The sequence below is a fragment of the Sesamum indicum genome, linkage group LG7, assembly GCF_026168435.1.
Source record: "Sesamum indicum cultivar Baizhima isolate 11 linkage group LG7, ASM2616843v1, whole genome shotgun sequence".
NCBI lineage: Eukaryota > Viridiplantae > Streptophyta > Magnoliopsida > Lamiales > Pedaliaceae > Sesamum > Sesamum indicum.
Genome location: NC_142663.1, coordinates 2830057 through 2971755, shown reverse-complemented (window position 1 = coordinate 2971755; position 141699 = coordinate 2830057). Strand labels below are relative to the sequence as shown.

Below are 141699 nucleotides of genomic sequence, written 5' to 3'. Positions count from 1 at the left end.
GTAAACATCATTCGGATTTCTTGACTGACAAACCCTCTTCCTCTTTCATTTACCCCTTCCTAAGTGCTAGCAGTAGTAGAAGACGTCTCATCCATCTTCCTCTTCTCGCGTTCGGCAACCTTACCCTTTGCTTTAGAGGTTGAAGCCTCTCCCATTAGTATCGACGGTGCGGATTTTTCAATCGTTGCCTCACACTGGACCAATATAAATCAACTCATGAAGGCTTTTCTCAAGCCTATTCATATTATATTTGATAATGAATTGATCAAAAGAGGACGTAGTGATTGTAGGATCACGTTAATGTATGTTTCTTCCTTCTCGAAATCAGCCTGGAGTTCTTTGAGCTTCTGAGTAGGGATAGCATCATCACACCATGCTCTCGTATGGATGATCCTTCAATCATTCTCATGCTGAAGAATGCCTTCGTCATGGAATATCTAATATGCTGGTCCGGTACCACATAAAGCTCTTTCATGCGGTGCATTAACGACCAAACATCGTCATACCTCTCGTACTGTTTCTGGATCTCGTTACTCATTGAGCCCGACTCGATACTTCGTACTTTTCGATTGTCTTCATGCCACTGAGTAAACTTTTCAAAAAATCAAACATTCTCCTGGAAGGAACCCTTTTGGCAAAATTTAAGGTAAAGACTTATCCAGAACATAAGTCGGGTTGTTGAAATCGAGGACTATCCTCAAATTTCTTAGCTAATTCGAATAGTTTGTTCCATCAAATTTCATTGGCCTCAGTTATAGAATTAGGTAGATTTTTAGACATCTACAATTAACAGAAAAAGTAGTAGATTATCATAATATTAGGTTCAAGTTAAGACTTGAACTTTAGTCAGTAACTTTCCCGTTAATTCTACGAGAGCCCATCACTCTCAAATGGGGTTTCGAGAAAACCTTTTTCTTGGTGGGCTTAAGGTCCACAAGCGAAATTCTCCATGCCCTGCTTTTACGATTCACATGGAAATAACCTTATGGGAGGTATCCAATACCATTCTCAACCTATGAGATCCCCAAGATATTTTTTCTCACTTTTTACACGTGATTTTGAGGACTCCAAGCAAATCACGTTACTTGGTGTTAGACCCGACCTATCAACTATATCATAGCGAACTCTATCGCGCCCATAACTCGTGAGACAGGAATATCGAAGTGTAGTCTCTTCGTTCACAATAATAGTTCAACTTCATTTCAGTCCAAATGTGCCATGACTGGTAAGACCATGTGTGGATGAAATCAGCTTCCTCACTGGATTACTGTGGATGGAAGGCATGAAAATTACATCACTTGGCATTACACCTAACCCATCAATCGAATCATAGCGCAGACTATCCCCCCCACTACTCCTGAGATAGGAAAATAGGTGCATATTCACTTTGTTCACAATAATAGTGCAGTTTCATTTCAATCCAAACGTGCCACGACTCATGAGACCACGTATGGGTGAAATCAGCTTCCTCACAACATTACTGTGGACGGAAGGCATGCAATAACAAACCTTTGTTTATTTCTATTTTTAGGGTCTAATATTTTAATTTGGTCCAACCAAGTAAGAAGAGTTCATTTTAATATTTGATCGAGACCTCATCACAATTAATATTTTGCATGATAAATATATCCTATATATTAAATGCATAAAATAAAATGAATCGCATACAAAATAAATGCCAAGCACGACCATGTTGGATGATCACAACCCGCCTATGCGATCCACTAAGCCCATAGTGGATCTATGGTCGGTTTACGGGTAGGCCTACGCTATTACAAATGCATGAACATTTTATGGGCCTTGTAATCTCTTTTCATTTGCTTCATCTCCTTTGTGGGCTCCGTACTTCGAGCCTCTTCTCCATGGATCTCCATGGGAGAACCCATGGCTCCTCCATGGGCCTCCATCGTTTGGGCTTGCTCTTTCTAATTATTACAAAATAAAAATAAAACCTTCTCTAACTTATTACACTCATTATAACTGAAAAAAAAATCACAATCAGCAGTTGGGGGGAGTACACTAATAAGAAGAAAGCAAGCCTTAAACATATGATAAAAACTAATAGATAAGAAAATAAGAGGCACGTAGGCCCCAATCCAACAGAAAATAAACCATCCACAAGGTCAAATGTGTTTTTTGATCATCCATGTAAATCCAATTAACAAAATAGCACATCTATTTCAAAAATAAACATGCACGCAAAAATATAATGCAAACCATGAATTATAATAATAACATTCAATATCATAAATTAATTATACATCCAATCCCTGGAATTTATATATAAAATAATGCAACTTAATTATGGACATAAATGCAACCCATGCAAAAATTAATTCTTGTTTGAAAATACATTCAAATTAATTTTGTAATTTAATTTTGAAAAATACCAAATCAGAACCAAAAATTAAAATTACCAAAATTAGAAAAAAAAATTCTGAAAAAACAAGAAAAATCGGCCAAAACGGCCAGGTGCCCGTGCGCGCGCACCTTGCTAGACGTAGCGTACACAGCTCCCAGTCGCGCTCGCGTCTGCCAACTAGCTTGTAGGCAGTAGGGCTCTGCTGCGTTTTTCGATTTTTTTGTCTGGAACCCCCTTTTTTTCTGCAATTTCTGAAACAACAAGAAAATATTTAATTTTAGAAATTTCAAATTTTCAAAAATTTCTCGTGCCTATAATTAAATGTAAAATTAAAACATATAAATTCTAGATCTAGATATGTATTTAAAATAAAAAATCATGCTTCCAAAGCCAATTAAAACATGTAAACATGCTGAAACATGCAATACACGTTAAATTCTATGCCTAGACACCGAACTGGGATCTGACACCACTTGAAGGGAGTGGATCGACCCGGGAAGCGAGGCGGAAGTGTGAAAAATTAAAAAATACAATAAATCAACAAAATAAATTCCGGTCAAGGGATGTAACCCCGATCTTTTCTCAGGCGTTCGGTGTATAAAATAAAACATACAAGCCATAGAGAAAAAGTACAAGAAGGACAATAAGCATAAATATAAAAGGATTTACCCTCGTCGTCTTTCTTCTTCGGCTACAAGCATTCTCTCCTTTTCGTTTTCATTTTTGGATCCGTCCACAACGAGATCTTGATCTAGAGATCCTCCCAATAATTACACACCAGCACTAAAGGATGTGGAGATTTCGTGCTACCAATATCGCCACAGAAGAGATGGAGATCAAAACAATCACTATGGATAAACGTGTTTTGATCTCTCTTCCATTTTTATTTGATCTCTAAGACCAGGAGAAAAACCTAAGACATGGAGAGCATGAAACAGAGAGAGAGAGCCACAAAATTTTGGAGATGAGGAGAGGTTTGTATATGTTGTGTGTGTGTAGCTAGATTTTAATGTAGGCATATATATGGCCGAGTCATACACATACAAGGAGTCCTAACCTAGTTAGTGAAAGAAACGGTATGGCCGGAGAAATCGGAGGAAGCGTGAAATAAAAAAATTAAAATAGTTCAAAGGGGTGTTCCCTTCGAAATTATCGGCCTTTTGGTGTTTGTCAAAAGCATAATAATAAATATATAAACATGGAAGACAAGTGGCTAGAGGATGAAATAAAAACATAGAAACAAAATATGAAACTTCACCCTTTTGTTTCTATAGTTGAGCACACCAGAAAATAGAATAGATATAGTTCTTTTTCTATTGCTAGATAGAACTATGAACAAGAAGAAAAACAACTCCAAAACTAACACTATTGTTTAGTGCTTTTGGATTGTCTTATGTTCTAACTTGAATCAAATTCAATATAGAACAAAAGGAGAATATTTTTTAGAGAGAAAAGGAGCAAATTTCGTGGCTTATTTCATGGTTATGCTTGATATGTGTGTTATTACATACAATTAAATTCAAAATTTAATAACAACCAAGTTTGCCTCCAAGGTAACCTGTACACACACACACATACAACCTCCAACGATGATAAAATAACCACTCCATCATTTTCATCATGGTCAGGAGTTTCAACTCCTTCTTAACTTGCTCCAACCTCCCTCAAATGGGCTTGGACTTCAAGTATGTACCGGGCTTGATATAATCAAATTAAATCAAGCCCAACCAAAGTCCATTCAACAATAACTAATTAAATTAATTTTAGTCCAATGGAGTCCAAAGATTCATCCAATCTAATTAAATAAATCTAAGTCCAACCACTAATTAATTGATCTGTTCAATTAATTAAGTCAAACCTAATAAATTATTCCAATTAATTTAAAGATGTTAAGCCCAAAATTGATTAATCCAATTAGTTAATGGTTGAGTCATCCATCAAATGTATTATTAAATAAATGCTCCAATCATTTATATATTCTCCTTGAACTAAATTAATTCATTTCTTCTTGGATTAATTCTAAATTGATTCCACCAATTCCATAGTGATTTGTGTGTGACTATTTACGTTCACCCTAAGCTAGACTTGGGCATTGTGTCCAACACAAATAATTAATTTAATTTAATTTAATTAATTATTTTTAATTAACCATTAATCATAAATGCACGTCACCATGGCTAGTCATATAGCAACGGTCCATGACACTAGAGACTAGGTGAATATTGGCGTGAACATTTAAGCTCTCGAGTTCCAAACAGGTATGGTCCTTCCATCGACCATCTCTCGGCCTTAGTCTAGGGTATGGAATTGGGCGTTGGTTCCCATCCTGACCAGGCAACTATGCTGAATACTTCAAATGTGTTTACTCTATTGATCGACCAAGGAAATCATTTCCTATTCGACCAATCGCTATGGCCATAGACTTAGAGAGTCTAAACCATCTCACAGCGCATAGGAGATATATCCATCATATACTGATAGGAGATGAATTCTATCTTGAAACCCATCAGCCTCAATACATAATCCGACTACACGAGACAACGCTTATAATGACCAAATCGACGACACAGTCATCTCTTGCCAGATCCAAGATATAGCTATCTATGCATGCGACTGCCATGATTGCTCAAGTCCAAGGACTGATTCTGTACTATCGGAGCTGGGAATTCAAGTTATACCGCCAAGCCTCTAAGGCTTCCATATGACGATTCCCGCGAGTCAGTTCAATAAGTTAACAACCTTGTCAACTAATCCACTAAAATTGCATAGATATCCCATGTCTGTCATCGATGAAACATGACACTTATCCAATGAATGCAATACTTAGTGCAAGTGTCTATAGGACTCTCGATGCCCAGTCTCGAGGTCCTCAACTTTGAATGTTTTAAACCAACCCTCAGATATTGATTTCATAGCTGTCATCCAATTGGTAGCCCAACTACATGGGTTATTCAATTAGTCTGTGGGCATTTGTTGTGACGTTAAAACATCATTCAACGTAAATAGTAAGCCCAACAAATAAATGGTGCCACAGATGAATGCTTACTACATTCATTAAGATAATATCACATTCATAAAGTTTGTTAAATGCTTCCCAAAACCGCCAATCCAATTGGCTTTCTGGTCACTGTTTCTAACAATCTCCCACTTGACCTAAACCTAATCGCCCATAGCCCTCATATCTATCTGAGTGAGCAATCTGCGATACCTGCTCGGTCTCATGGGTCTACCATATTTTCTGCCGAAATGACGCGGTCCAACCGCACATCACCTCTTCCTACCATCATTCCAAATTGATGGTGGCGTCTAAGAATATTCCTTGGATCTATGATGAGATTTCAACCCTTTTGCTTGTGCTATTAACTAGTTGTTATCCTCTAGGTAACTACTGGCTTGGCCGTGCTAGGCTCCACATTCAACCATTAGATGTGGATTTTCATCCAAAACACTTCTTGAGCAATTATTAAAGTCGCTATACATTTCACTTCAATGGCGAAAACCATTGTAGCACCCCGCTTGCAACCATTCCAAGCCACCACATCACCATTAAGTCTGAATGTACATTAAATTGAGATTAGTCACCATTCACATCTAAATGGAAGCTAGTCACTATAGTCTTCCAGAATCAACTCTCCATTGACTTGCATAAAAAACACTTCTATAATCCTTATTCAGGTACTAAAGAGTAATCTTGACTGCTATGCAGTGGCTTCCGATACACTCCCGATATCCATTGTTATGCTCAAAGTACACATAACATTCGGCCTAGTGCATTGGACCACATACCCATGTTGTCAACGGCAAAAGACATAGGAGATGTCAAACGTCTTTCTAAGTTCCTCATTAGTTCACAAAGACTGAGTCTTGGACAGCTTAACCCTATGATAAGGGAAGGAATTCAATTCCTTCATGTGAATTGCGTGAATAATATTTGTGCTTTAGTGTTTCCCAACATCTTCACATCATTCCAAATGAGTAAGAAGTTTACACCTAAAATACTAGGAACACAATTATGCTCCCACTGACCTTCTAACTCATTCTCAACCTGAGTCATACCCTGCATGACCTTGTCGAAATGAATATTCTAGATATAGGAAGTTTCAAACTTAGTTTGTACTCTATGTCGAATCTCATGGCTCCAAGTCATTCATCCAACTCGATGTCCTACATCGCTTCTCCTTATGTCTTTGGATCATAATCTAATTAACTAGTCAGACTCAAAAATCTGTACTTATTAGGTAACTAAGGTGTTCTAGCCATCCGACAGGAGGCCGGAATATAGTGAGTTAGTGGAAGAATTCGATTACAAATGATGTTTACCACATTTGGCTAAGGTGTCTCTTCACTTGATTGCTCAAGGAGCGACTCCTCACAATCAGTTATCCAATGAAATCTGATTTCCCTTAGGATAACAAATGAATCTGTACAAACCTAGTTTGCCTCCCACTAGTCCCTTAATGTATGCAGGACCATCCTATATACTAAAGTACGTTGTGGAAACATGCTTTCCATGCCACATGGGCCAAGGTAGTTTAGTGAAAGAAAAAATCAAACCAAGTCCAACAAGGTTCGATCCCTCCTTTATCAAAAACACCGTTCGATTGTGGCACTACAAAACAGAACTCCACTAAGTGAGAATTCCATTCTCGTCAGATACTTCATGAACCCCCACTAAATACACACTACCACGATCCAATTAAAAGATTTAATTGAAAGAATCGGTATGGCCCAAAGAATGCGGCAGAAGCGTGAAATAAAAAAATTATTTAAAGGGAATCAAAGGGGTGTTCCCTTTGAAATCTCTGGGCATTTGGTGTTTGTCAAAAGCATAATAATCAACATATAAACATGCTAGACAAGTGGCTAGAGAATGAAACAGAAAGCATAGAAACAAAATATGAAACTTTACCTTTTTTATTCTATAGTTGAGCAGCAACATGTGTTGTTCCCTTTTCGTTTCTTCCTTCACTCTCGGATCCAAATTAGAACCCCCCTAATTTGTCCACACCACACTAAGGAAGAGATATACTTCTTTTTCTATTGCTAGATAGAACAAAGGACGAGAAGAAAAAACAACTCCAAACTAACACTATTATTTATTGCTTTTGTAATGTTTTATGTTCCAACTTGAATCCAATTCAATGTAGAACAAAAAGGAGAACATTTTTGGAGAGAAAAGAGAGCAAATTTCGTGGCTAAGGTGTTAGTTATACATGATATGTGTGTAGTTTTGTGTATTACATACAATTGAATTCAAAATTCAATAACTATCACACACACATGCATATAACATTCAACCATGATGAAATAACCATTCCATTATCTTCATCGAATCCGAGAAGGAAATTAGAAACCTTAAGGAAGTACTATTGGGAATGAAATCGCTAGATATCAGCGAGGAAGCATGCTTTTGCTTGAGAATGTCAAGAGACTCATCCAGAGGAACTTCAATGAAAATCCTTTGGCATGATGGGATAGAAACAAGATCGAAGCTACTCTGAAGGTCAAGGAAGAATGCAAGTATGAGTACGTTCGATACAAACCTAACCAAATGAACATGGAAGACAAGAAAGATATGCAGATGATTATCAAAGAGCATATCGGTCTTGGACTTATCGAGCCTCGAATCTCTACCTACAGCAGCCCTGGATTTCTGGTTAGAAACCATGGTGAGATAAAGAGAGGTAAACCCAGTCGGTAATTAACTATCAAGGTATAAATAAAATATTAGAGTTTGATAATCATTACATTCCTAGTAGAGAACACTTAATTGATTGCATTAAAGGAGCAAAAGTATTTTCTAATTTCGATTGCAAATCTGGTTTTTATCAGATTAAGATGGAGAGTGAATCAAAGAAATTTATTGCATTCTCCACACCATAAGGACAATATATCTGGAATGTGTTTCCAATGGGTTTAGCTAATGCACCCAAGATATTTCAAAGAAAAATGGATAATCTTTTTAAAGATTATTTCGAATTTTGTCTATATTGACGACATACTGATTGCATCTAAAAAATATTTTGAAATATTTTCTGATGCATGCCATAAAAAAGGTTTAGTACTTTTTGAAAAGGAAGCTACTATTGTTGTCAATAAAATTGAATTTCTAGGAGTTGTTATTGACGAAAAAGGAATTGAGTTACATGACCATATTTTGGAAAAAATCTGCAATTTCGCAGACGTACTCAAGAACAAGAAGCATTTGCCTTCTTAGGAGGTGTTAATTTTCTAGGTATCTTCATTAAGGATCTTGCAAGATACAGGAAGCATTTCCGACAACTTTTGAGAGAAATAGAAGGTTCAAAGTGGAAACGGAAAGAAATCCATACAAAAAGGGTTCGTGAGCTGAAACAAGTTTGCAGTTACCTGCCAAAGCTTGCTATACCACATGACGAGGATGAATTGGTAGTCTACACAGACGCCAATGACTACAGATAGGTAGCAGTGCTCATGAAGAATACAGCTATAGGGGAAGAACCTTGTAGATATACAGGAGGGTTGTTCTCGAAATAACAAGCTAAAGTTTGGCACATTAACGAGAAAGAATTCCTTGCGGTTTGGAAGGCTTTTAAGAAATGGCCTTTATTTTTACTCGCTAGAGGATTTACTTTAAAGGTTGATAATACCAATGTTAGAGCTTTCTTAAAAAAATAAATTAGAATCAAAGATAGAGAAAGCTCGTATTATTAGATGGCAAGCAGAATGCCAATATTATTGTTATAATATTGTCGTTATAAAATATCATGAAAATATTCTTGCAGATTTCCTGACGCGAGATGGAGGCATCTTAAGCAAACTCCATCATGTTGAGGCTCAGGCACCTTCGGGAAAACTTCGAGGAGCTTGACAGGAAGTTCAGACAATTAGCGGTGAATGCCCAAGTTGCTGGACAAATTCAAAGAGCGAATCTAGACACAATCCATGTCGCAATAAAGAGTACCTTATTAGCATCCACCTCGCTATGGAACGACGTATGAGAACCAATTCAAAAGGCATCACCTTCAGGGATGACTCACGAGTTGAGGGAGACCCTGAACATGCCTTTAGAGTATAGGGCTTTAGACCTGTAGCGTCGGACTCAAGTACCGATTGCACAAGGCCATCACTAGACTCTGGTGAAACGGCAACAATTGAGGGTGCAAACTCCTGTAGGTTCAAGTCAACCCAGCACCTCTGGGGTTAAAGAGGGAGAGATTAGCCTTAGGTCAATGACAGGCACTTCTAAGGTTAATACTAATGAATTGATATCTTCTTCTCCTTGGCAGGACTATCAGTGCATGTGGGAAAAATTAATTTCTCGCAAAGGAATAAACCCAAGCAAGACCATTATCGAAACATCCAAAAATATATAATAGGGTCTGGATGTTAGAAGGGACTAAATTAGAAGATGTTCGAGAATGGTATGATTTTGAAGCTCTTGCTTCAGTTCACACTGTGTTGCCAAGTTTTTCGAAAATCTCAAAACTTTCGGAATGGATTAGTTGAAAAGAGACGATGTTCTGGAGATAAAATTCGTATCAGTTGCTCTAGAAACGGTAGGAAAGGGGTCTCATCCAACATTTCATTTCATGAAGTTGCAAAGGCCAAACATGGTAGCTTTCAATAAAATCAAAGCTGCCTCAGGAGAAGCTCCCCTGGTATCAACCATTAATGAAGACAGTATCTCTACCAGAAGAGCTTGGGGATTATGGGTCTGTTTCACGTAATGGACAAAGTCAGGTATCCGTTTAAGATTTTCTCCAACAAACTAAATGGATCGTTCCTATTAAATTTCATGACGAGAAAAAGCACTTACTTCGCAGAAAGCTTATTTGAAAAGAAGAGGATGTTAATATGGGAGAATAAGCTGCTGGCGACCGAAGCAACAAGAATGAAGATGTACAACATGTTGCATGTTGAGCAATGACATAACCATTTATGCCCTTGCTGTGAAAAATAAGAAAAATCCCTATTTGGGATAAAAATTTGGATCACACAAAATAAACCCGAACCAGACAAGGACAACAAAAAAGAAAAATTTTTACTAAAAGAAGTAAAAATTAAAGGATGTAAAAAATCAAGAATAAGACTGCTGGTAAAAAACGAAAAAATCCAACAGTCAACAAAGCAGGGAAGACAACTGAAAATCACATGCCCAGCAAGCCATTTTGACAAACAGCTGGAAAGAGCGAGGAAATCACGAAAGCAGTGATGTCATTCGAAAGAGATAAGAAGATGACGAATGCAATGACGTCATAAAAACAGGCTTGGAGTCCGAATTTGAAGTCCGCGGACACCTATAAATAAAGATGCAATGAAGCAGATGGGGAACATCAGAAAAACTTCTCCTACTCATCAAAGCATTAGAGTTCTCAGTCTTTTCAATCTTTTGTAGTGTTTTAATCTTTCAGTTTATGGGGGTTTCCCCAACGAGTCAAGTTCTCTATCATATGAGAGGCTAAACAGTTGTCTCCTCCAATAGAGGATTAATATCTATATTTTTATATTTTTCCAATAAAAGTAAGGCTTCTATTCAACTTGTTTGTCCAAAATTCTATTAAGTCCTTATATTGGAGTCCCTTTTGCAGCCTAAGGTAGGAAACGAAATAGGGTTGTGCTGTTTTGACTGAAGGATCCAAGTGCCTGCGAACCATATGCTGCGGTAGTGCGGTTGGAAGAAGTTCGTAAAATCGAGGACTTGGAGAACCCAAAGGTCAAAGCAAGGTACGAATTTATGGGGTTTTAATTTATTTTAGAAACATGTTGGGCCATTTTTAAAGCATTAAAATGGACTATTAGGCTTTATTATCAAGAAAGGCAAAATGATCATAAAATTGGCTGAAGGACCGAATCTAAGCAAAATGGAAAGATATAGGACTAAAACTAATATTGTCAAAGTCAAAGGACCAAAATGATTTTAGGACATAAATAGAGGACTATTCGGATCTTTTTCCCTTACTTATATATGAGAGGGATCTATTGGATGGATAAGCCCAATGATAAATTGATTGGATTAATTTATATTGGGCTTGCCCTTATTATTTAATAAGTTGAACTGATTATTTAATAATGGCTTATTAGGTTAATATATTTAATTGGATTAAATATATGATGGACTTAATTAAGTGGAATTTAATTAAATTAGATTTAATTAATTAGGCCTGATATTTTATTAATTAAAATCGGCCCAAGCCCATGAATTAAGTTGGTGGAAATGATTGAAAAAGAAAATTATTGACTAACAAAATCATTTCTGAAAAATGCCATGTTAGTCATCCTTTATTTGGAATAAAGGATTATTACCTTATGGATGGTTAAATGAATCTAGACATATTTTAATGCATCTATTCAAGGTATATATATGTGTATTAGTTATTTGGAATAACTAATGAATGAATAGACAAAAAAAATTTCCTCTCCTCCCAATTTTTCCACTGCGGAACCCCCCTTTTGTGCACACTTGGTATGTTCTTCTCCTCAATTCTTTTCTAGCAAATTGAATTGAGGAATTCCAAGTTCTGGTGTTGTGTGGACACGACTTTAGAGGTCTCTACGTTGAGGCTTGGGTGAACGAATCAACGAAGGACGTTCAAAATAAATCAAGAAAAGGTGATTCTTAAGTTTTGTTTTTTTTACTCTTCTCCTTTTTCATTATACCAATAGCTATATTAATTTTATTGTCGTTTAATTTTATTAGCTACATCGAAGGCCCGAAAACTTCAAGGGTACACCCCTTGGAATCATGGTTTCACTGCGATTTCATTTTATTTTACACAATTTATTTTAACCATTTCCGCTTGTGCGTTCCCTGGCCGATTCACTTGCACCTCGCGGTGCCTTTCAAAAAGAAATTGCAAAAAAAAGAAAAAGAGTTATGATCAAGAAACATGGATAAAAATAAATACGGAAAAAATGAATATATTTTTGGAATGGACAGAAATCAGGAGGATCATATAAAAGGTGTTCATCTAGTTTAACCAGCATTATTTTCTAAAAGCTATTAATAAGAATAGGGACTTACAAGAAAGTCAAGTTTTCTAATGAGACACATATATGTAGTATCACAAAAACAGCGAATAAATTACTTATGATGAACAATGAATTTATCAAGAAGGTTCTTCACAAACTGCTCAGCAGCATATCTCCAATCTGCAGCACTGGAAATTGCAAATACTAAGCAAAAACTTGATAGCGAGATGATAAAGGTTGCAGTTGATCAAATTTCAACTTGACCAACACTTATGTGGTCTCCTGTAAATAATTCTTGAGCCATTAAAAAAAATCATGGACTCTAAAAAAACTCTCTGTTCGCTCACACACACTAGCACACCTTAAGATACACACACTACAACCCTAACACCTCACGGTGAACTCGGTGGCGATGGGAAGGAGACGGCGGAGGACGCCGTTGAGGTTGGTGATCGACTGGGAGAGGACGAGCGTGTTGCTGTACGCGTTAACAACGGATTTGGGGACTTTGAAATCGACAATGAAGGTCATGGCAATGAGGTTTTGCGTGCGGTTGATAGCAGTGATGGGCAGACGGATACTGTTGATGCTATTCGAGCAGCGCAAGTGGACATGCTTGGAGACGACGGCAGTTTGCAGCGTGATGCGGGTACCATGGGAAACGTTCGCTCCTCCTTCAATATTGCAGAATTCCATCACTTGGTGCATAAGGTAATCGATAATGGTGATAAAACTTCTCTTGTGGCACTGGAAAACTTAAAGTAGATGTGGGAAGAGAAGTTTGGCCCTATCCGTTCCCATCGCGTTCTCCAGGTTGATGGTAATTTGCTGGTACGCAAATTTCGTATGGCTCGTCGGAATCTGCTCATTCCTCCGTCCACAGCCGCAGTGCAATCTGTTCAGACAACAGTTTCTTCTACTAGGGCTTCTCAAGAGTTGAACCCGAAGCCTGTTCTGCCGCTGGAGGAGATCACAACACCTCTATCAGTTTCTACACAGTTTTCGGCTACTGGAACTGTTTTTGTTGCTGCTGAAACTATTTCTGTTGTTGCAGGTACTATTTATGTTGCTTCCATAACTGTTGTTGCATTGTCGTCCGAAATTGGGGAGCTAACGGAAGGTGTGCCAAGGCAGCCGCGGTTGGATGCTGGTGTGTGTGAAAATATGAGCATCTTCATAGGTACGACTCCCCTCCATGCATCGAGTCAGTCCGATTCATTTGTTGATAAATTCGCTACTGCTTTCAATAATTCTAGTCGTAGAACGTTCAAGTACATTGAGCCAAGTGTGCAAAATGGAGAAGTTGTAATCTGATCATCCTTGAGCATGATACGTGATGGGTCTTGATAGTGGAAACATACGGCTATGGGATATTTTTTGGGTCTTGACCGTGGAAACCGTATTTTCATCACTTGAATGCTTTTGTTCGTTCAATATGGTCAGCTATGAAGGACGTTATCGTGATACCAAATGATTTTTATTTCTTTCAATTAAATACGATGAAGTAATTGAGGGGGGGCCTTAGTTGTTTCAAGGACAACCGACTGTACTTCATAAGTGGGAACCGGGGATGGCGTTGTGTAAACACAAACATATGCAAGTCCCGGTGTGGATCCGACTGAAGCACCTACCAGTGGAGTTTTGGACACTTGAGGGGCATGGCGCGGTTGCAAGTGGGGTGGGAAATCCGTTGTACCCTGATGCTATCACGAAAGCATGCACGAGACTGGACTTTGCTCGTGTGAATGCTCTTGATCATGGAAGCGGGACTTATTATGCTTCCAACGCAAGGTGAGCCATTCACTAGGCACAATTGTAGCACGAATGAGAGGAGCTTATCGAAGCAGCTTGATAGAGTATTGGTCAATGATATAGTCATGCAATATTGGCCGAATGCTTGTTACTGAAGCCTTGCTCCAAGTACGTCAGATCATTCTCGTCTCCTATTCCATCGCTGCACGCGATTAAATTGTGTAAGTGTCTTCTGCTTTGATAACTATTTGGCTTCCTCCCCTGACTTTCTTGATGTAGTTCAGTCGGTTTGGAGGCATACTATTGTGGGTATAGCTATGTTTGCGGTTACGAGGAAGCTTCGTGCCCTTAAACCTACTTTTAGGGCAATTCGAAAGCGCAAAGGGGATCTTTCATTAAATGTTGAGTTAGCAAGGGGATTCCTTGCTACTACCTAGGAGCTATTGGCGAGAAATCGGCATGACGAGCTACTCCTGCATCTTGAGCATTGCTGCAGACTTGTCTATATGCGCGCCATCAAACTAGAACAAATCATGTTGCAACAACGGGCCTAGATGCAGTAGATGAATGGGGGAGATCAATGCTCGCGCATCTTTTTCAAAAAAGTGGTTGTCTGCCGATCATCAAAGCAAATCTTTCAAATTAATGGCTCAGACGACAATATGTTCACTAATCAAGATGATATTATTGCTGAATTTCTTCGTTACTTTCAGCAGTTGCTAAGTGGTGAACGGCGGGAGCGGATGGTGAATATTGCACACTTACGCTCGTGGGCTAGGCATGTGTTGATGATTGAGGAGGGTGTTGCACCCACAGCACATGTTACTCGAGATGAGGTGAAGGAGGCCTTCTTTGACGTCGAGGAGGACAAAGCACCAGGCCCGGATGGACATTTTGCAGGTTTCTACAGATCTGCATGGCTTATTGTGGGGCAGGAAATAACGAATGATGTTTTGGAATTCTTTCAACATGGGCGACTATTGAGGCAAGTTAACACGACGATGATTGCCTTAATTTCGAAGGTACATAATCCCTTGACTGTTGGTGATTTTCGTCCTATTTTCTGTTGTAGCGTGCTTTATAAAGCAATTACTAAAATTCTAGTGAAGCGTATTCGAGTGGTGCTTGATAAATTGATTAGCCCTATGCAAAATGCATTTGTTCCGGACCGCTATATTGGAGACAATGTATTACTTGTTTAGGAACTGTTCTCAGGTTATAACCAACAGCGCACTCCACCCCGGTGTGCGATGAAGGTAGACTTGAGAAAGGATTATATGGTGGAGTGGGACACTGCGGCTTTTTAAGTTCTCAGTGAAATTCATTGGCTGGATCCGAGAGTGTGTCACCACCCCTTCTTTCTCGATTGCTGTCAATGGGGGTATTCATGGTTTCTTTGCACGGGCTAGAGGGTTGAGACAAGGTGATCCATGTCTCCTTACCTCTTTGTTTTGATTATGGAGGTGCTCGAACTTATTTTTCAGCAAAAAATAGAGCAAGATGGTGGATTCCTTTATCATTGGAGATGCAGTGAGATCGGGTTATTCCAACTATCATTTGCTGATGATTTGCCTCTATTCTGCCGAGCTGATGAGGGGTCCGTCCGGTTGTTCAAGGAGGGTTTAGAGATGTTTGCTTCATTGTCCGGGCTTCATACTAATGCTGCCAAGAGCCATATTATCTTCTCATGCTCTGCATATCCAATTCGAGATATACTACTTGGCATTCTTGGTTTTCAGGAGGGGATGCTTCCCGTCACTTATTTAGGTTTGCTACTCACTTCATCTAGGCTTACAATCACTTATTGTAAACCATTATTGCTGAAGATTGATTACAAGGTTGGGATGCATTTCAGTTGTCCTTCGCAACAAGGATACAACTGATAAAATCGATATCATGGCTCTTCAGATCTACTAGCCGATGGCATTTATTTGCCTAAAGGCATTATCAAAGAAATTGAGAAGCAGTTCCGCAACTTTCTATGGAAAGGTACATCGACCACTGGTTACCCTAAGGTTGCTTGGCCACTAGTGTGTCGACCAATTGAGAAGGGTGGCTAAGGACTTAAGGACCTTACTGGATTTAAATTGGCATTTATGACCAGGCACATATGGAAGGTGGTCACTTCAAACCTTACCCTATTTGGGTTTCATGGATTAACTCGATGCAACTGCATGGTAAATCTATATGGACGGTGGATGCTACGTCGAGTGCTTGGGGTTGGAGGAAGCTACTTCCACTACGTAGTACTTTGCAGCCGCATATACGTTATATGGTTGGTGATGGTGAGATGATATCGCTATGGAACGATCCATGGCATCCCCTAGGGCCTCTTATTCAATATGTCCCTCGCGGTCCCTCACTTACTCGCACATGTGGGGATGATCTACTTCGGGCGGTCATTCAGGATGGGGAGTGGCATTGGCCTCGGATGAGGAATGCTTTCATGCTCGATGTCACGCGACTTATACCTCTGATTAGCGGCGTTCGAGATTCCATTTTGCTTGATGGCGGCTTTTATGCCAACAAAATAGTCTATGATATTTTTCGGCACTCGGGCCCAAAGGTAGGCTGGTCTTCACTACTTATGGGCCCTTTCAAGATTCCCCGGAACACTTTTATACTATGGTTAGCATTGCATGAGAGTCTCTCCACCATGAATCGGCCGTGGTTTCAGCATCTCCATAGTGAGTGCGTATTATGCTCCAGTGGCACCATTGAGACTCACCAGCACCTATTCTTTTGTTGCCCTTATGCTAGACAGTGTATTCATTTATTGCGGCGGGAGGTCCGCTTTTCTTGGACCACTAGAGAATGGACCATTGACGTATTGATTGCTGCACGAAGATGGAGGGGAAGCATGTTGTCAATGCCGCTTATCGCAATCTTCTGGCATCCCTCGTGTACCACATTTGGCAAGAATGGAATCGACGGAGATATCAACAGCTGGATCGTGATGCATTATCTCTTGTTCGGATTATTATTGATGAGATTAGACTCCATATACTTAGTGCTGAACTTCCTCATAGCATTAGTACTATTATTTTGTGTAGAGTATGGCGGATACCATGGTATACTTAGACTGCGATTTGATTTGTATACTCTATACTATTACTTTACTTAATGAAATTTACCTTTACCCAAAAAAAAAAACACTTATATGGTCATCTATTACATGCCTAAACAATACTCTTGGTTAAGATTGATATTAATATAAGTAGAACCAATCATTGTAATTAAGTCCTGAAACTAAGTTCTCTGTCAAATTCTGTCAAACAGACCGAACCAGAGTGTTATCTATGTTAAGGGCTCAATTTTTCTTTTCATGTATTTCAGTTGCATTGTTCCACATAATGAATACTTTTCTACGACATTAAATTTTCAGTACAGATTTTTGTTTTATATTTTAGTGAAAAATAATTATTTATTTGGAATATTCTTTGTAACGAGGAGCAAAACGACGTCGTTTACTTTCTTTGGAATACCTTTTGTGATGGTTTTGTACACGGTCAGCCAATACGATATTGTTTAAGTTAAGTACAAATATCATATTTTATAGCTCTCTTTGTAACGATTTTATACACGGCTATGTGATTGGAATTCTTTTAGGCACGATTTTTCACGTATTGTAATACCTTCTGCACCGGCCGTTACAAAATATATATATATAAGGGCTACTTAGCATATTTTCCCCTATTTCTTTCACTCCCCTCTCCTCACTGTCTCTCTATCTCCCCGCCCCTCCCACGATCGCCACAGCCACCACCAACCCCACCTACCACCACCACTCTCTCTCTTATTATCTGTCTTTCTCTCTCTCTTTCTCTTTTTTCTCTCTCCCTTGCCCCCTCCCCCACGTTTACCCCTACCACTGCCCCATCGGCCGCCCCACCAGCCACCGTTTAGAGGTAAGTAATCCCATCCCATGTATCTTTTTAAAAATTTATGCAATTTTTATTTGTATGCAATTTCATAAATGTATGTAAAAATTTTTAAATTTATCTAATTTAAAAAAAAATTGTAATTTTTATAAATTTTTATAATTCTCTAAATTTTATAAATTTTCATACATTTCTGATACTTTAATACATTTCTGTAATTTTTAAAAAATTTAAAAATTTTTGGTAATTTTAAAAAAATTTCTTAATTTTCTGAAATTCATAAAATTTTTCTGTGATTTTTAAAATTTTTTTGTAAATTTTATAATTTTTTTATAATTTTCCGTTATTTCATAAATTTTTAATACATTTCTGAAATTTTTAAAATTTTCCATAATTTTTTGTAATTTTAATTATTTTTTGTAATTTTAAAAAGATTCTAATAATTGTCTGTAATCTTAAACATTTTTAATAATTTTATGTAATTTTTATATTTTTCTTCATTTTTAATTTTTTTAAAACATTTTTATAAATTTTTGGTGATTTTTAAAAAATTTCTGTAATTTTTTTTGTAATTTTAAAAAAATCTTTAAATTTTTTGTAAAAATTTTTTTATGTAATTTCTGCAATTATAAAAAGAAAATTGGATCTTAAAGCCATTTTTAGAAAAAAAAAAAAAAATTGGACCTTAATGTACATTTTCGGGATAATATGCATTTTAGAATAAAATACCTTAATGTAATTTTAGGAAAAAAAATAAATCTTAATATAATTTTAGTGAAAAATTTGGACCTTAATACAATTTTTAGGCAAAATTTGGACCTTTATGTAATTTTTAGAAAAAATATGCATTTTAGGAGAATTAGGGGAAAAAATGGACCTCACTATAATTTTTAAAAAAAATTTGAACCTTAATACAATTTTTAGGCAAAATCTAGATCTTTATGCAATTTTCAAAAAAATATGCAGTTTAGGAGAATTAGGAAAAAGTGGACCTTAATACAATTTTGGGAAAAATTTGAACCTTTATGCAATTTTTAGAAAAATTATGCAGTTTTGGATAAGTAAGAATAAATGGACCCTAATGTGATTTAAGGAAAAAATTGGACTTTAATATAATTTTAACAAAAAAAAGAGCTTTAATGCATTTTTAAGGAAATTAAGGAGTTTACAAGAATCATAGAATTTAATGCAATTCTTTAATATTAACATTTTTTAAATTGTAGATCCTTGACTATCGGTGCTTCACCTCCTCCTGGACGAGGTCGTGGGTGGAGCTATGGTCGTGCATGCAGTTGTGGCCCTCCCAGTCCTTCTCCCGCCATTGGTGCGGATGCACCCCCACCATTGAAGCCTACATTCGGGTTGCTGTCAATTCCTACAGATCCCACCACAATGGGGTCAGCTACAACGGGCTCCAACAGCTCACAGACCCCAGTCAAGCCATGCGATGCACCACCACACCAGAGCCACCACTGCCACCAGCGACCCAAAGACAGTATATCAGCCTTCCAAATGCGAGGTACGTACGTAACAATAATTTATTAAATTATTGTACAAAATTTTTATTAATTTTTATTGTTCTTAATATTTAATTATTTTTTAGGTCGGACCAAGATTGTCACACTGCAATCCATACACAGCCAAAGGACATTATCCGCGTCCCTGGAAAAATATATCGCAAATCCCACAGGAGCACCAGTTATTCTGGTTCAATAATTTAAAGGTAAGAATAATATTTAATTGTAAGTAATACGTACATTTTTTTTAATGTGAAATTTGCAGCTATCTTACTGGTGGGACTACGACAATGGGTCGATGTTCTAGGTCGGCAAGTCGCAGGTGGATAAATTCGTGCAAAAACAGTTCGTCAACGCCCGGAATCAGTTGGCCCGACCGTTGCGGCTGGCCGAGGAGATTTGGCGCTAACTATTGAAGTACTGTGCAAGTCCAGAATTCCAAGCACAGTCCACGAGAATAAGCTCAATCGGGCAGCCAACCAGGACGTAGTTCTACCATATACTGTGGGAAGTCATCCTCCATTGGGATTTTTTAATTTTCTAATTATTTCTTTAAATGGTTTTTTAACAGGAGGCACAACTCAGACGCCCCGTCAAACAGATGGAGGTGTTCGAGAACTGCTATAAAAAGAAGGACGAGCATTGGAGCGGCCCGAGGGTAGAGGAGGTCTCGGTAAGTATAAAAAATAATTTAATTTTTTAATTTAAAATTATTTTTTTAAATCTAATCAATTAATTATTTCGTAGGAGTTGTTCCTGACGATGATGGAGGAGAGCCGAAACCAGCAAAACAGTGATCAAGACCCTTTATTATCCTCTCAAGGCTTTGTGGCCCCGAACGAGCAACATGTGTGGTTGTCAGCAACGGGCGACCGGAAGAGGGTCCGAGTATTCGGTCTTGGCTCCAAGGCCCACCACATGATTGTTGGACCATCACAGCCCAGCATGTCCACTGCTCCATCGTGCTCGCCACTACAACCATCGCGCCCCAACCGTAATGATCTAATAGCGAGGCTCGAGGAGTGGATGGGGTGAATGGATCCCACTTGGCCCGTTCCTCCAGCTGATCCCCAATTGCCAACGAAGACGGACATGCGGCCAAAGGGGATGCTGATTTAGATTAGGATTTTTTTTATTTGTAAAAATATAATGTTAAAATAATATTTTTATTTCTGTAATTAAATTATTTTTATTTTCTTGTTATATTATTTATTTATTTATATAATATTGCACATTTAAGAAATTAAAACTACCTAGATATGACAAAAAATTTAATAATTTTTTTTATAAAAATAAATATTAAAATAGATTAAATATAATTAAATATTATAAAAAATATTTTTTTCATCGCTTTTGTAACGGCTTCGAGAATAAGAATTGTTGTCATGTAATCACAAAGTCGTTACAAAGACCGTGCAAAAGATAGTTTCAATTTCGAAAACAGCCGTCCAAAAAATGCCATTATTGAAACAGTAACAAAGGTAGATACAGAACTAAAACTATTGAAAAAAGAAATACAAAGCTCGATACAACAACTATCATGGCCATTACAAAAAGTATTCCAAAAACAATTCGATATTCAAGCAAAACCATACCTACATGTGTTACAAAGACCGTTCCAGTAATAATTAAATCAAATTTAATTTGGCCATTCCAAAAATAGGTCCAGATGCATTTTTTGCAATTGGACTATCCTTGTAACAGCCTATCGTGGTCGTTATAAATTGTAATTGCAATCAAGCAAGCCGCTACAAATATTTTGTAAAGCCCAAAAAGGTCGCAGTAGGGGGTGCCGTTACAAAAGTTGTTACAATTTTTAAAAAGTGTTCTAAATTATTAACTTGGCCATTATAAAATCAGTTACTATAAAATATTTTTTTTTGTAGTAAGCGACAGGCGAAGAGGTTTGGAATAGACCTCTTTATTTAACAGCTAGAAATAAATCTAGTGATAATAACTTTTAGCGATTGAACCAAATGGCCTCCTCTAGATAACATGGTCAATCTCAAGGGAGAATAACTTTTCAACAAGTGAACCAAGTAGCCTTGTCTAGCTAACATGGTCATTCTCAAGGGAGAATAACATTTTAGTGAGTGAACCAAGTGGTCTCATCCAGCTAACATAATCTTCCTCAGGGAGGTTGACTTTAGCAAGTTAACCAAGTGGTTTGTTTTAGCTAACATAGTCTTTGTCAAAACCTCATATGCCATCATATACGAAATGGAAGAAGAAATATAAATGTATCTAAGTCAAAAAATGCATTTAGATGGATAAGCCAAAGCACACAACGACTATCCTAAAAGTGCTTTCGACTTCAATTAGACTATATCATGTTACTAATGCCTTTTGCACAACTCTTTAAAGTAGCTCGCTTGCCTTTTATTCGACTCTTAAAGAGTAGAGCTCATATCGATTAATGAGCGTGGGTTGGCACTCAATTCTTCCTCTTGTGTGCTATACTACAATTTTCTTTACTAGCACATAGTACTGATAATAGTCATTTTGCTCATTCTCCAATTATGTGCTAGGTCTTACCACATCTGCCATCCATCTAAGAAGAGATTTGGAGACTCTAGCAAAACAAATAAGAGAGCTTTTACTTAGTCAAACTTTCTCTCAGTTCAATTACGAGCGAAGTGACCAATTTTTCTCATAGCACTTTGATATTTGTTAGTGTCACTTGCCTATACAAAAGTGATACGATTATCACTTTGTGGAACAAATTCGCACTTCTCATATTAGTCTTTGTTTAATCCAACATTACTTCAGTTGTTCAACATGAACAACAAGTGCATCAATTTTGTATTTCAATTCTAAAAAAAATTAACCCTAGTTTGGCGATTTCTTTAGTTGAAGACAAAAATAGATATCTATTAATTAGCTCAATTAGCAACTTAAGAATGAGTGAGCTCATATTTAATAATAGAGCTTAACAACTCCTCAACCATATCTTCTAGTTTGCAGCTTAACTAACAAATGTTCAAATTTTATTTGATCCATTATTTATAGTCAGTGTCCAAGTGGCGACAAGTTAAGCAATTATCCATCCTCACCATTAATTGACGTAAATAAAAAATGGCGATTAAATCTAGGATCTTTAGATTTTGTGCAAAAATTTGTATTGATTTATATTTTATTCTACATTCAAGTAAATTATTTATTATTTTTTATATCCAGCAAAATTGAAAAGTTTGCAAATCGATCAGTAATGATCTCCCATTGAGTACAAGTCATAATAAACTATTAACTAATCGTGAACAAAATAACTCTGTATCCATAAAAAAGTATCAAATACGTGCACTGTGCAATATGAATAAAAATAAAATAAAATTAGCCCCGAATGAACTACACTAACATTTGGTGTATCATATTGACATAATTTTTCTATGGTGGTAAATAGCAAAATATATCTCTAATAAAAAGTAATACATGGCCTTCCAAAAGATGGCCTAACAAATACATTTGAAAAAGTATAAATTACATTGACATAAGGCTTACAGCATTATTCTAAAACAAAGTTACATTATTTACTAAGGTTTACTACATCAATCTAGAAAAAATTGGGGATACTGCTTTATCTACCACCATTGTCATAAACTATCTCAGTAATAATAAAATATCACATAATACATGAGCACCCAAATATTAATGTCCATATATTCATATCACAAAAATAATATAGCACATATTCTCAATAAAGATTGAAATAAACACATATTGTTATGCAATTATCAGTGCTTGCATAAATATAATGAAAGCCTCAATAGAATAAATTGCAACAAAAAATAGTGCAATAAAATAGATATATTGGCATAATTGCAATCATAAAATATTGCAATAAATAATTATATAAGCATAAATTGTAATAATAAATAATCATAATAGGAATGGCAACCACAAGTTTTGCAATCACAAAATAAGCATATAATTTTCTAAGTCATTCTCAATATTTTACAACACAAAATGGAGAAAATAATATTTAGACTTAGAAAAATAAAATAAAATAATTTTCAAACACCCAAAATAGTCGCCCCATCAAATATAATTTTTAATTTTTTTTTCTTTGTTTTGGTTGGAAAATCAAATTTTTGAGAAAAAAACACTTGGCCAAACTGCCCCTAAGTCGGGAGCCAACTATGTGCCATAGATTTGGCTCGGCTCTATTTGGCGGCTCACAAGATAGCCAAGAGGCCTTGTGTCCCTTTGTCCAACTAGCGCCAAGTTAGCCATCATGAAACCCGCGCCTAGTTGTCGTAGCATCAGCGACCAGTCAGCTCGCCTCCGGCCAGCGACTCTTTTCTGGCGACTTCGCCAGCCACATTTCGCCGAAAAATTCAAAAATCCATATCTCATTCATTTTAAATATGTTTTCGATGATTTTGACATCATTTAGAACCTGTTTTCAGGCTCTACAGCATAGCATAAAAATATTTAGCAAAAAACAATTAAATCATGTCCCATTTTCTGATCAATAAAAATAAATTTAAACCTAGGCTTTTTTTTACATACAAACTACTCATCCAATTTTCACCATATTTAACCACATGATCTCCACATTAAAATTTATATATGGTGAAAAATTCCATTCTTTCATAATTACAACGAATTTTGTAAAAAAATTCCAACATAAAAAGCTTTCGCGATCAATCAGGTAATTCTAAAGAGATTAAGCCATAACGGCTCTGATACCACTGGTCAAAATAACAATGGGTAATTGTCACATATGATAAATATATATGTGCATGCTAATCAATCAATTAATATATTGGCACATAATTTTGCATCGAATTAACTTTTAGCAGCGGAAGTATGTTGATCCATGTATCCAAATCTGGCTCGTAGACAAGCCTATGCCTTGATTAGATTAAGAACATATGAACTTTCTTGTTGTCTTGAAAATCACCTCACGAACATCTTAAAAATTCCCCCACGTTGGTTCTTGCTCGAAATAATGTGGAAACCGTGGAAATGCCTTTTGCTCGCCCTTAATGAAATATTACCAAAGTAACCCACTCTTTACAAACCTCAAATCGATGGAGTCTATGGTGATGCTCCAATGAAGAACATAGAGAGAAATGTAAAGTGAGAGAGAGAATATTTGGAGACAATATTGTGATCAACTCATTTGTATCACTTGTATTTCTATATACTTGTATTTCAAATTCAGGTACTTTCATCCAAATGTAGCATAATTGGGGAGTTTTAGATTTGCTCCTTCCGTTCAAATCTACAAAATTCAATCAAGCTACATTTGAAATGATAAATTGGAGTTAATCAACATTTAACAAAATATAATTCAAAATCTGTGTTGTTAAGATAGTCCAAACAAATCCTTTCGAATTGTTATTAGGTATTTTGAAATCCATAATTTTGAATACATCAATCCAAATGTAACCTCACACAAATTTGCAGTTCAAGAAAATTAATAGCTAAAATCCAGCTAGAAGGTGACGTACTTATTCTTTCAAAGCTGCCTAAAATTTGTTCTTTCTTTAAGGTGAATAATCACTACAACCTGCAAAAAGCTACCCATTGTCTCAGATCATAGTTGTAATGAACAAAAGAAATGTCAAAGGTAAACAAGAAAAAGAACATTTTCCCCGAGGAAGTAGACATTTAAAGGAGGATAAGGAACTCTAGAGTACATTGAACGGGGCTGGAATTCTTGAACTGCAGGATGGGCAAATAGTGCCTATTGCACCTGTTTGTGTCCCAAGTTGAGTAGGTTCATGAAAGAACATGTTTCTGCACCAAACGCAAACAGATGCAACCTCATTGCTATGAGCAGTATTTGGTGTTAATGCATCTTTTCCCAGCCAAAATGTGGAACCTAATCCTTGATCCATATTTGGGGTGTACGAGAAAATCTTGGATTCAGCGGCCAAGGAATTTGAACTTTGGTCGCCCATAAAACTGTATTCCACGGGTTCAGCTCTACCTGGTCTCACCACGTCAGCGCGAGTGTCATAGTTTTTGTTCACACCAAATGAACCTTCTTCACCCTGCCCACGCATGCATATTCACAAAGCATAAGTACATAGCAGCACAAGAAAGACAGACTCGTTCATCATTTAGGATTCAAGACTTTGATGCGAAGATAATCATACATTACAAATCCACAATTGTGGGTGTCCAACAAATTAATATCATCGATCAAAGGAGAAATAAGCACGAGAGAGAGAGAGCCAGAGGGAGCAAAGGAGAGAGACATTCACATAAATGTCAAGGATTTCACTATGATGTTATAGGGAAAGCCAAAGCAAGAATAAAAGACATTTCTTCTTAAAATCAAGTTGTGAATCTAGCTTGCTTCATAAGAATCAAACCTGCGTACAAACAACATTTATCCAACATAAGAGTCAAGATATTTGAACCAAACAACAACAGACACTTTAATGACAATCCATTCGAATTTGGTAAAACAAAAAGACACATGCATAAAAGTGTTTTATCCTAAATTACAAATGATATTAGGACTTAAGAGGGTGTTTGGCTAAGCTTATTTAAAAGATCTTATATGCTTATACATCTTATAAGATGTCAAAATCTCATTTTAAAATAGGTTTTTGAAGTATTTGGTAAGATTAGTAGACAAATTTTGTAATCAATTTGAAGGAGTTTGTTAAAATATTAAAAAGAAGTTACCAACTTCTTGCTTTTTCTAAACAAGCTTATAAATTCCTACATCTTATTCCCAGTAAGAACACACATGATTCATGCTATCTCAACAAAATTACAATATTACAATAGATAAATTTATAAGTGAGAAGTACTTTTTTTACAAAATACATGGCATCTAGTTAAACAATGAATAATGTTTCTTTATTCTACCTAACACCTTATTTTTTAAGCTTTAAGCTCTTTGTCTAAAAAATTTATCTAAACATCTTACAAACTCCTTATAAGATGCTTTAAAGAGATTATAAGCTCACAAAACGCCCTCTTAGTTGATTTTACCACACTTGGTAATCATATAGGAATATGAGCCTCATGAAAAGTTGGAGAAAAGTGATGGTAGGAAAACAAAGTCTTTTTCTTATGCGTATGTGCTTGTGATGAAAATTAGTTTACCTGACAGGTTCACTTGTCAATAAAGCTTCAGAAGACAGAAAAGTTATGGTTAGTCAAATGCAACCAAATAATGTATATAATATAATATATATCTGATGAATCAATCATTAGTAATTAAATCTTCAATGTAAGCTATAGTTTTAACTAATAATTTTTAGGATGAAAAACATGTGTTGATCTTATTCAGGAGAAAAATGGAGGATTTGTTGCTATTGTTATTACCAAAGCATCATATTCATGTTTCAACACCAATTCCCCTCATAATGTCATAAACTTCAAACGTATGTTCTAGAGATCTGAATAGCATGCAGAAAATTGATTTGGAAAATATTCACTTTGATGTTTTCATTTATTTTCTGGGGGATGTATATATCGATCGTATATTTTGTAAAGATACAAATTTGATAACTGTATGTTGTAGCATAGTAGATAAAATTAAGTCCCATAACCTCCTACAATCAGATGCTTTTAAGTAAGGAGAAAAACAACTAATCTTTGGCAACCAAAGGAAGGTTAAAGAGTAACTAAAGATGAAGGAATGAGTAAACAATTTTCGGACACTGCATGCCCCCTCAGCGAAGTTTGAATCCCTAGGCGGTGATAGTACAAAATCAAACTATCGAAACTTATTTTGATTGATCTTTTAACAAATATAATATCACAGAACTTCAGATCAATGCATTTAATCTCTGCCCCACAAAGAATCGCATATTTGACATTTTCTCAGTAATAAGAATGTTTACATGTTCCACTTTCTCCAAAATTCCAATATTTACCATAACCTATTAAAGAAAATATTTATACATATAAAGACTTCGCATTACCCAAAAATAAAATTTATACCAGCCACATAATTAACTCCATAAATCAAGACCTTTTCTAGGGAAGTATATCATTGGACCAAATGAGAGCAAAACCAGATTGCCTGCCAAAGGCATGAATTTACTTTGATTTTCATTACTTGGCTTATATCCATATATCTTTTCGTACATATAACCATTGCCCTATGGTAAATATGACGAATCTAATAATCTCAAATTTGAATTATCAGATGTAGTTGATATTGAATTTAAAGAAGGGGCAAAAAGGTCAAGTTGACAGGCAGCAACGGAACATTAGGTTCTAGATGAAGTTGGTTTTGAAGATACTTTTATGAACTTACAAGTGTTTTAGAACATCTTATGAGAGTTTTAAGGCCTTGAAAAATATCAAAGATGAATGAGATGTTAATATCTTACAAGCCCCTCTAAGAAAGTAAGGACATCGTTACATGATTTAAAGATCTTAATGAACTCCTCTAATTGTCACCTTATTGTCATTATTAAGATCTAGCTCAAAGTTCTTATATTATCCAAACAGCACATAATTTAAAAAGTAAGATATAGCATCTTATTAGCTCCACAAAACATCTCACATATTAATGGAGCTTATAAAATGTTTTAAGTAAACTGAGCCAACACCGTTTAGTTTGAAAACTGTTCATCTCCCTACTTCATGTTTATAAAAACCAATCACTATGTTTAGCGGAAGTGTTTGGGAGACATGAAACTAGCCCAAACAGAGTCTCCCCAAAGAATAATGTCAAAATATCAAAAACCTCTCCAAAAACAATACCAAACACTCATCACATTTTTTAATAAACATTTAAAAACCCAAAACTCAGTTTTCCAAATCTTACAAAACTTAACTAAAAACAATCTCCAAATAAAGTGAGTAATTTTAGCAAAACTATAAAATCAATCATATGCTTGATTTCAGTTTATTTGATACTACAATTATCTCCTCCATCTATATTGCACATAGAAGATTTTGGAAAATTACCTTATCTGATGTCAAGGCAAAAGTGCCAAAAAAGCTTGGTGATGAAATCTGGTGGCCTGAAGCAGCATCAAAACAACCTTGAAACACATTGCCATGACCGGTTCTCCAGGAGGCATCAGCTGTCACACCCCCAGCAGATTGTGAGCTGCTGTTCGCTAAACCAACCATAAAGTTTTGGCCAGAAGTTCCTATGTCCTCTCCTCTGGGCCTATTCCACTCCCACCCAGGGCGAGCTTCATTAAACCGACTGCCAAGTTCATGCGTCTGGATGTGGAAGGATGGATCAGGGAAACTAATGCCAGAGGGTCTTCTTTGTTTCATATCACCAGGTATATGACTATTTATTGTACTTGAAGGTATTTGATCACCATATGTTTTATGGACAATAGATTGAATGTTAAAATTATCTGGCTGATAACTATGTTGTTCGATGGTGTTAGAATCTGCACACTGTTCCACCTGAAAATTACCAAAAGAAAGGCTTAGCTCATGTTTTCTGCTGTTATCAATTTCATTGACTTCAGAGCGATTAGCAGGGGTAGCGTAGAAAGTAGATGCCTCAACAGAGATTTCCATAACATCAGATTGCTTAGGTAACACACTTGCAGATGGCTCCTCTTTGTTCTCCTCCAAGGCACCATTGAATATCCTAATCATATTATCTTCTGTAAAAAACTGTTTATCAGTTGCAGGTGCAAAACCAGAACAAACTCCAAGTTTCCTATCCTGCTCAGTTCCTGCAACGGAATTGGAATTTATTAGAGCATGACGACTGCTGAAAGGATCACTTGATTCACCATTCCCAAAATTTCGGAAATCGCCAAATCCAGGCAGCAAAATCTTTCTTCTGCAAACTCCATCATCATTGTTTTGAGAACCATACATGCTTTCATGACCAGATAAAGTAATCAACCTGCTTTTAGAAGAGTTCTGCACCGCAGGCTCCTTCAACTGACAAGCGAACGACTCAGTGTCATACCTTTTGGATGCATTTTCTTGCTCAGCACAAGATGGAATTACTGAACTGATTCCAAATTGCACTTTGTCATGCCTACTGACAGAATCACTGCCCGCTTTGGAACCAACTTTCTCAGAGGTACCAACGCTACCTGTTTCGTCAACTTTGAATTTACGTACCGAGCAAGGAATACTGGCTTGATCAAATACTTCATCATCCTGAGATGTAGGCAGCATTCTGATGTCAGGTACTTTGTCAAGCTTGGAGACCATTGATCTAGAGGTTGATGTGTTATCAGTGTTACCAATATTCTTACAAGGCAAGTGATTGAATTTATTCTGCTGCATTAAATTGGCAGCTAAATCTTTCTCCTGGTCACCATAAGTTCCAAAAAAGTTGAATATAGATCCGTTAACTGTAAAATTCTCCGAATCCGGTTTGAGCTCATTGTTTGTTGGAGAGATATGCTCATTATTGACAACATCACATTCTTCCATATGATTATTTGAATCCAACAAGCTACTTCTGCATATCATACTTTGCTCAGGCTTCTCCATTGAAGCTGAATCCTGAAGTTCACCAACATTTGTCACACCACGTGTTGCATCGTCCAGAGGCAAAGGTGAACGATTCCCCAACAGCTTTCCTTGCAAACTGGCACCAGCATCAATTTTTTCAACTACACAACCATCTGCATATGCATCATCATTGAAACTTTTGTTCCTATTGTCAGACAAGAGACCCTCAGTAACTGAACATGGACTTGTTTCAGCAACTACATCAGTAGCTTCAGCAACTATCATGTTGTCATTACCCTCAGCAACTGAACATGGATTTGTTTCAACAACTATATCAGTAGCTTCAGCAACCATCATGTTCTCTTTACCTTCCTTTAGATCTCCATCATGATCATTATCTTCATCGCGTGGTGAGCAGATATTCAGCCCATTATTTGCAGTAGCATTACAAATATCCATGACATTGTCGGATCCTAATGATCTTACCGTCATAGTGTCTCGCACAGAAAATCCAAAAGAACTGGGATCAACAGACTCTCCCACAAGACCACCTAATGATTCTCCAGCAATGTTAGCTTGGTATCTCACGTGGGCACCAATATGACCATTGTACCGATGCCTCTCACTAAATGTCTTATGACAGAACTGGCATTCATACTTTCCATCTTTAATTATCACCCCGTCGGTAAGGCGCATACCATTTTTGTATCTATTTCTTCGGTGCAGAGATGATTGGTGTTGCAATAATTCATCTTTCTCATTGAAAGTTATATTGCACTTATTGCAATGGAAAGTGTCTTGTGCACTCGCCTCTGGCAAATCCCTGGCCTTTATTATTACTTGCATTTCATGATTACCAGATGTGGAACCAAAAGTAGGCAATGATGTATGCGAAACTAAGTTTTCCTTTCTGTCATCAACCTGAACGGCAAGATCTGCAACCTGTATCATTACCCATGAAAAAAGATAAAATATATAAAGGAAACAAAGTTCATGATGAGAGGAAACATAAATGGCAAAATGACCCAACTTACAGTGAAGGTAGTCAACTTATCGGCATCGTCAATTATCTCATTATGCCGGGCAGAGCTGTATGAATTTGTATGGTGGACACCATGAAGAGAGAGCAAATATGAAGAAACTCCCTTGCATGACACAAAATACAGTCCACTGGGGCTGGCATGAGGAAAATAGTATAAACTTATTCAATAAACAGAACTGACAACTGCTCACCAAATGGGGCACATTGCCAAGAGCAGTAACAATAATCTACTAGCCCCAAATAAAGCGGAACAAAGAACTAACAGTCAAAACCATATTAAAGGGAAAGCAAAACTATGTATAATTTTATCAAATTGTTGGATTGGAAGGATAAGTCATTACTCCCAATTTGTTAGTTGAGGAAAGTTGTCAAATTAGGCATAAGAACTCAACAATCAGCAATTTCACAATTATATGATTTACTAATCAGCAAACTGCCTAGTTATACAGCAAGAATGGACTCAAGATATTAGCAGTATAGATTTGATAGGCAACACTCTATCTTTAATGCATAATATTATCTGTTGGGAGATTCTACTGAATTAAAGATGCAATATCTAACATCTGGAGATTTTTTCAGTAATATGGCTAAGTAATACACTTTCTACTAGTACACCATGATGCAGCAAACTCGTAAAAATTTCAACAGCCAAAACTGATTGCAAACAAGGTTTGCAAGCATCAAGAATCTCATCATTGTCTAAAATCCCTTGATTGTATTATATTTTAGGTAATTTATGACTGAAACTATTCTAATCAAGGAAGAAGAAAATGCTAAAACAGAAACAGAATGAAGGAGTCAAAGGATGGGGCAGGAGAGACAGAGAAAAGGAGAAACAACTTTTGTAATCTCTCTCTCTGACTAAAGCTGAAGAGCAGAAAGATCTAGAAGGAAGAAATATCATTACCACAATTGTTAGAAAATACATATGAGCAACAAATTTAAATATCCATCATTAAGAGGTATAAGTTGGGATTCACAAGATCTAAAATTATCAGGAAAAAAACTAAAATTTACAGTCTAACTAATAGTATCGTCACGCAAAGAAAATTTTGGAACTGATCTATAAGCCTCTTGGAAATCTGAGAAACAAGTGTTATTACATGATTAAGTGTATGCCGAACCATAGCTACAAAAAGGAGGAAAGGGGACAATGCAATGCAGTAACCAAGATGAATTTGAGGATTGTTAGCAGCTTCCTTTATACCACCTTACAAGTTGGACCCAAGCTTGAAGATAATATGTCCTTCACAACAACACCCTATTGAATAGCAGGGAAAATAAAGTAGAGTTCATTTAATGTCCCCCAAATAGTTCAGATGTATCAATAAAAATTTACCTGTGACTGAAAAAACCTAATTTGATACTCAGGAAACACTCAATCACCATTTTTTTTCCTAATACAAAAAATATTTCCATGAGTTTGAGTTTTTTAAGTATCAGGTTAACATGAATTCACTTTTGCGGTTTTACCTAATCTGCATAAAGGTTTCAGGCTTCATTTCAAAAAGTTGAGTTACCATAGTTGGCTAACTCTCTTTATAAAGACAAATATTTAATGAAGTCCTGAGATAATTTATGATCATGCAAGATACGCTTATATTTTGAGAACTCAATAACAAGAAACTCTGCAACTGATCTTTTTCTTAAACCAAATTAAAGATTTTGAGTCCTGACTGATATATATAAACACACACAGACATATATATATATATATATATATATATTCAGTTAATTTCCAAATATAACTCCTGGTTGGTTTATACATTAAGTTAAACTTAAAGCCCAGGCCAGAATAAGCAGTTAACACCTGAGTTTCAAAACCATCAGTTACCAAATGCAGATAAAAACGATCTACAGAGCAATCTCCTTAATAGGCCAGTGTAAGATTTTCATTTATGCTACATAACAATCTATACTATAATTGAAATTAATGAAACAGATCCTAAAATTTGCTAAAGCAACAATCAGCAAGTACTTCTACCAAACTTTCTAATCATGACTGAAGTAGCATGGATTTTAAGTACTATGGATCATAAAATTGGGATGGCCTATCACATCCTTAGTATGTAAGTAATGGTAAATTCTTCTAGAACCCTTCCTAATGCAATTGAAACTCTCACAATTAACGATTTCTAAAGGAAATAAATTAAAAGTATTGTACTTCAGTATGTGGTAAATGAGCATATGTTCCAACCAAAACAAAAAGTTCCTCCTATTAAGTTTGATATTTTCTGATTCTTATGTTCTAGAAAAGCATCAAAAAAGTTTATTAGACTTATCTTTTGCTTTTCAAGTTCAACAAGAACGCAAAACTTCAAACCTGAAGGAAAATGCAGAAAGGGGAAAGGATGCTTTTATATCATAGTAGTTTGTGCCCATAGGAATTAGCAAAAGAAGTAACTCATGTATATGAACATCTGAGCTACTAGGATTTAAGCAAACTCTATACATTCATAAGTACAATTTCTATTTAATTTTTGCTTCATGCAACTCTATTCGCGGGGGGGGGGAGGAAGAAATAGGTAAGGAACATTTGAAGCATGTTCCAAAAGGTGCACACAGTACTGTGCAACATGGCTCTAAGGCACCTTTGCCCCGTGTGCCATTGCTACATGGCATCTTTGCATCGCCTTGCATTTTTGTGCCTTTAACAACCATGACCAGATGAAAATTATTTCTTTATACAATAGTAGAAGTGCATAGATACCCAAGGCATTTAATTTAGATAGCTTGTGCACCACGGCTTTGGGCACAGCATCTTTGCCCCCTATGCCATGGCTCTATGGCACCTTTTGCACCAAAGAAAGCCTTGTGCCTTTGACAACTTTGACCCCACAAAAGTTATTTCTATATACAATAGCAGAAGTGCATAGACATACCAAAGGTAGTTATTTTGATATCTCTCTCAAAACATCAGGTAGACGATGTGATGAGCCTATATCCCATGAGATGAATTTTCAGTGATTAAATGCTAGAACAGATATAATGAATAGCTCCTTATGTTATCAGTGCTAACGTAGTTTGGTGCCAGTCCTCCTGAAGACTAGAATAACATCAATCTATCACCTGAATCAATTCGCACCACAGACACATTTGTATAACAAGTTTTAATATCCATGATGATAAAGTTTAGGGCTATATCACATGGATCAGCAATGGTCCCCTAATGCAGAAACAGAACATTAATAGTCCCACTATCAAATAAAAGTGTAAGAAAATTAGCAAGGACAGCTCATACAAGCACCAAAATAACTGCATAGTGCATAATTCCATCTTAAAAGAAACATATCGTTAATATTGATAAATCTTTTTCCTCATAGTCCTAGATAATAGCATCACAGAACCCGTTAAGGAGCAAAGGCAGAGATTAAGAAAGAACCTTATGTATCGACGGCAGTCCAACCACACCTGACCATTCTTCTTCTTGACACAGAGTAAAAGCTTCCAACCAATCGGCAGCACCGTCCCTAACTCATTAGCATCCACAATCCTCTTCTTCTTCCTCCTACTTCCCCACTGCCCATTCAGGCCTCTCAAGAATCCTAACAACTCCTCCTCAGTCTGCAACCCTTCGGTCCTGCGCCTAATCTCCTCTCGGTAAGGATGCTCTACCGCTCCCAATGCTACCAAATCCACAGCCACTCCATCCCTGTTCAAGACTTCTCTATCCCTATCCTCCACATTCTCATGCACAACAATTTCATTCAGAGAAGAAAATCCATCCGCATCATCATTGATATCAACAACGCTAACACCCAAGACCGACTCCACTTCATTTCCTAAGAGTTCATTCCTACGAGGACGGCCACGCTTCCTTTTGTAGCCTGTAGCAACCACATTGGACAGGGAGGTAGGGGGCAGCGATGACAACTGTTGAGGAGGTAGAGAATGTGAGTAATCTATTTTAACTGGGACCAACTCGTCAGGATTCAAGTCCGTTACAAATAATTGCTTGAGAAGTGAAACAATCTGGGAATTCTCAGCGTTTTCTGGGTCCGCATTATTACTGTTAATACTGGCAAATGTGGTAGCGGTGGGACGGAGATGGGGGGTTCGGCGGCGAGAAGTGGCTGTGGAGGATGAGGAGGGAGGAGCCAGACGGAGACGGGAGTAAGTCTGTTTTCGGGAGCCCGCTGACTCGTTGAAGACGGAGCGATCAATCTTGGGGATGACGACGTCATCGCAACGGCGGGGGTTGAAGGCGGAGGAAGAGCAGAGGGAGAGCGAATAAAGTTCCGATTGAGAGAGAAGCCGGATATCCACAATGGGTATTGAATCCAATTTGAGAGAGCCACCGTCTGCGATGGTGGCGGGGGAATCGACGGCGGCGGAGGCCATACTATGGTGGGAATGGAAAGTTTGGTTTGGGATTTTATTTGGGGCGAACGGGTAAGTGCCGATTGAGTTTTTAGAATTACTTTTATTTTCGCCAAATTGCATATTACCCCATATATTTTCATAAATTGGCTAAAAATCCCCTATATTTTAGAAAAAGAAAAAATAATCCTTTATTTTCTAAAACTCTGTGCAAAGTCCCCCTTCTATTAGAAGCTCACAGAAGGTAAACTACACTCGTGAGTGATATGGATGGACATGACTTTTTTGCGGACTTTAATATTTTTTCTATAAATTGACAAATATACCCCTATATTGTATTTAAAATTATGATGATTAAATATATTTATTGTAACTTTTTTTTAATTATTTTTTTTGTATTTTCATCCCTACTAAAAAGTAAATAATATTTTTTAAAATACAAAAAATGTAAAAATCAAATTAAAATCACAATGCAAAAATCAGTATACTAAATTAATTTTTTAAACTTTATGTATTATATCAGTATAATATTAAAGAACAATAATAACAATATTTTATTAAATAATTTAAATTAATATTTAATTGAAGAATATTTTAATAAGTTATTTCTTATAAATAATTAAAACTTAAATTACTGGTATATGTTTATAATAAAAATATTAATATTTTTTTTACTATTTTAAAATTTTAAATTAATTTTTATTTTCATTTTCAAATTTTTCTTTTTTTAAATTAATTTATAAATTTATAAAAAAAATTGGCTACCGCGATGCCAAGACATTGCCGTCGCCCCCATCTATGATGGGCCATGCGAGCGGGGTAGGACGGGTGGCGGGTGGAAAGGGGAGGGGCTTGGTAGCCGGGTGGAGAGGGGTGGGATTAATTTAATTATTTTTTATTTTTTATTAATAATAGTTTATATTTATATGTTATAATTATAGATATAATACATATTAAAATTAATTAAATTTTAACCCTTAATAATTTAGATGTAACAGTTGAGGGGGAAGTGTAGCACCCCCTACTCGCTACATCTAATTATCATTGTTTCATCCTTTCTTTAATCAAAATTCATTCTATAAGTAATTTTTTTTCAACTCGTAAAATAAATTCTAATTTATCAATATAATATATATATATATACCACAAAAGATAATAGATACCTCCGAAAGTTTATGTTCACCTTCACTAGATGTTCTCATGTACATAACCTTAAGGAAAATCATACCACAACTTTAAATACAAATCCCGATAAAAGACCAAAATATTTAACAACCCAACAATCAAAAACTCTGGCTTCAGAAGTCACGGCTGACCCACCTAATAAGAACGACAGCACAACTCAAAGTCCAATGTAGCTAGTCAGTGTGACCTATTCCCTGAAAAGTACGTGGCAAGGAATGAGCTGCCTACTCAATAAGTATAGCTGATCAGTTTATATATATACACAGGCAATAATTTCACGTACATGCAGTCAGATTGGCTAACAGTCAGTATCAAGAGCAACATCAAATATAAGAAGTAATACCTACTCACAATTATAAATCAATCTATGACATAATATTCGACATTATCGTTTATTAGTTAGGGGCCCCACTTACTCTAATTGGTATACATCAGTCAATAGTTTCGCCGGCCATCATCATATCATATACAGCACAGGATACCCGTTGTGTGATATCCCCACACTCTTTTACTCCAGCTGTGTAGCAGTATAGCACAGGACATCACAACAAACATAATACCCCCACACCATCCCAGTGTGTAGCTAACAGCACAGGATATTCCCTGCTGCCCCGAAATACCCCGGTACCCTACGCGCCATGGTACCTAGTTTAAATCATATATTTTTCATATCTCATTATCAATGATATCATCATCAATCACATTTTCATAAACCATTGACTGTGTTCCCAACTAGGTATGCATCATCTATTATTTCAACTCACAATCATCATTCTATTCTTTACAACAATTACTTCCTCAATAATAACTTCCAATTTGATTTAATACGACAATCAATTATACGATCATGTAATCATACCACTCTCACGTCCAACCATTACAAACACATATGACACATAATAACAATTCCACCAATATTAGGGTAATCTTACAAATAAACCACAACTAATCAATATACGGAAGCCACGTATAATATTATAAAGCCACGTCCACGATCGCATCCAAGAAACCAATATGTATAACATATACAATATTACACATATAGATATATATATATATATATAACCAATTAGCTATACTTACCTTATATCCTAAAATACTTCTGTTTTACGAGGGACTGCTCAACCCTCTACCTTGTCGTCACGTCCTATAATAAATTATAATACGTATAATCAATATATTTAATCTACCAAATAATTCATAAGAATTCACTTAATCAAACCCCTTATATATTTATAACTATAATTTTTAATAACATTCGTAAATTACATTACCACCGAAACCTCATTTTCCCTCATTAATAACATAATATTTCTAAAATATAACTTCTGAAATATTTCTACAAATTTTCTGTCAATTTATCGTTGCTATACAATTTAATTAAACAATAATACATAGAATTACATATTTGGTTAATCATTCCGATGGAATTGTGTAAATTAGCTATAATAATAATTAAATCTAACAAATCTAATATTTTAATTACCCAACTATATCATTTTCATAGCACATGTGATATTTAATACGACACCAATGTAAATAGCCAAAATCATAAAATACTCTGATTAAATAGTGTATCGCTTTTAATATAATCAACATTTAATAAACGGACTAATTAAATAATATAATTATGTAAATTAATAAAAATAAAAATAAAATTTCTTACCTCGGTGCGTGTTAACTGAAGAAAGAAAGTAATTGCAGTTGTTTTGATGCTTGTACATATAAACATATATATAAGTATGTATATTTATGAGGGATTAGGGCGGTGGGTAAAGCCCACCCCTCCCCAAATTCATCTCTTTTTTTTTTCTTCTTTTCTTGTCTCTTTCTCTCTTACACACATATATATAAGTAGATATATTATTTACTAATATATATAAATCATTTACATATATATATATATTATTTAGTATTATATGTTATATATATGATATTATTATTATTTTATTTATTTAATTAGACTTTTCTCAAAATACCCATTACGTCCTTTTAAATTTCTTAATTAATATGATTTGCTTTAAAATATTATAACAAACTACAATTTAACATATTCAAATTCAATCTATAATTTATTTACTAATTAAATTTAAATTCCTAATAATTACCAATTAGTCTTCCAATTACGTATAAAATTCTACGGACGTCACAGGAAGTGTGCTATATGTAAGAAAACATAAGGTTTTTTTTACCTATTTGTAAAATACAAAGAGATTTTTAACTAATCTTTAAAAACATATAGGAATAATATGCAATCTAGCCTTTTATTTGTAACCCTTCAAATTTGATAAACACCCTTTCAGTTACAAATTTATCCATCCTTTATATCTTAGGAAAAAGTAATTTTAAATAGCCACAACAAACTTACAAAAATACCTCATTTTGGAAACATTTAAAATGTTAGGCAAATACGCCCAATTGAAAGATGATTGTTTTTCCTTTTTTATATATTTGATGCGTGTGAAATTAGCACGGATCCAATAAGCCTGGTCCGTGCCGATAGACTTAGGCCAATTGTACAAAAATATTTGAAGAACGGACCTGCAAAACAACACATTAGCATTCCCAAGTTAATTTTGAATTTAAGAATAAATAATTGTAAAAATAAATTGTGATAAGAAATTAAGATAAAATTCGTGAAAGAAATCGTATTCAGAGTGCCGTTTGGATGCTAAATCAAGAGTTGAGAGTAATGTTTTAGATGCTGGAAGGTGCTCCAGTCAGGGGAGAGGGACTGAAACTATACTTATAGGGGCGCCCCCATCTGATGGGATTCTTCAAGTCCCCATTATCTTTGGAAAAATAATTGAGGGTTATGTTAATAAGTTGTAATTTGGTTTTATCTTCAATTGATTCCACCAACAACAACACATCTTTGTCTTGGGGAGGATCCCTTAAATGTGAAGACTGCTAATTTGCAAGGGGTCCTTCTAGGTTTATAAGTCCTGGTCCTGAATGCGCCTCCCTCACCCTAGGCCATCTTGGTAGGATGTTGCAGGTGGGCCTCAAGTCTGAAAGATTCTCTAAGAGGTCTCCTTCTTAGGCCAGCCATGGTCATTCTAGTGGGCTACCCTCTTCTTAAGTTGTTGGGCAATCTTCAAGAGGTCTTAGGCTTCATTGTTCCCTTTTACTTGTCCATACACATCATTGAGTCCCCCTAACTCTAAGGAGGAGGGATGCCCCTAACTTCTTCTTAGAGTAGGAGTTCTTGTTACGTCGGATGAAGGGGTCTCCCTACCTTAGCAGGTCAGGGATTCAAGGCACCCTTTTCTCCTTTCTCCTTTCCCGCCTTCAGTCTTTTTTCAAAATCTGTAGCCCTGCATTCTGGCATCTATCAGTGAGGGAATGATGGCAAAGTAACCCCATTTCTTTTCGTCTTCCTTCCTCCATTTCTTCTTGAAGAACCAGGACTTCTCTTTTCAAAAATTTGTAAGTATTTTTCTTTCCTTCCAACTCTTTTAAAAAATTTTCTTCTTAGTTTACCCTATGGCGTCTTCAGATGAGTTTGTTAGTTTTGTTAGGGAGGTCCTCCCAGACGATGATCCCTCAAAGGCCACTTCAAAGATGACAGACCCCAACTCGTCTGGCCTCCTAGTGGCTGGAGGCGGAGTCTATAACAGGCACCGACGACAGCTCGCCGTCTTATAGATGAGGAGGATGTGGAGGATGAGAAGGATGAGACAGAGGGGAATAAAGGGGAAAGATCCTCCCCGCTCCTCCAAAAAGGTGAGGTTGAGTTCTTTGGGTATACCTCACTAAGCTAGTTCTATAATACCTTCTTCTGGGACTCCCCTTCTACCTTCGCTCAAGGATGAAAAGGGTGTTCCCCTCAAATTTTCTCATGCCTATTTGAGCTGCTTGCATACCCCTCAGTCTTTTGAGCAGGAGAGAGGGAAAAATTCGCCTTTGGTGTCCGAACTTATGAAGGGGGGGCTGTCTTTAGGAGACAGACACTTACTGGCCCTATGCCCTGAGAAGAGTTGGTGGAGATAGCTTCATCGTATCTACTTACGGTACTCTTTCTTGTTTTGGTTGCTTTCTTTCGAATCCCTTTTGATACATTTCTTTATTTGTAAGCAATTTCTATATGTGAAGAGCTCTTTTCTCTACCCTAGGAGTCTCCAACCGTCCCATAAAGCAAAGCCCAAAGGAGAAAATTAGAAGAGAAAGTAGAGTGCTTGGGAGCTGTGAACGCTAAGCTCAAGGAAGCCATGATTCGCTGCCAGCATCTGGAAAAGGACCTGAAGAAGCTTCAAAAGGAAGTTCCTGACCACGAGGGGGCTTTAAAAAAGTAAGGAGGCTGCACTTGATTTTCCTAATACTGACGATGGCCAAAGTTATCAATGCTATTGGGTCAGTCGTCTCGAGGAATTAAAAAAATCCATGAATTATCAACAAGAGGTAGCTAAGATAGTAGGACCCTTTTTTTAACACGGGTTTGTGGCTTGCAAGGAACAATTCATGGCTCAGGGGTATTCCCCAGCTGGAAAAGAGCCATCTTTTCTTGATCTTGGGGCTGCCATGGATAATGCCCCAAACCCTTTTACTGAGCCTTTGTTGGAATAGCTGACCAAAAAGTCAATTAGATTGGCGGCTTTGAGAACCATTCAAGCAATCTTTATTTAAGCAATGTTGTCCCAACGCATATGGCAAGTATTCGTCCTTGGCACATGTATCTATCGTGGTTACCAAACTACGTCAAGCACTACTTTGACGTCACAACAGATGCCCACAAACCACTTAATAACTCATGTAGTTGGGCTGCGCATTAGATGGCGGTTATAAAACCAACTTATGAGGGTTGGTCTAAAATGTTTCTAATTGAAGACCTTGAGACTTGGTATTGAGAATCCTATTGAGAATTGCACTAAGTATTGCATTCATTGGATGAGTATCACATTTCAGCGGCGACAGACGTTCGACGTCTATGCAAATTGAGTAGATTAGTTGACAAGGTGGTCAACTGACTGAACTCACTCACGGGGATCCTCATATGGAAGCCTTAGAGACTTGGTCGGTATGACTTGAGTCCCCCGCTCTGATAGTACGGGAGTAGTCCTCTGACTTGAAGAATCACGGCAGTTACGTGCATACGATGACTATATCTTGGGTCTGTGCGAGAGGGACTGTATCACAGACACGATCATCATAAGCCGTATCAAGTGCAATCGAAGTATGTAGCAAGGACGGTGAGTTCCAAGAAGAGCCTAAAAATTCACATGGATATTCGCCTAGTCTCTAGTGCCATAGACCGTTGCTAGACGGCCACCCATGGTGACGGATTTTCTTGAAAAAAGGTTGATTGAGAATTATTAACTAAATTAGATTTGATTAATAGTATTGTTTGACACTAGCTCAGGTTTAACTGAAAGGTGAACCTAAAGAGTCACACACAAATCATCGAGAATGGACGAGGAATTAATTGAGAATTAATTTCATAAGTAATTGGATTACTTACAAATGAGAGGGATCCATTCGATTGAGGAGCCCAAGGATAAATTAGTAGGATTAATTTATACTGGACTTGCCCTTATCATTTAATAAGTTGGACTTATTAATAAAGGCTTATTGAACTCATGTATTTAATTGGATTAAATAAATGATGGGCTTAATTAGGTAAATTTTAATTAAATTAGATTTAATTAAAATTAGTTGGTCCTTGCATTTTATCTCCATAAAATTGGTCAAGCACCCTAATTAGAAAATTTTAGGAAAGGAAATAATTGACGAGCAATTATCACTTTTAGGAAGTGCTATGTTAGTCATTCTTTATTTGAAATAAAGAATATATTACCTTATGGATCGCAGAATGAACCTAGACAGATTTTAGTACATCCATACAAGGTATATATAGTAGTTATTTGGAATAACTAATAAAATTACACAACACAAAATTAATTTCCTAACCCTAGACACCCCATTCGACCGCCCCCTCTCCTACACACTTGGTATGTTCTTTTTCTCTCTTTTTCTCTTCTAGCAAAGAGAATCAAGGGATCCCATATTCCGGTGTGGTATGGACGTGTCTTTAGAGGGCTTCTACGTTGAAATGTCGCGTGAACGAATCAACGAAAAGAAGTTCAAAACAAAAAGGTAATCCTTGATTACATTTGTTGCACTTATATTTTTAATTTACCATAAGCCCTGTTTTAGTTTTATTGTTGTTTTAATTAACTACATCGAACGCCTAAGAACTCCAAGGGTACACCCCATGGAATCATGGTTTTATTTAATTCGATTTTTAATTTATAAATTTTATTTATCGTTATCAAAACCCAGTTCGATATAGGGGCAATGGTTTTATGTGAATAAGCATGATAACATGATTTTATTGCTTTTGAAGTATGTTATTTACTTTTGCTTAATCTTGTATGATAATATGAGAAAATTAACTTGTTTAATCTTTTGCAATTATTGGATGATTGAAGTATTTTAAGAAAATTTGATTTTCTGGTAAAATATTTGGTTTTATTTTCAGTTGTAAAAATAAAAAAAAAATTGATATTGTAGCAATGCACTGCCGACTAGTAGACAGTGTGCGCGCAGCCAGGCGCGCGTGGGCGAAAGCCTGCGCGTAGCTTGGCTAGTGCATGCGCTGGAAGGCGACACGCGTAGGTAGTGGACGCTACGCAGGTAGTGCAGTCGCACGCTCGCGCATGGTGGTAGAGGAACCAGCGCGTGCGGTCGCTGGGCTGTTGCTACAATTAACGGTCAACGACTTGGCCATTTTTCGCCGTTTCTAATTTCTGCATATTTTTTGAAAGATATTAATTTTTCCTAATTTAATTTTGGATAAAATAAGATTTTTTTCTAGAATTAAATAGCTTTAATTAATTTGGTTGGTTTGTGTGCATTGGATGCACGGAACTTTGTCATCCTTTTAAATTGCAAATTTTTAAACTTGTTGTTTTCTGCATATAATTGTATATCGTGATATTGGATATCACGTTGTTTTTCTTGGGATGTTCATTTTCTTATCTAGCATGATTAATTGTTATTATGTGCTAGTTGAATGTGGATGGATGATCACGAAGCCCTAAACTGCATGTATGTCTTTTAATTTTGTTGGTTAGGTCTGTGTGCCCTTGTGATTTATTTTCTCCATCTCTGTCGTTTTTTGTCTTAGAATAACAAGGCTTGCTCTACTCCCCCCGACTTATGATCGGGGTTTTTTATTTAAATTATAATGAGAGTAGTATATGAAATTTTGGTGAGGTTTTTTATTTCAAGCAAGTTCATGGAGAAGAAGGTTCACAGAGGAGGAGGCCTGCAGAGAAGGCGACCCACGAAGATATTACAAGGCCCATCTATAAGTTGATGGGTAAAATACTTTGTAATAGCTTAAGGCCACCTTAGACTGATCATAAATTCATTGCGGGCTCAGTGGGTCGCATTGGTTGGGCTCGTGATCATCCAACAGGGGTATGCTAGGTTTCATTGCATGCGATGCATTCAATCAATGCTTTAAATATTTGATATTTATGCATGCAATGTTGTTATGTGTTGAGGTCTCAGTCTAAAACTCAATATTAACTCTCACTTGGTTGGTTTAAGTTACAATGTAAGGGCCCAAAATGGACTTGGACCAAAATGATTTGATTTGTCCAAGGTTTCATCCACAATAATGTGGTAAGGAAGTTGCCACTGCCCAAGTGTGGTCTCACGAGTCATGACACATTTAAACTAGAGGCAAGCTACACGATTATTATGAACTAAGAAACACGTTCATTGTTTTCATGTTCACGAGTCGTGAGGGGGCAACAATTGAGGTGTGATTTGATTGATGGGTTAAGCCCAACACCTAGTTAAATATTAAATTAATAAATGGACTTGGATCGAAATGGCATTTCGATCTGTCTAGGCCTTCCATCCATAACAATATCTTGATAAAGCTACCGCTATCTAAATGTGTCTCACGAGTCGTGGCACATTTGGAATAGAAGGCAAGCTGCATTATTGTTATGATCAATGAAATACACTCGTTATTTCCATGTCTCACGAGTCGTGGGGGGCGACAATTGAGGTATGATTTGGTTGATGGGTTGGGCTTAATGCCGAGTAACATGATTTGCTTGGAGTCCTTGGGATCATGTGAAGAGATGAGACAAAATATCTTGGGAATCTCATTTTATGAGAATGACATCGATTGACTCTCACAGGGCTTTTTCCATATGAATCGTAAAAGCGAGGCATGGTAAATTGTTCTTGTGGATCCCAAGTCCACTAGGAAAGAATTTTTCGAAACCCACTTGAGAGTGGTGAAATTTTATAGAAATAGTGGTAGAAGTTAATGACTAAAAGACCGAGTGTTAACTCAAACTCAATATTACTATAATCTACTTACTGTTTCTGCTTTGCGTTTAGAATGCATGTCTAAGATATCATTTTTCAATTTTTCTTTATTCTGAGACTAATTTTGACTAAAAAAATGGGAGGATTGTCCTCGATTTCCAAATCTAGGCATATGTCATTAAAAGGCCACCTCCATCAGACTTGCGAAAAGAGTCCTTGCTTAAGGAACATTTGACGTTCGGGATTACAGCGTAAGGACAATCGCAAGGTTCACAGCGTCATACCTGCTCCTATCATCTGTAAGTAATATGATAGGCTGGACAATGTTGGCTCAATAATGCTCCACATAAATCAAATTTATGCGGCACCGAACTGGCATATTGGATATGCCGCGGCGAAATCATTTTTGAAGCCTAGATGACTGAAGGTTGTCTGTACATAAACATTTGCAATGCCTTATGGAGAAACTCTCAAACCCCAATGTTGATCTTAAAAGGAGATATACATTGACATAACCCTTTAGGTTTCTTCATCCCTCCGTCGACCTATTTAACATAAACTCTAAATAGGCTTGAGAAGACCATTTCATGAGTTGATAAAATGGTTGGACCAATACGAGGCAACAGTTGAAGAATCTGCTCAGTCGGTATTGGATTTGGAGGCTCGACATCAAAAGCGAAAGGCAAGGGATCTGGACGCTAAATGAGAAAGAAGGATGAAGCAAAGTCAGCCGCTGCAAATGCCTTGACCCTCCTGTTGCCTTAATGGGCAATGGTAAAAGAAAAAATAGAATAATGGTTCGGTAACTAAAATTTACTTATGATGTTTGCATAAAATTGCCAAAGGACATTAGAAGAGGGAGTATCGTGAACTCCGCTTCACCTAGCGTGATCAAGTCGTTAGTCAATTGTTGGATAAATTAGACCACAAACTTGATCAATAAAAAAATTCTTTTGAGTCTGCTCTGTTATTAAATTGTCGTACTACATAATTGGATTATGCATGCTCAAAACAAATGACTAAAGTGGGTGATCAAGAACATAACTTACAGAGAATGGCATGCATGAGCTAGGCCATAACCCCCTAGTTAGGATGAGTAGGTTGATAGATTCAAAGAGTCTAGCAATAGATTATTTGAGTTTACTAATCTATGAATCCTTTCTAAGAAGGAAGAAAGTCATGAAAGCACTTTGTAGAACAAAGAATGCTTGTAAAAAATGATATATTGGATTGGATCTAAAATAAACATCTGTAAGTTACTAAATACACAAATACCAGTAGAGTGTTCACAAATCTAAGGACTTTTGGAAAGTTCGGAGAAATTAGACTTGAGGTGGAGAACCAAACTGGTTACGAAGAAAAACCTTCAATGGGATCGAGGTGGTGCATATTTAGTGGGAGTTCTTGAAACATCCAAAGTGAGAATGGAATTCTCATTCAGTGAAATTCCTCCGGAAGAGACGATGTTTAATTGTCTCTAGTAAGGAAGAAATTGAACCTTGATTAGACATGGTTCGATTAGTGCTTCACTGAATTAGTTGGCCCGTCTGGATGTGACTTTCGACAAGTCATCGAGTATGGATTGGAAAACCTGTGTCCTACAAAAGTCTTGGGTATGAGGAATGGTCCTGCTTACGTCAAAGGACTAGTAGGAGAAAAATTAGACTCGGAGGCTGATTTATACAGGTTCGTTATAGAATAATGCAAACATCACTTGTAATTCAAACTTTAACTGACAATGTCTAAGTTCTCCATAGGATAATCAGAAAATTCCGATTACCTGAAAGGTACGAGTTTCTGAAATCGAACAAGGAGAAGCGATGTAGGACATCGATTCGGATAAATGCTTGGAGCCATAAAATCCATTATGGAGTTCAAACTAGGTATAAATGTACTACATACTTGTTTTGACAAGATCATGCGGTACATGACTTGTTCAAGAACAAGGTAGAAGGTCAGTGGGAGCTCAACTGTGTTCAAGTGTTTTAGATATTAGAAACGTCTCGATCATTTGGAATGATAGAAGGATGTGTTGGAAGTTTAAAACACGAGCATTGTTCATAAAATTCTCCATAATAGGAATTGAATTCCTATTTAGAGATGAGTTTGTTAGAATAGGTGACCTGAAAGTCAATTGGATTGTCATGCTTGTAAACTATTCTAACAATAACTCGATTTTTTGAAATATTATTCAGTGAATAAAATGAGTATTCACTGTTAGCATTTCATTTGTGTGCTCATTACCTTTATGTTTGCGTTTCTGTCAAACATCACAACAAAGCCCACAGACCACCTTGAACAACCGTGCAACAGTTGGACTACGCATTAGATGGCGGTCATGAAACCAACTACTCTAGGATGGGAACCGACACCAAATTCCATGCCCTAGACTAAGGCCGGGAGATAGTAGACGGAAGGACCATACCTGTATGGACTCGAGAGCCTAAAAGTTCACATGAAAATTCGCCTAGTCTCTAGTGCCATGAACCATTACTAGACGGACACCTACGGTGACGGGCTTTCTTGATCAAGGGTTGATTAAGAATTATTAATTAAATTAGATTTAATTAATAATAATGTTGGACACTAGCCCAAATCTAGCTGAAAGGTGAACCTAAATAGTCACACACAAATCACCGAGAAGGGATGAGGAATTAATTGAGAATTAATTCCGTAAGTAAATTGGACTACTTATATATGAGAGGGATCCATTGGATGGATAAGCCCAATGATACATTGATTGGATTAATTTATATTGGGCTTGCCCTTATTATTTAATATGTTGGACTTATTATTTAACAAAGGCTTAATGGGTTCATATATATAATTAGATTAAATATATGATGGACTTAATTAAGTGGGTTTTAATTAAATTAGATTTAATTAATTGGGTCTGGTATTTTAATTATTTAAAATTGGCCCAAGCCCTTAATTAAGTTGGTGGGAATGATTGAAAAATGAAATTATTGACTAACAAAATCATTTTTGAAAAATGAAATGTTAGTCATCCTTTATTTGGAATAAAGGATTATTACCTTATGGATGGTTAAAGAACCTAGATATGTTTTAATGCATCGATTCAAGGTATATATATATATATATATGTGTGTGTGTGTGTGTGTGTGTTATTAGTTATTTAGAATAACTAATGAATGAATACACAAAAAAATAATTTTCTCTTGTTCCAATTCTTCCACTCGGTCGAACCCCCCTCTTGTGCACACTTAGTGTGTTCTTCTCCTCAATTCTTTTCTAGCAAATTGAATTGAGAAATTCCAAATTCCAATATAGTGTGGACGCGACTTTAGAGGGTCTCTACGTTGAGGTCTAAGGGTGAACGAATCAACGAAGGCGGTTCGAAATAAATCAAGAAAATGTAATTCTTGATTTACGATTTTTGTTCCTCTTGTTTTTCATTATATGATTAGCCTCGTTAATTCTATTGTCGTTTAATTTTATTAACTACATCGAATGCCCTGAAACTCCAAGGGCACACCCCTTGGAATCATGGTTTCATCGATTTTGTTTTATTTTACGCAATTTATTTTAATCGCTTTCGCTTGCACATTTCCGGGCTGATCCACTCACACATCACGTTGCCTTTCAAGTGTATCAGAGCCCGGTTCGATGTAAGGGCTATGGTATTGTGTTAATAAGCATGATAATTTGTTCTTAATTGCTTTTGAAGCATGAACTACTTTTGCTTATTCTTGGATAAATATACGAAAAAAATAATTTGTTTAATTTTTGCAAGTTTGGATGATTTAAGTATTTTATGAAAATTGGATTTTCTCATAAAATACTTGTTTTAATTTCAGTTTAATGTGTGGAAATATATATCAAAAAAAGGGAGGAAAACTGGTACTGTAGTAGTGTACTGCCGATCGACAATGCACAACGTGCGTAGGGAGGCAGCCCGCATGCTCGCGCGGCTGTGTGACCACTGCACTGCTGCTGCTGCCGACTGCCGATGGCTGGGCTGTTTTCTCGAAAAATTGAATTTTCCAATTTCTGCATATTTTCTAAAAAATTATTAATTATTGCTTATTTAATTTTGGAGAAAATTAAATTTTTTTCTAAAATTAAATTGCTTTAATTAATTTGGATTAATTGCGTGCATTGGATGCACGAGGCATGATCATCCATTTGAGTTGTCAATTTTAAGCTTATTGCTTTTTGCACAAAATTGTTTGTCTTGATATTGGTTATCGCGATATTTTGAAAGTTCATTTTCTTGTTTAGCATGATTATTGTTATTATATGCTAGAATGAATGTGAATGGATGATCACAGAGCCCTAAACCATATGTATGTCTTTTAATTTTTGTTGGGTGGGCACGTGTGCCCTTGTGATTTTATTTTCTCCTCCCTCCTCGTTTTTAGCCTTGGAATAATAAAGCTTGTTATCTCCCTCCTAATGTACCCGCCCCCCGATTTTTGATCGGGGTTTCTTATTCAATTGTAATGAGAATAGCATAGGACATTTTTTATGAGATTTTTCATTTTGAGCAAGCACACGGAGAAGAAGGCCCATGAAGGAGGAGACCCATGGAAAAGGCGGCTTATGGACATGTCACAAGGCCCATCTATATGCTGATAGGTGATATTACTTTGTGATAGCATAGGACCACCTTAGATAGACCTTAGACTCACTGCGGGCTTAGTAGGTCGCATAAGTTAGGCTCGTGATCATTCAATAGGGGTATGCTAGGTTTCATTGCAAGCGTTGCGTTTATTTAAATGCTATAAGTATTTGATATTTATGCATGCAATGTTTCGAATGAAGTCTCAGTCAAACAACTCATAATTAACTCTCACTTGGTTAGACCAAATTGAAGTGTTAGGGGCCCAAAACAGACTTGGATCAAAATAGTTTGATCTGTCCAAGTTTTTCATCCACAATAATGTGGTGAGGAAGCTGCCACTACCCAAGTGTGGTCTCACGAGTCGTGGCACATTTGGACTAGAGGCAAGCTGCACCATTATTGTAAACAAAGGAACACGCTCAATGTTTTCCTGTCTTACGAGGCGACAATTGAGGTTTGATTTGATTGATGGGTTGGCCCAACACTAAACAAATATTAAGCCCATAAATAGACTTGGATTGAAATGGCATTTCGATATGTCCAGGCCTTCAATCCATAGCAATATCATAAGGAAGCTATCTCTATCCAAACGTGGTCTAACGAGTCATGGCACATTTGGAACAATAGGCAAGCTGCATTATTGTTATGAACAAAGTAATACGCTCGATGTTTTCCTGTCTCACGAGTTGTGGGGGGCGATAATTGAGGTATGATTTGGTTGATGGGTCGGGCTTAACATCGAGTAGCATGATTCGCTTGGAGTCCTTGGGATTATGTGGAGAGGTGAGGCAAAAGATCTTGGGAATCTCATGGGATGAGAATGGTATTGGATACCTCCCACGAGGCTTTTTCTATGTGAATCATAAAAACGGGGCATGACAAATTCGTTTACAATCATAATATTACAATCATAATATTACAATCATTTACTGAATTCTGTTTAATTTTCTATTGTCTAGAAAATGTCTAAGAATCATTTAACCGTGATAATCGAGACTAATAAATTTAATGGCACGAACTACAATGACTGGCTACAAAATCTAAGGATTGTACTAGATTTCGAGAACTAGGGCTATATCTTGGACAAGCCACTCCCAACTGCTTTGTCGGAAGGGTCCTCACCCGAAGAACGTGTCACGTTCGAGAAGTGTCTTGAGGACAACTGCAAGGTCTTGAATATCATATTGGATTCAATGTCCAATGACATCCAGAAGTAATATGATAGGCTGGATGATGTTCTCTCAATAATGCTCCACATGAAGGAAGTTTATGCAGTTCCTCGTAGGCATATTAGACATTCCACCACAAAAGTATTCTTCGGGACCAAGATGGACGAATGATCGTCTGTATAAAGTCATGGGGTTAAGATGCTATCCCTACTGAAAAAGCTCGAAGACCTTAAAGTTGCGCTTGACAATAACACGTACATTAACGTGATCCTACAATCACTTCCTCTGTCCTACGATCCGGTTTATTATTAACTACAACATGAACGGACTTGAGAAGTCTATTCATGAGTTAATTAATATTCTGGTCCAATACGAGGCGACGACCCACAAGTCTACTACAATGGTATTGGTAGGAGAGGCTTCAACCTCCAAAGCGAAAGGCAAGAGGGTCGAACGCTGAAAAAAGAAGAAGGGTGAGGGAAAATCCATCGCAGCCACTGCTAGCGCTTTGAGTGCCCCTACTGCTCCCGTGGGAATGGGCGAAAGGAAAGGAAAGGTTAGCGATTTTCAGCTTTGAAGGCAAATGATGTCTGCAATCATTGCCAAAGAAAGGGGCATTGGAAGATGGAGTGCCCACAACTCCTCTCCAACGCAGTTACGTTTGTGATTGAAGTGAATAAGATAACTAATTCTACTTCTTGAGTATTGGATGCCAGTTGTGGGGCTCACATCTGCTATAACTTGCAGGTGTTGGAAAGAAGTATAAAGCTAAGTAAGGATGAGATGATTCTAAGGCTAGACGATGGGAAGGCCATCACTGCAAAAACTGTGGGATCTCTCGACTTAGCTATTAGTGATCATATTGGGATAGAACTAAAAGATCGTTATTATGTACCAAGCATGATCAGCAATATTATTTTGATTCCTATTTTAGATAATGATGGTTATATATTTACGATCACTAAAAATGATTTTTGTTTGATGATTGATAATAACTATCATTTGCTTCGTATATTGGTAAATGGTCTTATATTCTCCAATAGTCTAATTGAATTATGACTGCCCAACACAAATAAAAATTAGATAATCATAAAAACGCACATTTATGGCACGCAAGGCTAGGCTATATCTCAAAAGATAGGATGAGAAAGTTGGTAGAGTCAAAGAGTCTAGAGGTAGATGATTTGAACAGCTTATCGACTTGCGAATCCTATCTGAAAGAGAAAATGACCAAGAAGCCTTTTATTGGACAAAGTGCGCTTGCCAACGGTCTTTTAGATTTAATCCATACAAACGTATGTAGACTACTAAATACTCCGACTAGAGGAGGATTCTCGTACTTCATGACCTTTACCGATGATCACTCACGATGAGGTTATGTTTACCTAATGAGGTACAAGTCTAAGGCCTTTGGATGGTTCAAGGAGTACAGATCCTGAAGTTGAGAATCAAACTGGCCATAAATTAAATCCCTTCTTTCTGACCGAGGCAGAGAGTATTTAAGTGGTGAATTCATTGATTATTTAAAGGAGAACGAAATTCTCTCTCAATGAACTCCTCCTGGAACGCCGCCACTGGATGGCATGGCTGACATAAGAAATCGAACCCTATTGGACATGGTTCTATCCATAATGAGTTTAACAGAATTGCCCCCTTCTTTCTAGGGTCACATTCTTGAGACGACGGCCAAATTACTTAGCATAGCGCCATATAAGACATGGCATGGCAAGCCTGCATCCTACAAGTACTTAAGAGTGTGGGGTAGTCCCGCATACGTCAAGAGACTAGTGGGAGACAAACTAGACTCGAGGTCTAGTCGGTGCAGATTTGTCGGATATCCAAAAGAAACTGCAGGATACTACTTCTATGATCCATCTGAGCAAAAGATTTTTGTCTCAAGGAACGCAGTGTTCTTGGAAAAAGGTTTTTCTGAGGATAGCAGACGATGATGAGGTGCTACTTGCGGAGACAAGCGAGACACCTCATATCAAGGAAGATCATTTGAGCCTATAGTTCCCACTGATGATGCTTCAGTCCTCCGTAGGTCGACCAGGGAATCGCGACCACCTGATAGGTACGAATTCTTGGGACTGATAAGTTAATTGGATAATGATCCAAGAACGTACAGAAAAATGATGTTGGACATCGATTCGGATAAGTGGCTTGAGGCCTTGAAATTCGAAATGGACTCGATGGGTTGAAATCAAGTTTGGACCCTTGTAGAGCCTCCTGAAGGTGTTAGACCCATTGGGTGTAAATGGGTCTGCAATGGTAAGTTTGGAGCTAACAAGAAGGTTACAACCTTCAAGGCTAGGCTCGTGACAAAAAGGATACACTTAACGACCTGGTGTCGATTTTGAGAAAACCTATTCGCCCGTAGCCATGGCCAAGTCCATTAGGATTCTGCTTGCCATAGCAGCATGGTATGACTATGAAATATGGCATATGGATGTTAAAACGGTTTTTCTCAATGGTTTCGTTTCGGAAGAGATCTACATGGATCAACCGGAGGATTTCACTTTCCTTGGAGAAGAACAGAAGGTCTGTCGTCTCCAAAGGTCCATCTATGGCCTCAAGCAAGCTTCTCGAAGTTGGAACACACGTTTTAATTAAGTCATACGGGGTTATGATTTCATCAAGAATGAATTTGATCCTTGTGTGTACAAGAAGATCAGTGAGAGCGCCGTTGCATACCTTATGATTTATGTAGATGACATCTTACTCATTGGGAATGATGTTAAGATTTTGGGCGACATTAAAGCATGGTTATCCACACAATTTTTCATAAACGATATGGGTGACGCCTCTTACATCCTTAACATCAAGATTTATAGGGATAGATCTAGTAGGATGTTAGGGTTGATCCAATCCTCGTATGTTGAGAAAATCTTGAAGAGATTCGACGATTCCTTCCCATGAGGCATGTGATTAAGATGTTCAAAGCCGTCTCCCAAGACTGATGAGGAACTTAAAAGGATATCGGATATCCCTATGCTTTAGCCGTAGGAACATTCAGTATGTTGTCAGATGCACAGGCCTAATGTCGAGTAGACTTGAGTGTGACGAGCAAATATCAGGGAGGCGCACTGGAGCACAGTCAAGATAATACTTAAGTACCTAAAAAGAACTAAAGATATGTTATTGATTTACGATAATGGAGAATCAATATTGGAAGGCTATAGCGATGCTAGCTTCCAATTGGATGATGATGATGTCAAGTCTCAATCCGATTTTTTATTCAAGCTGAATAGTGGTGTGGTTGCTTGAAAAAGTTCCAAGCAGGATACCACAGCGGATTCCACCACGGAAGCTGAATACATCGCGGCTTCGGAAGTAGCTAAAGAAGTGGTTTGGACGAAAAGCTATATCCAAGAGTTGGGTGTGGTAACTAGCATTGCTGAGCCCATGCACAGTACAAACTACGTGAAGGCATTAGGGACTTGTTCGTCGCATTCCAAGGAGACCCATAGTTATCTTCTGTGAAAATAATGGGGCGATAGCACAAGCAAAGAAATCGATATCCCATCACCATTCCAAATATATTCTTAGACGCTACCATTTGCGTAGACAGATGGTGAGCAGAGGTGACATCAGGATGGACTGAGTCAGCTCAGCAGAAAACATAACGAATCCACTTACTAAGCTTATGTTGCAAATTGCCCATGCTCGACATCTGGATAAGATGGCTTTGGGGTTGATGGGTGATTGGCTTTAGGTCAAGTGGGAGATTGTTAGAATAGGTGACCTAAAAGCCAATTGGAGTGGCATGCTTGTAGACTATTCTATCAATAACTCAATTTTGTGTAATATTATTCAGTAAATAAAATAAGTATTCGCTATTGGCATTTCATTTGTTCTGCTCATTACATTCATGTTTGCGTTTCGGTCAAACATCACAACAAAGCCCATAGACCACCTTGAACAATCATGCAACAGTTGGATTGCGCATTGGATGGTGGTCATGAAACCAACTATTTAGGGTTGCGTTTGAAATGTTCCAAGTCGAATACCACGAGAAAGGGCATCGAAGTTTCCTATGGAGACTTGCATTATAAGTCACATTCATTTGATGAGTAACGTGTTTCATCAGCGACAGATGTGGGACGTCTATGCGATCTTAATGGGTCGATTGACTAGGTGCCGAATCAACTGAACTGACTCGCGGGGATCGTCATATGGATGCCTTTGAGGCTTGTCGGTATGACTTGAATCCCCGGATCCGATAGTAAGGGAGTAGTCCTCAGACTTGAGGAATCACGACAATCACGTGCATGCGGTGACTGTATCTTAGATTTGTGCGAGAGATGATCGTGTCTCAGATATGATCATCATAAGCCCTGTCTAGTACATTCAAAGTATATAGCGAGGAAGATGAGTTCCAAGAAGTTGATACGTCCCCTGTCAAAACGTAACAGAGGTATCTCCTATGCATTTGTAGATGCGTCTATGCTCCATAAATCTGTGGCCACAGTCATTGGTCGAATAGGAAGAGGAGGTTCCTATGTCGAGTAATTTGGCGTAACGCGATCTCAAGTACTAAGCATAGAAGCCTAGTCCCGGATGGGAACCAACGCTAAATTCCATGCCCTAGACTAAGGCCGGGAGACGGTACACTGAAGGTTGTACCCGTATGGACTCAGAAGCCTAAAAGTTCACATGAAAATTCGCCTACTCTCTAGTGTCATGGACCATTGCTAGACGGCCACCCATGGTGATGGATTTTCTTGATCAAGGGTTGATTAAGAGTTATTAATTAAATTGGATTTAATTAATAATAGCGTTGGACACTAGCTCAAGTCTAGCTGAAATGTGAACCTAAAGAGTCATATACAAATCACCGAGAAGGGACAAGGAATTAATCGGTAATTAATTCCGTAAGTAAATTGGATTACTTATATATGAGAGGGATCCATTGGATGGATAAGCCCAATGATAAATTGATTGGACTAATTTATATTGGGTTTGCCCTTATTATTTAATAAGTTGGACTTATTATTTAATAAAGGCTTATTAGGTTCATATATTTCATTGGATTATATATATGATGGACTTAATTAAGTGGGTTTTAATTAAATTGGATTTAATTAAATGGGTCTGGTATTTTAATTATTTAAAATCGGCCAAAGCCCATTAATTAAGTTGGTGGAAATAATTGGAAAAGGAAATTATTGACTACAAAATCATTTTTGGAAAATGGTATGTTAGTCATCCTCTATTTGGAATAAAGGATTATTACCTTATGGATGGTTAAATAAACTTAGATATGTTTTAATGCATCCATTCAAGATATATATATATATGTATTAGTTATTTGGATTAATTAATGAATCAATAGACAAAAAAATAATTTCCTCTCCTCCCAATTTTTCCACTCGGCCGAACCCCCCTCTTGTGCACACTTGGTGTGTTCTTCTCCTTAATTCTTTTCTAGGAAATTGAATTGAAAAATCTCAAGTTCCAGTGCAGTGTGGACGCGACTTTACAGGGTCTGTATGTTGAGGCCTTGGATGAATGAATCAGTGAAGGAGGCTCGAAATAAATCAAGAAAAGGGAATTCTTGATTTACGATCTTTATTCCTCTCGTTTTTTATTATACTAATACCCCGTTAATTTTATTGTCCTTTAATTTTATTGCCATTTCGTTTTATTTTATGCAATTTATTTTAACTGCTTCCGCTTGCAAATTCCCGGACCGATCCACTCGCACCTTGCGGTGCCTTTCAGAGCTATCCAAGATTCAATCATGATAACTGATGAAGAGCTTAAATATTTGATATCCCCTACGTCTTAGATGTAAGCAGCATGGAATGTTGTTTAGTGAACTGAGCCCAATGTTGCTTATGCTTTTTAAGCAGAACAACGGATATCGAGTGAGCATTAACGAGGCAACAAACAGCTGTTGAAGGGCTATCTTTAATACCTAAATAAGGATTAAAGAAGAGCTCTTGACGCACATTAATGGAGAGTTGATTCTGAATGGCTATAGCTATAGTAGCTTCCAACATCAAATTTATAATTTTAATCTCAAAACGAACGTACATTCAAAGTTTATGATAATGTGGTAATATTGAAAATGTTCCAAGTAGAATACCACAAGGAACTCTATGATGAAATATTGAATGTATGGAAATTTTAAAGGTTATATTGGAAAACGGTTAGGACTGAAAAACAACGCCCGATTGTTGGGTATGCTACCTAGCATAGCCACGCTAGTAGTCACCTTGGAGGATGACAAACTAGGCTATCGCACAAGGTAAAAAGCCCAAGATCTCATCACAGGTCCAAGAGAAGATTTAAGACACCATTATCTGTTTGCAGCGATGATAGGAAGATGTAACGTGCCATTGAACTGCAGGACATTGGCAGAAACGAAAGTAGACCTATAAGACCTAGCCGGTATCGCAGATTGCTCATATTAGATTAATCTGAAAACATGAGCAATTGGCTTTAAGATCAAGTGGGAGATTGTTGGAATAGGTTACGAAAAGTCAATTAGATTGGTGGTTTTGAGAATTATTCAAGCAATTTTTATTTAAGCAATGTTATCCCGACGAATATGGTAAGTATTCGTCTTTTGCTCAGTATCTGTTGTGCTTACCAAATTACGTCAATCACTGCTTTGACGTTACAACAAACGCCCAAAGACCACTTAATAACCCATATAGATGGGTTGTGCATTGGATGACAGCTCTGAAACTAACTTTTGAGAGTTGGCCTGAAACGTTCCAAGTCAAAGACCTCGAGACTAGGCGTCGAGAGTCTTATTGAGGCTTGCACTGAGTATTACATTCATTAGATTAGTGTCGCATTTCATCGATGATAAACGTTGGACGTCTATGAAAATTTAGTGGGTTAGTTGACAAGGTGGTCAACTGACTGAACTGACTTGCGGGGATCGTCATATGGAAGTCTTAAAGGCTTGGTCGGTATGACTTGATTCCCCGGCTTCGATAGTATAGGACTAGTCCTCTGACTTGAGGAATCACGACAGTCACGTGCATATGATAACTATATCTTAAGTCTGTTCGAGAAATGACTGTGTCACAAACACGATCATCATAAGTCTCATCCAGTGCAGTCAAAGTATGTAGGGAGGACAGTAAGTTCTAAGAAGAGGACCCGTCCCCTGTTTGTATATGATAGAGGTATCTCCTATGCACTTGAAGATGCGTTAACGTTCTATAAAACTGTGGCCACAGTCGTTGATCGAATATGAAAAAGAGGTTCCTGTGTCGAGAAACTTGGCGTAGCGCGATCTCAAGTATTAAGCATAGACGTCTTGTCCAAGATGGGAGCCGACACCCAATTCCATGCCCTAGATTAAGGCCATGAGATGGTAGATAGAATAACTATACCCATATGGACTCGAGAGCCTAAAAGTTCACATGAATATTTGCCTAGTCTCTAGTGCCATAGAGGTGATTGATTTTCTTGATCAAAGGTTGTTCGAGAATTATTAATTAAATTAGATTTGATTAATACAAGTATTTGACACTAGCTCAAGTCTAGCTGAAAGGTGAAACTAAAGAGTCACACACAAATCATCTAGATGGGATGAGTAATTAATTAAAAATTAATTCCATAAGTAATTGAATTACTTTCAAACGAGAGGGATCCATTGGATGGAGGAGCACAAGGATAAATTAATAGGATAATTTATATTGGGCTTGCCTTTATCATTTAATAAGTTGGACTTTTTAATAAAGGCATATTGGGCTCATGTATTTAATTAGATTAAATATATGATGGGCTTAATTAGGTAAATTTTTAGTTAAATTAGATTTAATTAAAATTAGTTGGGCCTTGCATTTTATCTCCATAAATCGGCCAAGCACCTTAATTAAACTTGTTGGAAAATTCTAAGAAAGGAAATAATTGACTAGAAATTATCACTTTTGGAAAGGTCTATGTTAGTCATTCTTTATTTGGAATAAAGAATATGTTACCTTATGAATTGTAGAACAAACCTAGACACATTCTAGTACATCCATGTTAGTTATTTGGAATAACTAATAACATTATACAAACAAAATTAATTTCCTAATCCTAGACACCCCATTCGGCCGCCCCCTCTCCTACATACTTGGTTTGTTTTTTTTCTCCCTTATTCTCTTCTTGCAAAGGGAATCAAAGGATCCCATAATCCGGTGTGGTGTGGACGTGTCTTTAGAGGGCTTCTACGTTCATGATGGATGCTTGTATGATTTTTAGAGGGCTTACTCCTATGTTGTTTTATGTCTCGCCTCGATATGTAAAAATAGAAGAAGTCATACCTTTATAAGTGGATGCCCCTCAATAACTTAGTGAAGAGGATGTCCTTCAGAAGGACTTATTCGTTTAAGGAGATGTCCTTCAAGAGGACTTATTCTTTTAGGGATGCATCCTTCTAAAAGAATCGGTATGGTCCAGGAACGCGGCGGAAGCATGAAATAAAAAAATAATTAAAACAATTCAAAGGTGTGTTCTATTTCAAATTTTCGGGCGTTCGATGTATGTCAAAAGCATAATAATCAATATATAAACATGTTAGGCAAATGGCTAGAGGATGAAACATAAAGCATACTAACAAAACATAAAACTTTACCTTTTTGTTTCTATAGTTGAGCAGCAACATGCATTGTTTCCCTTTTCGTTCCTCTTTCGTTCACCTTAGGATCGAAATTAGAACCCCTCTAATTTGTCCATACGCACTATGGAATAGATACAGTTCTTTTTCTATTACTACATAGAACAAAGAACAAGAAGAAAAACAACTCCAAACAAACACTATTGTTCAGTGCTTATGGATTGTTTTATGTTCTAATGTGAATCTAATTCAATATAAAACAAAAAGGAGAATATTTTGTAGAGAGAAATTCAACAAATTTCGTGGCTCATTTTTTGGTTATGCTTGATATGTGTGTAGTTTTGTATATTACATACAATTGAAATCAAAATTCAATAACTACCAAGTTTGCCTCCAAGGCAACCTATACACACACATACATATAACCTCCAACCATGATGAAATAACCACTCCATCATATTCATCATGGTGAGGAGTTTTCCCTCCTTCTTAACTTACTCCAACCTCCCTCAAATGGGCTTGGACTTCAAGTATGGACTGGGCTTGATTTAATTAAATTAAATCAAGCCCAACCAAATTCTATTAGACAATAATTTAATCCAATTAAATAAATCTAAGCCCAAACTTTAATTAATTGATGCAATCAATTGATTAAGTCAAACATAATAAATTAATCCAATTAATTTAAAAGTGTTAAGCCCAAAATTAACTAATCCAACTAATTAATCTTGAGTCATCCATCAAATGGATTAAATAAATGATCTAATCATTTATATATATTCTCATTGAATTAATCTAATCCAATTAAATTAATTCGTTTCTTCTCGAATTAATTTTGAATTAATTCTATAGTGATTTGTGTAACTCTTTAAGTTCACCTTTAGCTAGACTTGGACATTGTGTCCAATACAAATAATTAGTTAAATCTAATTTAATTAATTATTTTCAATTAACCATTAATCAAAAACGCCCGTCATCATGGGTGGCCGTCTAGCAAAGGTTCATGGCACTACAGACTAGGTGAATGTTGGATTGAATATTTAGGCTCTCGAGTTCCATATAGGTATAGTCCTTCCGTCGACAATGTCACGACCTTAGTTTAGGGCATGGAATTGGGCGTGGGTTCCCATCCTGGACCAGGAAACTATGCTAAATACTTGAGATGCATTTACTCTATTGATCAACAAAGAAAATCAATTCCTATTCGATCAATTGCGCCATAGACTTAGAGAGTCTAAACCATCTTAGGGCGCATAGGAGATATATCCATCATATGCTGATAGGGGACGGATTCTATCTTGAAATCCACCATTCTCAATACATAATCCGACTACACTAGACCAGGCTTATAATGACCACATCGAAGACACAATCATCTTTCGCCATATCCAAGATATAGCCATCATATGCATGCAACTGTTATGATTCCTTAAGTCTAAAACTAATCTTATACTAACGGAGCCGGGAATTGAAGGCATACCGACCAAGCCTCCAAGGCTTCCATATAACGATTCCCGCGAGTCAGTTCAATCAATTAACAACCTTGTCAACTAATCCACTAAAATTGCATAGGGATCCCATGTCTGTCGCTGATGAAACACGGCACTCATCCAATGAATGCATACTTAGTGCAAGTCTCTATAGGACTATGGATGTCCAGTCTCGAGGTCCTCAACTTGGAACGTTTCAAACCAACCTTAGAAGTTGGTTTCATAGCAGCCATCCAATGCGCAGACCAACTACATGGGTTATTCAATTGATTTGTGGTCATTTGTTGTGACGTTAAAACACCGTTCAACGTAAACAGTAAGCACAATAAACACATGGTGCCATAGATGAATGCTTACTACATTCATCAAGATAATATCACATTCATAAAGATTGTTAAATGGTTCTCAAAAACTGCTAATCCAATTAGTTTTTTGGTCACCATTTCTAACAATAGGCGTCTCCGATAAGCGAGTGTCCTGCATCAACAAACTCAAAAGAATAATCATTGTGAGTGACAAGGCCCATTCATAACAAAATGGCCAAGTCCAACGGTTCTAACTCACAAGTAATGTGGAGATTGTGATTGTTAGGATGAAAAATACCAAGATTAATTGCAATTAAAAGAGTGATGTATGAACCAAGAATTGAAGCTCGATTTCGGTTCATAGATGATTGAAATTGTGTTGCTATACAAAATCCAAGGTTAGCTTTTATTCCATGCAACATATACCACAAAAGATACAATTCGACCTTTGAGCAAATTCCCGACGTATCTCTACGACCAGAAAAGTTGAAAGCAAAAGAGCGATGAACAGATTTTAGCACAGGGTTTCTCAGTTAGTGGCTTTTAGACCTGCTAGGATGGTATGCAAATGGGTTAGTTGATAGTTCTCGTCATTTCTTGACATGGTCAATGTCCTCATAGTAATCACATAAAGAATTTTTGTACTCGTGAGTGCGTGCAAATTCAACAGTTGTGAAACCCAATGCAACATTAAACTCAGTCAGAGACATGGAAAAGTGTTGCCCCATTAAACAAAATTTAACTACTCCCGATGTATCTAACGTGAGTAATGGTGGAGTAGTAAATTCGAAGGTGGTGTAAAACTCTCGTGTGAGTTCAATGTAAATGTCCTTAGTTGAAAAACTAACATCAAGCAATATTTTCAATCAATAAACTACTACTCTTGAAAGCATTCAAACTTTTTAAAGTGTCAATGCATAGTGTGTTGCAAGGTGAAATATTTCGTGTGCAGAGTAGGTTACAGATCTTTGGCGGCACGTGTTGTAAATTCAAGGTTGCCACCGAGTGCTCTGGAGGACGATGGAAGAATGCTCGGGCAATGGATACTACGGGAACGAGGTCCCGATCTGGAAGAAGATCCCTCCTCTCGATTTGTTTTGTGGCTACTCATTTAAGATAATCTCAAAATATAGCAAGATAAAAGAGAAAACAATAGAAGGGGTTTAGAGAGGAAAAATAGAGAAGAGAACCGTGCATCGGTGGAGGCAGCGACAGCATCGGCGCGAGGCAGTATGGATCATCGACGCGGCAGCGAGTCTGGGTTTCTGTTGGCGGAGTCGCAACTGTCGCTGAACGAGGTGATGGCGACTCGCTGGTGGGACTTAGCAATGTGGGATGGTGGGGGAGCTGGGCGAGGTGAGGCGAGGCAGCGACGGGATGGCGTGATGGTGGCCAGAGCTGCAATGGAACCAAGCGCGACAATGGCTGGCTACGGCTCACGAGAGGGAGCAGACACGGGCGGCGACAGCTATGAGGTTTTCGGTAGAGGAGTGGTCGATGAGCATGTTAGAAATGGTGACCAAAAAGCCAATTGGATTGCCAGTTTTGGGAACCATTTAGCAATCTTTGTGAATGTGATATTATCTTGATGAATGTAGTAAGCATTCATCTATGGCACCATGTGTTTGTTGTGCTTACTATTTACGTTAAACGGTGTTTTAACATGACAACAAATGCCCACAGACCATTTGAACAACCCATGTATTGGACTGCGCATAGGATGGCAACTAAAAAACCAACTTCTGGGAGTTGATCTGAAACGTTCCATGTCAAGGACCTCGAGACTAAGCATCGAGAGTCCTATAGAGACTTGCACTAAGTATTGGATGAGTGTCGTGTTTCATTGGCGACAGACATGGATGTCTATGCAATTTTAAGGGATTAGTTTACAAGGTTGTTAGTTCATTGAACTGACTCAAGGGAATCGTCATGTGGAAGCCTTGGTGGCTTGGTCGGTATGACTTGAATTCCCAGCTCCCATAGTACAAGATTAGTCCTTGGACTTGAGAAATCATGGCAGTCCTATGCATATGGTGGCTATATCTTGGATCTGGCAAGAAATGACTGTGTTTTCGATGTGGACATTGTAAGCCTTTTTCAGTGTAATTGGATTATGTATCAAGGATAGTGGATTTGAAGATAGAATCCATCCCCTATTAGTGTATGATGGATATATCTCATATGCGCTCTGAGATGGTTTAGACTCTCTAAGTCTATGGCCATAGCCATTGGTCGAATAGGAAATGATTTTCTTAATCGATCAATAGAGTAAACGCATCTCAAGTATCAAGGATAGTTGTCTGGCCTAGGATGAGAACCGACACCGAATTCCATGTCCTGGACTAAGGTCAGGAGATGGTCGATGGAAGGACCGTACCTGTATGGAACATGAGAGCCTAAATGTTCACGTCAACATTCACCTAGTTTCTACTGCCGTGGACCATTGCTAGACGACCACCAACTGTGACGGGCATTTATGATTAATGGTTAATTGTAAATAATTAATTTAATTAATTAATTATGTTGGACATAATGCCCAAGTCTAGTTGAGTGTGAACCTAAAGAGTCACACACAAATCACATGCAATTGGTGGAATTAATTTGAAATTAATTCGAGAAGAAACAAATTAATTTAATTGAATTAAATTAATTCAAGGAGAATATATAATTGATTGGATTATTTATTTAATAATTCATTTGAGGGATGACTCAAGAATTAATTAATTTGGACTTAGCAACTTTAAATTAATTGGACTAATTTATTTGGTTTGGCTTAATTAATTGATTGGATCAATTAATTAGAGTTTGGGCTTAAATTTATTTAAATGGATTAAATGAATCTTTGGACTTAGTTGAGCTAAAAATAATTTAATTAATTCTTGTCCAATGGACTTTGGTTGGGTTTAATTTAATTTGATTAAATCAAACCCGGTCCATACTTGAAGTCCAAGCCTATTTGAGGGAGGTTGGAGCAAGTTAAGAAGTAGTTGATACTCCTCACCATGATGAAGATAATGGAGTGGTTATTTCATCATGGTTGAAGACTATATGCATGTGTGTGTATCGGTTGCCACGGAGGCAAACTTGGTGGTTATTGAATTTTGATTTCACTTGTATGTAATATAGAAAACTACACACATATCATGGATAACCAGCACCTAAGCCACGAAATTTGCTCTCTTTTCTCTCCAAAAATGTTCTCCTTTTTGTTCTATATTAAATTGGATTCAATTTAGGACATAAACATTTCAAAAGCACTAATCAATAGTGTTAGTTTGGAGTTGTTTTTTCTTCTTGTTCTTTGTTCTATCTAACAATAGAAAAAGAACTATATCTCTTCCTTAGTGTCATATGAATAAATTAGAGGGATTCTAATTTAGATCCTTAAGGGAATGGAAGAACAAAAAGGGAAACAACGCATGTTGCTGCTCATCTATAGAAACAAAAGGTAAAGTTACATGTTGTATTTCTATGCTTTTGTTTCATCATTTGGCCACATGTCTAGCATGATTATTTCATTTATTATTATGCTTTTGACAAACACTGAACCCCCAAAAATTTCAAAGGGAATGCCCCTTTCAACTATTTTAAATATTCTTTTTATTTCACGCTTCCGCCGCGTTCCCAAGCCATACCAATTCTTTCAGAGCGTTGGTTTCCAACGGAAGCTTGAGAGGGAGAAGTTTCGAGAGAGAGAGAGAGACAGAGAGAGAGAGAGAGAGAGAGAGAGAGAGAGAGAGAGAGAGCGAGGGAACCTTGGTCAAAGTTATTGAAAAAGATGAAGAAGTGGTCAAAGGTTTTGACCCACTTCCCCCTTATATTTTTGAATTTTCAATTTTTTGATATTTTTTATTTAATTAAATAAAAAGAAAAATAAATGTGGGTGTGTGAAAGTGCTTTGACAGCCTAATTCATCTCACTGAGCATGGGCACGCTTAAAGGACACAACAAATCTATTTTTGTAGGGTGAGCTAGACAGATTAGGATGGTCCTTTAAATGTGGGCATGCTTAACAAGAACAACAAATCTGTCCTGGTTAGAATTCAAGACAGATTTGGATGCTTCATTAAACGTGGGCACACTTTGCAAAACTAAAAAAAAACACTAACACTGAAATGAAATGAAAAGAAGGAAAAGGAAGAGAAAATTCATGGGTTGCCTCTCATGTAGCACCTTTCTTCAACGTCTTTGACTACTCTGAGAGTGGTGTACTCTGGTGATGGTCTGCATGAGTTGAATTTTCTCAATGGTTGGTGCTTGAAAATCTTCGTAGAATGGTTTGAGCCAATGTCCATTCACCTTAAACACCTTGTGTATCGTGGGACTCTTAATTTCAACTGCACCATGAGGAAAAAGCAACTTACAAAAAAGGTCCAACCCATTGAGAAAGCAACTTACCTGGAAACAACTTGAGTTTAGAGTGGAAGAGTAGAACTTTTTGCCCAATAATTAATTCTTTTCGAGAGATGGCGCGATCATGGAATACTTTGGCCCTTTCCTTGTAAATTTTTGAGTTCTCATAGGCATCATTACGTATCTCCTCAAGTTCTTGCAGTTGCAACTTTCTTTGTCTCCTGCTTCATCCATTCCCAAGTTGAATTGTTTGATCGCCCAATATGCCCTATGCTCAAGATCGACAGGAAAGTGACAAGATGTACCATAAACCAAACGATATGAATATACGATAAGCCCAAAGTGCGTCATCCAAGCGTGTACTCCAATCTTTTCAGTTGGGATTCACTGTTTTCTCGAGTATGGATTTGATCACTTGATTGAAAACTTCCGCTTGGCCATTCGTTTGGGGATGGTAGACGGTCGAAATTCGATAAGTGATATTGTATTTATTAAATAGTGCTTCGACCACTTTGTTGCAAAAATAGGTTCCTCAGTCGCTTATTATTGCTCTTGGCATACCAAACTTAGAGAAAATGTTAGCCTTGATAAATTCCACAACAGTTTTAGCATCGTCAGCTCGAGTGGCCTTTGTCTCCACCCATAGACACATAATCTACTCCTAAAATGATCTTACCATAGAAAGATGGGAAAGGGCCCATAAAGTCGATTCCCCATACGTCAAACACTTCACACACAAGTATTGTGGTAAGGGGCATTTGAATGCGAGGGCTAAGGTTTCCCACTTTTTGACAATTTTCACACGATTTACAGAATAAATATGTATCTTGGAACATATTTGACCCAAACAAGCCACATTCTAGCACTTTCCGTGCCGTCCTTTTTTGTCCGAAATGGCCTCCACATGCATATGAATGACAAAACTCAAGAATGGAGCGGATTTCAATTTCAGGTACGCACCTTCGAATGATTTGATTCGAGCAAAATTTCCACAAGTAAAGCTCATCCCACACGTAGTATTTGGTATTGCTTTTGATTTTGTCTTTTCTTGCCCTAGTCAAATCACATGGCAAAACTCCAGTAACTAAGAAATTGACTATGTCAGCGTACCATTGGGTGATTCCTTGAATGGTGTGAAGGTCTTTATCTGGGAACTCATCATTCAAAGGTGGTGGGTTCTCTTTGGTAACCAATCGGCTAAGATGGCCAGCTACGAGGTTCTCTGCTCCTTTCTTGTCTCTGATGGTTAGATCAAATTCTTGCAGCAACAATATCCATCTTATGAGTCGGGGCTTTGATTCTTTCTTTGACAACAAGTATTTCAACTTTGCATGGTCAGAATACACAACAACTTTAGTCCAAGTAAATAGTGGAAAAAATTTTCTAAAGCAAAAACGACAGCCAAATGTTATTTTTCCATTGTCGTGTGTAGTTGCTTTGAGTGTTGTCCAACATCTGTGAAGAATAGTATATCACATGGGGGTCTTTTCCAATCTTTTGGCCTAGGACAGCCTCAATGGCATGACTGCTAGCGTCACACATTATCTAGAAAGGATGGTTCCAATCAGGGGGCCAGATCATGGGTTCTGAGGTTAGAAAATCTTTCAACTTATTGAAGGCTTTTGCACAAGCATCATCAAACTCAAAATTTGCATCTTTTTGCAACAATGCACACAATGGTTGGACAATCTTTGAGAAGTCCTTGATAAATCATCTATAAAATCTTGCATGACTAAGAAAGGAACGAATCTTCCTCACATTGGCGGGATAAGGCAAAGATTTTATGACGTCTATCTTAGACCTATCTACTTCTATCCCTCTAGATAATATGATGTGCCCTAAAATCAAACCTTGATTTACCATGAAATGGCATTTTTCATAGTTTAGTACGAGGTTATTTCTATGCATCTTTCAAGAACTTTGGTTAATCTCTCCAAACAATCTTCAAATGAATTTCCTTCAACAGTGAAATCATCCATGAAAACTTCTATAAATTGTTCAACAAAGCCATAGAAGATACTAACCATGCATCTTCGAAAAGTGGCGGGCGCATTGCACAAACCAAAGAGCATTCTTCTGTAAGCAAAAGTTTCGAATGGACAGGTGAACGTGGTTTTCTCTTGATCTTCGGGGGCCACTGGAATTTGATGAAAACCTGAATATCGACCAAGGCAACAATAGTGAGAACAACCGGCCAACCTTTCTAACATTTGATCTATGAAGGGAAGTGGAAAATGATCTTTCCTAGAGGCGGCGTTAAGATTTCTATAATCAATACAAACTCTCCAACCATTTTGAACGCGAGTAGGCACCAAATTTCCAAAAGAATTTTCAACTACAGTTATACCTATTTTCTTAGGTACCACTTGAGTCGGGCTTACCCACTCACTATCAGAGATTGGAAAGATCATACCTGCATCAAGGAGTTTCAAGATCTCCTTTTTTACCACTTCCATCATTAGAGGGTTGAGTCGACGTTGAGCTTCCCTCGAAGGTTTAGTCCCTTCCTCTCAGAGTATCCTATGCATACAAGTAGAAGGGATTAATCCCTTAATGTTGGTGATGGTCTACCCAATGGCTTTTCGAAATTCGCGAAGCACTCGGATTAGTTTTTCCTCCTCTAGGCTAGTGAGTTTGCTTGAATTGATTATCAGCAATGCATTGTTCTTCTCTAACAAGGAATATTTAAGGTATTTTTGGTAACTCCTTTAATTCTAATGTTGTGCTTGCAATATAGAGGGAACAATTTTAGCATGAGAGTGTGGTAATTCAATGAAAGCAAGATTAAGAGGTAGGGTTCGGAGGGCCTTGAGCTCAAAGACGGTTTCACCGATGCTTGGATTTATGACCATGTTTTCTTCTAGAATTTTTATTTTTTCTTTCGTGAGGCTTTCTTCCATTGCAAATTTCACATGATCCTCACCGTTAGTTGCTGCGAGATTCTGCACAAGGGGATCAAAATATCTACCAGAGGAGCAATCGGTATATCAGTTGGGTACCTCATGCATTTATAGATGTTGAACCTTATTATTTCACCGTCAAATTCCATGGTGAGAATTCCACTGTGTACATCAATTTTCGTTCTAGCTGTCTTGAGAAATGGTCTTCCTAGCAAGATTAATGTGGAATTGGGGGAGTCGTCCTCCCTCATATTCAACACGTAAAAGTCGATAGGAAAAACCAACTCATTTACCTGTACTCAAACATTTTCTAAAACTCATTTGGGGTAGACTATTGGCGATGCGCAAATTGAATGACAACCCCTATTTCCTTTAATAGACCAATATTTAAAGACTAAAAAATGGTGACATGCATAACATTAATTGAAGCTCCAAGATCACACATGGCCCTCTTCGTCAATCAGACCAATTTTACACGGTACAGAAAATATACCTAGGTCCTTACACTTTGGAGGTATTTTTCGTTGGAGGATTGCAGACACATTTTCTCTCATACTTACCTGTTCGTTTCCTTTAAGTTTGCCCTTACTAGTGCATAGTTCTTTGAGAAATTTTGTGTAGCGTGGTATCTGCTTAATAGCGTCAAGTAAGGGGATATTTACCTCCACCTTGCAAAAGGTCTCAAAAATCTCCTTTTCTTCTTCCTCCTTGGCTTTGGTGAATCTTTTTGGGAAGAGTGGTCTAGTCACCAACGCTTTTGGATGGTCTTCTTTGGGCTCGATTTGCTCTTATGGGACTTCAATCTCTTTATTTGGCTTTCTCTTCAAAGCGTGCCCACGTTTAGTGCTATTATCGTCCATATTTTTCTGCAACTCCTTTCCACTACGAAGAACAATAGCACTAGCATTTTGTTTAGGATTAATGACCGACTGGGAGGGTAGTTTACCTTGGGACTCCAATTTACCAACGGATGATGCCAATTGACTGATTTGAGACTCCAGATTTTGAATGCTCATCTGAGTCTGTTGTTGGATTTGATGGGTTAGCAACTGTTGAGTCTGATGTTAGAACTGCTGTTGGATTTCATGTGTTTGTTGTTGCAGTTGTTGTTGGTTGCTCACGATTCTCTTCATCATATCCTCGAGAGACGGACTTGGTTTGAAGTTGGGCGGAGGAGGTAGCATAGATGGCCTGTATTGGGGTTTCTGAAAGTTTGAGATTGAGTGTCATAACTCAGATTTGGATGATCCCTCCATCCAGGGTTATAAGTATTGGAGAAAGGGTCATATCTTCTCTGTTGTTGTCCAATGAATCCTCGACATCAGCATGTTTGGTGGGTGGTTCTTGAAAAGTTGGGCACATGTCGGTGGCATACCCCATCAAAGTGCAAATGTCGCATGCCTTGACTTGTTGATATTTTTCTACAACAATTTTTCAACAAGAGACGTAAGTTTATTCAACCGATCCTCGAGACTGCTCACACTTAACTCGTTACTCCTTGGTAGATCATCGTATCTGACCCCTAACCGTTATGTGTTCGACGCCATAATTGAAATCAGGTTACGTGCTTCAGTTGAGATTTTATTGAACAGTGCACCTCTACTGGCTATGTCTATCAACTTCCTGTCCATGCTTGACAGACCGTTATAGAAATATTGGATCAACAAGTGGTTTGGGATTTGATGGTGGGGGCAGCTTTCTATTAATTGATTGAATCTTCCCCAATATTCAAAAAAGCTCTCTCCTGCGAATTGGCGAATTTCACTGATCTCCTTCCGGATTGTTGTGGCTAGTGAAGCAAGAAAATATTTCTCAAGAAACCGTCTCTTGAGATCATTCCAAGTTGTGATGGATCCCGAAGGTAAGAAATATAGCCAGTCCTTAGCTTGATCAGCAAAAGAGAAAGGAAAGACCCTCAGTTTAACTTGTTCTTTGGTGATCCTCGTAGTCGCATTCCGGAGCATGCCACATGAAATTTCTTCAAGTATTTATGTGGATCTTCGCCTACAAGACCACGGAAAGTAGGAAGTAAATGAATCAATCATATTTTAGTTCAAAATTTACCTCCAAATTCGGGTATTCGATGCATAGTGGCTGCTGGTTTAGATCAGGCGAGGTCATATTATTGATCATTCTTTCGGAAACTAAAGCCATGATCTCTTTTTCGAATTCGCTAGAGGATTCTGCGAATTCCAATTATGCCTCTTCCATCTTCGTAAGGAGCGGATGTCTCTTCAGATTGTTGTTTGGCTTGCAAATGAAGTCTTTGTGCGATCTTCTCGATCTCAGGGCCGTACTCCAGTTACCTATATGAAAAGACCTTGGCATCAATAACGATAAAATTCAAGTAACAAGAAAAAAGGAAATCTACTTAAAAGTGTTAGTCCCCCGCAACGGCGCCAAAATTTGATGGGTATTAAGACCACCCAAAATAATTCCTATAAATACTTTGCAGAAGTGAGAGTAGGGTCGATTCCTTAGGGACTAGTGTTAAGTTGATTCCTTCAAAGAAAATAAAAGTAACTGGGGGATTTTGATTGTAAAGGAGGATAAATAAAAATTAAATTAAACTAGAAAGCTGATAAAATTAAGAGATGTAGATATTGGAAAGACTTTTTCGATTAAGGTCGGGTTCATGTTCGATTCCATTGATTGATCATTGATGCAAATATAACATTTGTTCAAATAAATAAATCAATTATGGTCATTGGTACGACCTAACGACCTCACCTTTCCTTACCTTTTTATCAGCCAAGGAGTGTACCCTTGGTGTTCCGGGGGTTCGATGCAAATTCAAAAGGAGAATAAAATATTCATATGAGCCTATGGTTATAAAACAAAAGAGATGCATAAACCTAAAACGAGAATACCTCTTTCAATTCAAGTTTCCAATCGGGAATCGTTCACTTTAAGATCCTAATGTAGGAACCATTGTAGCACCCTCTACTCACTACATTTAATTATCACTATCTCAACCTTTCTTTAATAACAACTCATTCTACAAGTAGTTCCTTTTCGAACCGTAAAATAAATTCTATTTGATCAATATAATATATAGATATCAAAAGAGATAAAAGATATCGCCAAAAGTTTATATTTACCTCACCAGATGTCCTCATGAACATAACCTCAAAGGAAAATAGCATAACAACTAACACTACAAAATTTTAAACACAAATCTGGCAAAAGACTAGAATATTTAACAGCCAAACAACCAAAAATCCCGACTTCAAATATCACGGCTGACCCACCTAATGAGAACAACAGCACGGCTCAAAATCTAATAGGGCTAGTCAGTGTGACCTATCTCTTGAAAAGTACGTGATAAGGAATAAGTTGCCTACTCAGTAAGTATAACTAATCAGTCTATATATATACACACAGGCAACAAATCACGTACAAAGCAGTCACATCGACTAACAGTTATTCATCATGTAGCAACATCAGATATAAGAAATCATATATACTCACAACTATAAATCAACCCACGATATAATATTTGACGTTATCGTTTGTTGTCTAAGGGGCGTACTTACTCTAGTTGGAACACATCAGTCAATAGTTTTGCCGGCCATCATCATCTCAGTCAATGTTGTATCATATACAACACAAGATACCCATTGTATGTGATATCCCCACACTCTCTATCCCAGTGTGTAGCAATATCAGTACAGGATATCACAACAACCATGGCATCCCCACACCACCTCAGTGTGTAGCTAACAACACAGGATAATCTCCGCTACCCGAAATACTCCGGTACCGTATGCGCCATGGTACCTAGCTTAATTCATTTATTTTTTATATCATCATCAATCACGTCATTATCAATCACATTATCGTAAACTATTGACTATGTTCCCAACTAGGTAAGTATCATCTTTTATTTCAATTCACGATCATCATTCTATTCTCTATAATAATTACTTTCTCAATAATAACTTTCCCAATTTGATTTCATACAACAATCAATTATACGATAATCACATAATCATACCTCTCACGTCCATACATTACAATCACATATGACACATAGTAACAATTCCACCGATACTAAGGTAATTTAACAAATAATCCACAACTAATTATATAGACAACCAATATACAAAATCCACGTATATAAATATATATCCAAGTTCACGATCAAATATAGGAAACCAATATTTATATATATAATATAATACTAAACATATATAGATATATATAAATCCAATTAGTTATACTTACCTTAAATCCTAAAATGCTTCGATTAACACAAGGGACTGCTCAACTCTGTACTTTGTCGTCACGTCCTATAATAAAATATTATACATATAATCAATATATATAGAATATCATAAATTCTAAATAAAATATTATATAATGTTCATACATTTTTCACCAATATTTTAGTATTTCATTTATATTAATTTCCAAACCCCTGTTCCATTTTCTTTTAAATAACTACACTTTCTAAGCGTCCCAAGTATATATTTAATTTATGAACTAACTCGTAAGAATTCATTTAATCACACCCCTTATATTTATACTTTCGTTTTTAATATCATCCCAAAATTAGGTTATCATTAAAACCTTATTTTCTCTTTTTAAAGAAGTAATATTTCTTAAATATAATTTTTGAAGCATTTCTATGAATTTTTTATTATTTTATCGTTACTATATAATATAATTAAACAACAATACATAGAATTACGTATTTGGTTAATTATTCCGATGGAATTGTGTAAATTAATTATAATAATAATTAATTTTAACAAATCTAATAATTTAATTAATCAACTATATTATTTTTATATCAAATGTGATATTTAATTCGACACTAATTTAAATAGCCAAACTTATAAAATATTTCAGTTAAATAGTACATCACTCAATACAAATAATATTTAATAAACGGATAATATAATTATATAAATTATTATAAATTAAAACATAAATTTCTTACCTCTATTCTTTTTCGCCTAGAGAGAATTGCAAATTTTCAAATGTGTGTATGTTGTGTGTGTGGCTGTGTGTGTGAAATGAGAAAGGAAAAAAGAGAGGTGAGGCGGTGGGGGTTGGTGGCCCCACCGGCTCACTCTCAACCCTCTCTCTCTTCTCTCATTATATATATATATATATATATATATTATTTACATATATAATATTATTATTACTTTATTTATTTAATTAAACTATTTTCAAATTACCATTACATTTTTTCTAATTTTTTAATTAATATAATTTACTTTAAAATATTGTAACGAACTCCAATTTGATTCGTTCAAGTTTTATTATATCCTAATTTTAATTTATAATTTATTTATAATTAAATTTAAATTTCTTAACAATTATCAATTAATCTCTCAAGTATGTGAAAAATCCTACAGACGTCACAATCATCTGAAGCAAAGTCCACACCACACCAAAACAAACACACCTTGATACCTTTGCTAGAAGAAATCAAAGCCAAACTCTCACCAAAAGAGGGAGAGGAGAGGAGTGTCTATGTTCTCTAAGCCATTCACTTTGTATTGTTCTGCATTGTGTAAATTTTTTCTAAACAATTATACACAATACATATATATACCCCTGTATAGATAAGTGAAAATATGTTTAGATACATTCCACTCATCTATAAGGTAACCCCTCTATCTATATGGTATGATTGAGAAGATTCCAATTATGGCCAAACTTGCACTTTTCAAAAGTGCAGGATGGTCAACTCTCCTTCAAAATTGACTAGTGAGCGAATTTATGTAAAATAAATTCAAGGCCCAATTGATTTTAATTAAATTCAATTTAATAAAAATTCAATTAAATTGAGACCAATATTTATTTAATCTAATTAAATACATAAGCACAAAATATTTTAATTAATTCATAAATCCAATTTATAATCAATTAAGACGAGCCCAATTAAAATTTAATTAATTTAATCTTGGGCTATCCATCCAATGGATCACTAAACGTGTAATAATCCAATTATCTACACCTTCCAAGATTAATTCCAAATAAATATCCATGTTCTTCCTCTGTGATTTGTGTGTGACTCTTTAGTTTCACCTTTCAACTAGACTTGGGTAGTGTCCAATACTACCAATTAAATTCAATCTAATTAATCATTCTTGATCAATCATTGATCAAGAAAGCCTGCTATCATAGGTGGCCGTCTAGCAACGGTCCATGGCAGTAAATACTAGGTGAATATTCGTGTGAGCATTTAGGCTCTCGAGTCCATATGGGTACAGTCCTTCCATCTACCGTCTCCCAGCCTTAGTTTATGGCATGAAATTTGGTGTCGGTTCCCATCTTGGACTAGGCATCTATACTTTAATACTTGGGACTGCGTTACGCTTAATTGTTTGATATAGGAACCTCTTTTTTTTATTCGACCAATCATTGTGGCCATAGGTTTATAAGGAGTGAACGCGCCTCCAAGTACACAGGAGATACCTCTGTCATATATAGATAGGTGATGGATCCTCTTCTTGGAACTCATCGTCCTTGCTACATACTCCGATTGCACTGGACAAGGCTTATAATGATCATATCTGTAACATAATCATCTCTCGTAGTCCAAGATACACTCATCGTATGCATGTGACTACATGATTCCTGAAATCTGAGGACTACTCCCATACTATCGCAGCTGAAAAAACAAGTCATAGCAACCAAGCCTCCAAGGCTTTCTTATGACAATCCCCGCGAATCAGTTGACCACCTTGTCAACTAATCTACTAAAATTGCATAGACGTCCTACGTCTGTCGTCGATGAAACATGACACTTGTCCAATAAATATAATATTCAGTGCAAGTCTCAATAGGATTCTCGATGTCCAATCTCAAGGTTCTTGACTTGGAACATTTCAGACCAACCCTTCGAAGTTCGTTTTATAGCCGCATCCAATGCACAACCTAACTACATGGGTTATCTAAATGATTTGCGGGCATCTGTTGTGACGTCAAAGCAACGTTTAATGTAACTGGTAAGCACAACAGACACATGTACAAAATATGAATACTTAACATATTTCATCACGACAATATTACCTGAATAGTTCCAAAATCGCCAATTCAATTGGCTTTTTGGTCACCTATTCTAACACGGTCAATACGGTTAACCCTCAGTGTTTTCTCTGGTGCTGGTCATTTTTTTCATTCCGTTTTTCAGCGATAGTATATTTCCGACAAAATCTTTAACAAATCATATTTAACGCTTTTTACATCCGTTTTTGATGAATCTATCACTGTTTCGAACCTCTTTTCATGCTCGACAATATAGAATAAAAAATATGCAGATAAAAATAATAAATTCAAGTTTGGTTTTTAAACCTGCAGCAGAAAAAATCAAGGAACCCTAGATCTCTTTGAATTTTCTACGAGTTTCCAAGCGATCTCTTTGATCTACAAGCATGTCCTTTGCACACCTCTTTGTATTAGTACTCTCTTCTCGCCCGAGTAAATTGCTACCAGAGCTATCCATTCTAATTCACACACCTTAGACCCTCGAAGATTTTGGTGATGCTCCAAGAGAGAATAGAGAGAGTATTTTAGATGACTTTCCGTGAGAATATATGTAGTATGAATTGTGTACTCTTGTATCCGTAGAAGCACCTATTTATAGGTGTGTACAAGAGGAGTTCTAGTCCCACATAAACTTAGAAAACTACAAACATTATATCAGATAAAATTCATCCAAAAGGAGTCCTACCAACTATAACTTTGAAAGACTATAAAACTCTATTAAATATGGATGTATATATAATAATTTTTAAAGTTATTTTTTTTAAGAAAATATAAATTTCATTAAACTAAAGTAGTGTAACAACACTTCGCAGGAGTTATTTCCTCAATCCCAAGCTATATGCCATATTCTATATAATACATAAGCTTGCAAACTAGGCCTAACCTCCGTACTAATAATTCGAGATCGGATCATGAATTACTTTGGTAATCCTTTCCTCGCTAGTGGTTGTCCCTTGGAAGCGTCTGCAACTACGTTCATGCAAAATGAAACAGACAAGTGCTGCTAAGAGAGCTCTATTCACGGAGTTTAACATATGTTTAGTCCGCCACCGCTTGCTAGCCCAAGTAATCGCCACCTTCCGATCATCAAGATATGGCCATTTGAAAAGTGTCGCCCAGCTCAAGAGATGTAAGCATCGCTTAGCATATGGACATCTGAAAAAAAAGATGATTATGGGTTTTCAAATATTTTTAGTGGCAGGAACTTACACAAAAATATATGAGATCAATTTCGCCGACACCCCTTCATGGGATGTACTTGTAATTCATAAAAAATATGAGTGTTTTTAGGATTAGATCTAACTATAGGAGGTCTAATTATGATTAATCCTTTTTTCAATCTCTTAATATATTTTTTGTTAAAAGTTAATTGTATTTCGTTGTTTATAAATGTCTAAAAAGTTGTTAAAAAATTAAGTATATTTATAGCTATTGGTCGAAATAGATTCAGAGTGGGTTTCGAGCTTTTTGTTGAGACCATAAAATTGAATCCATCCTTAGACTGAATCAGGTAATTCGAACCCTAATCCGTCCCATTCATTGAGGGTTAATTAAGGTAAAATTACTCTATTCATCCAATGTGTCATCCCAATTAAGTAGACATGCCCTATTAGAAGTGATTTTTTATTAATAATGTGGCACGGAAGAGGCTGACGTTAGCAATTAGTATTAATTGAATGTGACACGTCCGAGATATGATGCACAAAAAATTTAAAATAATTAAGTATTATTTAATAAAAAATTTTATTGTAAAAAAATAATAATAAGAAAAAAATTGCGATAAAAATAAATAATTTTTAAAAAAATATTTGGAGTAAAAGTAATACAATGAGCGCTAAACCATACTCCAACCCCCAGAGAATATGCAATGAGCAAAAGAGAAAAAACAGATTAACTAACAATAACAACTATTTTGAAAAAAAACAGTTTTTACCACTTGGAAATAGTGGAGGAAATGTGAAAGTTAGCAGGTGGAAAAAAAGAAACAGACAAAAATAAGGGATATACTAAAGAGGTACCCTCCCTAAATATATAGGAGGACTGGTTGTATGTGACACATTCGATGTCTGCGCACAAAAAAATTTAAAAATATAAATTATTAAATATTATTTGCTAAAAATTCTTATGTAGAAAAATGATAATATGAAAATGATTTTGATAAAAAAAATAAATAAATTTGAAAAAGAATATTTAGACTAGAAGAAATATATATTACTAGAAATAAATAAATATTTTAAAAATATTATTACTTGCATATAGTGGAGAAAATGTAGAAATTACTGGGTGGAAAAAAGAAGAAGAAAATACTAAAAAGATACTTTCTTTAATATATAGTATTAATAACTTGGGTGTGCCTCTTGTTTCATCTCGTCTTACAGTTCAGCAATGCAACCCCCTTATCAGAAAACTGGAGGGCAAAATTATGCCATGGAGCACATAGTCAATGTCTGTTGCAGCTCGAGTGCAACTCATTAAATCTGTGTTCACAGCTATGTTTCTTTACTAGGGTCAGGCTTTCTTTTCTACCTAAAACTATTATTGATCATTAAAACCATATTTAGGAAATTCTTGTGGAGGGAAAACAACAAAAGAAGATGTGCTAAGTTGGCATGGGCACAGGTTTGCCTTCCTAAGGAGCTTAGGCTTGCAAAGACTGGGTCCTATCAATAAGGCCCTCATGGCTTGTTATCTTTTGGAAATTATTTTTCAGAATAACAAATCCGTATAAGTAAAATGGATCATGCAATATCGATTGAAATGTCATTCAATTTGGAATGTTAGGGACGCTGGTTCTTGGACCTGGAGGAAATTGTTGAAGTTAAGATCTATCTTCCTACCTTACTTTGTTGACAGAGTAGCGGATGGCAATAAGTTTTTTCTTTGGGAGGATCCATGGCATCCTACTAGGGTCATCATTCATCACCTGCTTAGTTAAGTTGGAATCATTTATTTTTCAAGGGGAATAGTGTTGGCCTCGAAATTGGCTGATATTCTCTCGAATTTACTTGCTATTATTGGAGGACCAGATCAAGTGAAACGGAGGGCGAGCAATGGGATTATGTCTACATGGGATGTGTACAAGATCTTCATGCCAGAAGGACAAAGAGTCTAATGGGCAGAACTACTTAAAGGCCCATTCAAAATTGCTAAGAAAGGTTTTATCTTATGGCTGGCCCTTCTCGGTAAATTGACGGCGATGGATATACCTTGGTTGCAAGTTATGTCTAGAGCTTGTGTTTTATCTGATGATTATCACTTGGAGAACCTTGATAATCTATTTTTCCAGTATGTTTTTTCTGTTGCATGCCTCAACTTGCTTCAAAGAAAGGTAAGATTTCATTGGCCTCAATTACCTTCAAAGTCAGCCTCTACATTGATGGCTAAAAGATAGAGGGGTAAACATGTTATGAATGCTTTTAAGTAGCAATTTTAGCTTCTTTGATTTATCATGTGTGGATGGAGCGCAATAAACGACGATTTCGTAATACTACAATTGAGCCAAATATAGTAGTTCAACTCGTTTTAAATTAAGTACGGCTTCATATTATGAATGATAAGCTAGTTTTTAATGTGAATACTAGTTTTCTTTTCCAAATTCCGAAAATCTCTTGAGATTCACCTTGTTCTATATTGTCAGAGTTAGGAGCGTGAGTTCCATTATTGTTTTTTTTTTTTTTTAATATGCAATTCGCCTTTTTCCCAAAATATATATATGTATATATATAGTATTGATATATATGATACATAGATAGATAGATTAAACAAGAAATAGAGAAGGCAATAATACTCTGGTGTAAATATATATTTTATATCCAAATAAAAAACAGTAAATATACATTTTATATTTATATATAAGTATATATATATATATTATACATTTTGAAAGAAAGAGAGCTGCCCGCGGACTCTGCGCATATGCCTATTTCTTGAAATTGCCATATATTTCTAGTTCCTTCCGCCTCACCTCTCAACCCCACTCCCTCTCTCCACCTCTCAACACCACAACCATTATAGGCGTTATTCCTTCTTTAACAAACACTACACCACGCAAAACACGCTAAAAGACTGATTTTGGGTTCCTGTGGGAGAAGGGCAGTTCAAAAATATTTGAAAAATCTCAAACTGGCAAATCTTTTATTTATTTCGTAACTCTCTCTTTCTGTACTTCCATAATTGAGCCCCCTTAAATGAGTTTTTATTTATCAAGGCTCAATCTTTGATAGGTTCTTTATGTTCTATTGTGTTCCTTGATCTACCTGTTGTTTTTCCCAAGAGAAGGTTGCTTCTTGATTGATAGCTCCGTTGATCCGTCTCCAAGTTGAAATAGGTTTCTTTCTTGTCTATCTTTTCTAATTTCAATTTAAGAAAAAGGCATGGTTTTAATGAAACTTCAGAAAAGGGAACTCCCTAGTTATCTCTTGCGTTCTCTATCATTTGTTTAAAGAGTTTTCTTGGAATGGGTTTCTTATATATTTGAGACTTTGCAGGAATGAGGTTGGTGGAGAAGCTTGTGGAGATAAATTGCTGAGTTTATCACTCTGGCCAACACTTGTATACATGAAGTTTTTTGCTTCTTGGAAAGGATAAAAGCAGGGCTTAAAATATCCCTCCACTTTGGTGTTTGGTTTTGGTTCTCATCAGCTTGGGACCTGTCATTGGTTTGGCAGCTGCCAGTTGATTATGGCTAATCAAATGTGAACTCTGGTATTGGAGATTTATGCTTTGAATGCTCTGGTGAGAGCTTTGTTTTCAGAGATGTAGTATCTTTGATAGGGTGTAGAGTTGCAAGAGAGGTGCAGGAGAAGTCAAAGACTCTCAACAAGACATTGATAAATAGATACAAAGTGCTATTTGGATTTCTTTTCTTCTTGGGGATTTAGCTTGGGGCTTTTTCTTTTCCTGAGAATGAGGTCTCTTAATTGCTTTTATTCTCCCTGGAGGAGAAAGAAAGATAAGGTGAGTATGTTTCAGTAAACTGGATCTTGTTGTAGTATTTTTGTCTGACGACTTTTAAGTATCTTTGGTTTTTGCTTTTTGATGTTTCCTTTGTCCATTCTTGGTTTATGATGTGCTCAAACTGTGAATTTCCATGTATATTTGCTTCTAGGGAGAAAAGAAATCTATCAAACCTGCTGGTAGTGAGAAGACTATCAAAAGTTTGCATACAGACCTCGAGCATCTTCAGAAATCTTCAGAAACGGAATTGAGTTCGACTTCCTTTAGTGTTCCGGTTCCTTTTCCCGGAAGTTCTAGGTGCAAGGTCAAGGTAATGAATCATGAGAGTCCAGTTGCAGCTCAGTCTGGAGAGGTTGATTACGAAGTGGGGAATGAGCATGATGAGTTGAAGAGGGATAGTTCTGAGTTCTCATTTCAAACCCATGCTCGAAACTCAGCTGAAGAAAAGAACCAAACAGTTGAAGGAACAAATAGTCCCTGTTCGCTGGATATTGATTATGATGAGTATATGCATGACAAGATGCGAAGCAGTAATACTGAAGAAGGGTTGGAGATGATTACAAGCGGGCATGTAAGTGATCCGGGCATGGAGACAGCTGAATTTTGGGCTTCTCCGAACCTGAAGCGCTCCTGCTCTAATCTGGCAATGAGAAGTATGTGGGGGGAGCTTGATGATCAGTTCTATCCTACAAAGTGTAAATCTTATGAGGAAATGCTGAGATCAACTGAAATATTCGGAGATGAAGTTCCTGTAGGGGACGGAACAACATCTGTTTCTGGTAGGTCCCTTTCCAGTGCTGACAAGGTGATTCTGAAGAAGCATTCTTCAAGCCTGATACTTCCGTATAGGAGCCGGAGATTGTGGCGGATATTGTTCCTCTGGAGCCACAGGAATCTTGATAGAGCAAGAACTGCAAAACCGCAGCCAGTTGAAATTAAGCCTTCTGCTCTCCACGACCAGGCTGGCTACTCTTCAGATGCTATAGAACCTAGACAAGCCATGGACTCCATTGGTACAGGCAAAGGTGACACAGATGATCATAGTTGGGATCGATCTTGTGGAGCTTCTGGTGTGTGGCCTCAAAATCAGTGGGTTGCTTTTCCTACAAATTCATCTCATTTTACAAGAGTCAACGAGTGGGTGAAAGAAGTTTCCTCACAGCCTCCATTTCAAGTCGATATCGATGATCAAACTGAAGATGGTATATTCTTCCCACCCTCTCCTGAGAACAGCACATCTCTAGCAAGAGGGTCTTCTCATTTGAGTCGACATTCGGCTATGAATAAACCAGGGGAGATTTCACAGGCCAATTCCATTATCCAGTCCCTGAACACTCATCTAACTGTGGCTCATATGACAGGAATTGGACTGAAAGCTACACCCTCAATTTCACAATTTTCTAGTCTTCGATCAGTCAATTTGTCCAACAATTTCATAGGTATGTCATATAAAGAATCTTTAGTTCAAACCCTCTGAGTAATGACATTAGTGGGATGTATATCTGATTGCTAAATGATTTTATCATTGTCCGATTGCAGTTCATATAGCTCCAGGATCTCTGCCAAAGGGTCTTCACATTCTTAATTTATCCAGGAACAAGATACACACTATTGAAGGCCTGAGGGAACTGACTCATCTGCGGGTTCTTGATCTAAGTTATAACCGGATTACCAGAATCAGTCAAGGTAAACATTTTCCCTGTAACTTGAGCCAAAATAGAAAGCTTAGGAACTCCACCACTTATGCACTTTGATTGTTAACAGGGTTGTCCCGTTGTACGCTCATTAAAGAGCTCTATCTGTTGGGGAATAAGATAAGTAATGTTGAAGGGCTGCATAGGCTTTTGAAGCTGACTGTGTTGGACCTGAGCTTTAACAAAATAACCACAGCGAAATCACTTGGCCAGCTTGTAGCAAATTACCATACTCTAATAGCTCTAAATCTGTTGGGCAATCCTATTCAGGGTAATATCAGTAATGACCAACTGAGAAAGACGCTATGCAGCCTTCTACCGAAGCTAGTGTTGCTCAACAAGCAGCCGATAACTGCACAGAAGGCTCGAGAGATTCGTGCAGATGCCAATGCTAAAGCTGCACTTGGAACCAACAGTTGGAGCTCGCGGAAAAAATCATTTAAGAGCATGGTAACCCAAGGGAGTTCATCTTCCCACAGCATGCACAGAAGCAGCAGTGTTGGCACTGGTCAGAAGACGAAACAGAGATCGAAAAGCCGTCCTTACCATGGTCCTGCATTGAAGGACAAGGCTTGAGCTTTTTTAAAGCTGTAGTCCTTTTGATGTATTTCTTTGGGTCTTTGAATCTTTAGAGTCGAGAGTGAGCGATCTTCTGAGAACTTCCGTTCTCTTGCTTCTGAGTGTTGTTTTTTTTCCTTCTCTTTGGAGGGATAGATTTCTTTTCCGGAATTCTGGCTTCCAGCTGTGCATTTCTGGTTTTACCTTCCAGTTGAGGTTTTTCTATTTTTCTATTGTTTATTTGGGGGATAAACTACACATGCATCCCTTGATATTTGTTGTAATTAGGAAAAAAAATATTCTTAGATTAAACATTATATATTTACACTTTCTTGATACTAGCACCTATCAGTGCGATGCAATTAAAACTTTTCATGTCTGTTCACTAATTAATAGACATGGTTTTATGTTAAAATGGAGTTTAGTGTAATTTATCTCTCTATGATCTTGTCAATCAGTAAATTATTCTTTTATGAAAAAATAATAGCAATTTATCCTGTATTGTAAAGTCGCGTTTGACAATGCAATATAGGGACAATAGAATAATAGCTAGATTTCTGCCGGTTGGAGGTAACCCCCCCGCCTAAGGATGAGTCCTCTATTTATAGGGAAGTCATTAAGGAACTGATAGGGCCCCCTACTCCTGCGATGCATGGATAAAATCGATTGAGATAAGGCCTGATCAATTCTTATTTTTTAGGGATCATGTTGTTGGAATCACAATTCAGGTGATGGAGAGAGTCCAAGGTGGAGGGGGACTCCAGTCTACAGGGAGTCTGCTGGGTGCAGGAGTCCAGGGGGAGTCCTTGTGTCAACTGGAGAGCGGTTCCTTGAAGCGACCTCATTCATTGCTTATTTTTTCCTTCCCATATGCGTCTTTTCGGTTGCTTGTACTCGAGCAGTATGCTTCTGCCTCTGTCAGGGAATGATGGCTAGGCCTAGACTTAGCCTTCTTGATTGCAGGGGGGTGATAATTGCCTCCACCATGAGCAAGGGCGGTACGAGCCCCTCCTGTCACTGGCGGTTACAGGAGCATGCCTTCAACTTCATCCCCACATCTGTAAATAGGTAATTCCTCCTTATTTCTTCTTCTTTCCCTTTTTTTGAAGCATCACAAGCCTTTGTCCATCAGAGAGCTCTGTATGTATGTTGTTCCTCTTCCCCTAAAATTTTTCTAAATTTTTTGTGTTGAATATGTCTTCTTCTAATAAATCGATCCGTTTTATGGGCGAGACCTTCGCGGACAATGATCCCTTGGAAGCTATTTCAAGGGGGATAAACTGTCTGCGGCCTAGTTTCCCTCGAGGCCGAAGGAGGAGTCTCCGCCAAGCGGCAGCGGCGGCTCGTCGTTTGATCGATGGAGGACGTCGATCTTGGAGGGGGGAAGGAGGGAGAGGACTCTTCTCTTGGAGAAGAGGGGAAGGAGGGAGAGGACTCTTCTCCTGGAGAATTGGGAGGAGGTTTCTTCTTCGCCTCTGGAGTGGGGCTCTTCCGTCCTCAAAGTCATGGGGATAGAACAGTTGATACGAGAGTATCACATCCCTCCGGCTTTTGTCATCTACACCCCCTCCCCAAAAAACCGTCCTCACCTTCCTTTTCCCAACTGCTTGGCCGTCATTTTCGCTCAGTTGAAATCAAGTCTGCGTTTCCCCATTTCCTCATTTTACTCTAATGTGGCTCGCGGTGTCCCTTTGAATCAGTTAGTCCCCAACTCTTTTAGACTTCTAGCTAGCTTCTTCATGATTTTTCGCTTTCATCAGTTTTTCGTTTCGGCCAGTATTTATGCACAATGTTACCGCCTGAAGAGGGCAGAGACAGGCTATTTTGTGTTCATGCCTCGTCCTGGAGTTTTCTTCTTGCCTTCCCCCCATCCCCCGATAATATGGAAGAAGAGTTTCTTTTTCATTTTGCCTTCTCGCCATTGGTCCTTCCTTGACCGCTGGATTCAGGAGGTTCCCCTTCCTTTTCAGGTTGGGGAGAGGTCCATTACCCGGACCTCCTTACTAGATATCTTGAATGAAAACTCTTATGATTGTCGGTCCCACATTGATGAAAGGCTGCTGGTCCACTTCGGTTTAAGTCCCTGGGTGGAACCTTTGGGGGATTTCCTGGGTAATTCCATTAGTGCTTTTTGTCTTCTCTTTATTTGTGCTAGTTCTGGATTATGACATCAGCTATTTTTTCTTGATTCAGGAAACATCTTGTTCAGTAAGTTCATGTGAGACCACACTTTAGGGGTTCGAACTGGAGGGACCCCTCCTGCTCGATCTCCTAGAGGGACTCCTTCTTCCAATGAATCTAGGGGGAAGCGCACTGCCCCTCCTACCCCCAGCGCTACTCCAGTGGGCTCTTCCAAGAGGGCGAAGCTAACTTCAGTTGGGGCATCGCCAGCCAGAGCTGCCAGACCACCATCAGGGTCTCCTCCATCACCCTCTCTCAAGGATGAGAAGGGTGCGTATCTTAAGTACTCCCGATCCTACTCTGCTTGCCTGCATACTCGTTAATCCCTAGATCAGGAGAGGGGGAGCAATGCTCTGTAGGTGGCTGAGCTTATGAAATGGATGCTGTCCTCAGGGGATAAGCATTTGCTATCTTCCCTGACAAAGGTGGATAGCCTCCTTTTACATGCTCAAGGTACGGTTCTTTTTCATTTTCTCTCTTCTTTCAAAAGATGTGTTCCTAATCTCTTTCTTTTTTTTGGTAGTCTATGAGGAACTCTTTTTCTGTACTCCCAGCACTCAACATAATGCTCAAAGGAGGAAGCTGGAGGAGAAGTTGGAGCGCCTAGAAGCTGAGAACCTCAAGCTCAGGGAGGATAAGAAAGACGCAGTAGGTCGTTCGCAGCAGCTGTAGAAAGAAATGAAGAAGATGCAGAAAGAGGCTTAAGGTCACGAGGAGGCCCTCAAGCAAGCTATGGAGAAAGCAGTCCTAGAGTTCCCCGACACAGCAGACGGGCAGCGCTACTTGGAAGGGTACTGGGCAAGTCGTCTAGAGCAGTATAAGAAGTCTGAGGCCTATCAAAGGGACTTGGCTGAGATAGCAAGGCCCTACTTCGAACACGGTTTCGTGGTATGCAAGGAACAATTAAAAGCGCATGGGTATCCTCCATTAGGAGAGGGCCCTCCTTCTTGGATATTGCTACTGCCATGGAGAATGCTCCAAATCCCTTTTTAGACGCTCCTGCTCCCATGGGTAGATGTCTCCCTCCTGAATCAGGTTTGTTTCTTAGATTGGTCTTCCCTTAATTTGATGCTGCTCTTTTTCTTTTGGCTATTTCTGACGAGTTGTTCTCTTTCCACAGAGGAAGACTTAGATAATATATTAGAAGAGGTCGAAATCGTAGTGAGGGATCCCCTCCCCAAAGCATCAATTGACTCTATAGCGGGTGACCTCTCAAGAGATGGAGCCCTGAAAGAGAGGGACACCCCCAAGGATGGTGATGCCCACCGCCCTGAAGCTTCTGTTGCTGCGACCACTGAGGAAAAAGATGAAGGCCTCGCCTGTGGAGAAAAAAATTGATAATGTAATGTGATTGCTGGACGAAACAATTTTTCTTTCCTTGCTTGCTTTCCCCCATTAAAAATGGGGATGAAAAATTTTATTTTTTCTGCTTTGATGGGATGATTCGCCCTTGGCCATGGTTTTAGGCCAGAGGCCTTGAAATGAGATTAGATAATCTTTCCTCCCGGACTTGCTATTTTTCTTATGGAATGAGGTTGCTCCTTTGATATGTGAATATCCGCAGGCCTTCTTGTGAGGAGGGGTCATCTTCCAAGTTTTTGGAGGGAGGTCCACAAACCTCCTTGGAGAGAAGGCTCTTCGTATTTTTTCTTTCATGGAAGGTGCCTCTATAATGCCACTTGGTTAGGGGTTATCCTCCATTTTTCTTGAAGGAAGCCTTCTAAGATTTCCAGACAGGCGAGCTCCTTTCACCTCCCTTAGGGTTGCTTCCTTAAGCTTCCTAGGTAAACATGCTCACGAGAAAAAAACATGCTCCCTCGTGGGAAATCTAGTTTAATCATTTGTTTTGAGTATTGATAATCCAATTATGAAGTACGAAAATTTTAATAACTCATCATACTCAAAAGAATCTTTTATTGATTAAGTTTGTATCTAATTTGTCGAACAATTGACTAACAATTTGATCATGTTGGGTTACACGATGTATACTATTTTAACATGAATACTAATGGCTAAGTTTACTTAGTCTTATTGCTTTTGCAGTAATGGCCTAGCCATCCCCTAACTTTAAGACTATATGTCTTAGCGTTCTTTGAGAGCAAGTGTCCAACACTTCAGAATAGTAATCATGTTTGTTAAACAAATGCCATAGCTCGGGTGAAGGGGAGTTCACGATACTCCCTCTTCTAATGCGTTTTGGCAATTTCTATGCAAACATCATATGTAAATTTTGACTGCCGAACTATTATTTTTTTTTCCATTTTATCCTCGCCCATCAAGGCGACAGGAGCGCTCAAAGCACATATAGCTGTTGACTTTCCTTCATCCTTCTTTCTCATTCGGCGTCCGACACCAAATTCAATACTGATGGCGCAGATTCTTTAATCATTGCTTTGTATTGCTTCGATCATTTTATAAACTCATGAATGGTCTTCTTAAGCCCATTTAGAGTTCATGATAAGTAGGTTGAAGGGAGGGATGAAGGGACCTAAAGCATTAGTCAATGTCCATTTCCTTTTAAGACACATTTAGGTCTTACAGCTTCTCCAATGTTTATGTACAGACGACCTTTAGTCATATTGGCTTTAGAAAATGCTTCTGTCATGGCATATCCATATGCTGGTTCGGTGCCGCATAAATACATTTTACGTGGAGCATTATAGAGCCAATAACGTCCAGCCAGTCATACTCATCATGGATGATAGAAGCAGGTGTGACGCTACGGACATTGCGTTGTCCTTAACTCTTAATCCCGAACGTCAAACGTTCTTTAAGTAAGGACTTCTTTCGCAAGTCTTATGGAAGTGGATTTTCCATGACATAAGCCAGGTTTGAAAATCACGGATAATCCTTCGATTTTCTCAGCCAATTTAATTGTTTGTTCCATTAAATGAAATAAATCTCAAAAATTAAATTGAAAAACGGATCTAACACATGAATTCTAAACGCAGAGTAGAAAGAATATGCAGATTATTGCAATATTGTTTTGAGTTAAGACTTGGTCTTTTAGTCGTTAACTTTTCCCACTATTTCTATAAAATTCCACCACTCTCAAGTGTGATTTCGGAAAATTCTTTCCTAGTGGGCTTGTAATCTACAAGAACCATTTACCATACCCTGCTTTTACGGTTCACATGCAAAAGGCCTTGTGGGAGGCAACCAATGCCATTTTCATTCCATGAGATTCTCAAGATAATTGGCCTCACCTCTTCACCTGATCCCGAGGATTCCAAGCGAATCATGCTACTCGGTGTTAAGTCCGAGCCATCAACCAAATCACACATCAATTGTCGGCCTCCACGACTCGTGAGACAGGGAAACAATGAGTGTGGTTTTTTGTTCATAACAATAATGCAGCTTGCCTTCTATTCCAATTGTGCCAGGACTAGTGAGACCACATCTGGATAGCGGTAGCTTCCTCATGATATTGTTATGGATGGAAGGCTTGCGCAAATCGAAATGCCATTTCGATCCAAGTCCATTATGAACTTAATATTTAATTAATATCTGGCTCAACCCATCAATCAAATCACACTTCAACTGTTGCCCCCCACGGCTCATGATATAGGAAAATAGTGGGCGTGTTCCTTTGTTTAAAATGATGATGCAGCTTGCTTCTAGTCCAAATGTGCCACGACTCATGAGACCACACTTGGGTAGTGGCAGCTTCCTCACCACATTATCGTAGATGGAGACCTTTGGACAGATCAAACCATTTTAATCCAAGTCCATTTTGGGTCTTAACACTTTAACTTGGTCCAACCAAGTGAGAGTTAATTTCGAGTGTTGACCGAGACCTCATCACATTATTATTTGCATGCACAAACATAAAATATTTAAACGCATTTAAATGAAAGCATTAAATGCATCGCATGCAAAACAATTAAGCATACCCCTGTGGGATGATCACGGGCCCAACCTATGCGACTTACTGAACCCGTAGTGAGTCAATGGTCAGTCTAAGGTGGTCCTATGCTATTACAAAATACTTTACCCATCAATATATAGATGGGCCTTGTAATTTTTTCGTGGGTCTCCTTCTCTCTGGACCTTCTTCTCCATGGGCTTGCTTAAAAAATAAAAAATCTCACCAGCATTCCTATACTACTCTGATTACATTTAAAAAGAAATCTCGATCAGAAGTCGCGGTTAGCAAGCCTTATTATTCCAAGACGAAAAATGAGAGGAAGAGAGAAGATAGCATTCTAACCATAATCATAAACATACAAGAGGTCGTGGGCTTTGTGACGATCCATCCATACATTTCATAATATATATCCCATGTAATATTACAATCCATGATATCTAATATCACAAAATAAATTATATGAAGACATAGGTTTGTAATTTACAATTAAAGGACGACCGAAAATATGTGCATGCAATATACATAATAAATCTAATTAATTATGCAATTTTAATTTTTAGAAAAATTCAATTTTATCCAAAAAATTAAAAACAACATAATTAATAATGAAAAATTCTAAAAAATCAAATTTTCGAAAAACAGCAAAAAACGGTCCAGCCATTGGCAGTCGGCCTTGCAGCGCGCGCATGCTTCTCTACCTGCGCGTGCGCACACTGTGCACCGGCAGCAATAGTGCTTGATGTGATTTTTCTTCTTTTTTTGTGTTCAACATAAAATAGCAAAAATAAAGCATAAACCTAGAAAATTCCAAATTTTTTATATAGTTTAATCATCCATGAATTGCAAAAACGAACGAGCCATTTTCATCATATAACTATTAAATGGAAAGCGGTGAAAACATGCTTCAAAAGCCGTAAAACCAAGTTACTCACATAACTATCAGCCCCTACATTGAACCGGCCTCTGATACCATTTGAAGGGATCACGTTGTACGGCCCGAGAACGCACTAGCGGAAGCGGTAAATAAAAACACGTAATAACAAAAATTAAATCATAGAAATAATGAATTCAAGGTGTATCCTTGGAATTCTAGGGCGTTCGATTTACTAAAAATAAAACGAACTTTGGGGCTGATGTGGAAATTATAAAACCGAAAATAAAGAGGGTGAAAAATGATACCTCCATTTTTCACAATCGCTTGAAATGCTCTTCACTTGAGGCCCAAAATAGCAGCCCTCTAATTCGCCTACACAACACCAGAGTCGGGATCTCTACGTCTTCTTTGGTAGAAGGAAAGAAGAGAAAAAAATGCACCAAGTGCATTGAGAGAGAGGGGCGGCCGAGAGCAATGGTGGAAGAGAGGGAAACTTTTTGTTGTGTAATAAAGATCATAATTATTTTTCAAATATTATGTTTCATATATATATATATATATATATAACCTTGTTTGATAATTAAGAATGTTTTTAAATACATTCTATTATCTACAAGACATATTTCTCTTTATTCCAAATAAAGAGATCCATAGAATAGCTAGAATTGCAGTTTCTAAAATTGTAATTTGCTAGCCATTTATTTTCTTCTATGAAATTTTTCATGGGCTCAAAATATTTGGGCTTGGCTGATTTTTACCCTTAAAAATACAAGCCCAATGATTTTATTTAAATCCATTTTAATAATAAATCTAATTTAATTGAGTCCAACTTGTATTTAATCTAATTAAATACATAAGTCCAAATTATTCTTATTATTTAATAAGATTCGACGTATAAGATTATCAAGACAACCTCAATACAAATTAATGCAATTAATTTATTCTTGGGCCTTTTTCCATCCAATGAATCTCATTTTTGCAAGTAACCAAATTATTTATGGAATTAATTCTAAATTAATTCCTTATTCTTTCCTGATAATTTGTGTATGACTCTTTAGATTCACCTTTCAGCTAGAGTTAGATTAGTGTAACACTATTATTAATTAAATTTAACTTAATTAATAATTCTTGATTAACCTTTAATAGAGAAAGTCCATCACCATGAGTGGCCGTCTAACAATGGTCCATGGCACTAGAGACTAGGTGCATGTCCGTGTCAACATTTAGGCTCTTGAGTGCATACGGATACGGTCCTTCCGTCTACCGTCTCCCGATCTTAGTTTAGGGCATAAAATTTGGCATTAGTTCTCATCCGGGACTAGGTGTCTATGCCTAATTCTTGAGACCATGTTACGCCAAGTTTCTCGATATAGAAACTCATTTTCCTATTCGATCAACGACTGTGGCCATAGATTCATAAAGCGTGAACGCATCTTCAAGTGCATAGGAGATACCTCTATCACATACTAATAGGGGACAGACCCTCTTCTTGGAACTCACTGTCCTCACTACATATTTCGACTGCATTGGACAAGGCTTATGATGACCATATCTGTGACATAATCACCTCCCACACAAATCCAAGATACAGTCATCGTATGCACGTGACTGTCGTGATTCTTCAAGTCTATGGACTACTCCCGTATTATCGAAGCTGGGGACTCAAGTCATACCGACGAAGCCTCTAAGGCTTCCATATAACGATCCCCGCGAGTCAGTTTAGTTAGTTAACCACCTTGTCAATTAACCCACTGAAATTGCATAGGCGTCCAACGTCTGTAGCTGATAAAACGTGATACTCATCCAATCAATGCAATACTCAGTGCAAAACTCAGTAAGACACTCGATGCCTAGTCTCGAGATCCTCGACTTGGAACATTTCAAACCAACCCTCAAAAGTTAGTTTCATAGTCGTCGATCAATGCACAACCCAACTACATGGGTTATTAAGTGGTCTAGGGGCATCTGTTGAGATGTCAAACCAGTGCTTAACGCAATTCTAGTAACCACAACAGACACATATGCTGAAAACTAGTACTTACGATATTCGTCGGGACAATATTGCTTAAATAAAGATTGCTTGAATAGTTATCAAAACCGCCAATCCAAATTGACTTTTGATCACCTATTCCAACACAATATTCCCAATAATACATTCTTACATAATAGTCTAAATTAATCACAATTTAATTTAGAACCAATTTTTCGAATATTAACATTTTTACATAACAATCACAAAAATTAAAAAAATATTAGAAAAATATTCCCAGTAATACATTTCTACATAATAGTCTAAATTAATCATAAAATTAATTTAGATCAATTTTTCCAATATTAATATTTTTACATAATAATCACAAATATTAAAGAAATTTAGAACAATACTCCCAGTAATACATTTTTACATAATAGTCTAAATTAATTTAGACTAATTTTTCCAATATTAAAGTTTTATGTCATAATCACAAAAAATTAAATAAATTAGAATAATGTTACCAATAATACATTTTTACATAATAGTCTAAGTTGATCACAAAATTAATTTAGATCAATTTTTTTAATATTAAAATTTTTACATAATAATAAAAAAATAGAACAATATTCACAATACTAATATTTTTATATAATAATGTAAATATTCACAACATTAATTTAGACCAATTTCTCTAATAATAATATTTTTACATAATCACAAAAAATAAAAAAAAAATAGAATAATATTCTCATACTAATATTTTTACATAATAATATAAATAATTATAAAATTAATTTAGACCAATTTCTCAATATTAACAGTTTTACTTAATGATCATAAAAAATAGTATATTGTTTTCTATTAACTTATTAATGTCAAAAAAATTAGATTAATACTTTTACATAATATGTCTACTAGTACACCGTCTGTACCGCGTGGTCATGGTCGTGGCCCGACCGTGGCCCGCCACTTCCACCAGTATCATCAGATGCTTTCCAGGTTGGGGAAGCATTCCTGCGGTCACCCATACCACCTGATACGCCTGCATCGTCCCCCACCCTACAGACTCATGATGACGTCGGACCATCCAGAACTGCATAGGCTACTGATGATGCGTTACAGCAGCCACCATCACCATCAGTCCCCCACCATTATTGCGCTAGTACATCAGCCTCGATGACGCGAGCTAAATTTGTTTTCCTTGATTTTTTATAACTAATTATTTTATCTTGAAAATATTTAATATAACTTGTTATCTAAGGTCTGACTGCCAGTTCCACGAGCACATCAATGCAGTTGTGCGAGGACATCTCCCCCATCCGCATTCGTATCTGAGGCAGAGCACCAGCAGTTCTGGTTCGAGAGCATGAAGGTAATCAATTTTAAACTAATTTAGTTTTCTCTAAGAATCTAATTATTTAATTTATTTTACTAATATTTTTTACTGCAGATGACCTACTGGTGGGACTGTGACGATGAATCCATGTTCCGGTCTTCCACATGTGGGCCGAAAAGTACATCCGAAAGATTTTTTCCATCACGAGGTCCAGTCTGGTCAGGCAATTCTAACTGGGCAACAAGGTCTGAATCCAGCTCTAGAAGTACTAGGCCAGCGAGGACTTCCAACAGGAGTCCTAAAAGAATAAGGCGAACCAGGCGATGAACCCTACGACGTCCTCCATTGTGTACCAAGGGGGGGTCTTTCTCAATCGGTATGCACAAGAGGAAGTTGGCAAGTAAATAATAGTATTTTATATGCTTTATCATTATTTTTTAATTTGATGCTAATTGTTTTTTTCTTCTATAGGAGATAGAGCTCGGCGGCCGTCCAGGAAAATAGAATTATTCAAGCAGTGCTACAAGAAGACAGAGAACGGCGGCTGGAGCGGGCCAAGGGCGACAGAGGTGGCGGTAAGTTGCTAAATAATTAATATTATTTTTTTAATAATTAATTCTTCATTTAATAAAAGTACTAACAATTTTATTTGTTTTGCAGGAGATGTTCCAGAAGATGTTGGAGGATCGTCAGCCTCAACCAAGGACCTCAGTGCCCCCGCCTTATTGGAGGCTTCGGTGGCAATGTTGGAGCAGCAGATGTGGTTGGCTATTATCGGGGGTAAGAACAAAGCCCGAGTATTCGATCTTAGTTCTGAGGCATTCACATCATTATCGCCACCCCCACCACAACCGCCATCGCCAGGGCCAAACCTAGCCATGGAGGACTGCATCTGCCATCTCGAGACGATGATGGCCGACATGATAGCCATGACAAGCGAGATGCGGGCCTCCTTGTTGATTGCAGCACCGCCTCCGACAGACCCTCCCCAAGACCTCGAATCAGGATGATATGGACGTAACTAACGAGGAGGGGTTAGGTTATGTTTTATATTTTTTTAATTTTTGTAATTAAATACTTTTTCATATTAATATAATAATCTTCTTAACTATTCATGTTTCATAATATTTATTAAATTTTATTATTTTATAGTTATTCAATTAATTAAATTAATAGATACAATTAATTAAAATTTCATTAAATTAATTTAATTATAAATGAAAGTTTATTAAAATGTATAAATTTGTTTATTTATTCAAATTTATTAAATATATTAATAAATTATAAAGAATTATTAAATTCAAACATTAGGAACGATTTTAATAATGGTAAAGAAAATATTACAAATTTAAGTAAATACCCGTTCCAAATACCATTGCTAAAACCATTTCAAACAGGTGTCCGAATTAGTGGATAACCGTTCCAAAATTCATTACTAATACAGTCTCTAATATGTGTTCCAAATTATATGAAACCGTTCCTAATGCCATTACCAAAATAGTTCTACAAATGTGTTCCTAATTAACAAATCCGTTCCTAAATGTGTTGCAGATTACAGTTCCAGAAACCATTCCTAAATTAATCCCAATTAAAAGGAATAGTTCAATAATGATTGCAAGAGCATTACAAAGTAGTTCCCTAATAAAAATAAAATATTCGTACCAAAATCCGTCCCTAACCGTTCCAATTTCAAAAATAAAAAGATTTGGACAAATTCGACATTAGGAACGATTTTAAAAAACAGTTACAGTTACCGTTCTAAGTAAGAATGTTTATTTGATAACCCTTCCTAATTTTTTGTAACGCCAACTGTAAGGACATATTTCAATTCATTCTAAAATCGTTTCAAATTTCGCTCCAAATACGTTTTGTATTTCGAGAACCATTTCAAAAGACAAAAAATCATTTCAAATAAAAATGATATGTATCTTGGCCTTCATTTTGCATATGATAGATTAAATAAAGATTCTATTTTTGAGATTGTCAAAAAAAAATTCAATAAAAAATTAATGCTTGGTATAATAATTTTTTTTCCGATAAATATAAATTTTATTAAATAAATCGTAGTATATCAATACAGTACAACATGAAAGGCTAGGCAGTCACCTCGATAGGTCAAGGAATCAGTCATAAACGAAAAAGTGCACAAGTACTAATAGTATTTTGTCATATGCAGGAAAAGTAACTTTTATTAAGCATGTTTTAAACTCTATTCCCATGTATGCTATGGGGTCATTTGCATTACCCATTGGAACTATTGATACCATTAATAGTATAAAAAAATAAATATCGATTTATCTCCCTATATTTTTTAAATACAATGATTTACCCCCCTATAATATTTAAAATAATACAATTTACCTCCCTATATAAGGAGGTAAATTGATTCATTTTAAAAAGTAAAAGGGAGTAAATTACTATATTTTTATTATAAGAAAGTAATGCGCTCATTTTCAATATCATAGGGAATAAATTGCTATTCACCCTTTAAAAAAAATATTGTCAATGACATCTCTTTTATAAAAGATTCAATCCAATGGAACGAAGGAAACCACAAAAGAAAAATTTTTATAATGACAAAGGGATTGAAAATTATAGAATTAAAGATATTAATCATATTACCAGTATATTAATCATTTTATAGGATTAAAGATATTACCAGTATACAAAAACTTGAAGATAACAGTATGTTAGTAAACCATTTCATGTTGCAAAACTATCCGCTTTGAAATTTTAAACTTCTTATGAAATATGTGTTAGGAAATGGATCGGGTCAAGATGGACAACAGCTTGAATATGAAGGCGATAAAAGACACGAATTTGTTAACCCAGTTCGGATATAAATCCTACGTCTGGGGGCGATACCAAGCCAGGAAAAAACACTCAAAGAGGAGGAAAATTGAGGAGTACAACACACACACACACTAATATGTAAGTCTTCACCACACGTGAAAGACAACACTCAGTCTCGTCTCAACTCTTTCTTTTATCTCTCGATTATACAGAGAACTTATATGTTTTTCTCTCTACTCTACTCTACAAAACAATGCTAATAAGAGTAGTATTTATAGTCAACAAAACAATGCCATGAAGCCTTGCCAACACGAGCTAAACTTGCACAGAAAAAAAAGTTATAAATGTTGCTCAAGCACTCTCAAAGATTCGAAGTCTGAACAATTTTTTCACAAAACGTATTAAACAGAGACAAGAATTTGTTTTATCGTTTAAAAGGGACCGTTCCCCCGATTCTTGTTTTGAACTTAATCGTGATGGAGCTTCAGAGGGAAATCCAGGTCCATCCGGAGCAGGAGGAATAATTAGAGATTTTAAGGGTGATTTTATTGCGGGATACACATGTCCGGTAGGATTCACTACTAACAACAAGGCAGAGATGTTAACACTTTGGTTCGGTTTATGCCCACAACAGACCTGGACATTCATAATCTTATTGCAGCATGACCGACCATCAGCTTCAGCATCAAACAGCTTTGGAGAATCTTCTTCTAACATGCTGGAGGATGTCTCTAGCTTCCCAAGAGTAAAAGTCCACCAGTACTTCAGAGAAGCAAATCAGCCTGTAGATGTATTAGCTAACTACTGTATCAGTTCGGATATGAAAGAAGTTTTTGATCAGTGTCCAAGTTTCTTGGAACATTTTGTAATCGGCCATAAAGTCTCTACGGATACTACGGCTAAGTACAAGTATCTGTAGAGGTATATAGTTTGTATTTCCTTTTATTTATACTATGAAGTCCTATTTTCACAGAAAAAAAGAAGAGGCAAATGGAGAAGGCACATAGATTTAGTTTACAAGGACCTGGCCATTAGGTGCAGAAACCTCGACAATACTGCCTGACTATATCAACAGATGAAAAGTTTAAGGCAATCAAGCATACTCGTGACAAGTAAAATACACTATCCCACTGTTTGTATCATATGAAAACACTATCATCCAGGTTCCTTCCATTTGCAAACTATTACCTGAATCCTAGGAATAGGCAAGGACTTCTGAGAACTGCTGCCAAAGATTTTGCTGTCACTGATCTGGATGGTTGTTCGCACCGTGAAAGCTGTCTCCTGGCAGCAGCTACTATTTGGGTCCAATCTCAAGACCAGAGGTTGTAAGGATCACAAGTAACCCTTTTTTGGTGCTGCCCTTTCTTAACCAGTCCATCTCTTACTCTTTTAAGGGCCATTTGAAGGGTGTGGTATTTGTGGAGATTGTTGCAGACAACCTGAAAAATCAGAACTAAGAACCAAATTTGATGGCAGGGAAGCATCCAGAAGGAAACATGAAATCTGAAGACATTATTTTGGTTATTTTGCTGGCCAGGAAAAGGACTTGAACTACATGTATTCACACTCAAATGCAGTCCACCCTCACAGTATTCTTAGGTATTGTGCCTGTAACGTATCGGTTTATGTTCTTGTTCATGCAAACCATATCAGATTTAACACAGTATTTTGTCTGATGAGACATGGACCCAGATGCAGAACCAGCAACTAATCCTATATTCATAAGTACAAAAATAATGGTTGTCCGACAGATAAGCAGTTCCATTCATGACTAAACTGGGAAAATAACCAACATTTACAAAGAGGGGGTAATAATTCTCCTGCACATTAACGCAGAATGTAGTATTTCATCTATAGAAGCATAAGTCTACAACTATCTTCACGCAAAACTTCATTTTTTTCCAGTGACATTTGACTATACATTTCAATAAATGACAGCAATGCACCGTAAGTAACTGCCAACTCATTTCAAGTTACCTTATACAAATAATTTCCATCTCGCTCTTGCCTGATCTGCTCCAGCAACCAATTCAAAGCCTATTTTATCTCAATCCTCATTCTCATTTTTATCCAACAGTGCAATCAGATTCCAGTTCTTGCATGTCCGCATATTTGTAAAGTTTTTCATTAAACATCACCTGCGGATCTTTATTGATGAGCTCTCCATCTTCACCGTAAGCATCCTTTAGAAACACACACCAGTTCATCTGAGTACCAGCCACATAAAATGTCCGAGGCTGCTTTAGAAGCATCTGATAAGTATGTTTCGTGAGACTAAATTCCTCCTTGAACTCCACTATGTTATGTATATATGCTCTTTTCTCCAATGTCATGCTCAAGAACTCATGAATAATTCCCACCCTATACTTCTCCGCCTCCAACGTCCACAAATCCAACTTACAACCATCTGAATAAGGCGACACCAAAGGCAATGTGTTCAAAATGTTCAACTTTCTCTCATCCTCCATATCCAACTCCAATGCTTTGCCGTGTTTCATAGGAAATTTGAAGGCTCTTTTCACCTTATCCTCATCAACCATAAATTCCTTCTCCAAAGCACTCACCGCCAAAGAACTGTCCCAATTAACTAGCTCAAGCACTCGCTTCCCATCATCCTCAATCACTACCCTAAAATAATCTGGATACTCTGCTACTCTATCCCTAAAATCCTCCGGTATGCCAAACAAGAGCCTGTTGTGATAAATTTTACTCAAGGGTATCCTCTTATTCGCGGACATCATTAATAATTTCCTAACAACATCAACCCTTTTGCCCTCCAATTCATTTTCCATATCCCGTTCGGTACGCAGCAAACTATCCATGAAATCAGTAAACCCGACCCAGATTTTGTCGTCCGAATGGCGATAGGTTTGGAAAATGAGAGGATGCCGGAGGATGGACTTGAGAACTTTCCGGCCGCGGGCGAAGCCAAGCTGCTGGTGGAGTTTTCCGGCGTCATCGAGGCGGAGGACGTGGTGGGGCTGTTTGGAGAGGAATTCTTTGGCCTTAGTGAGGAATCTGAAGTGCGCATCTCTGAGGAGGATGTTTTCGAAGTGGGGAATGATGTTTGGTTGGGTTTGAACGAGTGTGGTTCGTGGGCTGTCCTTTTTCTTGCGCTTTTTCTTGAATTTCTTGGGAGTTTTGGTGATGAGAAAGGAGGTGGAAAAGTGGGAGATGGCAGAGAAAACGTGATGGGGTCTGAAGGGGATTAAGGAGGTTTTGGAGAGGTGGTGAAGAAGGGTCATAATAGCGTTGGTGGTAGGAGAGAGGTGGTGCCGCCGTGGATGTGGTGGCTATTTCGTAAAACTGAGGGAGAAAGGAGTGACCTAATTGCTTTGTCTATTACTAAAAAAGAGAAACAAAAGGAAAAATAGATACCAAAAGAAGAAAACTTCCGACCTGCCGGATTCGAACCAGCGACCTAAGGATTGCTACTAAACAACTACAGTCCTCCGCTCTACCAACTGAGCTAAGGTCGGTGGATGACAAACTACCTCTATTTATCACTTTCACAAAACTCTGAATAATTTGCAATCTTGTATGTTTATTCCCTTTTATGTGATTCAAATTATATTCTTTTTATATTGTTCGAAAATAAAAATAGATAATTCATAAATAAATAATATTACATATAATAAATAATATATACATGCTAATTAATCAATTAACACATTGACACATAATTGTGGGCGAATTAATCTTCAAAAGCGGAAATATGTCGATCCACGTATCAAGATTTGGCTTATCTTAAAGCCCATGACTTGATTGGATCGTGAATATATCAACTCTCATGTTGCCTTGAAGATCACTACACGGACATTTTTAAAATTCCCCCACGTTGGATCCAAAAATTATGGACGCTATGAACATGTCTTGCTCACCTCGGTGGATTACTACCAAAGTAACCGACTCATTTACACACCTCAAACCTATGGAGTCTATGGTGATTCTCCAAGAAAGAACATAGAGATAAACATTTGGAGAGAGTATTGTGATTAATCATTTGGATCACACTTGTGTTTGTGTCACTTTGATCACAACCATGTACTTTATTTATAGATGTACTCAACCTTATCCCTAAGAGGAGTCCATATCCCAACATATATTTGGAAAACTACAAACTCTATCTCAGATAGAGTTTATCCCAGAGGAGTCCTTGTTCCAGCATATATTTGGGAGACTCAATCTCTATCTCAAATATGGATGCATATTGGGTCACGAGTCTACAAAGCTAACCTAATATTGAACATCTCCTACTCATACATTTAACTCAATCTCCATGATACTCATTATCTCAATTTTTCAATCTCACATTCATCCCTTCATACAGGAAATTGGCATGCAACCAAGCGAGAAGGAACAATGAGGAGAGTTATATTAAGTTTTCACCAAACTAATATAATCTTACCACTCAAAACTCGTTTTGTACCCAAAGTATGTGGTCGCACTTAATCAAGGATCTTTAGATCCCTCACTAAATAGAGCATGCCTAACCCACTCAAATATGTATTATGTTCATGATTGATTGGGCATTTTTCAACACAGGCGCTTAGGCTATGAACAATAGAACACAAGTGCATTACCAACTTAGTTTTCGCTTGGCCTTTCATACCAATCAGCTTGGTCCTGATAGCTTTCCTAGACATGTTCCAACAAATCGAATCACTCATAACCATTGGATATCATGTTAAAAGTAGTGTCATTAAGCTTACACCTCGACATGGTCCAGAGTCACAAAGGAAGCAGGGACCATTTAGTCATTTCACACAAGAGGTCGTCTCAAAGCACTTGTAGTATGAATACATGTTATGTGGAGCTCCCACTCAACTTGGGCATGTCACCGGTCTTAACATCATATGAATCTAAGTCCCAGTAGTTATCCAAGCACCAAGTTGCACAATACTAGACAATTACTCTTTTAATGCCTTCTAGTAGTTCGCACTTTCAGCTGACTTAGGCCTTTTAAGAAGTGCGGGCATATTTCATAATCAATCAAATATATGATCTCATCTTGAAGGGAGTAGATCAGTCTGGGAAGCGCGGCAAAAGCATGAAAAATCGCAAAATAATGATTCTAACAAACAACAAAATTCCGATCAAGGGGTATACCCTTGATCCATTCCCAGGCGTGTTCGATATAAAAGATGAAACAAAAGGCCGTAGAAACATAAAGAAAAACAAGATGCAGAAAATCTAAACAGGGATTATCCTTGTAGTTTTTCGTTGTACGGCTACAAAGGTTGGTTCCTTGCCAGTCGAATCCGTTCACGGTGAGATCTATCTAGGAATCCTCCTAAGAATGACACACCACTACTAAGGATGTGGAGATTTCGTGCTAGCAAAATCTCCACATAAGTGCAAAGAATCAATAACACCATACACACGATCTTTGTTCCTCTTTCGATCTCTATGATCTTAAGAAGGTTTTTGGGAAGAAAATCTAAGAAAAGATCATGTGTATGGTGTATGCAGCAGCTGTTAGGCGATTATGAGGGTTTTAGGTATTTTGTATGTAACCTAGTCAAAAGACACCAAGGAGTCTTGACCTAGAATGACTCCTACCCAACAAACACCTCTAAGCCACCTTATGGCAAATTTTGGTGCACACTAGGGCACCAATTCAACCACACCACATCCAAGGAGGAGTTTTGCTCCTCCTTAGCCTAACCAAGGTCTAACCAAGGCCTTGCGCTTGCATTTTAATGGATTGGCTTGATTAATTAAAATTAAATCAAGCCTACGTCTAATGGACTTCAAATCAAACCTAGTTTAATTTATAAGTCCAATATTAAAATATTCTTTAATCTAATTAAATGATTCAAGCTTCTTGTAATCTCTATTTCAATTTATCAAATTTAGAAATCGAACCAAGCCTAATAAAATTAATCCAATTAATTTTCAGGGCTAATTAATTCAATTAATTAAACTTCAAGTCATCCATCCAATGAATTGATCTAAATAGATGATCCAATCATTTATTCTCTCCAAAAATTAATTTAATCCGACTCTTTTCGAATTAATCCCATCCCATTATAGTGGCAGGGTGTGACTCTTTAGGTTCACCCGCAGCTAGACTTGGGTATATGTGACCAATACAATTAATTAAATCTAATTTAACCAATTATTTTCGATTATCCCAAAATTGAAAATAGCTCGTTACCATGGGTGGTTGTTTGACAACAGTTCATGGCACTAGAGACTAGGTGAAATATGACGTGAACATTTAGGCTCCGTGTCCATACGAGTACAGTCCTACTATCAATCGTCTCTCGGCCTTACCCTAGGGATGGAATTGGATGTCGGTTTTCATCTTTAACTAAATAACTATGCTTAATGCTCGAGATGCATATAATCTAACCGATTCGATCTAAGAAACCTATTCCTGATCAATTAATCATTTTGGCCAAAAAAAATTTTAGAGTCTAAACCATCTTAGAGCATATTGAAATACTCGTTGTCATACACTAACAGGGGACAAATCCTCTCTTGAAATCCACCATCATCGCTATATACTCCAACTGCACTAGATAAGGCTTATGATTACTATGCCTCACGATACAGCCACCGTTCGCCATATGCAAGATACGGTCTTCGTGTGCACGTGACTGCCATGATTCTCAAGTCTGATAACTAATCTTGTACTATCAAAACCGAAAATTTCAATCATACCGACCAAGTCTTAAGAGACATATAATGATTTCCGCAAGTCAATTCAGTTAGTCGACTACCTTGCCAACTGACCCACTAAAACTGCACGGACGACCTAAGTCTCCTGCTGACGAAATATAGTTGCAGTACTTAGTGCAAGTTCTATAGGCCCTCCATGCCCTGCCTCGAAGTCTTCAACTTGCAATCTTTCAGATCGATCCTTAGGAGTTGACTTGATAGCTGCCAAACCTATCGCAGCCCAACTCCATAGGTTTCACCTTTCGGTCTGTGGGTGTTTCGTTGTGATATGAAAACCCCGTTCAATATCGGTAGTAAGTACAGTGAAACACATTGCCAACTTGATGAATTCTTACCGTATTCATTGGTTTAATATTATTCGATAAAGATTGGGGAATGAAAAAAAACCAACCCAATTAACTTTTGCGCCCCTATTTCAATAATCTTAGCTCCTCTAGCTAGGTGACCATTCGTTATCTATTATTCTTCCCCACTTATTGTTAGAATCGATAACCAAAAAACCAATTGAGATTGGCTGTTTTGGGAACCATTCAATCAATCTTTATTTAAATATTATTATCTTGATGGATATAGTAAGTATTCGTCTTTGGTACATATGTCTGTTGTGCTTACCGATTATGTTAAACACTGGTTTGACGTCACAGATGCCCACAGACCACTTAATTGTAGTTGGGTTGTGCATTGAATAACGACTATGAAACCAACTTTTGAAGGTTCATCTGGAGCGTTCCAAGTCGAGGACCTCGAGACTGGGCACCGAGAGTCCTACTGAGATTGGATGGCGGCTATTGGAATGCTGTTCAGTGCACTAAGCACGATGATGCTTATATTTTTTATGTATAACAATGGATATCGAGTGTGCACCGACGAGGCAACAGACACCTGTTGAAGGACTATCTTTGATACTTGAATAAAGGTTAAAGAAGAGCTCTTGACGCACATTAATAGAGAGTTGGTTCTGGAAGGCTATAGCAATAATAGCTTTCAGCATCATATGAATAATGTTTAATCTCAAAACGAGCATACATTACCAAAAGACCTAGTTAATATCTATTTTTATAATACTTGTTGCAATCTTATTAATAATTGTATCAATAAAACTACAATCTATAATACAAATTTAAAGACTCTATTAAATGATTCATCTTTTTTTATTGGCACAAATAATATTTATTTATCGTTGCTTGCCCATTTTTCTTTATTTTTTTAATATTTTTGAAAAACAAGTATATACAGTGATGGTTTAGGAGTAGACTTTACATCTTCATATTATTTTTGACAAGGAGTAATTTCAATCTTATATTGTTGTAAAGATTGAATTTTGTACACTGATATTTTATTCCTATTATATCATAAATGAATAAAAAATAATATAACAAGCAGTAGTCACACTCCAAATGTTCAAATTATCTTTTAGCCTCTTACAAATAGTTTTTAACTTTACAGGATAAGTGATTTAATTAATTTATATTTATTTTTAACGTGTTTTACTTTTCAAGTGTTTGATTTACATGAGAACTCATTCAGTTGATTTTAATTTATCTTCTAACTAATTATCATCTATATATGTGCTTGGAAACTATGCTAGGAAATTTCTAAATGTATTCAATTATTTTAATTTTTATGAATTTTTTAAGTCATTTTATATTATCCCATAAAGGTAATTTTTTTTATGTAATAAGTAAAGCATATTAATTATTAATATAATATAAATATAATAATACAAAGTATAATGTGATAATAATTAATAAGAGTAAATATGAAAAATGTGAAAAGTAACCAGTAAGAGTAAATAAATGTTTAATGAAAAAATAATCAATAAGAGTAAATGAATGTAATTCCAAAGTAATTAATAGAAATTAATATTGTCTTATATTTTTATCCGCATTAATTGGGAGAGGGACACCAGTACAATGTTTCCTTACAACATTACAAATAACCCTGATAGAGAAATATCATGTTTACATATATACTTAACATGACTGATAGTTATGTATTTTTACTTTCTTGCCCCATAATAACAACAAAACAACACTTTCACTTGCCATATGAAGAATTGACTCTCTCCCCTTTCCCTCCTTCTTCCTAGGAAGAAACTCTAATCTTCCATCAAAACTTTCTTCGAACACTGCATCTGCAGGGGATCTTCCAATGCAGTGTAGAAGGGCGTCGGAAGAAGGGATGTCGTAGTTCTCCGGCAACACCGTTGAAGACCGACGGTGGGCTCCTTTCTCGATCTTTTATTTAACATTGTAGTAATCTTTGGCTTTTCTATTTCATTAACCTAGTTTACACAATATTTTTTTTCATTCGGTCGCAATAATTTTCTTTTATTTTCTTATTGTCAAACACCTGCTTCCCCACCGGTCATACACTATTTCAGTTGCACTGGAGTCGTCTGAATTTTTTAATTTTGTAAGCTACTAGAGATGTATCCCTTTTTGTTCCATTTAGCGCCAGACAAGTTTAATGCTTGACTAAGTTCTTATTATTTTCATTAAGATTGGAATAAATAATTGATTTTGTTGCATTCCAGTTCTATATTTACATATAAATCAACTAAGACTGGATACGAAGAATACGCCTGAGTCCTTGTATTTTAGGGGCAATAATACGTAAATGCCCTATGAATATACCTTCCAACACTTTGAGACAATGACACTCTAATTTTTAGGTATTCATTGATTTATGTTGTTACTCGCAGAAAACTGCAAATTTTGTAGTATAAGTTAGGCCGATAAGGAATATGAATGGAGCGATCTCTATCTGTTTGTCTATTTAGCAATTTACAACTCAATCCAAAATTTTTGTAAATTTTATGTCCAAATACTTTACCAAAACCTCTAAACCACTGCTTTTTCCAGTATTATTCACCCCCATATAGTTGAATCTTAGTCGTCCCCCGTTATTTCAAAAACTATAGTTCAATGGATAATAGTGACCTGGGCAGTAGTAGTGCTGGTCATAGCTATTCGACCTATAGGTCAAATTATAGGCAGACAACATCATCTTTCGACTCTGACATTCTTCGTATATGCACGTGTGGACGGGTACTTGTTCGAACCTCATGGACGAGTACCAACCCTGGCAGGCGTTTCCGTGGATGTCAAGGCAATGAGGTGGGTGATTTTAATTTATGATGTTGTATTCAATGTATATGTCCACAAATCTTCATATATGTCCACAAACCATGATATTACTGATTTATCTTATATGTCGTTAATGTGTCCATCACATTACATTGCATTGTTAACCACTATAACTTTATGTTAATGTAAGGGTAAATATTGTGAGACTTTCCAATAGGTGGACCCGCCCATATGTCATCGTTCTAAAGAGGTGATTCCAGGCTTACTGAACAGGCTCAACCAATATGAAAATGCCATAAAGCATGCAAAAGAACATGTTGATTTGGAATCCAGGCATCGTTGCAGTTGTGTTGGTTTAGTGTTGTTTTGCATCTTGTGTTCGGCTACCAGCCTTTTCTTCACAATCTAGTACTACTGTAACCAATAGGACTTTTCGTTTAATGATTTTGTAATCTATTGTACTTCGTGAGTAAGACATGTTATACTCAACTGGCTGGGAGTAGCTTCTGTGGCCAATTTTGTATCTCTTACTTAAGATCAATAGGATCTTAACCCTTTAGGCTCGGTATTTGCCTATCTATAGTCATTGGGTTCACGTCTATCTTAATTTTGTGTAGTCTGACTATGTTATGCTGCAATGTTTTGTGTGTTCAATATATGTTTGTTACTATCTGCTTTTGTTAAATTGAAATACATCCGTGTAGTCGACATACAGTAGTTAATGATGCGCACTTCTATACCTTTAGTTCTTTGTATTTAGTTAAATGACTACTGTTGTAAGTTCCTATAGAAGAATATGAATAAAGCTTCTTGGCGTCGAGTCGTTGAATTCCGGTCATAGACCACCACCACCACTAGACTCGCCTCGACCTAACGATTCGAAAGACCAACATTGCTCATTTTCATCAAGTTGTTGCTGAGATTAAAAAATTTTAATTTCATTTCCGTTGTAAAGTTTTTGGCCACCACTGCTTTGCAGTCTGAACGGATTTCAGGCCGTTTGAATCCTATCATCAAGGTGAATATTTTCCTACCTTCATCAAGCATAGAGAGGTCGGGCTGAAGCTTCTTGCCGTCAAATCCGCATCGCCGTCTAAAGAATCATGGCCTGAGGCTACCACTGTTTGACTCCTCTCGTCCAGACAAACAATATTCGAATCTTAGAGAGAAGATTTTGGAGAAATAATTATATTATACCTAAAAATATATCAATTTTTTTAGCTTATATAAATATTATATTATTATTAATATATATTTAAATTAAATATTTAATATTTTTTATTATTTTTATATTTTGTTAAATCAAATAATTTTACTTAATTTCTGTTTTTAACATTCTTTTTCTCCGTCTCCGACAGTGATGAAAATGGTCAAGCTTGGCCTTGTTCAGATCATTTGGATGAGAGGAATCGAACGGTGGTAGTCTCAGATAGTGATTCTGTAGACGACAGCGAATTGACAGCAAGAAGCTTCAATGGTCGTGCTTAGAGCCCAACCTCTCTACGCTTGACGAAAATCCGACTTGAAGGTACGGGAATGTTTAACTTGATGATAGAATTCAAACGGCCGAAAATTCATTTAGGCGGTGGAGCAGTAGCGGCCAGAAACTTCACGGCGGAAACAAGCTTAAAATGTTTGAATTTCAGCAACAACTTGATAAAAATGAGCAAGGTTGGTCTCATTTGAATCGTCAGGTCGAGGCGAGTCTAGTGGTGGTGGCACATGATCGGAATACATCTGGACGACAACGAGTCGACACCAAGAAGATTTTACGGAAACCACTTTAGCTTAGTGGACAATGCATTAGTATGGTGCATTTGTTGTTTTTCAGTTTGATGTAATGTATCATTTTAATTGTTTTGTTCTTCTGTTTGTAAGAATTCTTATATTTACTGAGTATTCTATGTGTGATTCCGACATATGATTGGTCCTGTTAATTGAAATATTGCAGTAATGCTTTGAATTTTATTGAGTTTAAAGTTGTTTTACATGTTGGTTGCTATTAGATGCTTTAGGGGAAACCTGTCTGTGGGCATCAAGAAGAGCTTAACTATTGCTGCTCTTTTGAACACAGTGCTATTATTAGAGCAAAGAAGGTTGCAACATTTCGCAGTGTGTTTTATATATAAAATTGTATTAGGGCAATGATTTTGTGATTAATATTATCTAGTTTTTGGATCAACCTCTCTGAAAATCATGATCTGGTGTAGCAAGTTTCTATTGAGATCATGATGTTAAGGAATATACTTATGTTCTAATCAGCTACTGCATTTCTTTTTCAATTTTATCGACCACAAACTTGACAAGTTTTGTTGAATGATGCCCCCTCCTTATTCCGGCTTTTCCATTTCTTTGTCTGTGCGTCTTTTTTTTTTGTGTGTATGTGTATGTGTGTGTGTGGGGTGTGTGTGTGTGTGTGCGGGGTGTGGGTGTGTGTGTGTGTGCATCGGGTGTGTGGGGGAGGGGTGTGTGTGTGTGTGTGCGGTGGGTGTGTGTGTTTATTGTGTGTGTGTGTGGGGTGTGTGTGTGGGTGTGTGTGTGTGTGCGTGTGCAGTGTGTGTGTGTGGGGGGGGGGGGTGTGTGTTTATTGTGTGTGCGGTGTGTGTGTGTATGTGTGGGAGTGTCTGTGCGTGTGTGTATGTGTGTGTCACGGTATAACATGTTTTACTTCTATTTTGAACATAGAAGAAGTGAGTGTTGCGTTTATCTTCTGCGCCAACGAATGTCATCTGCGTCTTGTTACATTTGTCATTCTCCTTCAATTTTGAAGTCTTCATTTCTATCTACACAACCCTTTTTTTTGTGTAGGATGTTGCCATAGTTTCGCAATATTTTATACTCATTACGGGTATTGTGTGTCTTTGTGGTCTATTTATGTCCTTTGCAATATTTTTGTGTGCTTGCATAGATGTATATTCTCATTTTTGTTTACCTGATATGAAAGAGTATTTATTGAAATGAAGAGCAATAACAGGACAGGAGAGCGTGCATTGTCCCTCTTCTTTTTCCCTTTCAATATATCTAATTAGCAAGAGTGGTCTTGGATTGATTTACTTTACTAGAGGAGATATAACGTGAGAAAATGTGTGGATAATTGATAAAATCTGATAAATACCTTGGGTGGTTCTGATCTGCTACATAGATACACTATGAACCATTGCTTCTTAGGTGCACAATGAGCATGTTCTTTATAGACAACAAAAAACTCTAGTATGCCTTTACCAGTTCCGGAAAAATTGTCTCTTACTTTATATTTCATTCATTTTCGCTCTTAATTTATATAGAAAGCAGGGGATTACTTTTTCTTGCATGTACAAATATATTTATAAGTAGGTGCACAATTCTTTTAGACAATAGAAAAATCTGACATGCCTTTACTAGTTCAAGGAAAATTGACACTTACTTCAAGTTCCATTCATTTTAGCTCTTAATTTATATAGAAAGCAGGGATTACTTTTCTTGCATGTATAAATATATTTATAAGTAGGTATTTCAACTATATTTTACAAAGTCTTAATTATGTAGTCTCTTATGGTATTATATTAATTAATATTTGCTGCAATACGAATGAGGATCATATTTGGATCATGAACAATACATGCATTTACAGTTTCAATATGTAATAACCATGTATTAGATTCCATTCAAACTTCACACCAATATTAAATAAATCCTTTCTAGAAATCAAAGAAATAGAACCATTAAGTTGAGTAGTTGGGTTTTTGATTATTTATTCCCTTAAATGCTTGTTACATACAGAATCAACCATATAAATCACTATGCTGCCACTGATTCCATGAACGCAAGACTTGAGCAAACCCCATGTTGTCAATCTGTTACTAGGTAGGCAGATTAAACCCTTAGTTCCACTATCAGTTGTTTAATCGCCAAGAACACGCATTTATCCCAATTAACCGTCAGTTTGTCAAGTATACATAGTTAAATAGACCTATCTTGTTAGGCAAGTCCAGTCATCATCACATTGTTAATTAATGCTACTTATTGATAAGATCCACTGATGTGTGATTAACGAAGATTGCTTGGGAAATATCAAAAAAGCCCCTCATTAAGGGCATTTCTGTCATTTAAGCGAGGATCCGCGTCTTTTCTATCGGTCGGGTTGAACTGACCCGACCCGGATCCACCCGCCTTCGAAGACCTGGACAATGATCACCGTCCGATCGCGGACGCAACTCAGCAGGATTCGGCCACGTGGCCGGTCAACTCTGACCTGCTGAGCCCTATATATAGACCCGAAATGCAGATATTAAAGGGACTTTTTACGCATTAATTGAACTCGAACTTTGAGATCGCATATATTTCTCTCGATCAACCTAACTTGAGCGTCGGATGATCATTGTCAGGGACGTGCCCGACGAGCTCACGGTTCGTGTTTTATTCTCAGGGAACCCAAAAATCTGGTTCGGAAGAGTTAGACCATCTCCAGTGAGATCGTCTGAGGAGATCGCATAATTCGACCCGATCATCCACTATGACAACTACCCAAATGTGGAAGGTCGCTTGTAAATACGTGTAACTCATTCACCCAAATGAAGTAAACGTATTCATGTTAGAATTACATAAAGCTCTATCCCCTTGTTCCTTTGGTGCAAATAGCCCCATTCCAAAAATATGTGGCCCGACTGTTACTACTACCAATGCTAGTTCTTCTGTAACTAACTTGGACAAAAGAGATGGAGCAAACATTTGTCAACGCACTTTTAGTTCATGCAAGGCATGGTTAGTTTCGCGTTGGTAGGGAAAACAGACATGCGATGCATTGCTCGATTCGCGCTGTGAATAAGGCACACAACTCTATGGTTACTGTCGCTTGTAAATATGTTACCTCATGAAAATAAACTCTTAGTTTTTATTATTTTGTGCTTTACCTTATTTTAGATTTTAATTATTGTTATTATATTATTATTTTATTTATAAATAGTTTAAAATTTATTGATATACTAATTATCAATTATTTTTAAAAAATAATCTAAAATCAATAAACCTTAGTATCAAAATAATTGTATCTTATCTCTTGTGGTCCATCAAATAGCCATTATTATATATATTTTTTAATCTTAAATTGAAACAAGTTCCGGATGCTATCCGCAATATAAAGATAATAATAATATAGATATAGGGAAGAGTATTATATAATAATAATAATAATATATTATTGTTATGTATGTCTTTTTTTAAAGTTTCTTGCACCCTAATTATAATGGTAATAATGTATAAGGTATCAATAAAGACATAAGATCTATCGACATTTCATAGAAAATTTTGGTTGGTTCTTTCCTTTTTTTTTAATTAATAGCAGTAAATAAATTATAATAACTTATACAAAACGATAACGCAATAACAAATACATTAATATAGCAACGGTAATTAATTTGTAATACCCACACATTCGGTTAGACTAGACCCCATAACCTTGAACTTGTATTTCAAAGTTTAAAACAACGCAAGCACATTTACATTTATATATATATATAGGGTTAGATGCAAATTATCCCCTGTAAAAAAAAAATAGCAAATTACCCCCTTATATTTTTTATAATAGAGCAAATAAGCCTCTCATGCAATTTCGTGATATTCACGATTTTTTTTTAAATATTTTTTATTTGTAATTATAAAATTATATTTACATCTTTATTAATAACCGTTGGATCTGTCTGAATCTAAGGCTTAACTTGAATTAACAAGTTCAATGGTCCAGATTAAAATAAATTTGATCGATGGTTTAGATTAAAAATATATATTTATAATTTATATAAATTACATAAAAACAAATTAAAATATATTTATGATATATTTTTATTAGTTAAAATTATATATATATGTGTATATATATATATAGAGAGAGAGAACAGGGAAGGGGCGGCCAATTGTTGGGGCGAAGGTGGGGGTTAGGTGGCGGGATGGCGGATTGGTGGGGGGGGGGGGGGGGGGCAGCGACTGATGAGGAGAGAGGGGAAGGTGGGGGACGACGCAGGTGACGGGAAAGGAGGGTGGGCTGGGGAAGCTGATTGGTGGGGGGGGGGGGGGAGGTGGGGGGGGGGGTGACAGGGACGAAAGCTGTTTTTGTTTTTTTTTTAAATTTTTTAAATAAAAATATATATTATTAATATTATATATAATAACATTATTCTATATTATATTTAAATATAAAATAATATTTTATTCTTAAAAATCAATTAAAATCGCACTTAAAGCGCGTGTAGGTTACTTTCAGAATTAGGGGATAAATTATTTTATTCTTGAAAATACAAAGGGGTAATTTGATATTTTTTTAATATATGGGGTATTTTGCACATTTCGTATATCACAGGGGGGGCGGCATATGTTTTTTCATATATATATATATATATATATATATATTAATAAGTGGAATTATATTAATTTGTTAGATCTCATCGATTAATAGTGAATATTTCAACTCTTTTCAGTGAATCAATTAGATAGCGTCGAATGCTAATTTTGGCACAATGTTTAATTATTCAAGAAATCATGTTTTATTCCACAAATAAGATCGTTAGCCTAACTTTCGAATACTCAAATTCTTCCAATCACTAAACTAAATCATTAATATCTAAAGCAACCCAAATAAATGTCATATTGATCGTTAGAGATGAAAGTATATGAACATTACTTTTATTTATTTTCCATGAACAAGAAATGTAATTAAAATGACTCAAGTTTGAAATTGAGAATGATATGAAAAACATATTACAAAAGAAAACTTAAATTTAAAATTTAAATATAATAATTGCTTTTAATATATAGTTAATAGGGCCGCAAGATACTAAAATTGAGATATATTTGTTGGTTAATGGAAAATGGTGTAGCACCCCCTACTCGCTACATCTAATTATCACTATTTTATTCTTTCTTTAATTAGAACTCATTCTATAAGTAATTCTTTTTCAACCCGTAAAATAAATTTTAATTTATCAATGTAATAATATCATAAAAGATAATAAATACTACCAAAAGTTTATATTTATCCTCACTAGATGTCTCATATACATAACCTCAAGATAAGTGGTACCACAATTTTAAACACAAACCCGATAAAGAATTAGAATATTTAACAACCAATAGCCAAAAACTATGGCTTCAGATGTCACGACTGACCCATCTAATAAAGACGACGGCACAGCTCAAAGTCCAATGTGGCTAGTCAATTTGACCTATTTCACTGAAAAGTACGTGGCAAAGATGAGCTGCCTACTCAATAAGTATAGCTAACCAGTCTATATATATACACAGGCAACAATTTCACTTACAAGCAGTCACATCGACTAACAGTCATTCGTCATATAGCGACATCAAATATAAGGAATAATACATACCCACAACAGTAAATCAACCCACGGCATAATATTGACATTATCGTTTATTAACTACAGGCCCTACTTACTCTAGTTCGAGTACATTAGTCAATGGTTTCGCCAGTCATCATCATTTCATCGCCATATCATATATACCACAGGATACCTGTTGTATATGATATTCCCACACTCTTTTACTCCAGTGTGTAGCAATATCAGCACAGGACATCACAACAAGCATGGTATCCCCACACCACCACAGTGTGTAGCTAACAGCACATGATATTCACTATTGCCCGAAATACCCCGGTACCCTACCCGCCATGGTACTAGCTTAATTCATATATTTTTCATATTACATCATCAATCACATCATCATCAATCACATTATCATAAACCATTGACTGTGTTCCCAACTGGGTAAGTATCATCTTTTATTTCAATTCACGATCATCATTCTATTCTTTATAATAATTATTTCCTCAATAATAATTCTCATTTTGATTTCATACAACAATTAATTATACGATCATCACATAATTATATCTCGCATGTCCCTACATTACAATCACATAACACATAGTAACAATTTCATCGGTATTATGGTAATCTAACAAATAATCTTTAACTAATTATATAAACAATCAATATACGAAATCCACGCATATAAATATAAAGCCAAGTTCATGATCAAATATAAGAAACCAATATATATAATATACAATACTAAACATATTAATATATATAACTCCAATTAGCTATACTTACCTTAAATCCCAAAATGCTTCGATTTCACGAGAGACTGCTCAACCCTCTACTTTGTCGTCCCGTCCTATAATAGAATATTATACGTATAATTAATATATATATAGAATATCATAAACTCTAAATAAAATATTATATAATGTTTGTACATTTTCCACCAATCTTTTAATATTCTATTTGTATTAAAGTCCAAACCCCTGTTCCATTTTATTTTAGATAACTACACATTCTAAACTTCTCAAACATATTTAATTTATCAACTAATTCATAAGAACTCTTTTAATCAAACCCCTTATATATTTATAATTATCGTTTTTAATAACACCCGTAAATGAGATTATCATTAAAACCTCATCTTCCCTTCTTAACAACATAATATTCTTTAAATATAATTTTCGAAATATCTTTATGAATTTTCTATAATTTATCATTGCTATATAAATGATTAAGCAGCAATACATAGAATTACATATGGAATTGTATAAATTAGCTATAGTAATAATTAAATATAACAAATTCAATAATTTAATTAACCAACTACATCATTTTTATATCAAATGTGATATTTAATTCGACATTAATTTAAATAACCAAAATTATAAAGTATTCCAGTTAAATAGTATATCTCTCAATATAAACAACATTTAATAATTAAACTAATTAAATAATATAATTATATAAATTAATAACAATTAAAATTATAATTTCATACCTCTGTTTCCTCCGCAAATGTGGGCGTCGGTGTGTGTGTTTTGTTTGTTTAAAATGCCAATGACTTTCAATTTAACATGAATGAGTGGTGAGGCGGTGGCAGCACATGCCACTGCCCACCCTTTTTTTTTTTCAAATTTTTCTAATAATTACTATTACATCCTTCCTAATTTTCTTAAATAATATAATTTGCCCCAAATATTATAACAAATTTCAATTTATTCCATTTAAAATTTATTATATCCCAAATTTAATTTATTATTTATTTACTTATTAAATTTAAATTTTTTAATAATTATCAATTAATCTCCTAATTACGTGAAAAATTCTACAGACGTCATAAATGGCAAGGAAGGCGGTTGTAGAATAAGAAGGAATGGTGTTGTACAGAAACTATCTAAAGAATGAGGGCTCGACAGTGATGGGAAATTTTAACTCGAACACAATCAAATCTAAACTAATGATACTTCCTAATTTTGTATGAATCCAAAATCTTTATTTTTGTTGAGTTGACTATATTAACAATTATTGTTAGGGATAAAGATGTTTTTTAGGTTCACTAATATCAAATAAATACAAAGCATTGTAATTAACAAAATTTTTAAATATAAAGTAAATAATAAAACACATAGCAAGAAAATTTCTGACATGGATGTTTATTGTTTAACCATACCATGAACGCAAAATTAACGTAAAATATATTTTAATAAAAAATTAAATAATAATTACTATTGTTAGATATCACTAATTAAATTTTAGAAATAATATTGAAAATAATAACATAAATTAAAAATACAATTAAATTTATTTATAAAAAATATATACTAATTTTTAAAATCTATTGTATTTCTTCTATTGGCATGGATAAATAATTTGAGACTTATTGATATATTAGTTATTAGTTGTTTAGAAAGGGGGTAGATTGCATAACACCTCCAGTGGTTTAGGGAAATAGTGCGAATCCCTCTATATTGTATTTATAGGCAAAAAACTCCCATGTTAGGTAAAATACAGCAAAACATCTCCTTCACGTTAAAAAAATAACGGAGAGTGAGCCACACGCGCGGTTTGTGCGAGTGGTCCTTGTTTTTTGCTGCTTGAGGATTCTTTAAGTGAGCACATGTCCAAGTTGCTCATTTTGTTTGAATATAAATATAAATTACTTATAATATTATATATTATTAATTAAGTTAAATTATTATTTAATTTAAATGTATTTAATATTTATTTTGTAAAGTATACCAAATAATTATAAAAGTACCTAAAATTATATCAATTCTTTTAACTTATATAAAATATAATATTAAAATTATTAATATATATTTAAATTAAATATTTAATATTTTTTATTATTTTTAAATTTTGTTAAATTAAATAATTTTACTTAATTTTTTCTATAAGATTCTTTTTCTCCGTTGCTGAGGTGATGAAAATGGTCAAGCTTGACCTCATTCGAATATAACTATTTATCCGAAATCTTTTCTCTAAGATTCCAGTGTCGTTCGAATGAATTTTCAACCATGGCCTACACCATTCGAATCCTCTTTTTAAAGTGAACATATCCATACCATCAATTTGAATTTTCATTGATCGAAGAGAGCGGGCTCCGACCACAATCGTCAAGCTTCTTGGCATTGAGTTGTCGTCCTTCTTAAGGTGAACATATCATACATCAATTTGAACTTTTATTGACCGGAGAGAGTTGGCTCGGAGCACGACTGTCAAAGCTTCTTGGCGTCGATTCGTTGAATTCCGGTCATAGACCACCACCACCACTAGACTCGCCTCGACCTAACGATTCGAAAGACCAACCTTGCTCATTTTCATCAAGTTGTTGTTGAGATTAAAAAATTTTAATTTCATTTCCGTTGTGAAGTTTTTGGCCACCACTGTTTTGCAGTCTGAACAAATTTTAGGCAGTTCGAATCCTATCATCAAGGTGAACATTTTCCTATCTTCATCAAGCATAGAGAGGTCGGGCTGAAGCTTCTTACCGTCAAATCCGTGCCGCCGTCTAAAGAATCATAGCCTGAGACTACCACCGTTTGACTCCTCTCATCCAGACGAACGACATTGGAATCTTAGAGACAATACCTAAAAATATATCAATTCTTTTAGCTTATATAAATATTATATTATTATTAATATATATTTAAATTAAATATTTAATATTTTTTATTATTTTTAAATTTTATTAAATTAAATAATTTTACTTAATTTCTGTTTTTAACATTCTTTTTCTCCGTCTCTAACGGTGATGAAAATGGTCAAGCTTGGCCTTGTTCAAATCATCTGGATGAGAGGAGTGGAACAGTGGTAGTCTCAGGCAGTGGTTCTGTAGACGACAACGAATTGACAGCAAGAAGCTTCAATGGGCGTGCTCAGAGCCCAATATCTCTACGCTTGATGAAAAACCGACTTGAAGGTACGGGAATGTTCACCTTGAAGATAGAATTCAAACGGTCGAAAATCCGTTTAGACGGCGGAGCAGTGGCGGCCAGAAACTTCACGGCGGAAATAAGCTTCAAACGACGCTGGAATCTTAGAGAGAAGATTTTTCGAAAAAATATTTATGTTATATTATTAATGATGAGGATGACTTATCTAAAGATAAATTTGCCCTTCGCTGAGGATAAATTAGACTGCCAACATGGAAAATCTCTAAAAAAAAGGCAAGAATTCCACTAAGTACTCCAGTGGCAAAAATAACATCAGCATCAATTAAGGAACATCAATTAGCTGCGATCTTGGAGCATGATTTGAGCACAATTACAGCTTGTTAGCACCTACCAAATATACATTGGGACAACCTATAAATATGCTAGGATATGTTCATTAAAAGGTAATGCTCACATACACTAAAAGATTATTCTATCTACTCATTTTCTGATACCAAAATTCTAACTTGGGCGTCGGAGTGTCTTTATCGGGGACCAACCCGACTAGCCTAACCTTTTGTGTTCTCAGGATCATAGGTCTGTTCGAGGGATTGATTACAGTTGCAAGGCGATTTCATGATAACTTTTCCTTGATGGATCAGTTGGCACCGTCTGTGGGAACGAATTCTTGGAATACCCTGAGAATATAGAAGGAGAACCAAGTAGGAATATCTTTGGTTTGGAAGCAACGATCGGGACTACTGAGCCGATCATTCAGTTGACAAAGGTGGAACTACAGCAGATGATGGAAGAGGCTGGAAGAAATGTGATCGTGGCATACGAGCATAGAACAACGACGCCCATTGAAAGAGAAGTAACCAGAAGAAAATTATTTGGAGAAAAAGACCCGGGAAAAATATCTGGAACCAGTAGGAAAGACGTAGATAGGAGCAAACGTCCGCCATCAGAAGTGGGTTCGAGCAGCCGAGATAAGAGCCAAGTAAGACGACCCGCCATCTCGCGCGCAGAGGTCGATTGTGTGTCAAAACAGATCGCTAAACTCGGCAAACAGATAGACGAGCTAAAAAAACGAGGAGAGATAGTGTCTCAGCATAAAAATTCGCCCTTTTGCAACCAGATATTGACGTAAACCGTTAGTCCGAACTTCAGGATGTCCGACCTGCCAAAGTACGACGGAGCAAGAGGCTCGCTGGAACATCTGGCCGCATTTGACATGGTAATGAATCTTTACGGGCAATCGGGCCCAATTAACGCTAAACTTTTTGTCACAACTTTGACAGGAAAGGCCCAAGAATGGTTCATAAATTTACCACCCGGAAGCATTGAGTCTCATGAGCAACTGGTGCAGAAATTTACCTTCTACTTCGCTAGTGAGAGGAAACAAAAACGATCGGCAACGCATTTATTCACTATAAGGCAGCAAGATAACGAGACATTGAAAAGTTTCATGGGAAGATTCAACAACGAGACACTTGAAGTGCAGGATTTAAGAATTGACATGATGGTCAGCATCCTAATACATGGCTTGAAGAAAGGCGTATTTGCATCAGCTTTAGCAAGAGACCCCCCATCTCACATGGAGCAGCTTATGAACCTGGCTCAAAAGTATATTAACGAAGAGTAAATGAACGCCATGAAAGATGGCGAGTGGAGGGCCGGCAATGACATAGGAAGAGAACAAGGTCATTACAACAAGAATGAAGACAGGCGACCAAAGCACGAACGAAACAAAGAGCCTCATTTCCAGCAGAAATATCACAAGTACACACCTCTAAACATGACGAGAGCCAAGGCACTGCTAATGGTCGAGAAGAAAGATGTACTCAAGTGGCCAAAACATACGAGATTTACCCCGGCCAAAAAATATTCAAGTAAATATTGTCGCTTCCATCGTGAAAGGGGACATGATACTGAAGAATGCTATCAACTCAAGGATGAGATTGAGAGGTTGGTACGCCAAGGCTACTTCAAGAATCAGGTATCAAAGAATTACCATCAAGGAGATCGTCGTAGTAGATCGCGAAGCCAGGAGAGGCAACCAGGAGATGTGGCTACGGGAGGACAGAAAACCCGAGAGAACGCGCCTGTGAAAGACATCATACAAACCATAGCTGGTGGCTCAATTGATGGATATTCGAGGAGATCAAGAAAGAGAATGGAGAGAAAGAATAATTCGTTGGAAAATAGGCAGATCATGAGCATAGCATCAGACCTGGATATCACGTTCGGACCTCAAGATCTAAAGGCAAAGATTGGAGACGGTAACGACCCAATGGTGATAAAGATGGACATAACAAACTTCACGGTCCACAAGGTGTTGGTGGACAACGGTAGCTCTGCGGATATTATCCTCAAAGAGGTACTTGTTAAGATGGGCTTGGACAATGCTGATCTGAATCCCGTAAAGGCACCATTGGTAGGCTTCGGAGGAAGTGAGGTGGATTCTTTAGGAACAATCGAGCTGCCGGTATCTATAGGTGACGAACCAAAAAGGAAGGCCCTCATGGTAAAGTTTCTTTTGGTTGATACTCCCTTTACTTATAACGTTATTTTGGGTAGACTTGGTTTGAACACTTTCAGGGCAATAGTGTTGACATATCATTTGAAAATGAAGTTTCTGACTCCCGGTGGAGTAGGAGAAGTCGCGTGCGACCAAGCGGAAGCCAGACGATGCTACAACCTATCCTTAAAAAAAGACACGACCGAAAGAAAGAAAAATTCATTGGATCACACATGAACAAGCGAGAAGATAGAATAGAGCCGATTGATGAGCATAGAGAAATCGAGTTGGTGCAAGGCGAACCAACGAAAACGACCAAGATTAGGTCAAGGATGGAGAAAAGTCTGGAGACGATGATCACATTCCTCAGGGATAACGCTGATATGTTTGCATGGAGCCCTTCAGATTTCAAAAGGATCGATGCAGAAGTTATTGTACACCGATTGAATGTTGATCCAACTATGCGATCAGTCCAGCAAAGAAAAAGAACATTCGGGGTAGAAAAAAATCACATCATTCAAAAGGAGGTTGATAAATTGCTAAGGGCAGGATATATTTCGGAAGTCCAATATACAGACTGGCTTTCGAATGTGGTAGTCGTGCTAAATTCATCCAAAAAATGGAGGATGTGTACCGATTTTATGGACTTAAACAGGGTGTGTCCCAAGGATCCCTACACACTTCCAAGGATAGATCAGTTAGTGGATGCGATAGCGGGATATGAACTGTTCTCAATGATGGATGCCTACCAAGGGTACCATCAGATTTTCATGGTGAAAGAAGATCACAGCAAAACCTCTTTTGTGACCGAGCAAGGTATATTTTGTTATAACATAATGCCTTTTGGTCTAAAAAATCAGGTGCCACGTACCAAAGGCTCGTGAATAGAATGTTTAAAGATCATATAAGAACGATGATGGAGGTCTACGTCGATGACATGTTAGTCAAAAGTCGGCGACCGGAAAGCCATTTGCAACACCTGGAGGCAACTTTCGCCATTATGAGAGCATAGGGGATGAAGCTCAACCGACTAAATGCACATTTGGAGTAGGCAGAGGAAAATTCTTGGGATACATGGTGAGTAGTCGAGGAATAGAAGCTAATCCGGAAAAGATCGAAGCGATCCTCCAGCTGAAGTCCCCGACCTTAATAAAGGACGTCCAAAAATTGACTGTTTAGATCGCATTACTTAATAGATTTATTTCTAGATCTGCATATAAGAATTTACATTTCTTTAAAGTCCTAAGAAAATCAAAAGATTTCAAGTGGACAGAAGAATGCGAACATGCATTCGATGAACTTAAAAGCTATCTGAGATCACCCCCACTCCTGGCAAATCCTAGAGCAAGAGACATTTTATACTTATACCTAGCTGTATCCCAGAACGCAGTAAGTTCAGTGCTGGTAAGGGAAGAGAATAAAATCCAGAATCCAGTTCATTACGTCAGCAAAATGCTACAAGGAGCAGAGTTAAGATACAGTGTTGTCGAAAAGTTTGTTCTAGCCTTAGTAGTCACAGCTCGTAGATTACGATCGTATTTTCAGTCTCACAAGATCGTGGTATTAACAAACCAACCATTAAGAAGCATCCTGTCGCGACCCGAAGCTTCAGGGAGGTTGGTGAAGTGGGCAATAGAGCTTGGCGAACATGACATTTATTACCAGTCAAGAACTTCAAAAAAGTCCCAAGTTCTGGCTGATTTCGTAATGGAGCTGTCTGGTGAGTCCATTCTTGAAACTGAAACTTGGATGCTGAATGTTGACGGGTCGTCAAACGCCAGTAATGGAGGGGCAGGAGTCTTGATACAAGGGCCTAAAGGGATAGAGATAGAGGTCGCAACAAGATTATCCTTTCCTGCAACTAATAACGAAGCAGAATAGGAAGCACTGATTTTGGGATTGGAGTTGGCCCACGCGGCTGGAGCAAGAACTTTGGAGGTATATACCGATTCTCAACTGGTAGCTATGCAAATTGAAGGGACGTACGAGACAAAGGAGCGATCTATGACGATGTACCATAGAAAAGCAAAGTCTTTGATTGAGCAATTCGATAAGTGTTCGGTCCAGCAGATCCCTAGACGTGAAAACAATAGAGCAAACTCCCTCTCAAAATTCGGAGCTTTGCCGTCAGGGATTAAGAGTCGTACAGTCACTGTTATGGTGAAGGATCGTCCAGCGATCTCAAAAACTATAGAAGTAGAAACTGTCGACCAACCATGCACGTGGAAGGAAGAAATAATGCTCTACCTCAAGGAGAGAATCTTACCTGACGATGCTGTGCAGGCGAGGAGTTTAAAATTTAGGGCCACAAGGTTCACCATGATTGGATCGGACTTATACAAGAGATCTGTGGAAGGACCATTGCTAAAATGCTTGAACCATGAACAAGCAAAATATGTGATGAGAGAGATCCATGAGGGAAGCTGTGGTAACCATTCAGGAGCAAGGTCATTGGTGCAAAAGGTCGCAAGACAAGGGTATTTCTGCCAGTGATGGCAAAGAATGCAAAGGAGTTGGTGCGAAAATATGAGAATTGTCAAAAATTCGCCTCCCTGATACATACCCCAGCTACACCAATGAAGCTAGTACAGATCGCGTGCCCTTTCGACCGATGGGGCATTGACATATTCAGAATACCTAGGATACTAATATCCGATAACGGCACACAGTTCCAAGGTAAAGAAACCACAAATTGGTTGAGAGAGCTGAAAATTCGACAAAACTTCATATCAGTTGGCCACTCTCAAGCAAATGGACTGACAGAGGTGACGAACAGAACTATCCTTCAACACTTGAAAGCTAGAATAAGGCCGTAGGAGTTTTGGGACGAGGAGCTACCGGGAGTGTTATGGGCTTACAGAACGACCCCACGATCGTCTACAGGTGAAAGTCCTTTTTGTTTAGTTTATGGCTCTGAAGCTGTTATTTCTGCAGAAATTGGCGAAGAAATGCAGAGGATAGCAAATTATGACCCAGAGGCTAACGATAAGACAAGGGCGTTCGACCTCACCATGGTGAAAGAAAAGAGGGATGTAGCCCATGCAAAGATACTCCATCACAAAGGTCTAATGATGAGAAACTACAATAAAAGGCTGCGACCAAGAAAGTTCCAAATAGGCGACCTAGTCTTGAAAAAGGTTGAGGTCTCTAAACATGTTGGGAAATTGGACCCAGAGTGGGAAGGACCGTTCAAGGTGATCAAGATAAAGAGAAGAGGGACTTACATACTTCAAGATACCAAAGGTCGAAATCTCCCACGACCTTGGAATGTACAGAATCTCAGAAAATTCTATGCATAGACGAATGCCTGAAAAAGGCCGAATAATGTAAACGATCTGAAAATGCGCTCGTATTTCCTTGAGCCTGAAAAAGGCCAAATAATGTAAACGGTCCACAGAATGCGACCATATTTCCATAGCATGGAAGGCCTAATAAAATGTTTATGACCAACTAGGGGCTATACTTTGCTGCCTGAAAAGGCCAATTTATGCCTGAAAAAGGTTTCAGTATTTAATTATTTGACGCACACGCAGTCTAAGAGATCGAATTACTTTGTCTGCAAAAGACCAATCGAATAATTGTCTATTCTTAAGAGGATTGAATGATTCGATTACAAAAAAGTTCAAACATCTAAATCACAAGGAAACGTTTACAAAGGCATTATATTTTTTCGATCTCATCCAAAAGAATGGCGAATTCGTCTTCTACTTGGGGAGGGGCCGCCTAATCAGAAAAGGGTTGCATCTTGCCATCTAAACCTGGATCCAGCATGGTCGCATCAAATTCTGGCACAAATCCGTTCAAAGTGGATACCTGAGCTTTGCATCTATGGAATCCTTGCATCAGGTAATCTGCAGCCTTTATCTCTAAAGCAGTTCCAAATGCAGGAGCCTTGATGAAATCACGAGTGCCTTGGATGCGAGCTTCACGAATGCGAGTGGAGAAGTCATCCGAATTAAGATATTCCGCTCGACCTTCTATGGCACCCGCGATCTTTCCGGCTGCATGACCAGCTGCGAATCCAATTTCCTTCCCTGACTCCATTGCCTTAGAAATTTCATAAGACATTTTCTCCTCTAGCTCCTTAAGCGAGCTTCCAGAGTTGCACGTTGGTTCTCCAAGTTTTCCCCTGGAGCTTTGATCTCCAAAATTTTAGCTCGCTGATCGTGATTCCTACGTTCAGTTATAATTTCATTCCTACGGAACCCAGCGCATTTCAAAGAGAGACCACGAACAAAGTTTGCATCCTAAAAAAATACTCGCGTCAGAAAAAGAAGATGAGAATAAAAACAAAGAGGGTAAACAGAAACCTGAATCAACGAATGAGTAGCGTGTTCCCTGATGCGAGTAAAAGAGGTTTGTAGCAAGGCTGCCTGGTAGCGAGGCAAGCAGCTCGCATTATACAGTTCCCAATCTTGACCCGATAGAGACTCTAGGACAGTACTGTTAGAAGACACCTTCCAATCAGGGATAAGCTTTTCCCCAGTCAGCTCGGCCGTAAGATGGTTAGGAGTTCGCAAATCCTCACGAGCCTTATGCCAGCAATTAGAGACATCGTTCAACATTTCCATGTTCCTTCGCTCCTCAACTACAGCAGAATCTGATTGGGGATCAACTCTAAGAGATTGAGATCGACTCCTCGTGTTAGGCCTCATCGGACTCTTCCCCCTCCTCCTCCTCCTTCGGCCCACCAAACCTCCTGGACTAGATTCATCGATACGAGATCTGTTTGGCGACCCCAATACTTCATGGGAGACATCTCGAAGTAAACCCCGTAATCGTGTATCTTCACTCCCAACGTCGATCGGAAGGGTACTCCTAAGTTGAGATCCCTCTGAAGCCATGGAACTCTCGGCAACAGGTCTGGTCGAAGTAGCGGATAGAGGAGCGACTGGGAGAGGAGCGACCGACTCAATAGCTGCTCTGGCTTGGGCAACACGAATACGCTGAGTAAGGCGAGCCTGAGTAACCATGTCGTCTGCGAGGAAGTCAAAGCAAGTTAGTAAAGCAATCAGGAAATATCAAAAGACAAAAGGGAAAGGTGAATCTTTCACCTAAAGAGCCCTCAAAGGGGATGGGTGCAGGAGAGAGGTGCGCGAGCCTGAGGACTTCCTCTATCAAAATTTTCTTCGGGTCATACCGGTAGGAGGTGAGACTGTTAATTTTGATCACCTTCCAACCCACCCCCTTCGATTATAGGCTTTTTTGGTTTTTCTAAGACCTATTCACACTTAAAAGGCCATTCTCGACCTAGAGGAGGACAAATGAAAATAAACTTTTTCTTCCAAGGGCCTACATTCGAGGTGAGAGGGTCCAAATACCTACAATCCCTACGGGCAGATAGGTAAAAGAATCCACTGTCTGCAGATCTAGTCGAAGTGGTAAACGAATACAGGGTCCCAAAATCGTCAAAATTGGGTTCGTATCGATGGACCCTCATTATGATTATAAAGAGAATTATATGGCGGATGGAATTTGGGATAGTTGCATAGGGCATATTTCGAGACGCCTAAGAATCTGAGCCACATAAAGGGCAAGAGGTAACTCAAACCTGCGTCAAAATGGTTCAATGAAAAAGCACAAAAACCCTGGGGTGGACGATGCATACGATCAGAGGACCTTAGAATCATAACCTTATAACTATTAGGGATGTATTTCTCTTTTATGAGGTGAACTTGTTGCTTAACAGTACTAACTATACCTTACTAAGGGTTATTTTCAAGCATGATGTGAGTAGGGGCATCATCAGAATTAGATTCTTCTACATGTTGATCGCGATGCGACCTATGTCGCGACCTAACCCTAGACGGACCCTCATAAGGAATAGGTGACTCGACCCTATGAGAAACGTTAGCTAAAGAAGAATTTGAATCAGAACTAGAACTGGAAGAGGACATTGTACCTTATATGCAGGAGATCGAAACTCGAACACCAGACTAGCGGAGGGCAGGTATCTTGAGGAAAGTGGAGCCGGTAAGAAATTTTGAATGATGACTCCTTATATATATAGAAATGAGCGGGTCTATACGGGACTTAAAAGCCATTCCAATGGCGACACGTGGCAACAAAGCCTGAAGGAGCTACTCCATGACGATGCGTGTCTCTCCCAGATCGAGGTAATTAATGTCTGATGTGATTTTTCGACTTCTGCACGCTAGGAGACCTATGCGTACAGAACTATGGGGGCTAATGATGAGGATGATTTATCTAAAGACAAATTTACCCTTCGCTGAGGATAAATTGGACTACCAACATGGGAAATCTCTAAAAAAGGCAAGAATCCCACTAAGTACTCCAGTGGCAAAAATAACATCAGCATCAATTAAGGAACATCAATTAGCTGCGATCTTGGAGTATGATTTGAGCACAATTACAGCTTGTCAGCACCTACCAAATATACATTGGGACAACCTATAAATATGCTGGATATGTTCATTAAAAGGTAATGCTCACATACACTAAAAGATTATTCTATCTACTCATTTTCTGATACCAAAATTCTAACTTGGGGGCGTCGGAGTATCTTCGTAGGGGACCAACCCGACTAACCTAACCTTTTGTGTTCTCAGGATCATAGGTCTGTTCGAGGGATTGATTACAGTCGTAAGGCGAGTTCGTGATAACTTTTCCTGGACGGATCAATTATATATAGTACATATATAAATATTTATAAATAAAAAATATATTTAAATTACTTAAGATTTGGACCATTTATTTTTTATATTAAAAAATTAATGTTTGTTATAAGAAGGGTATAGCGGCCAATTTAACAAATATTTAACGCGGTTAGGTGAAGGGGAGATGCAATATTTTGAAAAATACAGGAGATCTTTTGTCTAGTTTTTTATCATTGGGAGTTTTTAATTAAATTAAGTTTTATGCAATTTACCCTTTAAGAAGAATAGACTCTAATATCTAATTATATTTCAATAGGAACTATTATTTAATTACTTATTGTAATATACTTCATGTTAGTTTTCACGTTCGTGATATGATTAAAAAATAAATATTCATTTGAGAGGATTTATTACTGTACGTTTGTTTATTTACTTTTTAATTATGATGAAATGGGAGTCTATTAATTTACATCTTTATTCCTAACAATAATATTATCATGTGTTATCTGAATAAACTAGAATTTGCATTTTGTATCTTGTCTTTTGATCTACTTAAAATATAGATTTTAAAAATAATTATATACTAACATATTTTTGGTAAATGAATTAAATTTTATAATTATATTTTTATACCAAATTCAGGACCACTAAATACATATTAACCGTGAGTGACATCATAAAACAATATTAAAAATTAGTATTTTAATAAAATAATAAACTAATTAACTCTAGAATATTATAATTGTTGCCGATAAAAATTAACTATTGAACAATAATTTAAAAGGGAAATTATTTTTCACTAAAAAATCATTTTTCATTATATGGACAAAAGTTAAAGTAAAAAAGTAGTGTAAATCTAAATATGATAATTACTTGGAAGTAGAATTAGATACTAAAGGATTTAACTTAGACTATATTTTGTCAAATAAATAAATGATAAATTTAAATATAAGAAATAATTGTATACTAACATATTAGTTCTGAAGTAAATTTTAAAAAATAAATAAATAAGCATTAAGAATGAAACCATAATCGTAATTTGGCAACTTACTACACTTCTTAATAAATAATTTTTTTTAAACATTTTAAGGCTACATAAATAAAAGAGGTTAAATTCATTTTGATCCCCTGTGGTATATCAAAATATCAAAAATCCCCCTATGAAATTTTTAATATAAAAAATCATCCCTATGTTATGAATAAATAATCATTATTGCCCCGTGTTCAATTTGAACATCATTTTTTCGAAATAATGACTAAAATACCCTTTGTAGTCAACCGGTCAAACTAAATATATTAATATAATATTATTTTAATTTGTAATATATATAATTTATAACTATTAAAATATATTTACAATATATATAATTATAATTTATAAAAAACCCCACCCCACCCACCCACCCCCCAATCTTCTTCCCCGGCCAACCCACCCCCTGCCTCCCCCCTCCCCTTCCCTCGCCCCCCCCCCCCCCCCTCAGCCGTCTGGGCAATGCCGTGGGCGACGGCCGTCATCTGAGGAGGGCGCGCCCCTCCTCTTTAAGCAGCGGCGACGGCGTCTTTTCGCCGTCGCTGCTGTTTTTTTTTAATTTATATTTTTTAATTAATTTAATTAAAATTATATTTTATTATATAAATAATTAAATATAAAATAATATTTTATTATTAATAAATATATATAATATTTAATTAAATAATTATATAATATTTTATTATTAATAAATATATAATATTATATATATTAGATGTGAGAGAAGGGCAAAAATGTAAAAAAAAAAAGTACTTTTATAGCAAATTCACAGTAAAGAGCGAGTGTGGCTCAATTTCTATACGGAGGATTTTTTTTTAACTTTATTTTATAACACAGGGGGGCTGTTCGATACTTCAATTTTTATAGGGATTTTTTTAAACATTTCTATTATCACAAAGGGGGTCTCTGGATTTTTTCCTAAATAAAAGTGCAAAAAGACACACCTTTAAAGATATAATAAATAAAATGAGAATCATCGTGAAAATAAATTTCTAAAATATGACAATGGAATTTAAAAACTAAACTTTATTAATTATATAATTTACTCCACACGTGCATTAAAAGATTAGACAAATTCAAATAAATATAATTATGATAAATAATAACTAGTTAACTTATACATTTTGTTCAAAAAAATAATTATTCTAATCCCCTCAAATTTAGTAAAAAACTAGTTGATAAGACACACCTGATTCAAGTACATATTTTAAATTATATTTATTTAATTAAATAGAAGGGGAGAAAATAATATGGATAATTATGAATCAAAACAGGTATTTTAGCCATATGACAATCAAAATTTAGTTACGGAATACAATCTTATTAAATAGTATTAGCAAGAGGGGCATACTCAATAGATGACATAACTACAAAAGAATTCTACAGTACTTATAGTATATCATTTTGATTGCATAAGTAAAGTTTTTAATTTGAATTTAATAATACAAATAAATTTTTGTTATTCTTAACCAGAATGAGAATGATAATTTGAAATATGATGATGGAGTTACATATATTAAGTCCACATAATTTAAACATAATTTAGGATGTGAACTCTATTTTAACCCTCTTACAACTAATTAACAAGACAGAGCCAATATGAAAGAGTCGAAAATATAATTTGATATAATTATACTTTTTATTATAATTAGTATTTTAAGTCAAATGAAAGAGAAGTATACTCAAAATTATAATTTGATATAATTATACTTTTTATCATGACTAATTAAATTTACATACTCAAAAACCAGTTAATAAATTACAAGAACTGGGCATACTTAATAGTATTGTTCAAAGATCATATGATAATTAAAAGACATACTTCAGTTGTAAATAACTTGGAGAATCTTCAATGATTTAGATAAAATGATAATGTTACATATGTCAGATATCATTCCTTTAATACAATTCTTAAGAATAAATTTATGAGTATTACACATCAAGCAAAGGTTCATATCGATAGCACACCCCCACTCCAATGGATAAGTGGAGGCCACCAACCATATATTGGTACAAGGGACTAAGAGGAGATTAGGACGAGTTGGTGAAAATTGAGCAGATGAATTAACTAGTGTTTTATGGGCTTACAAGACAACACCTCGAGGGTCTACGAGGGAGAGTCCATTTACCATAGTCTATGGGACTGAGAACTGGGGATACCCTCTCCTAGAATCCTACATTTTTCTAAAGAGAATAATACAGAACTCCTAACGAAAAATCTAGACACTATTGAAGAATTAAAAGAAAATCCTTTTCTCTGCATACAACAGTACAAAAATACTATGATCAGTGCCCACAACAAAAGTTTACAAACTTAGAGCTTTCAAGTTGGAGATTTAGTATTACGAAGAGTGGACACTCTAAAGCCGGTAGGAAAGGTAGATCCCACTTGGGATGGACCACATAAAGTCACAGAAGCAATAGGCCGAAGAGCTTATGAGTTAGAAAATGGTGAACGGCGTCCTCTACCTCGACTATGGAACATACACAACCTTAAAAAATTCTACACATGATGAAAGACGTCCCCTCAAGCAAATAAGTCCTCTTGAAGGACACCCCCACTCAAACAAAAAGGTCCTTCCTAAGGATATCCCCCGTCACCAAACAACTCCTCTTGCGGGGCATCCTCCCCAGCATAGGGGCATCCTTCACAAAGGTATGCCATTTTTTCACACTTTCTAAAATAGTAAGACGAGACATAAAATAACATAGGAGTATTTCGTGCAAAAAAATACTCATGCATCCGTCATAAGGGAAACCTTGAGCCCTTTATAAAGCCCTTGTATGCCTTTTCTTAGGTACATGCATATTTATTTTTAGCAAAAATATCTTAAAAACTAACACCGTCCTCAAGAGAAAATAGCAGCTAAAGATGCAGGGTTGACAGCATAACAAGAGAAATATTCAGCAATACACCTTTACCCTAAAGGACCTGATATACTAAAGGGCCCCCTCCAAGCAAGATTCCAACATCATATCATGTAAAAGTATAGTATAGCACGATCAAACCTCAAGTAGAAAATGAATAAGGAAACATGGAATGTCGCATTATGACCCTCGGTCTAAAACTTGGCTGGGAGGAGTCAAAAGGAAAGCAAAATTAGCATCCACAAATAAAATAAAACTATTTCATCCCCATTTACAATGGGGAAAGGGAGCAGACTAGAAAAGTAAATTGTTTCCAAAAGGGGGGGATTGCATTCTTCATTCTTTTTCCCCACAAACGGGGTCCTTCTGACTTTCTTCAGAGCGGGTGACCGGGGCAAGGCTTCCTGGGGCTCTCCACTGACACTCCAAAAATAACCCAAATTAAATTACATAACTGTTTCAAATGTTATTCAATGCGTTTCAATTAAAAAAAAAATAATTTTTATGTTCAAATAAACTATAAGGAACGGTCACTATCAAGATGTTATAATAACCGTCCAAAATTGGAACGATCCTTCACTAACCATTCCTATATATTACGAACGGCCCCTACAATGACAGTTCGTAAACCTTTCTAAACTCCGTTTTAAAATGATTTTTTCAGTTTATAACCGTGCCAAATCCTGAAAAAACCATTTGTAAAATCAACCTGAATTCTGTGTTTTTTTTTTTTTTGTAGTGTATATGTTGAGATGCCTGATTAAACAGTATAATACCGCAAGTTCAACAAAGATAAATTTCAATTAGAAGGAAGGACTTTAAATAAGTTTAAGTTAAAATCTATTATTTATGAAAAGCAAACTTAGAATAAGATTACTTACTCCGTAAGTGGTTTCATAATTAATTTTGTTTGTTATATTAATTATAAAATCATAATCATATTATTCAAAACTTATTTGATGAATTAAATAAGTCTGTGATTTGTGAAATACTTTTTATGCACTTATTACTTGGTCTAGAACAATTTCATTGCATCATTTTCACTAATAAGTAATTTAATTTCTGTATATTTATATTTTTAATTCAAATATAATTTAATAAGATTAATCAATGATTTTTATGCTTTTTTTCTTCAATTCATTCCATAAAAAAATATTCGTAATTTAGACTATTTTCCACCAACAAAATGAATAAAATAAAAATTAAAGAGATTATTACAAGAAAATTATATGTAAACAATTTTGGTGATAGTTAGTATAAGAGTTCAAAAAATAAAAAAATAAGAGTTATTTATTTTTTCCCTAATTTTCACAATTAGGAAAAAAATTAAAACCTTATTTCATTTTTCAAGCAAATTAAAAATATGGATTGATTTCAATGACATACATTTTTATTTATTATAAATATATGGATGTAAAATGTAAAGTAATTAATTACTATGATCTTTTGGTTGTATATATTATAATTTAAAACTACCCTTTAATTAGATTTATAATCATGTAAAAATTAAATAATAATAATAAGATTCTAAGAAATTGTCTACATGCATATTATATATAATTATATTTATTATGATTTGATACGAATTAAAGTAGCTTGAGTCATTTAACATTAGTCATTTACAAGCCTAAAACACGAGACTTGCAAAAAACATGTTACATTCTGACGCTCAAGTTAGTAAACAGTTTTAGAAAGATAAAATTGATCAGAATAAAGCAGCAATGATGTCTAAAAGTGATGAAAAAATAATCTTGATGTAGTGCTTTAGGTATGAGTACTTGTGCAAAATTGTGTTAGGGAAAAGGTCTTGCTTTTATTGAAATAACTTGTTGATATTCTATTGAATTTGAGTTCACATTTTTATTTTAAATTTTAAATTAATCTATGTCAATGGTACGCTATTGATAGTAAATGAAGGTAACTAATAAAAAATAATATTATTTTATATTTTATCCTTAATAAAATAATATTAAGGATTAAATTAGTTGAATAAAAAAATAACAGAAATTTTTTTAAGCACAGTCGTATTATAGATAACATAGCTACAGAGTATAATACAGAATTGTTCTTATTTTTATAAATAACATAGCTACAGAGTATAATATAGAATTATAGAATAAATATACAAAAAATATAGATTTAATTATTTATAATGAAAAAAGCTATTCACTCCCAATTTTATGATCGTTCAAATCAACAATCCAAATTTGACAATTATACCCACTTTATTATGTGCAAGTATGTATGTATATATATTATATATAAGTGAAGCAAATGGCAGAAACCTTCTCTCTCTACTAGAAATACACAATCCCAAACCCCCAAACCCACAGTGTTCATTTCCCGTTTCCTCTCTCAATCCAAACACACCAAAACCCCCAAACCCACCATGTTCATTTCCCCTCTCCTCTTCTCTCAACTCAAGAAAACAGAGAAGGAGAACCAAGGAAAGAAAACGAAAGACAACAGAGAGGGAGTGAGCGGTTAGGGTTTTGTACCAATGGTGGAGGGTGATGTGAAAAAGGGGGTCATTAAGTGCTTACATTTGGGTTTATTGCTCCGATTGATGTAAGCGGACATGTCTTTGTTCACCAATCAGCTATAAAATTTAAGGGTTTTCACAGCCTCGTTGAAGGAGAGACGGTGTTCGTTCGTTGTGGAGGATGGCCGACCCTATGCGTCGAAAGTGACGAGCCCTCATGGTGCCCCTGTGCACCCTTGGTTGAAGCAGCAGTGGGGGTGGATACAACACGAAATTCAAGAAAGAAAACCTTACTGGTAAACACCCTCAAAACCATTTTTCTCAATCCACCATTTGACGCGAAAACCCATCAAATCCACATACACACTCACATGTCTCGATTTTTTATTTGTTTTTTTCGTTTAGGGTTTTGAAAAAACAAAGCAACAGAGAAGAAAGGTCAAGAAAAAAGGAAAAGAAATTAATTGGAGGACTTCTCTATTTGTATCTATGTAAGTATATTTTTAGCTTCTTAATTTGTTTATATTTATGTAATTATTTTATTTTTATGGTGTTATTCATCTTGAAACATTTTTCGTGGATGTGAATTTTTCTGGATCTGTGGTTGCATGCGGTTGTTTGTGGATTTTTGGTTTCTATATGTTGCACTTTTAAGCCAAAATGCGACTTCTAATGGGAGACGTCGGATCAAAGGGAAAAATGAGGACCGTCAGATCAAACAAACGAGGGAGATTGGGGATAACTTTGGTAACCTGATTGAAGACTGCGTCGTTTCAGGCGAATTAGGGCGCAATCGAGAGGCAAGTAAAATTGGGGATTCGAAGCTCATCACAACCGCTCAAATATGATCAGGCGAGTGACACGTGGACGGCTGCGGATTATGGCGCAGCAGTGAAGTCTGCTGCTGTTCTTTTTTGAGGATTTCTGCAAGTTTTCTTAGAGCCAATGGGAATTCCATTTCAAGGACAAACAACCTCTTTTTCTGATGGAATTTTAATGTTGATTTCAGCTTTTATGTTCTGTCATTATGAATGAATTTCTAGCTTATTCTCTCCTTCTCTCTGTTTTCATCTTCTTTCAAACTCTCATCCTCATTTCTATGTCTAAGTGTTCATATTGCCCGATTAGTTTTGTTCATAACATTTTGGCCTCAGAGCCAGCGATCCTTGGAACTTAAAAACAAATAGAAAAAGGAAGCCAAACATGGCTGATGGAACGAGGTTAAAAGAATTACAAGAAGCCCAAAAGAAAACTGAGGTTGTGGTCTTGGATGAAAAAGCCAGAAGGCAGGCAAGTGAGGAAGAACTACACAATAGGATGGATCAAATGGAGCACAACATGAAAATATCCAAGCTTCGATGTTAAACATGGAACGCAACATGCTAACAATGCAACAACAAATGCAAAGTATGGTGGAAAAACTGTACAACAAGAACAAATCTGTTCTTGGGAAAGGATTGACAGCATCTGTGGAGAAGGGGTCCTCTTCAAGGGTAGCCATGAACACGGGCTATAAACCTGAGGGTACCACCCCTTTCAGACAGGAAGGAGCCATCACCTTCAGGCAGGAGACACAATCCCCTAGGCAAACCAGTTCCTATGGCACCATGAATAGACTGGAATTCCCATATTTTGATGGTGAAAATGCTAGGAGTTGGGTTAGGAGATGTACACGGTATTTTCAAATGATTCCTATACCTGAAGATCAAAAGGTTTGCATGGTTTCCATCTACTTGCAAGGGAAAGCGAAATTATGGTACCAGGGGTATACTGAAAAAAGGGAGATTCCATCTTGGGATGAGCTGGTTAAAGGCATTCTTGAGAGATTTGAGGACCTTGATTACGAGAGGGTCATGACAGCCTTCAACAGACTCCAACAAGAGACCACTGTTAATGCATATTTGGAGAGGTTCGAGCAACTTAAGGATCAGATGATGGTATTTAACAAGAACATGGAGGAGGAGTTCCTTATGATGAAGTTTATCAGCAGGCTCAAGGATGAGATTAAATCACTTGTAACCCCTTGTGAACCTACATCACTAAACAAAGCCATTGTTCTAGCAAGAAGACAAGAGTTTGCTGTGTGTGCTATATTAAAGAGGGCTCAACCCGTAAACAGAAATCCTCACCCAAAACCACCTTATAAACCACCACTCAAGAATCCCACTCTCAGATCAAACTTTCAACCTAAGAGACTCCTTACTGAGGCTGAGGTAAGAGCCAAGAAAGAAAAAAAATTATGCTATAGGTGTGATGAACCCTTTGTACCGGGCCACAGATGTAAGTATAAATAGTTTTATATGCTGTTGGAGGATGAAGAAGCTAAAGAACTTGAAGGGAATGATAAAAACAAACTGAACCTGAAGAAATGGAGGTGAAGGAAGGGGATATAGCTGTATCATTACATGCTATGAAGGGACAGGATCACTGTAAAACATTGAAGATGATTGGCAGGGTAGGAGACAAGGAGATCCTCATCCTTATAGACAGTGGGAGTACTCACTGTTTCTTAGATGAGAAGGTGGCAAGAACTCTTAACTGCAAGATAGAGAGCACTACTCCTATGATGATTAGAGTAGCAGATGGCAGCAAGCTTGCTAGCAAATTAGAATGTGATCAGTTTACTTGGGAAATGCAAGGGAGGAAGTTTACACACCCTGTAAGATTGCTCAAACTAGGGGGATATGATTTGGTTCTTGGATGTGACTGGCTTAGTGGTTATGATCCTGTGGAGTTGAATTTTAGTCAATCTAAAACACTCTCAACCATTCAGGGAATAAACTGATTTTATATGCCCCACTTTATGAAACTAGAGATACATCAATGAGTGCTATGATCAGCTTGATGAGAAAGAGAAATCATAATATGCAAGGTGAATTATACCTCAATCACAAGATTCTACATGAAGGGACAAGAGATAGTCAAGTACTTGAGTTATTACAGCAGTACAAGGATGTGTTCCAGGAACCAAGATCTTTGCCACCTGAGAGGAGTATTGAGCATTGCATAGAATTATTACCAGAGGCCATACCTAAGAAACAACACCCATACATGTATGCTTATGGACAGAAGACAGAAATTGAGAAGCTTGTAAGGGAAATGCTAGAGAATGGGATCATAAGACCAAGCCAAAGCTCCTTTGCTCCCCAGTACTCTTAGTGAAGAAGAAGGATGGTGGATGGAGGCTGTGTGTAGATTACAGATATCTTAACAAGCTCACTGTGAAACATAAATTCCCTATACCTGTCATAGATGAATTGCTTTCTGAGCTTTATGGTGCTAAATTCTTCTCCAAAATTGATTTGACGTCTGGTTATTTTCAAATAAGAATGAGGAAGGATGATGTTCCTAAAACAAGTTTCATCACCCACAGTGGACACTATGAATTTCTGGTTATGCCTTTTGGCTTATGCAATGCTCCATCCACATTTCAAGCACTCATGAACACAGTGTTTGAACCTTACCTTAGAAAATTTGTCCTGGTGTTCTTTGATGACATTCTAATATACAGTAAGGACTGGGGAATGCACCTAGTGCATCTCAGAAAGGTGATGGAATTGATGAGAAAGCATCAGCTGTATGCAAATCAAAGTAAGTGCTATTTTGCTCAGAAGAAGGTGGAGTACTTAGGGTATATAATTTCTTAGGAGGGAGTTGCAACTGATCCAGGAAAGATTGAAAGCATGGTGAAATGGCCTGTTCCCTCAAATGTCAAAGCACTGAGGGGTTTTCTTGGGCTCACTGGATGCTATAGGACGTTTATCAAGGATTATGGGTCAATTAGCAGGCCCCTAACAGCATTATTGAAGAAGGATGCTTTTGGTTGGAACCCAGAAGCTGATGAAGCCTTCAAGCAGCTCAAGAGAGTGATGACTACAGCTCCAGTGTTATCCATGCCAAATTTTTCCAAACCCTTCATTGTAGAGACAGATGCAAGTGGGAAGGGGATTGGTGTCGTACTGATGCAAGAAGGAAAACCAATAGCCTATTTGAGTAAGGCTCTGGCTGCAAGGAACCTTGGATTATCTACCTATGAGAAATAGTTTTTGGCATTACTTTTGGCAGTAACCAAGTGGAAACATTATCTGTTGGGGAACCACTTTATTATCAAAACGGATCAGAGGAGCCTCAAGCACATACTAGACCAAAGGGTTGATTCTATGTTGCAGCAAAAATGGGTCACCAAACTCCTAGGTCTCAGTTATGAAGTGCAATATAAAAAGGGGACTGAAAATAGAGCTGCTGATGCTTTATCCAGAATGGATCAAGTGATTGATACTCAGCATTCTTGTGCCATATCCACACAGATTCCTATGTGGATGCAAGAGGTGCAAGCAAGTTATGAAGGGAATACCTTATTCCAGACAGTGATCCAAGCAAAAATCATAGAACCTCAATCATTTCCTGACTATGCTTATGAAATAGGAGTACTGAAGAAACAAGGGAGATTATGTGTTGGGAGCCATGGAGAAATCAGACAGAAAATTCTCAAAGCTCTCCATGACTCAGCACTTGGGGGCCACTCAAGGATTTCTGGAACTTATCAGAGGGCCAAGTTGCTGTTTTATTGGCCTACTATGAAAAATGATGTTGAAAATTGGGTGAAGGAGTGTGAGGTTTGCCAGAGATCAAAACATGAAAACCGCCCCTACTTTGGGTTGCTGCAGCCTCTACCAATTCCAGACCAGGCCTGGTCATGCATTTCTATGGATTTTGTGGAAGGACTCCCTAATTCCGAGGGCAAGGATTCAATCATGGTTATTGTGGACATGTTAACCAAGTACTCTCATTTTATTGCCCTCAGACATCCTTACACTGTTGCATCTATTGCAAAGGTTTTCTTTGATAATATTTACAAACTTCATGGCTTGCCTATTAGCATTGTGTCTGACAGGGATAAGGTGTTCACTAGTAAATTCTGGAGGGAGTTATTTACGCTATCAGGGGTATCTTTAGACATGTCTACGGCTTACCATCCTCAGAGTGATGGGCAAACTGAAAGAGTCAACCAATGCCTTGAGAATTATTTGAGATGTATGTGTCAGCAAAAGCCAAAAAAGTGGGCTCAATGGCTGACATTAGCTAAATTCTGGTTCAATACTAACTTTCACACTGGTTTAAAAGCTACCCCATTTCAGGCATTATATGGTTATCCCCCTCAACAACTTACCATGGGCCCTTACCAACAGAGTCACCACAGTGATGTTGAGGAGCTTATACAGGAGAGGGCCAAGGTCTTACAAATGTTGAAAGAGAATTTGCAGCTGGCTCAGCATAGAATGAAAATTTATGCTGACAGAAAGAGAACTGAAAGGGAATTCCAGGTAGGAGATGAGGTTTTTCTGAAATTACAACCTCATAAGCAAACGTCTGTGGCCTTTAGGAAGAGATTGAAGCTTTCAGCCAAGTATTACGGTCCTTATAAGGTCATTGAAAAGGTAGGCAAGGTGGCTTATAAGCTGGAGTTACCTCCAGGCCTCCAGGTTCAAAGATACATCCTGTATTCCATGTATCATTGCTCAAGAGGAAGATTGGCTCTAAGTATTTCCCTTCAGACCAGCTGCCTGAATTCGAAGATGAAACCTTCAAAATTTATCCAACTACCATTTTAGCTTGGAGAATGATACCCAGGAACAATGTGGGTGTTCCTCAGGTGCTAATCAAGTGGTCTCATTCATCTCCAGAACAAGCCGTTTGGGAAGATTATCACTCTGTTGCAGCAAAATTTCCAGACTTTGATCCTTGGGGTCAAGGCTCAAAAAAAGCGGGAAGGAGTGTCGCACTTTTAAGCCAAAATGCGACTTCTAATGGGAGACGTCGGATCAAAGGGAAAGATGAGGACCGTCAGATCAAACAAACGAGGGAGATTGGGGATAACTTTGGGAACCTGATTGAAGATGGCGTCGTTTCAGGCGAATTAGGGCGCAATCGAGAGGCGAGTAAAATTGGGGATTCGAAGCTCATCACAACCGCTCAAATATGATCAGGCGAGTGACACGTGGACGGCTGGGGATTATGGCGCAACACTGAAGTCTGCTGCTGTTCTTTTTTGAGGATTTCTGCAAGTTTGCTTAGAGCCAATGCGAATTCCATTTCAAGGACAAACAACCTCTTTTTCTAATGGAATTTTAATGTTGATTTCAGCTTTTATGTTCTGTCATTTTGTCTGTTTCATCAGACTTTTGTAAAAGAGAGCTCAAGGTTGTAAACGGCTCATTATGAATGAATTTCTAGCTTATTCTCTCCTTCTCTCTGTTTTCATCTTCTTTCAAACTCTCATCCTCATTTCTGTGTCTAAGTGTTCATATTGCCCGGTTAGTTTTGTTCATAACAGTATAATGTGAATCTTTTGGTATGAGGAATGATAATTTTGATCGTGAATCATACTTTCTCTGTGGGTCTATACTTGTAGTGGTGACTTCAAGACTTAATTGCTTGAGTAAGGTTTGACCTAATCTATTTTGTACTTTATTCTAAAGTATGGCGATCATCATAACAAAGCATAACAAAGAACGAAGGTCTTGCTTAAAAGACTGTCACTTTTCTTTTGGGCGTCTGTTGCGTCTATAATGATTCATGCTCTTCTTAGTTATATGATGGCCTTCTTACTTATCTCTTTTAAGCATTGCATTGGTGGTTCATATTTACGTGCAGACATCTTGACTCTTGCCATATCGATGCATTTGACAATTGCCTTGTATGATTGTTTTTTGACCACATAGGTGAGCAAGCTTGTGGATTTGTATAAGGGAAGTTCGGAGGAATGGTTGTAGAAGGCGGTAGAGCATGAGGGAGTCATCAAGGCTTTAGAAGTAAGCCTGTTTGTAATTTTTATTCAAAAGTGCCGAATGACCTATAATAAACGTCCTCTTATGAACTTGCAATAGTTTTGGTTGAGGAATCACAAACTTATCAGTTTTTCGTTATGCTTGCTAGCTACTAATGGAGTGTGTATGAAGTGGCAACTAGGAGGAACACTACAGCTGTACTGGGAGGGCTGGGACTTTGAAAACAATAACACACATGATGATTAAAGAAAGTAGAAAGTGTTTGCAAACTGATAATGGTGGTAAAAAGTTTTCTTGACTCCCAGTCTTCATTTCATTCACTAGACATGTTTCCTTTTATGTGTTTGTATTGTTACCTTGAAATCTTGATATTCATCATTTCCACTATGGTGCAGTACTTTTCTTTATAGCTAGCAAGTTTGTTCTTTTGAAAAATATTCTTGGATGGTTTTTCAATGGTTTCCAATTGATATACTATTGTGGGTGTTCCTCATCTTTTTGATTGGGATGTACTTCAGTGTAATCTCAATCAAGTAAACAATATGTATTTGCTCTTTATGGTATATTGAGTTTTTTGAGACATATTTGATTGTTGGAATGTCAGTATGATAGTTTAGCATTTTGGGTTTAGACTCTTGGTTCAATTGAAATTACATAGAACTTCTCATATTCAAATTTTGATGAAGGACCCAATAAACCATTTCAAATGTAAAGAATTCTACCTTTTCAAGTTTTTATTGGTCGTCTGTTATACTATCACACTACTTCCGTTTTGTTTTCTTTTTTCAAATACTATCAAACTACTTTTTTTTTTCTTCGAGTTTATCGAGAGTGGTAGTTGGTAATTTGATGCATAAATGTGGTTTAGGAATCATAAGATTGAGACATGAATGTGCACTTGCGTTATGTGATTGTTGCTTTGAGTAAATGTGGAGTAGTTGAGGCCTAATTTCATGCATTTTAAATTGCTGGAAAAAGAGTTGGAATGTCTTTGCTTCCACTCAATCGTATGAGTTCTTGTGAAATCATATATGTTTATCAAAACGCCGCCCGATTGATCCTTATTAACCTAACATGGGACATGCATCATTTTCAAAAATTCAAAGGCCATCCCCGTAAAAATTTCTTTTAGCATGAATGAAAAAAAAAAAAAGAAAGAATAGCAAGAAAAAGAAAACTTACATCTGCTCCGCTGGTTTAGGTCTTAGTAACTGGGTAACTTCATCACAAATATTGTTATTCACGTAAAACGGTGACTAGAGCCATGAGCATGCAAAGCACTTTAGGTAAAACGTTTTTTGGTTGAGTAACCGGGTGCCTTCACCACAAGTGTTGTCATTCGCGTCAAAAGACCGAAATACGATGTTTTTTGGTTGAGTAACCGGGTGCCTTCACCACAAGTGTTGTCATTCGCGTCAAAAGACCAAAATACGGCCTAAAGAACGTAATACACGGCAAAAACAAAGAAAAAAAGAAAGGAAAGAAAAGCCGTGACAAGACAAAAGGGGAAGGGGAAAAAAATCATTAGTGGCCAAAGAAAAGAAAGAACAACAAAAATAGTCCCAACTTACGCATAAATAAGGAGATAAAGGGTGTTGTGTTGAAGCGATGAGTATGGTGACATTTAGAAACCTATGATTTTGTGGAAGCTTGATTGTTCTACTCTCTACTTGGCAAGACAATGTTGTGATGTGACTGGCTTCTTACTCTCATTACGATAAGTTAGCATTTGCATAATGTATTGCATTTGTGTTTTGAGATTATTTGCAAATAGGTTACATTTTTTATTGCGAATTATTGGCCGAATGTTGAGAACATATTTTTCTCGGTGTCAGACTTTTGCTTGAGGACTAGCATTGGTTTAAGGTTGGGGAGTTTGATAAGCTTAGCTTTTACATATTTATAATAGGGAATAATAGCATTTCATTTTGTCTGGGAGGCAATAACTTCAAAAAATTTGCAACAGTCTTTTCTTTCTATTTCTGGTTTATCTAAAAATTGTTACATGTCTTGATGGCTATCTTAAATATCCTGTGTAAAAGCCTATATTTTGACATGCTCATCCTTATCTGACTACTATTTTTGGTTTGGAAGTGATAGGTTCTGGCCTTGATATTATTTTACCAATAAAACTGGCAATAATTATACTAACAAATGTTTAGCTGCTATATTGTTATAGTTATCTTTAATTTTATGATTGTTCCTTTTAGATGGCCATATCAGCACGGTGCAAGTTCAATATATAGCAGTGGTGCTGCTTATGGGGATCCTTCTCCCCCATGGGTAAAACTTTAAACTAAACCAATAAGAAATGTACAAGTTGTGCTTGAGTTTAAGAGTTACAGACATGCTGCATATAGACAAGTATATAAATTATTCAACACTAATCTTTCATGGCCTACGAATGTGGTTTATCCAGGTATGCGACGCTTGAAATCATGGTTAACTATCAAATCCCTTTTCTCTTCCATATCTCGTTGAACACTTTGAATGAGGTTTATCCAGGTATGTGTGAGGTTCATAGTAGCCGCTGGTGCACGGCGCACAATGGCGCCAAGGGCTCCTGGAGCCATGGCGCGCTGTGTGCCTTTTCGAAGGATGCGCAAATAGTGATCTCGAGAACTTTTATGATCGAAAAGCTATGTTCTGTCATTGTTAGATGGGTTGGGGAGGCCGCCATTATATTTTCTGGCATTGATACATTAGTCTCTCAACTTGAGTATTGCATGCATGTAGCTCTTGTGGTTATATTATTTGAGAAATCTTGTGCTGTAACTTAAGAGTATGTTAATGATGTGTACGTGGTCTGCATTTTTCCTTGATTCCTTTCCCTTTTTTGATGCAAATAATTAAAGTTGCACAACAAACTCATACGAGATCACTTAATATAATCAAATAGTCATCCCTGACAAATACATTTTTAAATATGCAAAAATTGGATTGGCTGATGTTTTGCTGAATTACATACTAAATCTTCATGACAAAAACACTGAATTAATGGCAAAAGACAGCGGAGCCAATTCGGGTCAGGGTTGAGACCAAATGCTGGCAGAAGAAGGCTTCCATTCTGACTCTGTAGAAGCATCAATGAATACAATTGAGTTTTCTCTCAGAGAAAACAATACCGGATCATTTCCTGGTGACT

At 36.8% G+C, this 141699-nt stretch overlaps 7 protein-coding genes, 1 long non-coding RNA gene, 1 other non-coding gene and 1 pseudogene across 11 annotated transcripts; 6 read left to right on the top strand and 4 right to left on the bottom strand.

Moving 5' to 3' along the window:
* The first annotated feature begins 14628 nt into the window (after positions 1–14628).
* Positions 14629–15948, top strand: LOC148787468 (uncharacterized). The gene is made up of 2 exons (XM_088882375.1): positions 14629–15087; positions 15550–15948. The coding sequence occupies exons 1-2, from the start codon at positions 14629–14631 to the stop codon at positions 15946–15948; spliced, it is 858 nt and encodes a 285-aa protein (XP_088738501.1).
* Positions 15949–17749: 1801 nt separating this feature from the next.
* On the top strand, positions 17750–20666 carry LOC105179083 (uncharacterized). Of its 2 annotated transcripts, none has more exons than XM_011102678.3 (5): positions 17750–17973; positions 19170–19465; positions 19550–19669; positions 20035–20136; positions 20211–20666. In XM_011102678.3, the coding sequence occupies exons 2-5, from the start codon at positions 19394–19396 to the stop codon at positions 20496–20498; spliced, it is 582 nt and encodes a 193-aa protein (XP_011100980.2). In that variant the 5' UTR covers positions 17750–17973; positions 19170–19393; the 3' UTR covers positions 20499–20666. The 2 variants fall into 2 exon arrangements, 1 of the variants encoding a protein (XP_011100980.2); XR_849209.3 differs by having other exon boundaries at positions 17751–17973; positions 19771–20136.
* A 4219-nt stretch (positions 20667–24885) lies between these two features.
* On the bottom strand, positions 24886–35270 carry LOC105179084 (uncharacterized). Its single transcript, XM_011102679.3, has 4 exons — positions 34256–35270; positions 30866–31007; positions 28356–30773; positions 24886–25465 (listed from the first exon to the last, which is right to left on the bottom strand). The coding sequence occupies exons 1-4, from the start codon at positions 35212–35214 to the stop codon at positions 25100–25102; spliced, it is 3885 nt and encodes a 1294-aa protein (XP_011100981.1). The 5' UTR covers positions 35215–35270; the 3' UTR covers positions 24886–25099.
* Positions 35271–69019: 33749 nt separating this feature from the next.
* Positions 69020–73034, bottom strand: LOC148787467 (uncharacterized). Its single transcript, XR_016066491.1, has 3 exons — positions 72984–73034; positions 72266–72330; positions 69020–70344 (listed from the first exon to the last, which is right to left on the bottom strand). It is a non-coding gene; the product is annotated as an uncharacterized LOC148787467 (long non-coding RNA).
* A 5907-nt stretch (positions 73035–78941) lies between these two features.
* Positions 78942–82592, top strand: LOC105179085 (uncharacterized). The gene is made up of 5 exons (XM_011102680.3): positions 78942–79373; positions 79534–80002; positions 80154–81441; positions 81542–81688; positions 81767–82592. The coding sequence occupies exons 2-5, from the start codon at positions 79952–79954 to the stop codon at positions 82270–82272; spliced, it is 1992 nt and encodes a 663-aa protein (XP_011100982.1). The 5' UTR covers positions 78942–79373; positions 79534–79951; the 3' UTR covers positions 82273–82592.
* Positions 82593–95619: 13027 nt separating this feature from the next.
* On the bottom strand, positions 95620–98642 carry LOC105179086 (protein WHAT'S THIS FACTOR 1 homolog, chloroplastic). 2 transcript variants are annotated; one of them, XM_020691229.2, is made up of 3 exons: positions 97262–98642; positions 96470–96723; positions 95620–96063 (listed from the first exon to the last, which is right to left on the bottom strand). In XM_020691229.2, exon 1 carries the CDS (start codon positions 98527–98529, stop codon positions 97351–97353), a length of 1179 nt encoding a protein of 392 aa, XP_020546888.1. In that variant the 5' UTR covers positions 98530–98642; the 3' UTR covers positions 95620–96063; positions 96470–96723; positions 97262–97350. The 2 variants fall into 2 exon arrangements, with proteins under 2 accessions (XP_020546888.1, XP_011100983.1); XM_011102681.3 differs by lacking the exon at positions 95620–96063 and having other exon boundaries at positions 96273–96723.
* A 35-nt stretch (positions 98643–98677) lies between these two features.
* Positions 98678–98763, bottom strand: TRNAY-GUA (transfer RNA tyrosine (anticodon GUA)). Its single transcript is given in 2 exon segments — positions 98678–98713; positions 98727–98763. It is a non-coding gene; the product is annotated as a tRNA-Tyr (tRNA).
* An 18656-nt stretch (positions 98764–117419) lies between these two features.
* On the top strand, positions 117420–117893 carry LOC105179095 (uncharacterized). The gene has a single exon (XM_011102690.1). The coding sequence runs from the start codon at positions 117420–117422 to the stop codon at positions 117891–117893; it is 474 nt and encodes a 157-aa protein (XP_011100992.1).
* Positions 117894–120773: 2880 nt separating this feature from the next.
* On the top strand, positions 120774–121262 carry LOC148787466 (uncharacterized). Its single transcript, XM_088882374.1, has one exon. It carries the CDS (start codon positions 120774–120776, stop codon positions 121260–121262), a length of 489 nt encoding a protein of 162 aa, XP_088738500.1.
* An 11871-nt stretch (positions 121263–133133) lies between these two features.
* On the top strand, positions 133134–135809 carry LOC148787465 (uncharacterized; annotated as a pseudogene).
* Positions 135810–141699: the final 5890 nt, after the last annotated feature.

Excerpts from the sequence above, each read along its gene's own strand:
- LOC105179083 (XM_011102678.3), top strand. The coding sequence starts at position 19,394 with ATGCACCACCACACCAGAGCCACCACTGCCACCAGCGACCCAAAGACA. Across the intron at positions 19,466-19,549 it reads ATCAGCCTTCCAAATGCGAG|GTCGGACCAAGATTGTCACA; the intron begins GTACGTACGTAA and ends ATTATTTTTTAG. Across the intron at positions 19,670-20,034 it reads TCTGGTTCAATAATTTAAAG|GAGGCACAACTCAGACGCCC; the intron begins GTAAGAATAATA and ends GTTTTTTAACAG.
- LOC148787468 (XM_088882375.1), top strand. The coding sequence starts at position 14,629 with ATGAATGGGGGAGATCAATGCTCGCGCATCTTTTTCAAAAAAGTGGTT. Across the intron at positions 15,088-15,549 it reads TGATTGCCTTAATTTCGAAG|CAAAAAATAGAGCAAGATGG; the intron begins GTACATAATCCC and ends CTTATTTTTCAG.
- LOC105179086 (XM_020691229.2), bottom strand. The coding sequence starts at position 98,529 with ATGACCCTTCTTCACCACCTCTCCAAAACCTCCTTAATCCCCTTCAGA.
- LOC105179084 (XM_011102679.3), bottom strand. The coding sequence starts at position 35,214 with ATGGCCTCCGCCGCCGTCGATTCCCCCGCCACCATCGCAGACGGTGGC. Across the intron at positions 31,008-34,255 it reads GACTGCCGTCGATACATAAG|CCCCAGTGGACTGTATTTTG; the intron begins GTTCTTTCTTAA and ends TCCTCATGCCAG. Across the intron at positions 25,466-28,355 it reads TTGCCTTGACATCAGATAAG|GGTGAAGAAGGTTCATTTGG; the intron begins GTAATTTTCCAA and ends ATGCGTGGGCAG.
- LOC105179085 (XM_011102680.3), top strand. The coding sequence starts at position 79,952 with ATGAGGTCTCTTAATTGCTTTTATTCTCCCTGGAGGAGAAAGAAAGAT. Across the intron at positions 81,442-81,541 it reads TTTGTCCAACAATTTCATAG|TTCATATAGCTCCAGGATCT; the intron begins GTATGTCATATA and ends GTCCGATTGCAG. Across the intron at positions 81,689-81,766 it reads GATTACCAGAATCAGTCAAG|GGTTGTCCCGTTGTACGCTC; the intron begins GTAAACATTTTC and ends GATTGTTAACAG.
- LOC148787466 (XM_088882374.1), top strand. The coding sequence starts at position 120,774 with ATGACGATGTACCATAGAAAAGCAAAGTCTTTGATTGAGCAATTCGAT.
- LOC105179095 (XM_011102690.1), top strand. The coding sequence starts at position 117,420 with ATGTCCGACCTGCCAAAGTACGACGGAGCAAGAGGCTCGCTGGAACAT.